This window comes from Apostichopus japonicus, chromosome 7 (assembly GCF_037975245.1).
Source record: "Apostichopus japonicus isolate 1M-3 chromosome 7, ASM3797524v1, whole genome shotgun sequence".
NCBI lineage: Eukaryota > Metazoa > Echinodermata > Holothuroidea > Aspidochirotida > Stichopodidae > Apostichopus > Apostichopus japonicus.
Window position 1 is genome coordinate 18,567,547 of NC_092567.1, and position 108,315 is coordinate 18,675,861.

The 108,315-nt window shown below is 38.8% G+C and overlaps 6 protein-coding genes across 11 annotated transcripts; 2 read left to right on the forward strand and 4 right to left on the reverse strand.

The window, feature by feature from the left end:
* Positions 1-4,636: 4,636 nt before the first annotated feature.
* LOC139969564 (uncharacterized) lies at positions 4,637-13,350 on the reverse strand. The gene is made up of 4 exons (XM_071974655.1): positions 13,251-13,350; positions 8,084-8,153; positions 7,606-7,770; positions 4,637-6,796 (listed from the first exon to the last, which is right to left on the reverse strand). Exons 1-4 carry the CDS (start codon positions 13,329-13,331, stop codon positions 6,516-6,518), a joined length of 597 nt encoding a protein of 198 aa, XP_071830756.1. The 5' UTR covers positions 13,332-13,350; the 3' UTR covers positions 4,637-6,515.
* An 11,476-nt stretch (positions 13,351-24,826) lies between these two features.
* LOC139969566 (short-chain dehydrogenase/reductase family 16C member 6-like) lies at positions 24,827-32,502 on the forward strand. 3 transcript variants are annotated; one of them, XM_071974656.1, is made up of 7 exons: positions 24,827-24,950; positions 26,059-26,303; positions 27,037-27,139; positions 28,215-28,347; positions 29,158-29,405; positions 30,439-30,555; positions 31,957-32,502. In XM_071974656.1, exons 1-7 carry the CDS (start codon positions 24,946-24,948, stop codon positions 32,033-32,035), a joined length of 930 nt encoding a protein of 309 aa, XP_071830757.1. In that variant the 5' UTR covers positions 24,827-24,945; the 3' UTR covers positions 32,036-32,502. The 3 variants fall into 3 exon arrangements, with proteins under 3 accessions (XP_071830757.1, XP_071830758.1, XP_071830759.1); XM_071974657.1 differs by lacking the exon at positions 24,827-24,950 and adding an exon at positions 25,020-25,338; XM_071974658.1 differs by lacking the exon at positions 24,827-24,950 and adding an exon at positions 25,020-25,338 and having other exon boundaries at positions 26,064-26,303.
* LOC139969567 (glutamine amidotransferase-like class 1 domain-containing protein 1) lies at positions 32,078-44,532 on the reverse strand. Its single transcript, XM_071974660.1, has 9 exons — positions 44,351-44,532; positions 43,073-43,250; positions 42,571-42,647; positions 41,444-41,549; positions 40,639-40,746; positions 39,290-39,387; positions 37,930-38,023; positions 36,324-36,435; positions 32,078-35,345 (listed from the first exon to the last, which is right to left on the reverse strand). Exons 2-9 carry the CDS (start codon positions 43,116-43,118, stop codon positions 35,315-35,317), a joined length of 672 nt encoding a protein of 223 aa, XP_071830761.1. The 5' UTR covers positions 43,119-43,250; positions 44,351-44,532; the 3' UTR covers positions 32,078-35,314.
* Positions 44,533-45,752: 1,220 nt separating this feature from the next.
* On the reverse strand, positions 45,753-61,189 carry LOC139969570 (transcription termination factor 3, mitochondrial-like). Of its 3 annotated transcripts, none has more exons than XM_071974666.1 (6): positions 60,641-60,768; positions 58,544-59,400; positions 48,426-48,518; positions 47,455-47,575; positions 46,833-46,957; positions 45,753-46,332 (listed from the first exon to the last, which is right to left on the reverse strand). In XM_071974666.1, the coding sequence occupies exons 2-6, from the start codon at positions 59,312-59,314 to the stop codon at positions 46,180-46,182; spliced, it is 1,263 nt and encodes a 420-aa protein (XP_071830767.1). In that variant the 5' UTR covers positions 59,315-59,400; positions 60,641-60,768; the 3' UTR covers positions 45,753-46,179. The 3 variants fall into 3 exon arrangements, with proteins under 3 accessions (XP_071830767.1, XP_071830766.1, XP_071830765.1); XM_071974665.1 differs by lacking the exon at positions 60,641-60,768 and adding an exon at positions 59,606-59,741; XM_071974664.1 differs by lacking the exon at positions 60,641-60,768 and adding an exon at positions 61,054-61,189 and having other exon boundaries at positions 45,754-46,332.
* Positions 61,187-76,591, forward strand: LOC139969568 (KICSTOR complex protein ITFG2-like). Its single transcript, XM_071974661.1, has 14 exons — positions 61,187-61,345; positions 62,233-62,328; positions 62,829-62,870; positions 63,709-63,792; positions 64,524-64,659; positions 65,181-65,263; positions 65,911-65,976; positions 66,766-66,896; positions 68,899-68,987; positions 70,614-70,679; positions 71,796-71,884; positions 73,526-73,643; positions 73,972-74,148; positions 75,574-76,591. The coding sequence occupies exons 1-14, from the start codon at positions 61,250-61,252 to the stop codon at positions 75,783-75,785; spliced, it is 1,485 nt and encodes a 494-aa protein (XP_071830762.1). The 5' UTR covers positions 61,187-61,249; the 3' UTR covers positions 75,786-76,591.
* Positions 76,592-78,455: 1,864 nt separating this feature from the next.
* LOC139969569 (carbohydrate sulfotransferase 11-like) lies at positions 78,456-104,216 on the reverse strand. Of its 2 annotated transcripts, none has more exons than XM_071974663.1 (3): positions 103,888-104,216; positions 84,951-85,343; positions 78,456-79,849 (listed from the first exon to the last, which is right to left on the reverse strand). In XM_071974663.1, exons 2-3 carry the CDS (start codon positions 85,251-85,253, stop codon positions 78,950-78,952), a joined length of 1,203 nt encoding a protein of 400 aa, XP_071830764.1. In that variant the 5' UTR covers positions 85,254-85,343; positions 103,888-104,216; the 3' UTR covers positions 78,456-78,949. The 2 variants fall into 2 exon arrangements, with proteins under 2 accessions (XP_071830764.1, XP_071830763.1); XM_071974662.1 differs by lacking the exon at positions 103,888-104,216 and adding an exon at positions 94,016-94,933.
* Between the last annotated feature and the right edge of the window lie 4,099 nt (positions 104,217-108,315).

The window sequence follows — 108,315 nt, forward strand, 5'->3', positions numbered from 1 at the left end:
ACGTTTCTGTATGGTGGAGGTAAACGACAAAGGCAAATGAATGTATGTAATTGAAAAAGTAGTGAGTTGGAATATATATATATATATTTATGCACTACTCTTTGATACCATCTCATTGCCGAGTCTGTTTTTCGGGTGTTACTAAAACGAATGACAATTGCGTTACACATAACGAATGACAATATGTTGTACACACTAAAAATTGCGTTGACTGAAACGAATGACAGTAATGACAGCACAGACATTTGCTTCAACCGGATATCACAGTTCTGAGACTTCGTGGGTATATTAAAGCCACGCAAACCGAGTGGACGCGAAGTGCGTGGCTTACAGATCTAGTAAAGTACGGACAAGATACAAACGCACCTTATAGTAAGCGAAATTGTAAGTCTGATTTTAAAAAGTAAATTTAACGTCATTTTTCCGATATTAATTGTTAGAAACTAACAATACTATCATCTTGAAACGGCTTCAGTTATCTTTCTATATAAATCCACAGAGGTAAATGTCAAAAGCACAGCACTCAAGCGCATTCTCACAAAAAACTTTCCCTGTGGTTTCTATCCGTAAATTACACCAAAACCCTGCAACCACGTAACATGCAATGTTCCTCAAATCATTTTTGTGCAGAAAACCAATAACCGCATTTACTCCACCCACTCATTCTATCTCTTCTCACCACTGTCCTTCGTTGTCATTCGTTCAGGGGCGTAGCCAGTATGTAGCACTGTAGGCCCGGGCCTACAGGGCGTATCCAGTATGTAGCACTGTAGGCCCGGGCCTACAATTTTTTTGGCCAAGTTATCTTTTTTTTTGAAAACACCCATAATTCATATTCATAAGCTTGCTGGACGAGTTTAAGAGTCTAGACAGGAAAAACTATTGAAATGAACGTAGCAAGAATATGGCTAAATTAGGTGACCTATTCTTCTGTCATCTGGGCTGTCATTTCTATCGCTTGCCGTTTCATTCAACACTCTACCCGCCGAAAAAGACTAGGATCCGATCTTGTCAGTTTTTTAACATCTAGTTTAGACTAACCATGATTAACCATGCCAATAGCTTCGGCAACTGCTGAAAGGTCTTTCAGCGCAATGCGCAGAATAAAAAACTACATGCGTTCTACAATGAATGAAGAGAGACTCCGCGGTTTGGCACTCATGCAAATCCACCAGTGGCGTAGCCAAAGGGGGGGGGGGTGGGGGCGATAGCCCCCCTTGAAAGCTTGTCGCCCCCAGTCGCCCTCCCACTGGGATTTTGGGTGTCGAAAAAAATTATATGTGCGAAAAATATATCATTGGTCTGAATAGTCTCGAATCTCCATGATGACCAGTCATGAACGACCCTTCGACCGCAGTCGCACATGCAGTCGCGGCAGATAGCTCCCTTCGCCTATGGTATGTCCGGGGATATTTTGTGGCATCGTTCCTATAGGCCTATATCTGAGGCCCTGGGGTCATTCCTTGACCGACTTGGTGCAAAGTATATATTTCGAAGTAAATTTATTCACAGACTAGTTGTCATGGGTTTGAACAAATGAGGGGTATTCTATCCTGAAACATAGGGCAAAATGGGGCTGGGGTTCCAGTTCGCCGCATCATTTGTCAACTTGCAATGGGTTCTAATGTTGATGTCAATTGGAATCGCTAATAACAGAAATAATCGACCAAAAATTAAGGCCGCATGAACTTTATTGCAGATTTCCTGAGTGACGAATTTGTAATTTTCTCCCGAAATCACGCAACTAGATGGCTGCTATCCAGCCTGGCAAGTGCCATCTCCAGCGATCTGGCAGATATTGAAATCTGAAATTTTCTTGGTACGCTGCGCGCCAACCGATGGTGGCGCTCCGCTTAGATAGTACTTGCAGCCGGAATACTCGAATCAATTACGTCCCCCCCCCCCCCCCCGCGCGTTTCAAATCGGATTGACGCCCCTGCTTACAAGGCTTGGGAAGTGTCATTTCCGACGATCTAGGAGGCCTTTTAGCTAAAAAAGATTAGGTACGCTGCGCGCCAACTTATGGTGGCGCTCCGCTTAGATAGTAACAAGACGCCCTCCCAGGAAATGGTCAATCCCCCAGCGCGCCCCCCCCCTCCACTGAAAAGATCCTGGCTACGCCACTGACATTCACAGAGACTTTGCAATTGACGTTGATGCTGTGCTGAAGAACTTTGCATCAGATGGCAATCGTCGGATAGCTTTCGCCTTCTCTTATTAGGCTAGCTTAAACATTTACTAGTTACAGTTGTATCAAAGACAATTACTGGCTATAGTTGTATCAAAGACATTCCAGGCCTATCTTTGTATCTACAAGCATCAGAAGTTGAAAAGTAAGACTACTCTGTACATGTACCTTGCTAATTTTAAATACATTATGTAGTTTTGCATTACGTACTATTTTAACTCGTTTGTTTTTTGGTTTAAAAGTGATATTGAATGAGGTGTCTCAAGTTAGCATGAGGCCAGGGAACCAGAATGAACACTCGGGAAGGGCCGTTTCCGGCCATCTGGGGGGTTTGTAAATCCAAAAATTTTCTTGTACGCTCCGCGCCAACCGATGGTGGCGCTCCGCTCAGATAGACGTGCCTACAACTTTGAAAATCCTGGCTACGCCCCTGTCGTTGTCATTCGTTGTCATTCGCTGTCATTCGCTGTCATTCGCTGTCATTCGCGAGTGATATTTAACCATGGGCGTCAACAGGTGGGGGACGGGGGGACATGTCCCCCCCCCACTTTCAAAAGTGGAGGGGATATCATATCATTTGTCCCACCCACTTTTCAGAGCAGTTATTAAAAAAAATCACATGCATATGCGCGATTTTCTATCACAATTGCTGAGCTGATTCAAGTAGAATCTAACTTAAGAATCATTATCAATAAATTGCACTGGAAATTAGAACAGTGCTTGGCCCTTTATCCCCCTTCCTCCGATATTCACCCTCCCCGCTTCGTCCGAGACCTCTGATAAAAGTTTGTGCGATGTTTGAACGATGTTTTAGAGTATTTTGTGGAAGCACCCCTTCTCGCCAGAAATGGAATTCCCCTTGCCCTACACTGTGAATCAGAGAAAACAACGACGCATTTCAACTTGAAAACAAGGCGAAGACCCCACCAGGAAGGTAATATCATATATTTTAGGCCCTACAGACAGTATTCTGCCTGTATGCAGGATATTATATGATACCAAACTACCGAAAATATTTCGTTTGAGATGGACGCTGTGTAATTCGTCTCCCTTGGTGTCAGAACGGCATCTTTCTACCAGTACTTTCTGTCGGAATTTAGTTTTGTGAGACAAAATTTCTCCTCACAGATCTGGTTCTGATGTAACTAAAAACGACTCAGGAAGGCCGTCTCCTGCGATCTAGGGGGTCTTATGTACCCAAAATTTTCTGGTACGCTACGCGCCAACCAATGGTGGCGCTCCGCTTAGATAGTATAGTGTCCCCCTCACTTTCTGAAACCTGCTGACGCCCATGTATTTAACCCTGTACAAAGTCAATTGTCATTCGATCATTCGCTGTCATTCGTTTTAGTTTGTCCAGCTGTTTTTCTTATCTCTATTCTTTTAGTACATTCCTATTGTGCGAATTCATAAGTTTTGTCGAATTTTGTTGGATTCTCAATACCCATACCTGCCCTGTATAGGTCTCCAAGAGACACACCTCAGTGGAGTGCTCGAAGAAGGGGAAAAAAGGGGGGGTCGAAGTCGAAACTTCGAGATGGAAGTTTTGTTAGAGGTATTGTACGTGGAATTGAGCAATGGAAAAAACAATGGGGTCCTCAGCAGTAAAACACACCTGTGAGTGTGCAGGGTTGCACTATGTGGGGCATTATTTGTTACCGTTTCAGTGATTCAACCGGCGGTGTTGATGACGGTTCGGCAACTCCACTGACCCAGCGACGCACCGGTTCCGACAGACCAGAATGCCGGTAGGTCAATGCGCATCTGTGTGTCTGTCTAAAGCGAAATCCTAAGTCCCGTTAATTCTTCCTTTTAGACACATTCTGCATTCCTGGATGGAGTCGCTCGTTTGGTTGTAGGATCACGTGATGTTTCCTCTCTCAGAGAACTCTTAATTGTTACATAGCCAATAATTAAAGCGGATTAATGGTAGTATGTGCCCATTACAAAATTCGTTCATTGCGTCCCTTTACACTCATAGGATAGCCAGCAATAAAAAAAAAAGTGAGAGGATCCTCGGTGCCTCTCACCCCCACCTCCTCCCCAAAACATCCTAAGACAAAGTGTCGGGATTTGAATACAACTTACATCACATAGATAACGCCCGCAATGTTGGAACAAAATTTATTCGCATGATTACTAAATATCGATCAGAAGGATGAAAGGTATAGTCACCCCCCATCCCCCTCCCCCTCCATTGCTCTGTGCCATTGGGGAATTTCCCGATCTCCCGACCGGTGAGTCCGTTTCTGGTCAGGATCACTGGGCATCAGTCCTGGTGCAAGATGAAATCACATGAATGAGAATAGGCTGTCATTTCGTCCCCGAAAATCCATTTTAGAAAATCTAAATTTAGAACATTACGAAACTACATCAAAGGAAGACTTTATACCAAACTTTTAGTCTTAATATGACATAGTCCAACGAAAGAGAAAACCAACAATGATATTATATCACATGCGTATATATGTTGAGCCCGTAATGGATTAAAAGGTCATATATTTTCTCACGTTACCACCAATACAACAATAATTGTCTATGTAAATTGTTTTATTTTGGACAAATTCTATAAGGTTAATAAATTCTATACAAGACTAAAACATAAAACTGAATCAAATAATTCTACAACTTAGCATTTTAAAATAGTTTGATTATGCACCCCCACCCACGCGAAGTTAATTATGACGCAACTTAAAACCGACTGGAGGGTGTTTTAAATGTCAAATATGATAACTCGCAGGAAATATCCATGTGAAATATTCTTGTTTGCGGAAGGAATTGCGTTTTTTTCTTCCAAAAAAAAGTCACTTTCTATTGGGTATATCCTTACAACGAAGCCTAAACTCTGATACTGTTACAACAACAGGAAAGTGAACGTATGTATGTGTTGTGACCTGACCCCCCCCCCCCCACCCCTCTACAGAAAGTCTATAATGTATTCATAATGATAGTTAGAAAGGGTGGCGCACTCCATTGTTTTACAACGACAAGTTATATACAAGCTATATTCACAAGCCATATTTACTCAACGTTAAAGGCATATTCCGATGGCAGATCTGCAATGTAACACATAAAAGTTAATAAAAAAAATTACTCCATGCTGTAAATTGGTAACTCCATCTTAATATGTTATCCTAACGCACTTCTTCCAAACTCAATAATGAAGTGAATTAAGTACCTATACCGGTTATATGGTCTGGGATGTCATCTGTCGCCATGGCAGGAACGTTTTTTTTTTCTCAAAAACTATATATATTTTAGGCCCTCTGATAACATCCCTGTTGAATTGTTCTTGGAATGACACATTTAGAACGTTTTTTCTCTGTGCATAAATTGTTTAGATTTTCAGCCTATTTGTCATATGATGACATCTTTGACTCAGCTGTTGCTAGATAAATTCACAGTATATCACCAAAATCATCACCGGAATATCTCTTTCAAGGATACCCAAACGTTAACAACATCTCTAGCTTATTTGACCGTTTTTGTGGGAGGTGGGGGTTGGGGGTTGAGGAGGGAGGAGGGGGGGGGGGAAACACCTCCAAGTAGTTAAGAAAACTGTTGCTCCCTTTTAGGAGATATCCTAGTGAATTATTTTCTGCAACGGAGATGATTTTTAAAAACGCTGCAAAGTCCATCAAAAGTTTTGAAGATCACGATGACATTGGTTTTAATCTCCACACATGTGGATAACATTTTGCCTTGAAAATATATGGCAAAATATAAGAAAGGGTGTAAGATCCTAGCGTCACTATGACATCACAGATTTACCGAATGACGGGTCGGATAAAACTAATAAATGTAATAAATTCAAAAATGCATAAAGATGAAGTCCATGAGGCTCAATGACCTCATAATTTAGACTTGATCAAGTCATAACACTAGAGCGTGAACGAACATTAAATCTATGATATCCTCTATATAGAATAGGATTTTTCCTTAATTGTTTTGAGTATGACATTCATCATTGCAGTGATAACTATATCATGGACCAATGGTGCTGATAATAGTTTGGGGGTCTATCTAACCTCTAATCACCCTCTTTGGAAAAGTATGCACTTACGTACTATTCCACGCACTACTGTATAGAGTCATGTCATAAACTGACGAGACGTTTTATCGAGAATGATAGTGCATACATCTCGAAGAAAAAAGTCATTTCAGTGAGTTCATTCAGGAATCTTTCTCGATGATGGGTTACCCTATCAAGTGGATGTTAAACTACCCTAACTATGACAATATATATATATGAGAAGTGGAGTTTCCTAATTTTTATTTTTTATTTTTTATTTCACTTCCCTTTTTAGTAAGTGGAATGGTCCAGAGTTCACACCAAGTTTAACCAAGGGTATGCTGCATTCAGTGACACTACCACGGTCGCTATCATCATGAGTGAAGAATCGACTATCGAAGAGATGCCGCTGTTGCAAAGATCTCCTGCACATGCGCAAATGATAATTGATTTCATCGTCAAACCCGCCTGCTGGTACGCTGCCATCTGATCACCGAAACCGGGAATACCGTCGGCCATAGCATCCTCATCGTGACAACCAATAGGAAAGTCAGTCCCGCACCCGGTAATAACCACGTCGAATTCCAGCATATTAACTTAAAGAAAAAGGAGAACAAACGTCGGTATATATGGTCCCTTTAAAATTGGGTCAACGAGGCTACGATCAGTCTTGATTCCGTATGATATTTTATGGTAAGAGCAGCCTGGGAGATCCAAGGGTGACAAAAGTTGAACTGGTAGTGCATGAACAGTATCAACAGCCTGTTTCTCCCATATCAAGATAATAAACTGTTTATACTACTAGTATGAGTGCTTTGAAGTATGATATGAGAGTGACAGTATGGAGTGGTATTAGCATGCCCCGTGTTAGGAGACCGTTTGCAAACAAAAAAATCTTCATTATTACTTTATTATCCCGATGTATATTTAAAAATAATTGTTAACAATCGTTTTAACCTTTTGGTTTTTGACGTAATTCTATGCTCCTATTGATTCTATCAAATCAAATACGATTTTATTAAATTAAATCATATCAGATCAGATCATTTCAGATCAGATCATTTCAGATCAGATCATTTCAGATCAGATCATTTCAGATCAGATCATTTCAGATCAGATCATTTCAGATCATTTCAGATCAGATCAGATCAGATCAGATCAGATCAGATCAGATCAGATCATTTCAGATCAGATCAGATCAGATCAGATCAGATCATTTCAGATCAGATCAGATCAGATCAGATCAGATCAGATCATATATATATATATATATATATATATATATATATATATATATATATATATATATATATATATATATATATATATATATATATATATATATATATATATATATATATATATATATATATATATATATATATATATATATATATATACTTACGGCTGAAGGTCGAATTGTTTGTCGTGCACACGTTTTCTTCATCCGAGCAGGTCGTCACTCGAGGAAGCATGTTATTGCTATCCCAGCCTTGGCATACGACCTCGGAAGCATTGGCGAATGGACGACAAGTTTGGATATACGATTCTTCACATCTCAGAGCATTCGCTGGCGACGAGAAGGTAGAGAGCGGAAGAAACAAATAATTAATTTTAATTTTTTTTTTGGTGAAAGTGAGAGTAGAACATACTGAGTGTATCCTATGGTTCGAACGCCACGAAACAATTGTTCATTCCAAGAAAATGGTGTTACAAGTTGCAACCTTTACAAAGACTAGACAAAATTATCCTGCTAGATAATCATATATTATCACACTATTTTTACCTGGAGTATACCCTTTCAAGTGGGTATGGGGTAATTGAGGGGTTCGTTTTACGTTGTAAACCCAACCGGCTGCTTCGAAAAATACTGAAACACTTACATGGGTAGACCACGGCTAGCAAGAAGACGAAAACTTTCAATAGCATGTTGGCCATTTTTGTTTTGGTATTCTGATGGTACATAAACAGAATAAATTAAATCTATAGAAATTTATTCCAAACACATGACAAATACATCTTAAAAGCTATATGAGATATTTACAAGACTTGCACACGTTGCTTAGTAGGGGTGATGATGGGTGGAGTGGGGTGGGTGAGGTTGTTGAGGAGTTCTCTCGCATCAATGTTCTCCTCATATTCATGAACAACCCTCTTTGAATGAAAGAAAAAAAAAGTTATTTATTGGGGATGAGAAATGATGGCATAAGTACAAAATGATATAGCTATATACGTTCACAGTAATTCGTGAACTACGTTCAATTCTTTGCGCATGCGCAGTCGAAGTTACATGATTAAGTGGAAAATAACAACCAACTCGTATTTAGAACTTTCCTTCAGTGATATACGAGGCTTTGCGATCTGCAGAAAAGAGTGCTGAGAGTATCATAAAGTATAGCCTATTGAATTGATATTCATAAAAGTTTCGAAACATTTTTTTTGTCGTTAACTTGACTACTCGCGTATCATTTCATTAAAAACTTATTGACTCACAGGGGCGTCGATCATAGGGGGGGGGGGGCAGAGAAGAATTGTACCTATCCCAAGTGAGAGAATCACCAAGTCTTGAAAAGAATTGTATTGTTCAGGAGTATTTTTAAGGTTAGGTTTCGTGGATTTGAACAATGAAAACACAGCTGGGTCCTCAGTCTGAATGTAAAATACACCTGTGTGTGTGTGTCGGGTGGGGTGGGGTGGTTGGCTGAAGAACATTCCAGTGAGCCTGGTGTCCCTTCCCCTTTGAGAAAATTTTAGATGCAATATGCTCCTATCATTTCCATTATTTTAACTACAATTGTGTATAGGCTACACGACTTTGTCATGTATGCTTGTGATTGATAAAAGAAGTCATTGAATGAAAGTTTGGTCGAGAGGAGGCACATAAAATCTCCATGCTCCCTTGCGCTACAGCCCTTTATATATTTCGATCGATAACAAACATTTACAAATAACTAATAGTGTCGTGTAAAGCCTACGTATCATATCCCATTATTTACCATTTGACCAAACTGGACATGTGTTTTTTTATTTTTTTTATTATTTAAGTTCCATACTAGGCACGGGACTATACTACTAAAACTGCTAGGCCTACTTACTGTCTCAAAGTTAACTTAGTTGTTCGAAAAATTATCTTACTGTGCTTATAGTATTGTCAATGTGGAACACCTTCTCTGAAGTAGTTCACACCTTGCAGGCAGCCTACCCAGTATATTAAAGGGTGTGAAGACTCGCGCAAAAAGAAACGTCTAATGCCGGTAATCTGACCTAGTTTCGAATGAGGTGTAACAGAAGTGTAGGACACCACCATTGATCCCAGAAAATACGCACACAGCTTGCTACCATCGGTAATTAGACACTAGTGTACAGTCAGTACATACAGCTGCGGTCAATACCCACAGCACAGTGTACAAACGATACAGCGGTGGACATCTCAGGTCCAGCTAAAGATAACAAGGTATCACGATTCATTACTGTCCGCATTTTGTAGCGACACGAACAAAACGTCACTTGCAAGCAACAGAAAGTTAACTTTTTAAAGATGGCGGCACGCTGTTTGGGGCGAGTCTTCAATGCTTTTTTTTTATGAGAATTTTTTTTAACAACTTTTTTTTCAGTTTCTGATTCGTCTCTGAAAGTTTTCTGCGGGTGGCAACAATTTGTCCACTTACCCCCCCCCCCCCCCCGACGCTGGGCTACGTCACTGAAATGGCTGTAGACAATGGAAACGGAATGCGCACACATATCTTAACGCATTACAGTAGCCTGAAGGGTATGTGAAGTGATATTGAACACAAAATGTGAAAACAAATTCCCTTACATTCTCTTTGCATTGTCCTCTTAACTTCCTTATTATCATATAGTATTACATATATATATTTCCTTATTTTTTATTTTTTCCGAGGGGCCTGTGACGATAGCCCAACTGACCTTTTACTCTTTTTTTTTTCTATATTTCTATATCAAATGGTGCAATATGTTTTCTGATTACAATAACTGTACGATGTTACGTTGTTGTTGTTGACTGGGAGTACAAAGGGTTGTGTGAACCGGCAGCTTTTACAGATATTCCTTGTTCTTGTGACAGGGGGGGGGGGGGCTCCAATGTTTCTGGGATGTACTTCGAAGCCCGGTTTGGATCCAGTGAGAGAAGTTGTCATAGTTTTCTTATTCTTTTTTGCTTCATTTTTTGTTTATCACACTCTTCCGTCCATGGGTGTAATACCACGCTAATTTGATTATTTTCAATGAGGTTTGACACCTCCCCGGCTCCACCCACCCCCCCCCCCCCCCATCTTTATTCAAAGCGCCTCAGAAGTTGTACATAGAAATGAGAATTAAAAAAAAACACGAAAATTTCAGATTAATATCAATTCCATGCAAAGAAAGTACTTGAAGAAAGGGTTTAATGATGCCAATTCTGCAGTAGAATGTCAGCCTAGAGTAAGGCGAGACTGGCTGTGATTTGGGCTCCGGACTCAAACGGTTTCACCCCCCCCCCCCCCAAGCCCCTCCCCATTTGGAACAAAACTTGTACGGAAGCATACTGATTATCGGATTTGATTATAAGGCTAGTTGCTCTCACATTGCTCTGGGCCCTTAGGCATTACCCGGTGTAAGAGCCTATGTTAATTTTATGATTCATTGATATTTCTTTGTAGTAATTACACATTTTAATAGCTGGATTTTACGTTAATATTTGCCACAATACTTATGGACTCAAAAGATAAAAACTTATAGCTTCAACGATGAAGTAAGGCCAAAACAAGAGAAGAAAAAATAACGAGATTGCCAAAAACATATGCATGTAAAACATTACATAGAATCTATATGGGACACAACTTTTTCTAGTGTGTTGGATTTAGCGGCTAAACAAACCAAAAATCTAATCACGTTATATAAGCTAAGTTAAAGATAAATGATTAGAACAAAATTAATATTTGAAATGTGTCTCTTGCATGTGTCAGAGAGGTGTACATGATTTCGAAGGTGTGGTAGGTGTGGTAGGTGCGAGAGGGGGAATTCCAAACTTATACGCACTATATACTGGTTTACCATCATGAACATTGTGGGCTGCAAATAGGCGGATCGCATCTTTACCATTATGTTGGCTGTGGCTGATGTGGGGTCGTGAATGCGACTCGCATGTATATATGTAGGTGGAGGGGTCGGAGAGGACGGGAGGGGGAGGGGGAGGTGTTGAAAAGCCTCAGCAGGATTAAAGGGTAATTTCTCAAACATTAAACGTGGCAAATGGTATATATATATATATATATATATATATATATATATATATATATATATATATATATATACATATATATAGGAATAACGGAAAAACTGTTAAACAACTATGCTGCATTTAGAGAAAGGCTGGATCTCGAGTGAGATACAATAATTGAATTAGGTAAGTGATTGGAAGTAAAACAGCCAATGTTTGGTTTTTGCAGAGCTTTCGAGCAAAACTAGCTCTTCTTCAGTGCATGATCACCGAAAGTGACAAGGAGTAGCAGGAATTGAAACTATTTTATAGAGAATATGTCGGCATGGTTGTAAAGGCAAAGCGACTTACTGATTTCTGCTGAATTGAGCAGAAGTTTTAGAAATTCGGATTATTTTAATCCGCGTCGGATTATATTAATCCGATTCCGTCGTGATTGTAAAGGAATTGTTTTGGTTTATCTGGGATGGCAAATCGTTTCTGATGTTTAAACCGAATGGTGCCGTGGTCTTTAGGTTTAGTTCCCAGAAATTTTCTTTCGCTTTCCTAGATTTATCTGTCCAAGAATCGTTCTGGTCAATTGCAATAACACGCAAATTCTCAATTGAATGATTTTGGAGATTGAAGTGATTTGCAACAGGTTGGTAGATCTTTTTTGTTTTGATCGCCGATCTATGTTGTGTCATTCTCATTCTAAGAGTGTTTTTTGACTCTCCAATGTATTGTAAGTTACAAATATTGCAGTAGATGAGGTAAATGACATTTTTGGATAGGCAGTTAATTTTGTGCCGAATTTGGAATGTGCGTTTGGTTTGGTTGCTCTGAAAGGCCCCGGTCGAATCGACAAGTAAGCACGTTTTGCAATTTTGTGTACAGAAAACAGAAACTACAGGATAAATCTAGGAAAGCGATATATATATATATATATATATATATATATATATATATATATATATATATATATATTGTTATGAATTGGGAATAAAGAACAGTGAAAAAACATCCAGCCTCCACCGGGATTCGAACCTCGGCCTCCCTTTTTATAAGAAGTGAGCATTCTGACCGAGTAGGCCATGGACGCTGACTGTACGTCCAGAGGTTCGAGACCAATAAGGAAGGTCGTCATTCCACTGCAGGCGTTTGTCACCTGCAACGTATTATGCTATTTCTATTTTGGTGACTATTTGGCCTTACTACATAAATGAGTCATGATGCTAACCAACTCAAATTCATTTTTGAATCCTTAGGCCGTATCTCGAAAGAGTTACTCTGAACAGACTCTGTTAAGTCTGTCAAATATCTTAAACAGTAGATTTGCCCTCCCCATACCCCTCATCCCTACTTTTTTTCTTTTATATAGGCCTATATACATTTGATGTAAATCGTTATATGTTCATTATGTAAATTATAAGATTTGATCTATCAAAATATAACTTTAAACTTTAAAAAAATGAAACAAATATGTGTAGGCCTACTAATTGCCTACTATTGAAAGTTCAACCGTTACACCTCAGCTCCTCCGGGCCGACAGTCCCTAACTCCACCATGAAAATGGAACCCCCATCCCACCCCTAATAAACTTGTATACGGCAATTGCGACACAGTTGCCCTTGTTTTGCTAAGCTCAGTGTCTTAGTACCATGATTTCAAGTTTTGATATGGCAACTTTCAGTTTTCGGAGTCGATACTTAAGTTTTAAATAAAAAATATAACTTGAAAAGACAAAAGAAGGCAAAGGTATATATATATGGGTGTTTAATAATCGAATACTATTCCTCCTAACAAAAATCATTCTCTTTCCCCTTTTTCAGAGAATAGAAGACGAAACTTACATTACAGGCTTCTGTTATTGTTCTCCTCGACTGGTCGGGTGTTCTCTGGTCAAAAGTCTGTATAGTTTGTCTTAATATCATGTACGTGATACTAATATCATATACTTGTATTGTCCTGCGCGGATTAATACTTTAAATGCACATGTGTTGACTAAAGTAGATCCTTATAGTCTGTTTACTGCTCAATCTTCCCCAAAGTTGTCATTTCCATGCACATGGTATATGTACATCAGTGTACATCTGCCCATCAGTGAAATGAAAAAAAAAAAAACCCTGATTGGGTCAGTTACAGAGGTACAGGGATCCTCCGCACAGACAACTGTGCCCCACATATACTGACTCGCTATAGCCCGATTTAACACCCTACCCCACCCTAACACCCTCCTCCACCCTAACATCCTAAATACCCTCCTCTAACTCCCTCCCCAACCCTAAATACCCTATACATACCCTACCCCAACACATGACCCCACCCTATTCCCACCCTCCCACCCTCCTACCATTACAACTTACATCATCCTAACATTCTACTCTGCCCCCAATGTAAACTAACCTATACCCATCCCCTACCCCACCCAACCCCACCCCCTCTCCCATCCTACCCCCCCCCAACCTACATTATGTGTCACGAATATGTGTACAGAAACTTCACAAGTTACAAGACACATTATTATATTGTGTCCTCCTTTTCTTATACCTTACATTATTGATCGAAAATCCGTTATATATTTTCAGATGGCAGAAATTATGACGTCGCACTCTGTCTTATCCTTGTTTGTATATGATACTATGTTCAACATTCGGCATTTTTTACTTAACAATTTGTTCTTCACTATGACTTTTATGGGCCATCGTACTTTATCGTGCGGTAATGCAGATGTTCAACAAGTATTCTGGCGCAAGATTCAAGTGAGATCTATAGAGCCTTAAAATATGTCAGACTCGGGTCAGATTAGATTCCCACATTATTCTGCTTATAAATCTATATTTTCTAAGAGATGGAAATATGAGGATGTTGTTTCCCTTTCGATCAGGTTTTCATTAGTGATCGGGGTTACAGGGGCGTATCCAGGATTTTCCAATAGGGGGGGTGGGCGTCAGGCATGAATGATCGCCGTCATGGGGGATGGGTCTAAGGGGAGGGGTGGACAATTTTTGCTTTCGAAGAAGGGCTGAAATGCAAAATGGTGCCATATGTGATCCATTTTTCGACCTTAATAATAAGCAACATTTCCAGTAAAAATGGACACAAAATGCACAATTTGGTATGGCTGGCATGTCACTTAGTGTTTATAGTGATAATACAAACACAATTACCATCTATGTTTCTAAAACTATTATGCCGCCGAACTTCGCCAGAACCTTTTCTTGGCAAACAAAAAATAAAGCATACGGGAGGGGGGGTTGAGCGATCACCGACATCTCACATAAAGGTCGTCATCAATTTTTTTTTTTGCTAAACTTTTTTTTTTGGTGACGGCCAATAGGGGGGCGCGCGCCTGTTGCGCCCCCCCCCCCCCCTGGATACGCCCCTGGGGTTATATGAAGTGGTAGGCCTATAATGCCTTGTTAGAAGTAAGTTTGTACGGTTTTACTCCTAGGCTGGGCGTTTTATTGCGGTAGTAACACGTGCAAAGATCCATAAATGAGCGTAAAACACACTTAAAGATCGCACGTTTACGAGCGTTTTGACTGATTTGCTTTCTTTTTGCTCCTGACTATTTCTCCTGGAGCTTCGTTGACTTCATTTTTCCAACCCCCCCCCCCCCCCCCCGATGAGCGTCACGAAATATGAAAATGAAAGAACTTTTCGACGTACATCCCGCTGCCTTAATAAGTCCGGTGAATGAATCTGGTGATAAATCTGAAGCCTGCAGGGATGCATCCTGGGATGCATCCTGTGATGAATCCTGTGATGAATCCTGGGATGAATCCTGGGAATGAATCCTGTGATCAATCCTGGGATAGGTTCAGGTTGGTCATATATGTTCTAGTATATCATATATACGACTTGCTAGATTGCTAGATATAGTAACCTGAACAAGTAAACTGGTTCATAGGAGAAAACTAATTTAAAGTTCTTCATTATAAAGCATTTCCTTTAGAGACATGCCTTTACCTAGAGGCATATGCGACTGTGCAGGCCAATCCACGGTGCAATCGTCTGAAAGAAAAAAATGCACACACACACACACGCACACATACACAAAAGAGGAACAACGTCAAAAACAATTGAAACTTATCAAAGCATATTTTACTTTCAATTAAAGTAACCTGTTTGTTACATGTTTTAAAATAACTAGGCCTATATGCTCGTAGCGAAAACTTTCGATCACAGTAATTTTTGTCAAGGCCAATGCTGAATGGTGATAATGAAACTTGTCTTTATCGTGCCGACAGCAACCTTTTCTTTGTTTGATTATAGTTATAGGAGAAGCAAACAATAGATTAAAGTAGGTGCATAATTATGATAAGGCGATATACATGATAAAACATGTTACAGCAAACACCATCATCATATCTTGTTTATTCCCGCGCTGTTTTTGAGATATGCATGCTATTTGTTTGCTTCAACAGGGGTTGCCATTTGCCAAAGTGTTGACTTGGAGTAATTAGTCTGTTATGATGTCATAAGAACCGTACCAACTTTTCTATGTTGCTCTTTATAATATGCCTCAATTAATTTTCTGTCATGCTTTCAGTCAAAATTGTGAAGTTGCTTGAAATTCTTTCGTAATTATTTGTTTCTAAAACTTGTAAATTTTGAGAAGTGGTGAGCCAACCCATATATCTTCATTTCTATAAATATAAAAAAAGATAGGTCGCAATTTGGCCCTATTGTGGATTGTTTCTGACATTATAGCAAGGGTTCCCTAACCGGGGTGCACGAATCCCCAGGGGGTGCGTGAATCCATCCCAGGGGGTTCGTGAGACGTTTCTGAAAGTCAAAACTAGAGTACTTTTTGTTGAACTAAAATATGATATAACATAAACTTAGTAACGTACAAAAGTCGTACCTATCGACCAACTCTTTTCGCGTTCCATACGTATATGTTGCCATAGTAGTACCGTACCGTACATGTGATAAATAACTGAATTCTGAAACAGACACAGACACAGGCCGCATGATTTTGGTGAAGTTGGTGTACGCATGATCATGAACTTGATCTTTTACGAAGCACTGTTATGCTAACTATATTATAATAATCACTCAGATCGTGTCTCGAAAAATCGTGGGTTCGTGGACAACTCGGACATCCACAGTGGGTTCGTGGGCGGATAAAGTTAGGAAGTTAAAGTTACCCTGCATTATAGACTTGCTTCAAGTCCTAATTTTTCTGGTAATATTAAAAGGTAGTCAGTATAGGCCCCAAATTATAGCACGCTCTAATTGTTAGAAGTTTTCAAAAGAACTTTCATGGAGGTCTTCACTTTCCACATTGTTCTAAGACATTTTTAAAGCACACACAAGGTGACTGAATGTCCCATGCAGTGAGGAAAGTGTCCTCGAAGGTTGTAACGGTGACCATATTTGAATATCTAACATATTTCGGGTCAATACAGGATACTTTAATTCACAATTAATACCTCGATAACGAAAGAACATTTTCCTTTGCTGTTTTCAGGATCTTATTTATTGTTGAAATCTTCATTGTTGGCAGAGAACTTCAATTATAATCCCTTAAATCCATTCACTTATTTTTTTCCCAGCCAATTTAAACGTTTTATTGGCATAGGCCTAGGATTGTATGCGTTACTAAAATTGTGACATTGTTTTTTTGACCGATATTGTCACGCTATATTGTACCTTGTATTTATTATTCAAAGGAAAATATCTGTTTTGTATATATACAAAACAGATATAGACGATTGAAAGCAATTGTCAATTGATAATAAACTTAAAGAAAAACACATTAACTTGAAGAGAAGTATATATATATCCTTCTCTTCAAGTTAATATGTTTCCCTTTCATTTTAGATACCGTAGTATATACTATATAGTATATCAAATATACAGTATCAACGTTGGATAGGAGTACGTATAATGAAAGAAAGGCTACAAATGGCTGAGTCAATATACTGACTATAGTAATGCAGAAATTAGCTGATGTAAATTTTAAATTATGTAGAGTATGCATAGCTCTGCAGCAGGCCTGATATAATTCAGCGTACACACATGTATAATGTAGGAGGCATAGCCTATAAGCATTTCCATAGGCATATATACTCATGAAGAATAGTTCGACGGATGTGTTGCAGTCTCAACAAACGGTTCAATTGTCTGCAGTAAATTAATTTACCTTCAGCAGCTCAGTGGTTACAGCGAGAGTCATAGCTGCATGGACCGTGATTGTGTTTTACCACCTCCCCCCCCCCACCCCCGCCGGCCCTAATTTTCTAAAATAACGAAATTGACATCCCAAACTAATACATTTCACAACCCCTTTCTGATATGTTGAAATCGCAAGTGTACGAGAGGGAATAAATATTTAAAATGCTGCAGTAAACCCCCGAAAACTCCTACCAGTGTACTCTGCCATACCTTGGCTTCTCTGTGTCATATGTCGTCAATGATAATATATTTCGACTCCCCCTCCTGCAATTACGTCCCCACCACCCTCCCCCAACTTATGTGCTACACATGTACACATAGGCGTACGGGACCATTTCGGTTTGGGGGGGGGCAGAAACTTTTGTGCCCGAAATTTCCCGTGACACTATCTAAGCGGAGCGCCACCATCGGTTGGCGCGTAGCGTACAAGAATTTTTTTGGGCAAAATATGCCTTTCAGATTACCGGAAATGGCACTTCTGAGGCCTTGCAAGTTGCATCTAAACATTCTTTATTTTATAATCTCACGTTTAGAAATTTACACTTCCCCAAAAATTTGGTAAATTAGAAGAAGAAAAAATGGTAACATCACTTTGACGGGGAAAACTAGGACAGTATATTTTTTAAGCTCCTATTTAGTTATTATTTATTATTTTAACACAGTACTCAGCTACCCCCAGAAAAAACATACATTGTTCAACGACACGTAGGCGGGAAAATGTCGCTGTGTCGGGTGAGACTGCAATTTGTCTCCAAAAAAAAAGTATAAAATATAACAAACCAATATGATAAACCTGTACTTTTAGGCATGTAGGCACTCCCCCCCCCCCCCTCCACCATCCAAGAAAAAGAAAATGTTTCTTATATACACTCATGTCTGGGATGTCCAGGTATACAGTTGACTAGTTAGAAAAAAAATGTTTACTGCGGTTTTTTCACTTCAGAGACTGCTAATCTCCATGCATGCTTGTCACCATGATTGTGAGCGGCGTTCCCTGTTAATAATTTTGGGCCACAGTGCAAAAAAGCGTGGTAGCCCAGATGAGCTGCGCTTACGGTGGTGTTACACGGAAATATTCGGGCATCATGATGCTAAATAAAGAAAATCATTAGGCCTATGTTAATATTAATGTCACAAAACAAATAACACAGAACGCTCTCCAAGGAATTTTCGGGCAAAAATATGAAAAAGATTCGGGCAAGCTACTACATATTTATATATATATTTTTTTCTCTTCTTAGGCTGCCCGAATTTTTCAGGACTTTTGCCCGAATTTCTTGTCCACTGGAAATTTGGGGGGGCAGTCTGCCCCCTGCCCCCCCCCCCCCGCCTCGTACGCCTATGCATGTACACACCATATACGTCACTGAGTCAATAGCGGTAGTGTACGGTACATTACTCTTGAATAACTACTGCTATAAAACCTGGAAAGTGCTTCCGAATGATATAGAAACTGCTAAATCTTATGTAACGTTTAAGCGCCAACTAAAAGCCCACCTAATTGAAAACTACGCTGACTGAGTATTGATTATCTCATGTTTATTTTCTCTACTCTTAATTGTTACCTTCTTTCCTTGTTATTTGTTATTTTTTGGTCGCTAGCTCGATAAACTACTATTGTTTTTTTCCAGTGTCCTGTTTATACTATACCACTTTGTTCTATTGTTCTTATGTATAGACGAAATAAATGAAATGAAAATGGAAAAAAATGAAAGTGTACCATATCCTCCTTGTTGACATCTTAATTGTATGATATGGCACACGGTTAACCCCTTATGTAGCTGAATAGATATATTGGGAATTCCCCGTTGCTCAATCTCGTCAAAAAAAAAAATCGTGGGTTCGCGGACAACTCTGACATCCACAGTGGGTTCGTGGGCGGATAAAGTTAGGAAGTTAAAGTTACCCTGCATTATAGACTTGCTTCAAGTCCTAATTTTTCTGGTAATATTAAAAGGTAGTCAGTAGGCCCCAAATTATAGCACGCTCTAATTGTTAGAAGTTTTCAAAAGAACTTTCATGGAGGTCTTCACTTTCCACATTGTTCTAAGACATTTTTAAAGCACACACAAGGTGACTGAATGTCCCATGCAGTGAGGAAAGTGTCCTCGAAGGTTGTAACGGTGACCATATTTGAATATCTAACATATTTCGGGTCAATACAGGATACTTTAATTCACAATTAATACCTCGATAACGAAAGAACATTTTCCTTTGCTGTTTTCAGGATCTTATTTATCGTTGAAATCTTCATTGTTGGCAGAGAACTTCAATTATAATCCCTTAAATCCATTCACTTATTTTTTTTTCCCAGCCAATTTAAACGTTTTATTGGCATAGGCCTAGGATTGTATGCGTTACTAAAATTGTGACATTGTTTTTTTGACCGATATTGTCACGCTATATTGTACCTTGTATTTATTATTCAAAGGAAAATATCTGTTTTGTATATATACAAAACAGATATAGACGATTGAAAGCAATTGTCAATTGATAATAAACTGAAAGAAAAACACATTAACTTGAAGAGAAGTATATATATATCCTTCTCTTCAAGTTAATATGTTTCCCTTTCATTTTAGATACCGTAGTATATACTATATAGTATATCAAATATACAGTATAAACGTTGGATAGGAGTACGTATAATGAAAGAAAGGCTACGAATGGCTGAGTCAATACTGACTATAGTAATGCAGAAATTAGCTGATGTAAATTTTAAATTATGTAGAGTATGCATAGCTCTGCAGCAGGCCTGATATAATTCAGCGTACACACATGTATAATGTAGGAGGCATATCCTATAAGCATTTCCATAGGCATATATACTCATGAAGAATAGTTCGACGGATGTGTTGCAGTCTCAACAAACGGTTCAATTGTCTGCAGTAAATTAATTTACCTTCAGCTGGTTACAGCGAGAGTCATAGCTGCATGGACCGTGATTGTGTTTTACCACCTCCCCCCCCCCCACCCCCGCCGGCCCTAATTTTCTAAAATAACGAAATTGACATCCCAAACTAAAACATTTCACAACCCCTTTCTGATATGTTTGAAATCGCAAGTGTACGAGAGGGAATAAATACTTAAAATGCTGCAGTAAATCCCCGGGGACTCCTACCAGTGTACTCTGCCATACCTTGGCTTCACTGTATCATATGTCGTCAATGATAATATATTTCGACTCCCCCTCCTGCAATTACGTCCCCATCACCCTCCCCCAACTTATGTGCTACACATGTACACACCATATACGCCAATAGCGGTAGTGTACGGTACATTACTCTTGAATAACTACTGCTATAAAACCTGGAAACAGTGGCGTCACCAGACTTTTCAGTCTGGGGGGGGGGCACAGGGGGCACCAGCATTTGATGGGGGCACTTAGGTGGATACGGATCGCCGTCCTGGGGGAGGGGTCTAAGGGGAGTGGGTGCCCCCTCCAGGCCCGGCGGAACGGGAAAATTATTTGGGGGGGGGGGGGGGCTAATGTGTTGAGACTATCTAAGCGGATCGCTACCATCGGTTGGCGCGGAGCGTACAAGAAAATTTTGGGTTTTTCAAACCCCCAGATGGCCGGAAACGGCACTTCCCGAGTGTTTGCTGCGAATACCTAGCCCTAAAATATGGGTCTCAAGCCTGCAATTTCTCAGATTGCACGTAAAAGTCTGTAAAAACATTGTAATTTGTATATTCGATGGTGTTTTAAGAGAGTAGCTATTACTCGTAGTGTACTCGCAAAGACGTTTTTGAGTGTAGTAAGGGGATGTTGGAGAATTGGCTGAAAAGTCATTGGCCTAAGACGAAGTTGTGTTGCGCTTACCGGTACTCACACTCACTGCTTCCACTTTTCACGAGGCGTGAAGACGCGGTTGGGGTGACAATGTGGTCTATAGCCAGGGGACGGGCCGAGGGTCCCCCAGCATTTACTAAAATTATTACACCTATTTAGTATACGTGTGCATCGGACAGCCCAGTAAACATTTTGACGTCGGATCGACGTCGAGTTTAGGTCCAGATGGTCGGTTAAACGTTGGTGTCCAACATAAGTGCTAGTTCAGAGGTCGGATTGACGTCCCAAATCAATCCTTTCACTATTAGACGTCCTAACGACGGCGGATGGACGTTTGTTAATATCGTAGTTATATAAAGGTAGTCTTTCCGACGTCGGATGACAGCCCTTTGATATACGTCGCGTTTTAATGGTCCATCCGACGCCGAAATGACCTATTATAATAGACCTATAATAAAAGGTTCGTTGGATCGACGTCGGTTCAACTACGGACAGGACACGTCGCACTGAAAACGTCCCTCCGACGCTCAAACGACCAATCAGAATAGACTAATCATAAATGGTTCGTTGGATCGACGTCCGTTCAACTACGGACAGGCGACGTCGCACTGAAAACGTCCCTCCGACGCTCAAACGACCAGTCAGAATAGCCTTATCATAAACGATATACCCCCACCGCATATCCTCACAAACACAACCACATCCCCGACTACGTATTTATAACACTTCCGTAGACAAATGTGCGTCGGCAGCGCTTTCATCTTCTGCTGAGCGAACGTGAAGGAGGAATGTCAGTTTTCTTTTTATGCGCTGTGCAAGACTATGGAAGCGCAGAAGGGACATTGCATTGAAAAGTTACCGACTTTTCTAAACCACAAACAACGGTAAATTGTCGAGTTAACGAGACGATAACGTGATAAAATTCACAAACTTGGTATTGAATGTTGTTAATTTATTAATTTTCTGTAATTTGCTGAGTCGCACACTGAGTTGCTACTATCTCAAAAATGACAGAAGTCGGAAAATGTTGACGAGATAAAGTATCTCCTTCAAGTTTCTGCAAATTGCATTGGCCGGTTACCAACTTTAAGAAAACTACAAATATATGAAAAATGTTGAGATGGTAACGTGATTCTAGAAATTGCCGTATTGACCGTACAACCGACGGATCTCGTCAACAGATTAATTTTCTGTAATTTGAAGAGTGCCAAACTTTTTCAAAGAAAGTCGGGAAATTAACAAGAAAATTACTCTTCAATGACTTGACGAATTGCACTATACTAATCTCGCAAACATGCGTTATATAATTGCGTTGAATTTTGGTTACTCCATAGTGGAATTCAGTGTTGTTTTTTTAATAATATTTACGAGTTGTAATTGTGCAACACGACACTTTTACGGTGTTCATAAGGGGACATTTCTCACACATTATAGAATAACTCAACTTCTTGACAAAAATCGTAGTTCTGTCGAGATACTGACGCTTTCTTGACATGTCTGTCAAAATGCATATACCATTGGTTTAATTCTAGGTAGACTCTGGGCCACTGTATAGCCATGTAGTGACCCCCCCCCCCACGCAAACACTCATTTATAGGGAGTTTCATCCTCCATTTCCGGTCACAATCTATTTGTTTGTTAATTTGGTGTGGGCGCTAGGGCTGTTGCCACGGCAACTCAATTTTAAATTGGAATTAATGTAAACAACATAAAAACAGTACGACTCTTTCATACCGTTTTATAGTGTTGGAAAGACGTCCAATAAAAGTCGTTTCAATGTATACCGAAGAGTCGGCCAAACGTCGGATCAACGAATATTGGACAGTTTCATCGACGTCTAATCGACGTCGACATTGACTGTTGGAAAGACGTCCAATGAATGTCGTTTGAACGGTACACCGAAGAGTCAGCCAAACGTCGGACCAACGAATATTGGACGTCTGAATCGCCGTCGAATCGACGTTGCGCCACTTTGCAAACGGAAACGTGGGAGACGTCGGTCCGACCATTTCACGCGACCCAAACCCAACGTCGATCCGACGTCAAAATGTTTACTGGGAGATCGACAAGTATGCATTGAAAAATGGGCAGATGCACGTTTCGGAGCCTTGGTAAATATCGGGGGGGGGGGGCTTATCATGCATTTGCCCCCTCAACTTTTTCATTGGGGGGCTGAGCCCCCCCCCCGGTTCCGCTGCCACTGCCCCCTCCCCTTTGGAAAATTTTCGCATACGGAGGATGGGCTAGATGCAAAATGCTGCCTCATTTGATGCTAAATTCGATCTGAAGATATCTCCAGAAATTGCTATTTTTGAGGTAATGATTTTAACAAGGCGCAGAATTTTGCAGAGGATATGAACCACATGCTGTCGATATTATGCCTAACCCTATCAATAGAACCTACATTTGTTGAATTAATGTGTGCATGATCCCCGACTCCTTTCTTGTCCTTCTCGTTTTCTCCCATTATCTATTAAGATGTAACAGGTTCCAGCATCGTTAGTGGCTCCTATCAGGGATCTCACCATGCAATCCAAAGTTTGATCACACATCGAGTATGGCTCAGTTGCAGGTGTGAACATTCGCCATTTGTTCCTACAAGCATCTGACCTCAAATGACCTCTGCACCCCCTACACAATTGACAGGGTTAATATATGGGTCCACAAATATAGTCAAGTATGGTGCCTGCGGACCCTCACATTCTCACATTTCGTCAGCTCCTAACCTGTCAACCTCAGACCAAGGCAACATATTGCAGTACCCTCCCTTCTCACAGTCATGTAGCTCGCGAAGCGGACGTGTATATCCGCTGCTATGGCGTGAGCACTGACACATTCAATGTAAATATCGACACCTGTTGTGATGGCGCGGGTTACGACTTCGATACCCGACGTTCAAGGATAAACTTTTTTCATTTTTTCGCAGCTCATTTGAAGAAAATACGAATTACTGTGCTGCTTTGTCCTTATGAAAAACCAACTCAGATGATGGGAGTTGAATATAACAAAATATATATATATTTTTTTACCAACCCAAATCTCAGATGGGGGGGGGGGGCACTCGGGGGGGCACTAGGTTTTCCAGGGGGGCACGTGCCCCCTGGCCCCCCTTGGCGACGCCACTGCCTGGAAAGTGCTTCCGAATGATATAGATACTGCTAAATCTTATGTAACGTTTAAGCGCCAACTAAAAGCCCACCTAATTGAAAACTACGCTGACTGAGTATTGATTATCTCATGTTTATTTTCTCTACTCTTAATTGTTACCTTCTTTCCTTGTTATTTGTTATTTTTTGGTCGCTAGCTCGATAAACTACTATTGTTTTTCTAGTGTCCTATTTATACTATACCACTTTGTTCTATTGTTCTTATGTATAGACGAAATAAATGAAATGAAAATGGAAAAAAAAAATGAAAGTGTACCATCCTCCTTGTTGACATCTTAATTGTATGATATGGCACACGGTTAACTCCTTATATAGCTGAATAGATATATTGGGAATTCCCCATTGCTCAATCTCGTCATCCATTTGTAACCCCGAATGCGCTACCTAACATGCATATGATGCATGAGGTATGTATGACTTTGACTAGACTAAAAACATTGCAATGATGTCCCCCCTTACGACGTATACCTGTACTGATCTTATAATAATAGTTAACTGTTGCATCACTGATTAGTGAAAAGTACTGTAATTAGCATTACGCCGACGTTTAGTTCAATAATTGATATGATATCTTTGTGATTGTTAGATTTAAATTTAAAATGTTCATCTCATTGATTAGACTGGACTGGATGTACTTTGATCTTTCGATAAGGCTAATTAATGTAGGTTAGAATTTAGGTTAGAGTGCTACAGATGCAACAAGTTCAACTCGTGCAGTAACAACTTATAGTGTTAGACTTCAGTATCACAAGCTATATAGCGTTTTGTGCCCATTTGACACGACCGCAGTGTTTTGTAAGTATCACCTGCTAAGATCAGGCCTATTTAGATAGTGATCTAGTTAAAGCCTACATTCGAGCCTATCCTTGTTTCTTAACATGTTTTCAAGTTGAAATAAAACTACTGTATAAACGCACCCTAACCAGCACTGCAGTTCTGCATGCTCTATTACTATTTGTGTAATTATACCTTATACACACCACTCAGTGCCACCACCTTCTGTGGATCAATGGGGGGTTACAGTAGGGGAAATTTCAATCAGAGGGACACCTTCACTAGTATAAGTACTGCATTGATTCATTCGGCTATTACTTTATTAGTGGAGTGATTGCATAACATTTTATTACATTCTATGATTTTTCTATGATTATGATTTTCTAAATGATTTTGAGATCCCTAACTTTTTGACTTAACATTACCCCAATTTTTACCTTTATCACCTTGATGACCCTACAGCAGTGTTGGAAAGGGGTCTGTTGGGAGAAGAGGACCCATCTCTTTTTGAAAAGTTCCATATGACTAACTGTGCTTAATTGCAAAGTAGTTTTATATATATATTGAAACTTTCAAACTTTTCATTAATTTGCATCCATTTGGTAAGCATAGTACTGTAATTGGTTATTCCTGCAACGAAAGTAATGATAAAAGAATCAGCAATAACAAAATAATATGGGTTGAGCCTGCAACACATTCTACGTGAATATATCACTTGAATATATAATCTCTATTCAACAGATCAGCCACGATGCCTTCTTTAACTGAAATTCCCCTCATTTTGGGAGAACTGTTAGTTCTGCTTGTAAAGCTGTTATTTTTCTTCTTGGAAGCCTGCTATCGGTTAGTTGTTCCTCCAAGCCGGAAAGATGTGGCCGGCAAAGTTGTGCTGATTACTGGAGCTGGACATGGAATGGGCAGATGCACGGCCAAGCGATTCGCAAAACTACAAGCTCGTGTCGTTATTTGGGATATTAATGAAGCAGGTATTTGTCATTACCGGCGGGGGGGGGGGCACTTTTCACAGTACATCCCCCTCTTTATCATGTCTTTAAAATCCTCTGGAGCTGTAAAATAAGTGTCGGTGCTCCTTCCCCCTTTACTTTCTAGTTTTGCACAAAATGGAAGTTGGTGTGTCTAGCCTGACAGAATATTCATGCAGGCTGGCAAAAAAAGAGTAAACTCTTTGGTTGCTTGGGATAAGCTGTTTGGTTAGAAATTTGTCCATGACATAAAACCAATAAGTATGACATTTGGGTAATTGTCTCCTGTACTGTAGGTAATGTGATGCAATGTACGTGGATCGTCAATTCCGTTATTAAAGGCATTGAAGACTCGCCCCAAACCGCGTGCGGCCATCTGAATAAGTTAACTTTACTTCTGTTGCTTGCAAGTGACGTTTTGTTCGTGTCGCTACAAATTGCAGACAGTAATGAAACGTGATACCTTGTTATATTTAGCTGGACCTGAGATGTCCATCGCTGTATCGTTTGTTCACTGTGCTGTGGGTTTTGACCGCAGCTGTATGTACTGACTGTACACTAGTGTCTAATTACCGATGGTAGCAAGATGTGTGTGTATTTTCTGGGATAGATGGGGGTGTCTAACACTTCTGTTACACCTCATTCGAAACTAGGTCAGATAACCGGCATTAGACGTTTCTTTTTGCGAGAGTCTTCACACCCTTTAAGATATCTCCTCTTTGAATCATTCTGCCAGGTAACAGCAGAACGGTCAAAGAAATACAATCCAGCGGAGGAGAAGTTTATGCTTACACTGTCGATGTCACAAAGAAAGAGAAAGTGTATGAAGCAGCAGAAAAGTGAGTCATTTTGCAGAAAGTGTTGTAATGGGTCTTGATGTAAGTTGTAACCTGACTTCAGGCACATAGCCTGGGGGGGAGGGCGCAAAGGCCCCTCCCCCCCTTGAGCATATTTTTAATTTTTTTTATGATATAGCTAGTAATTTCAAAGTAGAAAATGCTTAGATGCAACATACAAGGCCTGGGAAGTGCCATTTCCAGTGATCTGGGAGGCATTTTCGGCCAAAATTTTCTTGTACGCTTTGCGTCAACCCATGGTGGCGCTACGCTTAGATAGTTTGCCTACAGGCTTCGCCCCTCCCTTAGCAGAGTCCTTGCTACGCGCCTGCCTGACTTGAGTTAAGTTGTATCAAGTCCTGTATCGAGTGTATAATATCAAAAGTGATGTGACTCTAACAGACGTGTCACAGTGTTCCCCATAGAGATGTTTTGAGTCAGGACAATTATTGGTGCAGCCTAGAAGTGCAAGAGGACTCATCGGTTCATTGCTGGTGTCTGTAGCTGGTTTCATGCAGTGGCGCAACCATGGATACTTCTGGCTTTAGCCTAGCCCGGCCCCCCTACCCCTACCAGACAGAATATTATAATCCTGGTTTACAGTACATAAAAATATGCCACATGTGGATGCAGTACAACCTAAGAAAAAAGTTGAATGCACCCTCGTCTGGTTTCGTTGGTTGGATCCAAATAAAGACACTCATTTAATTTACTGAAGCAAGTATTTGTCTTTTTTCATTTATGAAAAAACAATGGTGTGCAAATTGGTAGCTTTTAAAGTTTTGTAACAATTGCACCAGTTTATCTCGAGAATGGCAAAATCTGTGCAGTGATGAACAAGATAAAGTTAATATTTCCATCGTAATGGCAGAAACAGTTAATTACACAGAGGTAGAATATTACCCCAAATATAGAACCTTGTAAATTAACTGTCCCCATTTACAAAATAAACAAAAACAAAAGAAAAAAGAGGAAAAGCCGAACGATGCTTGAAAGTGGAAACAAATGATGAAATATGATCCCTAAAAATAATCTTTTGCTGATTTATCAAAATTTGGTGTTTTTCATCTTTTGACAGGGTTAAAAAGGATGTCGGCAAAGTGGATATCTTGATCAATAACGCAGGAATATTGGTCGGTGAGCTTCTGCTGGAACTTACAGATGATCAGATACAGAGGGTCATGAACGTCAACGTTATGGCACATTTCTGGGTATGTTGTGTGGTAAACAATCGATTACAGCTCTGTGCCATCTAGACCTCTTTGTAGTCTGGCAAGGAATCACGTAGTTGCTGGCAGAATGGTATCATTGTCACATTAGCACAGTCTTTTACATCATTGTTCCGTCTAGCACAGGGGTGGGCAACCTTTTTGAATGAATGGGCCAGATATAAGGAGTGAAAAATTGACTGGGCCGCACCTAACCAACGACCTGCTGTTGATTTCAAACCTTTGATTCCGAGGACTTTCAAGCAATAGGTGTGTGCACTTAATCCGTATTCACAAATACATAATGTCATTACAGTACAGTTAATAATTAATGGGGATAATAGGCCTACCTGTATCATTACTGCCGATAAATTCTAAGCAACTAGCTTGTTTCTTGTGATGATGTAAAATAGATTGATATTTTTTCCTTTTCCTTGAGACATCTCACAGACTCACAAGCCGCAAAAAATCACTGGTGGGCAGCACGTGGCCCGCGGGTTGCCGTAGGTTGCCCACCCCAGGTCTAGCGTGTTAGTAGCTCCTCTATCAGTGCTGGCCATATTGAACCATGATACTACGAAGGATGGTCACCATCGATGATGATTGGCTATGGAAGACCCAAAACAATGTTAGATTGACAAGTTTTACTTGTCATTTAGCCTTTGAAAGATCCTGCTAGGATTGAAACGTCAGGCCAACTTACTTTGACACATTCTCCTACACAGGCGCTCTAGTGGATAAGCAGTTGGCTAACAGTTTTATTTTATTTGTGTTTAATACATGTAACATTTTAATACTTTCTTTGTTCTATAGACCATTAGAGCTTTTCTCCCCGACATGTTGAGCGCTAACGAAGGCCATCTCGTCGCCATATCGTCCGCCGCAGGATACTTTGGGAAAAACTTCTTAGTAGACTATTCGGCTTCCAAATTCGCAGTGACGGGAATGGACGAATCTCTAGAGTTGGAATTGATGAAGAATTACGACAACGCCAACATAAAGCTGACTATCGTTCATCCGTATATCGTGAAAACAGGCCTGGTGCACGGCTATACCAGCAGGTGGGTTGCCCTTTTCATTTTTATAATATTTTTTATGGTCATCTTTAAAGGCATTGAAGACTCGCACCAAACCACGTGCTGCCTTCTGAAAAAGTTAACTTTCCGTTGCTTGCAAGTGCAGTTTTTTACTTGTCGCTACAAAATGCAGACAGTTTTGAAACCTGAGATGTCCATCGCTGCTATGTACTCTGTGTTGTGGGTATTGACCGTAGCTGCATGTATTGACTGTACACTAGTGTCTAATTACCGACAGTAGCAAACTGTGTGTGTATTTTCTGGGATCGATGGTGGTGTCTAACACTTCTAAGAAGATTATGTCCTACACAGCCTGGCTGCATCATGCTGCAGCCCCCTCAGCATCCTACTATTGACACAGTGCCTTAGTTCAATGTCAGCTGGCCTTTGATGCAATCATAGGAGCTCTGGGATGTTATGGGTTCTAGCTACGGCTGGAGAATGTGTTTTGTCTTTTACCCTTGTGAGAGCATGGCCACTGTTCTGTAGTTTTCCATGAACTTGCAAATTGTGGTTAAGGGCATTGAAGACTCGCCCCAAACCGTGGGCCCTCTGAAACCCTCTGAAAAACGTTAACTTTCTGTTACTTGCAAGTGAAGTTTTCTTCTTGTCGCTACAAAATGCAGACAGTAATGAAACGTGATACCTTGTTATCTTTTATCTGGACCTGAGATGTCCACCACTGCTATGTACACTGTGTTGTGGGTATTGACCGTAGCTGCATATATTGACTGTACACTAGTGGCTAATTACCAACAGTAGCAAGCTGTGCGTGTATTTTCTGGGATCGATGGTGGGTGTCTAATACTTCTGTACACCTCATTCAAAACTAGGTCAGATTACCGGCATCAGACGTTTCTTTGTGCGCGAGTCTCCACTCCCTTTAAGCAGTTGATTATTTAGTTTTTCTTAAAAAAGTTGATGAAATAATTTTTTTACCTAAGTTGTCTTTGTAGAATTTTTTACATCACATTGCTCCCTACATTCTGTTTACCTTTGTCACAATTTCTCGTTTTAGATTTATGCCGATTCTGGAGGAAGACGACGCAGCAGATACGATTGTTGATGGAATTCTCAGAAACAGAAGAAAGGTCTTCATTCCGAGTGATCTTCGTCTCAGTGTGGTCTTTAAATAGTGAGTCGATCCACCTCCAAGTTGGCTGTTCTTGTTGTCGTCACCATTTGCAGCAGGGTTTTAACTGGGTTGTTGTGGGCCCTGGCCCAAAAGGGGTCCTGGTGGCGAGCAAGGCTGTGGGCAGGCAAAGCTGCTAGTGTCGATGTTAAACCTGTAATCAGTAAACCAAACAGACCTCATGAACTCTGAGTGCCAACGATGAAATAAAAAATTGTGGACTCTCCTTTGAGGGCCAATTTCTATTTCTGCCCATGGGCCCAGACGCTCCATGCTATGTCACTGCAGATCCACACACATATCTATACCTATGATAAGCCAGCTGCACTCCGCCTGCCTGAAGGTGTCCCTACTCAGTTGACTGTCTATCCTATCATGTAAATTCCAATTGCAAATTTTCAGTCTCCACAGTGCAAGTCGAGGAAACTCAACATATGGTAGAGGTAGAAAATAGTCATTGTGTAAGCTCATCAGTTTGTTGAGGGTGGGGGCGGGGGAAGGAGGGGAAAGGGGTCAGTTGTAGGCTAAGGGACTATGGGAACAAGGTCACAACAGTCTATTTGTGTTGGGTTGCCAAGTGTAGAATATGACAAGTTTTAGCCACTTGTTAGAAAATGCTAACATTCGTTAAACTTCTACTTGCTAAAATCAAAGTACCCACTTGCACAAATCAGTTACTATATTGATATTGATGTTTATGTCGTTAATATCTACTGAAAGAAATTATCAGTGCCTTTTTGTTTCCTTCTGGCCAAAAAGAGTAAAATCTGCTTGTATTTAGCCAATAAAAAGCCTGAATTTTTAGATCTGATTGTATTCAGTCAAGGGTAGGAGGTACAAAATGACAACATAACTGGGCATATCACTCACTATCATCCATGTGCACAAATTATTCAAGGGCATTGTTCCTCTACCCCCTCAAGATGTCAGGGCTCCTTTATACTTCATAGGTGTTGTCTAAAAGATTAGGTGATCATACTTTATCCAGGAAACCCAAAGGACATGATATTGACCTCATGTTGACTTCAAGGGTCAGCCTTGTTGCCAGGGGCAACGAAGAGTTTTCGATTAAACTAAGAAACGGAGTCTCTCCTCGCATGCCCTTGCATGGTGAAGTGAAATGCTTGTAGCAGTTTGAGTGTGACTGAAACAAGTATCTGATTTGCTAAATTGGGAGAATGGAGGGGTTGGAGGAGGGGGGGGGGGTTTGATTGGGGTGCAAGGCTCTAAGCTGGAGTATGAATACTCACATCTGCACTTGAGTTTCAAAGTAGATTTGTTATCAAAGAGTGCAAATGCAGACAACTGTGCTGGAATACGAACAGGAGTCTTTCAAGTCAAAATTTGATTATCCATTTTTAACCATTTTTGTTGTCCTTCCTTCTTTCTTCTCTTACCTCTCAGCATTATGCCGCACAAGAGTTACTTAGCGTTGGCCGACTTTTTCAAGTCCGAGACATGCTCACAGGGGAAGCAGGATTAATGGAGCATCATTTACCGAAACAATGCCTTCATCCTCTTGATGACCAAAAAAAAACCAACAATTGTTTTTAAAAATATTTCCAAATGTTCAGCTTATTATTCTATTCAATATTGCTCATGTTTGTTTGCAAAATTACAGATTTTTTTTTTGGTACAGACTTTTTAAAGTCGGAGACATGCTCACAAGGGTAACAAGATTAATGGAGCATCTTTCCAAAACAATGCCTTCATTCTTCTTTATGACCAAGAAAAAACAAAAAAAACAATTGTTTTTAAAAATTTTGCCAAATGTCCAGCATGTTATTATTCTATTCAAAGTTGGTCATTTTTTTTGCCAAATTACAGAATATTGTTTGTACAAATACATGCTGTTAGGATTTTTTTTGGTTAGTTTTTAGCTTTAATAGCCATTTCAGAAGCCTGAATTAAAAAAACAAAACTAACAATAGACCTGTGTTGCATCACAGATTATTTAACAGGATGTTATCTTTTGTGTCATGTGACTTTTCAATGTTTAATACATCAGCAAGGGAAGATTCTACGAATACAAGACTTTGTAAGAAACAAGTTTCTGTTTACAATCTGTAAATTACTGGTAATAATAATCATAATTCTCAGTTCTTATATAACACAACTTACAATAAAGTCTCGCCGCTGTACTTAGCCTTGGTCATTGGTAACTTGTCGCACCTACACACCAAAGTGTGCACAATTCAAACAATCTCTCCTGGGGCACCACAACCACGTTACCCCTGGGGGACTTCCCATAGGGTGCAGCCACAAACCGGCGCAACTATATTTACAAGTTACCTTGCAAGTCCCCATTTATACACCTGGGTGAAGAGAATCAATGGAGATAAAGTGCCTTGCCCAAGGATACAACGCAATGATTTGGCCAGGGCTCGAACCTGTAATCCTTAGATCACCAGTCCACTGCCTTAACCTCTTGACCACAATGCCCCCATGGTAGGGATTAGATTAGACCTCAACATAAAGTTACTTGCAATAAACTCTGGATATAACCAAAGAAAGGTTGAACCAAGACCTACATTTTCTTTTGGTGATAAATAATTGCCATCAGTTTTGCAACAGTTCAGATAAAAGAGTCACATAGCCGATGTGTGTACCTGAGGAGTTAAATCCTTTCGTTTACTCTACAGATATGTAGATTTTCAAGTGTAGTGAAATAAAAGTTTTGTTATATGTACCCACGTGGCATGTTTGCTACTTCTGCGAGTCCAAAGTTTTTGAACAAGAATTTTTCGTTGTTTGACTAAATGGTTGTGGGTGTTGTATGTTTGAGAAGATTAGCTTGCCTTCAGTTCTGTCCAGCTTGACTGGACATGCTGCCGGGGCTCTGAGAATTCATTTTCATAATATCTATACTTCCTGTGGTTCTATACTGGTCATGTTGGGTTGTCAATCGCTCAAAATATTGTAGTTTCCATTTCTGGTGGCTGGAGACGGATAAGGTGCTCTTGAAAGCATGAATGTCTAGGATTTCATAGAGCTGAGAAATCCAGTTGATCAACATGGTGAGGATTTGATAAAGCACCATATGTCTGGTAACTGTCCTCAGCCATCTGCAGGTTTGTATCATATATAAGTAAAATGATAAATGTTTGTGCCCACCTCCCCCCCCCCCTTCTCCCCCGAAATCCTGCTGCTATGATATTGGCCTTGCCCCCTCCTGTATGACCTGCAAAACTGCAGGCACCATCAAGATAAAGTATATCAAATATATAAACAAAATATATATAAAGACACACGTTTCATGTGAGTGTCAGTTTATTTCATGTCCAGGAAACTACAACCACTTATCACTATGGAATGTTAATAATTCAATGCTCTCTCTCACTTTTACATTACAGTACATGTATTAAAATATTTGTAAGGAAGAATAAATGCAATATGGTTTAAAAAATCATAAAAACCAGATTATCAAAAATAAAATATTTCTCTTCTTTAACTGCTGTTGAGTTTCTATCTTGTTAAAACAAATCATAGAAAAGTAATAAACTAAAATATGATAATTAATATAATCTTTAAGGAAATTAATTGAGACAAAATTAGGTATAATAATGAAGTTTTGCATGGTATCAAAGGCACAATCTCAAATTTGTGCAAATGAATTATTAGGTTTTAAAATGACTTCATTGTAAAATAGCTTGTCCATTTCCATTCATTTTGCATATGGTTTTGCTACTTTGCTACAGGGTATTAAATTTCTTGCAATACAAATGATCTTCGCTCATGAGTCCCCCCCCCCTGCCCCCCCTTCACATATTATTGTTCCATAACTGTTGAATAATGATATTTGAGCTTACACGGATTCCGTAGCAGATATAAATAGACCCTACTTCATTTGCATATAAGATTCCAGGCTACTTTATTGTCCTCCTGTCATATAATTAAATACCAGCTGATTGTAATTTGTACGTCCAATTTAATGCTATTGTTAATACTTGATGATGCAGTTTTGTGTTAAATTTGCTAGAAAGTTAGTGAAATTTAAAAACCATACTTTGTTGTATATATTAAAGATTAAACCAGGGGGTGGTGGGCACCAAAATGTTATCTTTTATTTCAGTCACTCCCTTATAAGGCATTCCAGTTTTAATAGTTCCTTGTAAGGCACTCCAGTTACTTCCGTGTATTAAAGGTATTTTTGGACCATTGTATGGTTCTCGGCTAGCTATCCCCTTTGTACATGGATATGTTCGGTTACTCTCCTGTATAGCATTTTGGTTACTATATACCATTGCCAGGCTTTGCAAGTAGCCTACTCCTACTGAAGCAACCTCAGTTAGCCACTTTTAACTGCTAGTTTGGCTGTATAAGCATGTCAGTTATTCATACGTATTAAAGGCATTTGGGTTTCTCCCATGGTTTAGGAATTTCATTTATGTCCATCAATATCTGTCCAATATCTGTCAATATCTGTCCATCAATAGCTGTCCAATATATCACTGTTCGAAACTTAGAATGACTACTTGCATACACTGCAAATTTTCACATCTCTACAGTAAATTTACCTAGACAAAACATACTGAAAATGATATGGTTTTGTGTACCAAACTGATATGAATTAGTGGATTTTGCATAGCCATTTGTTCCTATTTGTTGCCCTGCAATCGCCACCCTATCAGTATGATAATAAAAAAATATTTAAGCTAGAACTTTGTGAAAGTTAAATTTATTTTTTTGAAAGATCGAAATGCACCAACTGTACCCTTTGGTTTCAGCAATCTGTCCATCCATTGTTCGGTCAATTGATTGTTCAGTTGCTTGATGAAGAATGCCTGGTTTGTCTGAAGAGGGACAAAAATAATACAGAAAAACATCTTCTTACCTCTGCTGACATCAATGTTCCAATAATAAAAATTGTTTGCCTATTTGTCCAATTTTTACAATGAGGTCCATAGGTTCCTCTAGGCAGTGCCAAAAGTTTAACAACCTCTGGGGCCCTACAATGCACCATATGGTTGCCTGTATCTGTGTTCACAAGGCCCATTAACCACTGGGACAACCTTCACCTTGGGGTCCTTACTGCTCCCCTCGTGTGCCTTCAGGATAATACAGAACTACCTCCCTGGAGGTATTCCAATGTTTGTAGTTTCCCTTAATAAATTTTTGACATATTTGGTCTCTTCTATATTTTCATTATGAATGTAAAAGCTATCGTTGCTACTGACAACATTGTTTTCACATTGGGTATTGTATTACTGAAACTGTACACAGTAATGAAACACTACATGCTTGAATAATAAGATCACTCAGATCCTAACAACTTTCTGCTCATCAGACTAGTTCTGGATACAACCAGACGTTAAGGCTGCATGTGACTAATACTCAGTTTCATAGAACTGTGGCTGCCACTAATGTAGAATAACATCCAGCTTTAAGGTCAGCTGGTGTTAGATGTTATTGAACATGGTGAGGAAGAATTAATCAAGTCTGAAGTATTTAACCTTTATATAGTATGCCTTATATATACCTACGGCCTAAGGCACCCACAACATTTTAAATAGAATAATCCAGAAAACTCAACCAGAATAATCAACAGAGCCAGAATAATCAACAGATTATTCTTGTTGTTGGGTCCAAATTCTTAAGATGTTCCTATTAGAAGGTCAACCTTTAGAGAGTTCAACATCTCAGTCAAAAACATCCATGGGGGGTGAGAGTAAAAAATTATAGAAAAATATCGTAAATGACCATTCTGACATGTTAGCATATCTGGAATCAGTAACAAATGAAAAAAACCATGAAAAATAAAAAATTATTACCTCAAATTACAAAGGAGAATTAGGTTCTGGACAGCTGTGACAGTAGAGGCTTCATTCTGACCTGTAATCAGGAACCTGTCTATAATAACGTGAGGCTCACCCGGTTCGCTCGCTGTTGAAATGTTAAAATGATCACGGTTAAGAGGAGCTGCTTGGAAACCTTGTTGTTTTGACCAAAATACTCTGGCTCTTATCTCTGGAACAAGTTACCAGATCACATTCGAACATGCTCTAAACTTTCTACATTCAACAGTCTACTTAAGACCCATCTTTTCACTTGTTCTTTTGTAAATTAATCTGCTTTCTTTGTAAAGCGCCTTGAGCAGTGACTTTTGTCTACTGATTTGGCGCTATATAAGTCTCATTTATTATCATTATTAAGAGGGAAAATAACAAGTGAAGGCAGAGAGCTGAAGGGAGGGAGGAGCTGTTGTTTGAATTTTTAAGCACATATTTCGAGGCGTTAAATTTTGCCTTGACCCCACATTGAAACTGTATGAGACTATTCAATTTGGTCTGAATTGGTCAGGGAATGGCATTTTGATTATTGAAACTATTGGACATTTAGAAAAAAAAGTTTTTAAATTTACCAAGATGCTTATGGATGCAAATCACACTGGTCGTGACGTCTTCATATGCTAATGTAGGTCTACATATGGCGCTGTAGTCATATAAAAATTTTAAAAACTCCTTTTATTATATTTCTTATTGTCAAGAGTATGAATTTTTTTAGAGCAGCATCATGATAATATAAGTGTAGGCTAACTATACCAATACTGCAACAGATTTTAGGCTGTTAGGCTAGACCTGTATCAGTTGGTGTATGTGTGGTGCCAGAGTGGCAGGTCACGCGCGGTGTTCATATTTGTGTTTCTACTCTGTTCATGTACAGGCTTCATGTATTCTACAAGTCTGGCTGAAGACTCAGTCCAAACAGAACAGCTTCAACAGGGCTATGGCCAAATTATTTTAACTTGTTAACTCTTGTTGATAGCTTGTGTTATGTCTTGTACGATCAGAAACTGTGATGAAAGAGATGCTATTGGAGTTAGCCGGTGCATGCAACACCTGTGCCCCTAGAGCAGGGTTTCCCTAACTTTATTCCCCCAAGAACCCCTTGTGGATGCCAGAGTTGTCCACGAACCCCCAACTTTTCAAGACACGATCTGAGTCATTATTATACTATCATACTAATAACAGTGCTTCATTAAAGATCAAGTTCATAGTGTAATATTGTAATGAAAAAAAGAAAAGAAAAGAGTTTGTCGATTGGTACGACTTTTGTACATTACTAAATTCTATGATATATCAGATTTTAGTTATATATACTCTAGTTTTGACTTTCAGAATCTCACGAACCCCCTGGGATGGAATCACGCACCCCCTGGGGGTTCATGGACCCCAGTTAGGGAACCCCTGCCCTAGAGGACAATGAGGTGCAATGAAGAGACATGATTTTGCGCACAGTGGACGTCTCATTCTAGTGCCACCCCACTATTGGGAGTACAGAGAGAGCGATTCCCTACATATTTACTGGAATTTTTAAAGGAACTTGAATAAGACCTATTTACAAAAAAAACCATGAATTACGATCCTCTTCACTCACCACTGTAAATGCCTCCATTTTGCTTCACAAAATCTTCCACTAGTAGAGGTATAGTACCAAAATTGGGTTTTTTGGCAAGTTCAGCAATAGAAGTCTAGTTACGGAGACAAGATATGAGTATAAAAGTTTCTGTATGTTGGTATTTACATGTTTGATAAATTGCTGATTAGGAGTATGCAAATGATTGTAACCAGATTGCTTTAGAAGGAGTGGTAACCAATCATGCGGTCATATTACAAATTTTGGTGAACCATAAGTCACAACTCATGTTTACTCAACCCAAATGTACATTTCCAAAATGTTCTCAAAATACAGTAGCTGCAAATATGATACAAATTCACGCTTTCAAGATATCTGTGAAATCATAAATTATTCCCTCAACTATACTATTACAACGGATTACATCTGTAACGTTTAAATCAGAATTTTACATATCTAAGTTGTGGATCTTTTACACATGCCTGCATTCTGAACCTACATATACATCTTGGGACTGTTCTGGATCCTGCATGTCACTTCTTTATTCAGGAACACTTGTTTCAGACTTCCCCCGGAGTTAAAAAATTACAGCCGTGGGCTAGCCGAGGTAATAATAGTGAACTTGCATACATGATTAACAAATCTCACTGTATCTTGTCAAGAAGCGGATTAAGGGCGGGCAACAGGGGCACGTGCTCCGGGCCCCCTACATTTTGGGGCCACCACATTTAGAGTATCCTAAAGTTTACAAAACTGTCGTATAGGGCGATCATCGAAAATGGTTTGAAGGGCACTTTCCCTAATACCGAAATTGCTCTGAGAATCTATCTTTCATTGATGGTCTCGAATTGAAGCGGTAAAAGGTCATTTTCACATGAGAACCACGATGAGCCAACAGTGACTGGTAAACCTCAGTATTCTCGCTATCGAAAGTGACATTTTAAATTCATTGAAACACGATGAAATACTTTCTGAATTTGCAAGCATGAAAGTGCGAAAAAAAAGGGCTATAGGGCCCCCACGCAATTGCGTGCCCCGGGCCCCCCACACGCTTAGTCCGGCCCTGCTTGTCCACCACATGGAGGCAGTTTTGGGATATCATGGTACGTAGTTTCGCATGATCATAATTGTTACATTTAAACAGAGGTGCGTGAAGCTCACAGATTCCAGGCTGACAATTGCACCATTTACTGGTCGTTAGTGAATAAGAATAGTAATGTACAGTATTAGGGGTGAAGACAGGACACACATTATCCACTGAATTGTAATGGCTCCCACTGCCCCACCCTCTCCCCCCCTTCCCCCAACCTACCTAAACCAACACTCTGACTTATGAAAATGTAAAAAAAAAAGTCAACTTTAATTATTAAGGATTACTCACTGATGTCAGAGAAAAACCATCAAAACTCCACGGAATGGTCTTAGTTAAAGACAACCCACAGAGGCCAGCAACACCACATCCAATGGCACATATCGGTTCTGTAAACATGACAACGAGAGAACAAAATGCAATTACCCATGATGCTCTAGTGTTGCATTCATTTGCTACTACTGATACACGATGCTCATATGAAAGCTTAGACCTGTTCAGCACATGTCACGTAATTTGTCTAAAAATGTCGTTTAGGTCAAATGATGTGTAAAGGTAAATGGTCCTGACGTTTCGATCCTAGCAGGATCTTCTTCAGTGGTCAAATGATGAATGTCAAGAATTTGCCAAATAGCCATAATATCATCATCTTCTATAGCTCAGCACATGGTAACTCTATCTCTTGTGTAAACATAGTGAGCTGTGTGAACTGGGAGAGTCGATTTGTTCACTCCTTTCGTCTTCAAATGTTATCCACAAGGAGCCAGACCTGGTAATTCAGGCTATTGACAGCACTGGCTAAAGGCCAGTGCATTTTTTCCTTTTGCCAGTAGAAGGAAAAGGCATTGGCATGCTTCTTCCAGTGGAGATAAAGAACATAAACACAGGGTAAGTCGGTCAACAATCCAAGAATCAGAATGTCTTTACCTTACAGTATAAAGTGCAATATTACCAGCACATACTTTTGGCAACTCTCTTCAAATGTGTACAAAAACTGATGTGTGTTGTAATTTAGGAATAAAACAGCCAGTGAGAACTTGATTTTAGGGCAGTATATACTTTAAGCACTTACTCTTCTTTTTTTGTAGCAAGTGGATAAATTCTAGATAATGATCGTCCTACTCTTCACTGAGTACTGTATGTACTGTATGTATTTTAGATCCTCCTGCAAGCAGGAACTCGGGAAGAAGCCATCATTGGCTTAATATCAAAGCTGCAAGCTGACAGAAGTCAGTCTCTTAGATTCCCATATTTAACGTCCATGATTTTTTTGATTTGTCAATTGTCAACAACTCTGTAAATGGACGACATACATTAATCTTGGAGTGTCTCGAACTTGGGACCTTATGATTGAAAGGCACCGGCGTACTACATACTACTAGAAGAAGGTCTGATGCAAACGATCAGAGTGTGAGAAAGGATATGACTCATCGACTGATAGGTAGATCGACTGGAGAACCTTTCACACCAGTAAGTTGCCTAGACAGCAGGTACTTGGCTGCAGCTTATGGCTAACAGGCAATTTCTTGGCACGAAAATACATTCATTGTTGTATTTCGAAAGTGGGCAAACTTTTCAATCTTGTGTAATAATCTTTTAATTGTGACTGAATTGACAATAATGAAACTGTGCTAACTTACTTTTCACTCTAGTAAAGTGGTTGATAATACTCTGCATTTGTAAACTGTGCACTAAATCAAACAGGGCACCGAACCCCTCTGGGATGAAAAGAGCAGCATATCTTGAGGCTGAAAGCAAAAGAGGAAACAATTACACAAGTGAAACAATTACAAAAGTTAGTTTCAATCTTACCCGTTTCTGAGAACGTTGAATTCAATATAACACCAACTGACGACCTTTCCATAAAGTTCGGTAGATGAAATAGACAGAAAAATCTGTCGGACAGACAAACACATCAACAACTTCATTGCAAAACTTTTTGAGAAAAAAGTGTCTGGTTGTTTCTTGGACAATGTGCAATTCCTTATTTTCAGGTTTTCCAAACAGAAAACAAAGAACATAGCCGAATGCAAGGTATTGACTAATGTTCTGTATTACATTGGTTATCTCTTCGGCCAAAAATCTCACACTGTAAATCACCCAGAAACATAAGCCCTGCATTGACCTAGACAGTTAACTAAGCTATGATGTTAGGTGTGTAGACCTACTGGAATTCATGTACTGTCCTCGGAGCAATACAAGCATCCTAAGAACCATTCCAAATCTGTGAAAAGGCCCTGAATAATTCTACCTTTGGGCAAAATGTTTGTTTCTAAAGGATGTTTTGCAGAAATTTAGTTATAAATTTGATCATCATTGTTGAAATATGGCACCACCAGCTACAAGATGCCCCCCCCCCCACCCCAAATTAACTCCCTATTAAACTGTAAGGTCAATTCTTGATTGAGAAATGCCAGTATCAATAAATTGTTTTCGTAGAGCTACCATCGACTGATTCCAGTCTGACTGGTGAGGAGTACGGCTTTCCTTTGAAGTCTGCTATCCATCTCTGAGTGTGCTCATCGGATGATTTAAAATCTGGTATTGAACCCTACCAGGAGAGATATAAAACAAGTTAAGTTGCATTATATAAACTCCCAAGAACTGTCAAGGGTAGGGTCTGGGACAATTATGTACCCTTTTTGAAGTCTTGCTTTCTACATTTGATTATTATGAAAATGAAAATACATTATGGAGGAGTGTTAGCTCAGTGGTTAACGCCGGTGCCTTTCAATCATAAGGTCCCCGGTTCGAGTCACTCCAAGATTAATGTATGTCGTCCAGTTACAGAGTTGTTGACAATTGATAATTCATAATAATGGACGTTACAATATGAATTTAGGAGACTGACTTCGGTCAGCTTGCGGCTTTGATAAGCCAATGATGGCTTCTTTGCGAGTTCCTGCTTGCAGGAGGATATCAAATACATACATTATCACTAATTCCCATGTCCCCTAACCAAGGCTGCTTTGACCTCCCCAACCTACTTTGCCCTTTCCAACCTACATCTTGTCTTCAAAAAACATTTTACAGCCCAACATTACAGCATTTTATATTCACTGAGATATTAGGTTACAAATCTAATTGAACAATTCGAACATCTAAAAATGACTTGGAGAATCAGGACCTCCTCCTCTTCTAATCCCCCTCTGCGGCAACATACTGTACTTATGAAAACTACAAGAATTTTTACCAAGCCAAAAGTGAAAGGAATGACTTAGCATTTAGAGTGTGAAACCCACCATTACGTTCCTGGTTCAAAACCCACCAGGAACCAGATTCTCTTACTCTGTTCAAACTTGCTGCTAAAACAGAGACATTCGGTGGATATCATATTTCTGGCTTGCAATGTGGGCTTTTATTTTCTTTTCTTTCACAGTAAACCATGTAAGCCTCCAAAAGTCATTTGTCTAAATGCCACCAGCATATCCATGAGAACTTCATCTCATTTACTAAAACACATTTCATTTTTCTCTTGCAAAGACTTTCAACTTACAGTATAACTTTAATCCAAAGAACAAGGGAAATAATAGTTGATACTGTAGTTCTCAGTGAACAACTCTTTAACTCACATTTGGAGAGGCAAGTTGGATGTTAAATACTGGATGCAGGACTTTGAAACTTTGAATGAAAGAACTGGCTTCAACACCTGGGAAAATGTTTATGAGAAAACAAGTGGAAAGTTATTATTTGCTGTTCACCATGAACATGGTCACTAAAAAAAGATGACCTACACGATGAACAATTTTTCAAAACATCTATTGCGTTACGTCCAACATTTTTCAAGAAATAAGGATCTTACAGAACTTAGTAATCAATTAGGGGAGATGAACCTATGGGCCACTGTAGATGAACAGTACTTTTCAGATCACCCAGACCGTCCAGACGTACCTTCCAAAGCAGCATTTTTTCTTTGCAAGAGAACAACACATATTAAAACAAGACTTTCATGTTGTGCATTGAAAATCTGTTGCAATCACTAATTTAGGTAGGGGGAGGGCAGGGAGGGTGGAGAGGGAAGTGATGGTAGGGGAGGGGGAAGGGGTTAAATCATAGTACGGTTTCTATACTTACCCTGAGGTGCTGCACTTAGAATAATCAAGCAATGTGACTTTGCCATCCTGTTTTATGATATAAAAAAAATGAAGCATCTGATCATGTTCTGTGTCCACCTCCAAAATATCCTGGTCTCAATATGATCTTGGACTTGACGAACTTGTATCACATAAAATGGTAGCTTCAGGTATTAAATCTATAAGAAGATAAGATTGAGAAAATTTGTGAGAGGAAAAAGCTATTAACATACTGCTTACAATCTGAAAAAAAAAGCTTGTGTAGGTAAATGTATACAGTTAGAAAAGCCTAACTTTTTTTTTATCCTCGCAGGATCTTTAGGCCTAGGTTTACTTGTTTCTTCAATTTTAATTTTATTCTCCTCCTGAAGATCCTACAAGGCTAAAAATGTCTGACCCTCTATTTTCATACAATAAATTGGTATTAAAATTTCATTGACCTCTGTAGAAGGTTAAAATGGTAACAGTGATTCCCAAATCTACCCTTCCCTACATATGAAAAGTGAAAAGAAGAGAATATAAGGCAGCATATATTTGCCTATATATGGTTACGGACCCAACTCGTGGCAACAAAATTATACAAATTAAGTTAGCAAATAATTATGCTGCAGAAAATAAAGTAGAATTATTAACACATTAACAAATTGGCCTAATATGATTACTGAAATTTTCCTGTCATATTTGAAGATATAATAGTAAGAAATAAAACTCACTAATATAAATTCAGCTTGTGGATGACTAATTTCGCACCATTTAGAGTATTTAACTGTTAATGTGAATCACAGGGAAGAACATATCTAGCCTGCAGCTGTAATGCATACCGAGCTCTAGTCTTACCTTACCTAGTTACTAAGTACTACTAATACTACTACTACCGTACTACTAGTAACTACAGTAGTAGGCCTACTACTAGACTAGTAGACTATAGCTCTCTTTCCTTGTGACTTTTTCTGGGCCTCATTCTTATCAAGCTACAACTCTGCTACGAATTAGGCTGTGACGACTCGAGGCTTGCTATCTAAATACACTAATGTGAAGGTAATGTTTGTAAGTACACATCAATACTAGTACAGCTCGATCATGATGGCTAAGAATAGTAAGATCTGTAACGCTAGGCTGTAATGTAAGCAGTACTACAGTGCATTACTAATTCACTAGGCACTAAGTATATGCAGTGTTGTATGGAGGTCAGCCACGAATGTTTTTAACTTATGACAATAACAATTTGATTTAAGTTAGAAAGTCGATATTACTTGAAATATAGAGTGGATCAACTTACTCATGAATGTAAAACCAACGAACAATTTCAAATGCTAACAATTTCGTGGATACACTGCTCACAGTGAGTTAAGAAAAACGCCTTCCTTGTGTAGGCTAGGTGGCAGCTAAATATATAAAAACTCTTTGTAGCACAATGTGTTACGCCGAGGAGGGGTATACAGAATAGTTACACCACGGAGTTGTTACTGGAGGCATATGTAGTGCCACTAGCTTAGTCCTCCGGAATGATTTTGACAGCCGCCTTTCCCCCCTCCATTCCCCAAGGAGAAATGAATATTTAACAATTAAAGTTGGCGATACTCGTAACACTTTTGATACGTATTCCCCGGGGTAATCCTGCGCCTATTTTACGTGGCTTATTGTGTCTGCTACATTAAAATTCTTCCGCGAACTCCCTGATGGAAACCTTGCTTCATCGGTTACGAGATGGGGTGGAGAATGAAGAAGACAGACCCTCTAACGTAACTATCTTCCCTACCCTTCCACCATCACTCTATAGGTATTGTAAACAAATTGCATAGCGTTGAGACATTCGTGCCTGCATTAAACTTAGGCATTTATAAACCTGCTTCTCGAACTGAAGGGGGTGGGGGGGGGGTGGCGGGTTTGAAACTGAAGTTGGATCTAAGTGTTGTCCTTGCAGATGTCACAAGATAGTGTAGCCTGCAGGAAAGTTTCCTGCGCACCTCATGAAAATTCCTCAAAAGCCCTGTCAATTTGTGTTGACTAACGGAGGGTGTGGGGGGGGAGGGAGTAATTCAAATTGTTTGATTGCGTGGGGAGGTTGGCAAGTAATAAAACAAGTATGTGATCAAAGAGAGGGGAATTTTTTGGTAATAACCAGCATTAAGTAATAGCTACAAACTGGGGTGGGGGGGTGGGGATGAAATTGATTAGTGCTTTACCCCTCTCAATTGTCCCCACCCCTTTAATTGACGACCATGGGATTAAGTGTATGTTATAAGCCATTGATGGTGTAAAAAATCAGGAGAATGGAAGGTGCTTGAAGGCTTGGTGAAATAGAAAGAAAACCTGACACATGAGTTTGGGAATTACTATGCTAAACGTTCACCCCTTCCAGCTCAAAATCTGAATGGTCATACCCCCATACTTGTGCCATGATAGTGCAAGCCATCTGCTATCACCTCACATGATTGGTAAGTCATGTCAGAAGCAAACTTCTATCTTTCCTCTAGTGACCTTCCAAGTGAAAAGTTTATGGTATCAGGGGATTAATTTCTCCCAGTATCCCATTACAAAATGTTCTTAAATATGGGAGAAATTACATGTGCAAAGTAAGTTGTATAGCAGTTTCGTAATGGGAAATAGTATACTTGATATGAGACAAAATTTAGATACTTCAAGATTGGGACACATTATTTGAACATTTAGTCATACTATGTGTATTATTCAATGTAGCAATTCATTTTGGTATGACATCTGTTATCTCACAGTTATAACTACTTTCAGGTTCTGGTCAGGTTGAGCAAACACAACCATGTACCGCATTTGTGCATGCAGTACTGTGATTGACTGAGATATACTGCTTCTTCTTCTCCTTAAATACAGTATGTGATTTCTTCGACTTCATATTGAAATTTTACAACAACAAACATAAGAAAGGTAAAAGTGTAACCAGCTAAATATTAAACTTCAGTCTAAACATTTATATTCTTGTATTAACATTTCCATATCTCCAAAACTACAAAATATTTAGATATTTTATCCCATAGGTTTTCATTGCAATAAAATATAAACCAATGAGGTGGGTGGTATGTAAACAAAATTATTTAAAGTTAGCCCAGTGCGTTCAAAGAGCTTTTACACTTAGAGTGTTTTTAAGAAAGCGTTGTATTCCTCCAAGGGCTTCTTGGCAATTTCATCGCAGAAGATGCTGTCGGGAACACGGCTAAGTTTTTCTAGAGGGATATACTGTGGCTGCGTTGAATCATAGTTATCTCTGTTGATGCTTTTTAGAAACTGGAGAGGCAAAAAGGCAAAAAAAAAAAACGAATTAGATACCAGGAAACTCAAATGTGTGATAAAAATGAAAATAAACAACAATTTCTTTAATATTTTTTCTGAATGTTTCTAAAATTACCCCATTGAAAAAACCCCGATACAAACAAGATTTTGAAAGCATATTTGTTACAAGAAGACTTTAAAGTAAATACAAAATTATCGGAGAATATAAGGTGGCTCTTGACTAAATGAGCAAAAGATCAACTTAAAACCTATAATACCCCTGAACTTTAGAATCTTGCAATGCCTTAAAGTCTTCAAATAAATTACCTGTAGGTTCTCACCCTCCAAATTAATCCCTGACGATGTTGTCAAATATGACAACTCCAAATTCTCATTTCTGAGTGTCAGCATTACTCACAGCATGGAGATACTGAACATAGGTGACCATTTTTTGAAGCTTCTAGAGTATTTTGGGTTATATCTATAGGTGACTAATATGGAAAGATTCACTGTACCTGATGTCGCTCTTGTATTTTATGCAATCTGGAAGCAAAAACTTTTGGTGTTTGAAGCATCACTTGATGAGGGATTTCCATCACATTATGGACATAATCGAAGATCCCTACCATATGCTCTTTACCTGCGGAGAATTGAGAAAAGTTGAGAGTTTCATACATTTGCCTTATCATCAAAATCATAATTTCTGAAATCCCCTGACATGAAAATAAATGATCTCTATATGTCATTTTTACAGCGGTACATATGATTGCAATAATAACAGTTACCCGAGACCTCACCTCTTCCCATATTTTGTCTAATGACAATCCTGGTATCTGTTCTGTTTTGATAAAATTTTGTCATTCATTTGACAAACTGTCATGAAAAGACTCAATTATTTTCTGATAATTGATTAATTTTATGAATATTCCTAACTAGGTGACTCACCCTATAAACAAGACACACTTTGGTAATTTAATGATCATGAATTCAAACACTTTCTAAGTTATTGATCATTGAATATTCATACCCTACTCTATCCAACTGTCCAGAAAATTCCCAAGTTTCTTTACAGCTAAGTGATTCCATTTATCAATTCCAACTAATTCATGAATATTTATACTTATACATTATACTCACCTCGCAAGAGAAGTTTCGGTTCTTTGATGATCAATGATTTCAATTCTGACTTTCGGAAACCAAGTTGTTCTCTGAGGACAAAGACATTCTCCTGAATTTTTGACACTTTGAAAGTAACCAACTGTGGGAAAGAAAAATAAAAACACAGATGGTTTATGTCCTGGTACTTAATGGCTGAATAGTTCCCCAAAATCTTGTAGACAAAGTATTTCTAGGGTCTGCTTATAAAGTTGACCTGGGAACTGTTTTGTCAATGTACACTTTCATGCCTTTGCCAAGTTGGTGATGCATATATATGCAATGAACATAGACACAGTTTTTCTCTAAAAAAGTGAATCATTTCTTAAACTTTCACAAAAATTTTTAATTTTTTGCAGAATAGGTGATGATATGGTGCATAGACCGGGATGAAGGAGGGGGAGGAGAATGGGGCTAAATCTATAACTTATATGTTTATGATAACTTGTATCAAAGGGGAAACATGCCTGAATGTAGAGATTAACTCATGCAAGCAGTACCAATTTGAGAAAGACAAAAAATTGCAATGAATGAAAAGATAAGTTTAGGAAAAACAGAAAGTCCCTCTTCTGATACATGCAATGTTTGTCAAATAAATCTTCAAACTTAGGTCTTCATAACATTTCAATTGACTATTTCGTTCTTTTTTTTTATGATGATGATGATGATGATGATGATGATGATGATGATGATGATGATGATGATGATGATGATGATGATGATGATGATGATGATGATGATGATGATGATGATGATGATGATGATGATGATGTTGATGATGATGATGATGATGATGATGATGATGATGATGATGATGATGATGATGATGATGATGATGATGTTGATGATGATGACGATGATGATGATGATGATGATTGTGATGATTGTGATGATTGTGATGGCGATGACAATGACGATGAAAATTCTTTAGAATGAATATCTCTTTAATTTACCCTTGGCTCTTTAGTGATTACTTCTCTGACCTCTGTTCCCTTCAGGTCTAACAGCTGTTGAAGATATCCAAGTTTTCGATCCACTCTCAGTACCTGAAAAGATCAGACAGAAATAAAAAGAGTCTGCAAAGGTTTATTAGGACCTTCCTTTCTTTCTGTATCTTTGTGGAAATAACTTGGTATCTTAATCCTTTGGTTAACCTTTGTCCCTCCATTTTGAAGTTCATACATGGTTCCCCCCTTACTTGTAAATTAGTAAAAATACTAAGGTTCTCTATACAAAATTGTCATTTTAGCTTTTGCGTACAGTATTTGTTTACCGTAGGAAAGATGGTCAATTTGCATAGCATTTTAAAATTGTGATAATTAACAGGTCCATTATTCTTTGGGTATCAGTTTACACTTAGCTAATCAATAAGTCTGAAATCCATGGTGACAAATTTTATTCATGAATGATAAAATGCAAATCTTGAAACAAAAAAGAAGATAAAATGCAATATGTGTCAAACAGTAAGATGCCAAGATGGTGGGCCTTTTTTGTAAACAGGGGATTTGAGCAAAAGGTGCGGAGAGACCTAGCAAAGTTTAAGGGCTTTAAAATGACAATGACTCTATTGTTATGAAATAGTGATACCATCTCTTTGATGTTACCGAAACACTCCATCGAGACACCTTACAGGGCCTCTTATGTATTTATCTAGGTCATGGATTCAGTTTTCCCACGAGAAGTTTTTAACTATCTTATTGAATCTTGGTACAGGGCCTTTTCCCAAAATAGATTCCATTATGTCTGTGGAACATTCGAGAAGGTTCTCTCACGTGGTATGGAAGTTTCCATAGAAAGGGGATGGACTTCCAAACTCCCAACCAATCAGGGCAGATCAGTGCCAGTGCACTTATTTTTATATCATTAAGTTAATACAGGATGGTCAGGTTATTGGCTGCCTACTGATTGTGCGCAGTGAGATTTTATGGAAGTAAGGTTTAAAAGAAAAAGGAGGTCAGAAATTTATGACTCCGTCAGCGCTCCGTGGTCAGTTCGTCGCTTCGTCATTGCTTCGTTACTATTTCATCACTCCTAATTGTTTAATTGACGGAGTCAAGTCAAGTCAAATCATTGTAATTTAGTTTTATTTGTTAAGAGAATCGACAGAGAAGAAATTATACCGAATCATTAATCAAATCCGATCTTGTCAAATTGTTTTTCTGTGAACTCATTGTTTTCTTCCGTTCGAGACATCTCCTGAAGAAGCATAAATACGGCATCAAGATATCCCAGTACCTTTCTATCGCGAGTCCCGATATAGTTTTACTATCGGGGGAGCCGGGCTCGTCACAATATTACATGGTGGAGGAGCGGGGCATTCTTCAGGAACAAAACGGTAACGGAACTTTTCACAACTTTCGTTCGTTACGTTCAATAACGAACAGATTTTTTTTTTGGCCCGAAGACCTAACGAGGAACACAACGTATGTTCACGACCTAGCCTAACATACACACTCTACGAGGGAAGTCAGCCTATACTAGCCTAAGCCTGTACAACGGATGCCGGAACCACTGATCTGTACACTGACGTTAATCAACCCAGCATGCAGTTCGCGTTTGAACATTCGCGCAACTAGTACGTAGTTAGTCATACTACAGCTCAAAACATCAGAACTGAACATTTTCGCGATCTAAGCCTAGACTCGACCCGATGTTAACGGCGAACGAATCTGAAGTTCTTACGAGATGTAGGCCAACCTGCTACTACCTACCTGCTACTACCTGCTGCTACTACTACTACTACTACTACTACTACTGGCCGAGGGACTTCAATCATCGTTTGCAGTTCCACTACCAGTTCTTAGTTAAACTTAAGGGTGAGTGAAATCATGCCAATTTGTATCCCAACCCCTATTTGAGATCAGAGTGTACCGATAAGTAATTTTAATCGTGTCCATGTATTGCATGTTTGTTATTTGTATTACGGTCGATAGTGTGTTCAATTAAGTAAAGGCTCATGTTGTAAACTCGTAACTAGCCTAATTGTATGCGGCATAATGTCCGTCAGTAAACAGGAAACTTCGACCTCTGTTAATGTTATGCAGAAACATAGGCCCACTGATTTTTTGCCATCACGATTTCAGGGCGATGTAATTGATGCAGATTTAGCCGAAGCTCATTATTTGGGATTTGAAGATTATTTAGAGGTGCATAAATTGCCGTCCCAAACCACCCCTGAGGCTGTAGCGGAAGAATTTAATGAAATATGTCGCATATTTAAGCGAACACTAAAAGGCCAAGCCAGACTCTGGATTGAGAACAAAAGTTTTTCAACTATTGCTGATCTTCGCAAGCAATTCCTTGCTCGATTCAGTCCAGGAACTTCTTCCTATGCAAAATCACAGGCATTTCATGCATTAAGCTATACGCCAGGTGATACAGCTCAAGCTCATTTGGCCAAAATTTCCAAGGCTGCAGCACCATTAAGTTATGGCGATGACCAAATTAGAGATAAATTGATCTCGACCCTGCCTTTGCAATGCCGCTCAGCAGTGTTAATGTCTGCATCACCACAAGCAACAATTGCAGATTTGGTCATGAAAGTGCAATGTTATTTTGACTTACAAATACAAAGTCAACCCCCAGTTTCTTCCGAACTATTTATGGCAATGCACGACAAAGCGTCTTCTGTTCAGTCTCCTACTATTTCTGCATCTTCTGAGATACACGAGTTGTGTACCAAAATTCAGGAATTAGAGACCAAGTTTGATCAGTCACGTAGGTCAGAATCGCAAGACAATCCAAAAGATATGAGGCAAAGATATAGTTCTCGTGATTCTCGTGGTCCTAGGACAGGTCAGAATAATAACAGGAGAAGGTTACCATATTTTAATCCTTCAATCACATGTCATTACTGCCAAAATCGAGGTCATTTTGCACGATATTGTCAAATTCGTCTAAGCCATGAAATGGAGGCTAAGGTAAACAGAGTACCAACACAGAATTTTCAGTAGGGAGCACTTATGATTGCACTCATCATACAGTGACTCCAGACAAAGTACCAAGTAAGGGAAGATCGAAACGTAAAGCAAATAATATTTGGAAGAATAGTAATATTCCTACTTCTAGATATACAGGGAACGACCGTAATGTGGATATTCAACTGGACACGCGTAATTTTGTAAGAGGTACTTTACATGATGGTAAAGGAATTTCACTGTTGTTTGATAGTGGAGCGACACGCTCTATCATTTCTTCTTCTACAGTGCAAAATTCAAAGTATTTATCCTCTATACAACCAGTCTCAGTTGATGTAGTAAACCTAAAGTTGGGTAATGGTCAGTTTATTCATGCGTATAGCACGATAACATTTCAGGTCAAAATTCAGGGTCATGAATTTCAGCTTTCTGCTTTAATTGCTGCAAACCTGACAGGTATTGACTTAATATTAGGTAGTCAAACTCTGAAGGAATTGAATGGATCTTTGGACTTTACAACAAATTGTTTTAGAATTAAACAAGCCAAAGTTTTCCTTAGGCCAGTGCAGAGATTTGTTATTTACCCAGGTCAGCAGAGATACATTACTGTACAGGGACGTCTTCCACTATATGCACGAAATGCAGATGTGGTTATTAAACCGTTTCCTCTGATATCTCGTATGTGTCCTTCACGAATGTTAGTGAAAATGCATAAAGGTAGAACAAAGATTCTACTAAGGAACATGGGTAATCAGAAATTTTGTCTGCATCCTTCTCGCACAGTGGCTCATTTAGATTTAGCAGATATCATTACGGTCACAGAAGACATACCTACTGATTCTCTAGATTTTCTCAATGTCATGAGAGACATCGAAAAACCGTCTCTTTTTCGAACCAATTCTGACTCCAAAGAGAATCGTGATGAAATTACACGATATAATTTACATCGTTATCCACATTTGACAGCCGATGATCCCCTGGTTTCCAAATCCGAACAGGAAATCATGAGAGAGAACATTAATTTGGAGCAAAGTGTTCTGAATGCTTCAGAAACAGAAAGCATTTATGAATTTCTAGACTCACATAGAGATGCATTTTCTCTTTATGGTGAATTATCTCACTGTCCAAATTATGAGGCTGATATTACTCTTACTAATGATGAGCCGTTTTACATACGTCCCTATAGACTTTCAGATGAGGACAAAGTCATTGTCGCCAGTGAGCTTGACAAATTAGTGCGATTGGGAATCTTAGCGGTAGGACATCAGTCTTATACCTCACCGGTTTTCCTCATTCCAAAGAAGGGAACAAAAGACAAAAGGGTTGTCACAGATTTTCGCTACTTGAATAGTAGGATAAAACGTCTCAATCACCCATTTCCATTACTGAATGAGACTATCCGTACCATAGGGTACTCTGGAGCCAAAATTTTGGGTGTTCTTGATTTAAAGTCTGCATTCTTCTGTCTGCCACTTACTGTTCATGCACAACAATATACAGGTATTGCTTCATTTCATGGAGGAAAGCATTATTATTATAAACGCTTACCACAGGGATTGAATTTATCTCCAGCAATCTTTCAGTCGAAAATTAATGATATTTTGGCAACGATCCCAAATTCAAATAAGTTCTGTATTGCTCATCATGACGATATTATTGTGTACAGTGCAGACAAACGATCTCACAAACAACACCTGCAGGCAATTTTTAAGGTTTTAATGGACAACGGATTGAAAATCTCTCCGAAAAAGTGTAGCATTTTTCAAAATTCAGTCCGATATATGGGACATTTGCTCTCAATAACCCCAGAAGGTGAGGCTTGTATCCAACCTTTGCATGACAGATGTGCAGCGATCAGGAACACACCGAAACCACACAATGTTAAGTCAGTAAGACGATTTGTAGGTGCAGTTAATTATGTGGCTTCGTTTTTCCCAAATATTCAAGCACTATTGAGACCGTTACATCATTTGAGTCGTAAAAGAAAGGTACTTATATGGACAGAGGAACATCAGAGTGCATTTCAAAGTATTAAAGAGTTGTTGTGTAATCCACCTATATTGCATATGCCACAGAAATATGGTCGTTTTGTATTATATAGCGACACATCACGAGTAGCAACAGGATCATACCTGACACAAAGAGTTAATGGCAAAGAGAATATTATTGCATATTACTCTAAGATATTACCACCAGCATGTCAGAGGTATAGTGTAACTGAATTAGAAATGATGGGTCTATTTATTAATGTGACAGCATTCAAACATTTATTGCAAAATGTAGAATTTGAGGCATATGTTGATCACTCTGCCATTGTTGAATCGTTTAAGTCAAAACAAGAACCAGCAACTTCACGCTTACGTAAACTTCTGTTCAAGTTGTCAGAATATACATTTCAGGTTGGTTACAAAAAGGGCTCAGAATTGGTTTTGGCAGATTATTTGTCTAGAGCACCACAGGAATTTCACTCTGAAATAGATCAGGTTGCTCAAGAGGTCAGTTCTTATGAGGATTTTTCAACTCCACCTAAGGAGACATTTAATCCAATCATGACAAGGTCAAAGGCAAGGTCAATGGGAGTCAAAGTTCCAGATTTATTTCCGAATAAAGTCACAAAGGAGTCCAAGCAGGATTCCCCAGCCAAAGAATCAACAAATAGAGTTAAAAGGACATCCGTTCCTAAGGCAACACATGATCATGTTACACAGACACCACAATCTGAGTCACAAAAGACGACTACACCAGTTATTTCTAATGACAAGAGAGAAACATATATTGAAAGGCCTACTATTTCTATGCCGAGTGAAAATAGACATACATTTAGTCCGGACATGTTAGTTGTGCCAAATTTTACAAGTGTTTCTCAACCTACAGAGCCAAGATTAGTGGATCAGAGTAGACATAGAGTGCAAGAGGTAATCAGAGAACCACCTCCAGAATTATTTGTTCAGCCAAAGCCAGTCATAACAAACATTGATCATTTGGTTACAGGGCACATTCCAAAACAAAAGGAATTGAATAAAGTCATGAAGGCAATTCAAGGAAAGCTGATCAAAAACTATGATCTGCCATTTGATGTGAAAGAGTTGCAAATTCAACAACAAACTTGTCCTTACTATAAACCAATTTATGATTTTCTTGCACATGACATTATTCCAGGTAATGCTAAGCATGCTAGAACTGTTCGTTCTCAAGCAGAGGATTATTTGTTATGTAATAGTTTGTTATTCAGGATATTTTTGCATGAGACTAATGATGCTAAGATGACTCTTCAGTTAGTCGTACCTGAGACTATGGTAGAACAGATAATATCTCGATATCATGATGACTTGTTAAGTAATCATCAGGGTGTAATGCGTACATATTTGACTGTTAGACAGCACTTCTATCTGCGCAATATGTTTCAACGCATCAGTAATTATATTCAGGCATGTCTCCGTTGTCAAGAATTCCGTAAGAAACCGGACAAATTGAGACAATATCATGCTCGCATTCCTGATTCTTATCGTCCTTTTGACAGACTTAGTCTGGATTTCAAGACTATGCCCACAACGGCTACAGGATTTAAACATTTGATGGTTGTTTGTGATGAGATCACTAGATTTGTTGTATGTGTTTCTCTTAAGACTCTTGATGCTGAAACAATATGTGAAGCATTATTGCAGAGGGTAGTCACAACTTTTGGTCCACCGTCTTCTATCATAAGTGATGCGGCAGCTTCTCTTACAGGAAAATTAGTGGAGCTCTTAAGTAAAGCTTTAGGCATTGAACAAAAGTTCATCAGTGTAAGCAATCATGGAAGCTTACAGGTTGAAAGACACATTCAGACTCTTTCAAACTTCCTCAAAGTGAACTTAAATCAGTTTGGTACGGATTGGGTACGATTTGTCCCAACATCAGCCTATGCATATAACACATTTTCGTCTCCTCAGTTAGGTAGCTATAGCCCATTTGAACTTGCATTTGGACGTAAGCCACCAAATCTTACAAATTTATCGTTCAATCCAATGGCAGGATTATCACAATCTCATGGAGAATATGCTGCATTGTTAAAGAAACGATTTGATCATTTGTCAAGGGTAATGTTAGTCTTACAAAAGAAGCAACAAGATGCTCAAAATGTTAAGATAAGTGCAAAACTAGACAAAGGTGCAATTTATTCAACGGGTCAATTAGTGTATCTATATAAGCCAACGTCTTCCTCCTTGACTGCGAACTCTCGCAAAATTGCTGCAGAATGGTGTGGACCATTAGTGATCCATCAAGTTTTGGATAGGACTCATTATTTGTTGGCCACTCTCAAAGGAGAAATTCTTAGTGATGTATTCAATTATAACAGGCTTAAACCATGTTTTGTAAGAGCATCTTCTGAAACTAAGAATATCACTAACATTCAGAAATTGCGTCAGGTCTTGAAAACAAAGGGTTCATCAAGTGAAAAGGTTGCACGAATGAGAAATGTTTTGAGTAGTAACACTTCTAATGCAGAAAATGTTAATGTCATGCAAGATGCACATATTGAGTTTCATGATGAGTTTGGTAACATTTTGCCAGGGGTAACTTCAGGTCACATCATGTGTCTTATGACCACTAAGCCAATGAATGTTGCATCCTTTCTAGAGAATAGAGCACATAATGAAGGATTAGCACTTCCATATCCTTCCATGAAAGATAGCATATTAAGGCAAAAGAAAGTTTTTGCAAATGCTCCACAAGGAGAGACATGAAAGTCCAACGTGCTCGATACAAATTGGGTGAATTACAGGTTCTGGTCACCTATCAGACACCATGTTTTCCATCAGGCTTTAAGAGTCATGATTTTTGGTGGAATGTAGGAAAATATTCCAACACAGAGGAAATAATGAATTTTCTCCATGAAAAGGGATTGAACATTACAGGCAGTCCAGGCAGGATGTTGCAAACATTATATGGTTAGAATGTATAACTGCATATTGCTTTAAGTTCAGATGAACAGGTGTTTTACCCACAATTGTATGAATGGAATGCGTCATGGCAATTACCTGCATACTTATTAAGTGGAAGTCATTGTACTGTATGGTGTAACAATATAAGCTTTATTGTTGAAACCACCACCAAGTGACCTAGTTTCATCTTTTATGACAAATGTGTAATGAGTATACCTTATTTCTCCTTATGAATTCGTTCAAACGTTTACCCGGCAATTAGAACATATCCGGAATATTAGCAACATGGGTTTTCATATATTGAGAAATATTTTAAGGATATTTACATTGCATCATTGATGTTATATTGAAGGCTATTCAGAGACAGCATTGAAGATGTGCAACTTTTGCTTACAGCAACAGTTATCGAAGCAAATGAAAGTATAGATCTTTTGAGGAAGTTATGTATATATTTTCTTTTCCTCAAATATTCATGCAAAAGTAAATTTCATCATGAAGTTGAAAAGACAAGATGTTAAGTATTATGTAAATTTGAAGAAAGATTTGTTGATGTCATAGTTTATGGGGTCTCTTTTATGGTATCGAATATCTAGTACTTTGGTACTTTACTAGACTATCATTTCGGAGTGCATACCTAGGGTCACCATGCTATCGAGTCACATTTTCTTGATTTTCTTGAGGTGAATGTATATGATTCACAAGGTTTCAAAGCAGTTTTGAAACTATGCCTTCATTAAAGAGGAGCTTTGTAAATGAGTTTGTAATATTTTAAGGTTCTTTTTTTTGTGTACGAATTTTTCATGGAACGCTGAGGTGTTCAGTTCAGTTAAAAAGATAACTAAGTCAAGTTTTCTCTGATCTCTCCCCAAATCACGGCATGATTTCACTTTTGATATGAATGTATTATTGATGTATGAAATGCATAAATGTATTTTGTTAGAGATGCTGCATGTTTTGCTGTGTCATGTAACTTTAAGATATCTTATTGATATTTTTTTTTTTTTGGATTACATCATATGATGTCATCAATATTGAAGAGGTACACAAAAATTTCATGGAGATAGTGTCAATATGTATATACCATATGATCATTTTAATATTCGTAACCAAGATGGTAACCTTTGAGATATATGTAGACCATTTATTGAAGTCAATGAATATTAGTGAATGTGCTTACAGTACACTACCTTTTTGAGATAATGATAAGTTAAAGCAGTATGATGTTAAAATTTTGGAGTATCCAAAAATTTTAAAAGATTGAGGGGGATGTTATGAAATAGTGATACCATCTCTTTGATGTTACCGAAACACTCCATCGAGACACCTTACAGGGCCTCTTATGTATTTATCTAGGTCATGGATTCAGTTTTCCCACGAGAAGTTTTTAACTATCTTATTGAATCTTGGTACAGGGCCTTTTCCCAAAATAGATTCCATTATGTCTGTGGAACATTCGAGAAGGTTCTCTCACGTGGTATGGAAGTTTCCATAGAAAGGGGATGGACTTCCAAACTCCCAACCAATCAGGGCAGATCAGTGCCAGTGCACTTATTTTTATATCATTAAGTTAATACAGGATGGTCAGGTTATTGGCTGCCTACTGATTGTGCGCAGTGAGATTTTATGGAAGTAAGGTTTAAAAGAAAAAGGAGGTCAGAAATTTATGACTCCGTCAGCGCTCCGTGATCAGTTCGTCGCTTCGTCATTGCTTCGTTACTATTTCATCACTCCTAATTGTTTAATTGACGGAGTCAAGTCAAGTCAAATCATTGTAATTTAGTTTTATTTGTTAAGAGAATCGACAGAGAAGAAATTATACCGAATCATTAATCAAATCCGATCTTGTCAAATTGTTTTTCTGTGAACTCATTGTTTTCTTCCGTTCGAGACATCTCCTGAAGAAGCATAAATACGGCATCAAGATATCCCAGTACCTTTCTATCGCGAGTCCCGATATAGTTTTACTATCGGGGGAGCCGGGCTCGTCACAATATTACACTATTATGATTGTTTAAAACTAAATATTGTACATGTTTAGTACTCTGTCAAAGTTTGTGATGCTTTCTCATTATAATACACTTGTGTTAAATACAGTTTTAAGTAGACTTCTATTAGGTGTGAGGGAAAAGGCTACGGCAAACAAATCCATACTGTGATACTCTAGACCCAGCATATTCCTTTGTGTTTGAAAATAGGCATTTATTTGCAAAATATGAAATTTACACTCACAGAAAATGACAGAAAATATGGTGCTCTGTTGACTATTTGGCTGATAGCAACATCACTGAACTTCTTGGATTTCAGGTAATCCACACGTGCTTGAAGTTCTTCTACCTCTTCCAAGAGAATGTGCGGGTTCCTTGTGACAAATCTTCCCAATTTTTCTCCGGCTACTCCGATGCCGTTCAGGTAAATAAGTTTCTCTTGGATGTCGGTTTCAAAATCCATTTTAAGTAATTCCGTTGGAATGCCTTCCTTCTTCTCTACTTTTGACAAATCCACTCCGAGTTCTACAAGCTTTTGCAGTGTGATGGAGTGTTCCACATAACTGGCGAGTGTGTAAGTATGAGATGGAAGAGGCAGTGAGGCAAATTGCTCCAGCACGGGAGGGTTATCCATTGGTGCCAATATGTCCAAGTCCTCATCTGCTTCGATGGGGAGACTTTCGTCCATCCAAGATGGTTCACTCACGCTGGTTTTGACACTGTCGATATGCGGAACATCAATAGATGCAATGGTGGTTACTTTATGAGGTTCAAAAACCTTATGCAAGGCTGGCTGAGGTGTATGAATACCAACTAGAGAGAGTTTACCTAATGGATTTCTCTGCAGTGTTAGTTTTAGGTGATATCTCTGTTTCATTTCTGTACAAAATTTGGCATTATGAGAGGTTGCCAACCTATCGATGTTGAAAACACAAGAGGGTTTCCATTTTATGCACTCTGTTGATGCAAGCCTTTCAGCGACATTGCGAAAACTGGAAAGTGTTCTGGTATACATGGTGTTAAAAACCAAACAGAGAACTCGTCTATTTCATAGAGTTACAGTCTGGGAGGTAATCAAGACGTAAAGTAGTTGACTTCAAACTGGAAACAAAAAGAGAAAATAACATGAAAGAAAAAATGAATGAGAACTTCAAAATTGCTTGCATTTCAATGAGAAACACATTCAACACTTATACACTAAGCAGACAGTGTCAAAATACCTGCAAACAGCTTAAATATTTGAAAACATCAACTAAGACAACATTGAGAACAGAACACAGACAAAGATTAAATAGTTACGTCTTACCAAGAATATATGAGTACCACTTGATATCCAATGCACCAGGGTGAGATTGTCAGCATCAAGAGGTTAGCTAAGGTCCTTTTATTTAATGTTTGCAGTAGTTTGCAAACCTTTCTACTGTAGGGTTAAAATAGTTTGGAAGATCTCCCCCCCCCTCCCCCCCCCCCGAAAAAAATTGTCAATATTTGTGAGACAAAAGCTGAAAAGTCTGGAACAAAAATTACTTGAAAGCTGTAAAAATAACTGTTCTTTACAAAAGTTTACAACTATAAAGCACCCCTAATCATATAATTTATGTGTCTCAAAGGGAGGGGAATGCCTCCTCCTTGTAGATGCCTTCCCTAGTCCACAACATCATTTACAGTAACAGCATGGATGTCTGTCCCACATCTGGGAGATCAGCGATGTATTGCCCACTATTTTCCTGATAATTACTGAACCAATCTAGGCAAAGGGAGTTGGAAACACAAGTTCAATGTAATCTGTATTTACATGACATTTTGTTGTAATGGCATGCTTCAATAATAACCTGCAGGTAGTCCTTGAATTATCCACAATATTATATCTATAATAATACTTGAAAGTTTGCTTTTAGGAGACGATAAAAAACAAGCACAAATACTTTTTCAAGAGCATAGTATAAACTGAGACTGAGAGCTTCCCAAAGTACAGTAGCTGAATAGATTTAACAAAGGGTAAGCTAAGCCAAACTTCCTCAACATTTTCAATTGTCAGTGAGCTCTGAAGAAATAGGTATCTTCACCACAGAAGAAAGATGATACTTTTCCTGAAATATACATAAAAACTCTATGAGGGAATACAAGATACACTTGATTTAAGTTAGATTTTTAGAGGAAGCAGTGACCACATTCGGTATTTTCAGAAACTGGGTAGCAACTAGGCCTACTGTAGGCCCGCTGTACTTCACTTCCCTATTAGATGTAACCACCAAACATAAATGTCCATCCAGAACGAATACAAATGAGTAAAATAATGCCATATGTTACATAAGTATTGGTACTAATTTAGAATCCGTACCATTCGACTATTTCTGTTAATCCATATCCCGCTAACTATCTCTCTCCCACATTCATGTAATCACTCCCAGTCCCTATCCCCAACTCCCGTTCTTCTATCTCCTAATCCTACATTGTTATTCTGCCGATTCGAAGTAAGCTTTCGCATTCATATGGTACGGATTCTAAAGTTAGGCCTAAATATTAAAGAAATATTATTTGACCGTCAGCCGTCTTCAACCGTTCAGCATTGCATACTGTAAAGGCGGCTGTCAAGTCCACAGCGATTACTAAATTTGTCGCGAAACAGGTATACTACTATAATTCAGTCCGTACAGAGGTGCTACGGAGGGAGAAGTAATGCAGTATAGGTCCTGTGCCCGAAATTTTTCCGTCTTTAGCGTACAAATTCTTAATTAATACCTTTTTACCTACCTAAAATATTGTCACACTTTCATGATATTCATAGTTTTATATTTTATCATCATTCACACGGCACGATTTCTTTTCGAATGCATTTTCCATGGAAGCGAGGGTGCTTATCACTGTTAGCAATTACATAACATTTCTTCCGCACTTCATTAAGCACCTGGGATTTAACACTATACTAGGCCTCCATGAAGAAGTCACCATGAGAACCGTAGTTTTCGTGAAACGACAAGAATTAGAGTTATCAGGAAGTCTGTCTCCCAATGCTCTTGTGCTTGGAGATGTTGATAATGATTCGGTTAGTTAAACGTTGTTTGCAACGTTCGATATTTTCTTGAAAGTAAGGCAAACGGCGAACAACTTGACATTTATAACAGCGTGTGGCCCATATCCACGAAAGTAGTACAGTAGGCTATATATAGTCAGATTTACTGTACACTTCAATAAAGGAGGACTAGTCTAGGCTACATAGCAATACAATAACACTTTTAACCATTAATGTTGTTATGAATGATCCCCCATTGTAATTCGGTTTTAGAATTTTCAGAATTATATTCGTCATTGGAGCAAAGAAAAACAAAGTTTTCTCACTTTATTCCTACTCCTAGTAGTAGCACTGTGATATCACAGGGCAACTGTTTTAATTGTTAAGTTTTGTAGGCTTCTCCATAGACCTAACTATTAACAACTTGCCAAAATGTTTCCTCATTTTCATACTTCCGGACTGAACTTGTAAAAACAAATGGGCAAGAAAATCCTGATGCAAATAGGGTAACACATCATCAATTCTCTGCCCAGCAAAAACTATGAAAAGTTAAAAAAAAAAAAATCCACTTGTCATTTAGCCTTTGAAGAAGAACCTGCTAGGATCGAAACGTCAGGCCAACTTACTTTTACACAAAAGTTAAAAAAGAAATAACTTTTTTGAAGAAATACAAAAGTTACTGCTTTCAACTCTTACATATCTCCTCACCACAATTGCACTTTTCCTGTCCAATCTATCCCCCTTCCCATGCACCCTCCCTCTCTTCCTGAGATCCACTTTTGTGTCTGCTCACTCCTCTTCCTTCTGTATCTGCTATTCGAGAGGTTTTGGATTGGAATGTTTTCTTTTGTACTCCAAATGGATAGAAATAACAACTGTAAATGGCTCATCAATCCAGTTTTTGATCATTTCACTTCTAGGCATACGAATTGGCTGTTGGAAGTCTGGATGGGAACCTTCTCATATTCAAAGGAGAGGAAACAAATCCAGTTGCAAGTGCATCTGGTCTTGGAACGGTAAACATTTGATAACAAGTTTTCTCTGGTTATGCTGGTTAAGAAGTTGGCGACTATTGAGCATAAAGTTTTATTTTTAAAACTTGTCTGCTTTATGCTCTAAAATCAGTTATTATATTGTATTGTATTGTATAATGAGTCGTAAAATAATAATATAGGTGAGATAAAATATCATTTTTTTCCCCAGTTGAATTTTTCTAATTTTCAAAAGCTTACTTTGTTTCTACGGCCTTTCGTCGTCTATGTTATTTAATGATGAAGACAACGATGGGAAAATGATGACAACTAAAGTGCCGCAACACAATGACAAGGGCAACAATAACCATTCATTAAAATATTAGAATTGTAATAATAATAATGATGATAATCATTAATTAATTAATAAAGTACAGTCAGAAACATTTATGATCAGTTTGTGTTACTCTTGATTTGTACTTGTCTGGCTGTTACATCAAACATATCTTTCTTTCTCTTTTGTCTCTTCTTCATTTAATTAACAGATAACATGTGTTGGAATTGGTGACATATGCAACCAAGGAAAGGTAAACTATTTTTTAAATATAAAGCATTGGAAAGTTTTACAGCTGTCTTCCATGTTGCGGCCTGTGACGTACCGCAATAATGCAAATTTCATGTTTTAATATGTACATATCCTGGAATAGCTGGTTGCTCCTTAAAAAATAGAGCCGTCCTATTTCTGGGCAATGATTTCATCAAATCACGAAGTTTACATTTCTCTTGGTTTTCTACTATCCAAAATAGTCTACTTTTTTGTTAGCTGATGTCTGTGTTATACTTTTAAAAAGTCTCCCCAGAAAGAAGTACAGTATCAGGGAATTGCATTCTGTCTTTTGAGTATGATTGAGTACAAGGTTTAATCTTTGCATTTCAGCATTAGTATATACATTTCTTTTGAACAAAATCCCCCTCCCCCATGAAAAAAAAAATCAAAATCAGTCCTCCCCCCAACCAAAGAATAAATAAAAATTAGCCCATATGGCTTTGCTATCCAAATAAGTGAGCTGTAATGTTTGAGATGTCCTGCAAACTAAAGCATGGGCATGTTAACTCAATGTTAATTTGACACAAAAATGATTCTCTGTTAACATCCTCAGTGCTCTTTAATAAGGGGAGGTGGGGGGGGGGGGCGATCTTGCCAATGTTTTGTGTGGTATCATGATTAATTAAAGAACAATTAAAACACATTATGTTCACTAAAAAGCACTAAGAAGGAATTTTCAAGACTGGTAGTACATTTTTGTAAATGAGAGGCATTAGAACTGCCATGCGATTATTAATTACAGTTCATTTGTTGAACTCGGTAACACGTATAAGTATGATGTAATACTATGAATCTCATTAATCTTTACTTTGACATAGAATTCTGTATTTACTATGAGTGCTGAAGGTTACTTCCATGTCTTCAGTGTTGAGCCCTATTCACCTAAAGAAGAGAATGTCAAGGTTAGTGTGTCATATAATCAAAAAGGGGGAGGGGGTGGGCAGGGGGGAGGGAATGAATGTGCAGTACCATATAAACCAGATGAGTGAGAATAGCTCACAAATTCTGTGCAAATAGAGGAAACGATAGATTAGGAATTAGCAAGTGTTGAGAAGTAGCGATCAGCTCTTATCTGAACCAGAACCTCCAACATCCTGGGCCCTCATAGGATGAATTCCGTATTTCTTTTTGCCAACGGATCACATATCTGATATATATTGGGTAATGCAACAACTTTCAGACGGCTTGACCAACTTTCCAGACAACTGGTTCACAAACAATATCCCCAAACTTAACAAATTACAATTTTGGCTTCCCATTAAGATGCAAACAGACTTACAGAGCCATTCTCTGTAATAGTCTTCCAAGCCATAAACTTTCATAAACTGCAAAAGAGTTGAATTTGTTGCAAAATGGAAACTTTAAAACTTGATCATTTTGAGGATGGGTAAGGGGAAGGACTAAAAGAAAATCCCATTTTGTGCTTCCTAAAGGGTAGGGGAGTAGTCAGATTATCTCATTTAAAAGATTCCAAAGGTAAGGGAGGGGTTCAAATTCATATATATTCCAAGAGAGGGAAGGATCAGAAACCAAATTTCATCAGTCTCAAGGGTGAGAGAGGGATCAGAAATTACCTTCCAGAAGTCAGAAATCACAATTTATTTTAATACAAAATTCATGCCATGTTCAACAGGAGACAACTGAAGAAGAGAAATGTGATGGTGGCGATGAAAAGACACTGGGCCATCAACAAGAAAGTCATAAACTAGAGGAAATTCATAAACAGCAACTTTCTGCCAACTCTAAGGTCGTTCTACTTGCGGACATAGGTGTGTAAAATTTCATGTTTCCGTTCTTCAGTCTAAGTAATTGTATTGACTTTCATTATTTTGTGTTGAATCATTTTTTTTACCCCATCATTCCTTTGCTTTCACGAAAATGGAAACTGAAATTTGAAATTCAACTTCCTCTATTGAGGAAGGTTCATTTTGGGGCCAACTTAGAATATAAAATTAGGTCTATAATTAGGTATAAATGCAAGGTTGATTTAATGAATATTTAAAAAAAAAAAAATTAAATGTGGAGGAAGTGAGGGGGGGGGGAGGTGGAGGTGTACACTATCCATTTACCCCCATCCTCTCAGATTTTTACAGAGCAAAACAAATGTTTTACAATGTTATATAGTTATGTAGAACCTTTTAACATTTAGGTATTCATTGCACAACTTATGAATATGTATGATATATAATGTTCACCCCTGGGGTGCTGTCATTTAACATTCAACAAACACTGCCAATATTGGATGTGTCATACCATCTCTGTTATGCTTGTTTTTTCTCTTGTCTTTTAGATCTCAATAATTCATTTGAGTTAGTGGTCGGCTTCACTGATCGCAAAGTCAGAGCATATCGATGGCAAACGTTTGTTATGGAGGTAAAGCTTAGTAATCATTTTTGCAATATTTCTCTTGTTCTAACTAACTGCAATATACAAAGAAGTAGAGAGGGCTTCTTAGTGATTGCCTTCTCTTCCCCAGTTTCTCTGCCCTCCACTTATCTGCCCCACCCTCACCCCACCCCCACCCAACCCCTGTCACAAGCCGTCCCATTCCCAACTATCCTTTTCCCATTCCACATATGCCTACATGCAACTATGAATGCTCTATTTATTAGGAAAATATGATATTTTAACTCCTTTTGGGTTAAATTATACACCTTCTTGGTGAAAATAATTGATTGTTTGTCCTCCTCTAGCACTCCCCTTTCCGAATCAAACCATAACACAAAGCCCCCCCCCCTGACCCCTCCTTAACCTTCTGAGCTACTCCTATCCGGTCAAACTTTTTTGGATGATTCATCTGTTGGTTCATCTACATCAGAATGTATTTCACATGGAAGGTTTTGGCATCAATTAATAATTTAAGTAATTACTTATACCACCTCTTTTGGTCCAGCACCCTTTTGTGACCTCAGTGCAGATATGTTATGTGCTCCTGTATTTCACCTCAAATGATTAGACAGTTGTTAATGTAATTAACCAGTAACTTTTAATGATTTTGTTTGGTTTTATGTTTTTGACAGAAAGATGGAGAACCTGTAACTTATGGAAAATTTGTGATGCTGCAGATGTGGGTACTAGGAGGACAGGTAAGAAGTATGATGGATTATTTTTTAAAAAGAGGGATAGAATCATGGAAGTGGGGATAAAAGCAGAGGCAAATCGGTTCCTCTCTTGTTATGGAGGTGAAGCTAAGTAATCATTTTTTGCAATGTAACCATTTTCCTTACTAAATGCACTATTAAAAGGCATTGAAGGCTCGCCCCAAACCGCGTGCCGCCATCTGATAAAGTTAACTTTCTGTTGCTTGCACGTATGACGTTTTGTTCGTGTCGCTACAAAATGCAGACAGTAATGAAACGTGATATCTTGTTATCTTTAGCTGGACCTGAGATGTCCAACGCTGTATCGTTTATACTCTGTGCTGTGGGTATTGACCGCAGCTGTATGTACTGACTGTACACTAGTGTCTAATTACCAACAGTAGCAAGCTGTGTGTGTATTTTCTGGGATCGATGGTGGTGTCCAACACTTCTGTTACTCCTAATTTGAAACTAGGTCAGATTACCAGCATAAGACGTTTATTTTTGCGTGAGTCTTCACACCCTTTAAGGAAGCAGAGAGGGTTTCTTAGTGATTGCTTTCTCTTCCCCATTTTTTCTGCCCTCCACTTCTCTGTGGTGGAACTGGAAGGGAGGGAGAAATTTTGGGTGGAATCTAAAGTTTTGGTTCCAAACATGATTCAGAAGAGGGGACACAGACCCCCCCCCATCCCCCTCCCTGGATCTGCACCTGCCTTTGCACAGAATTTAAAGTTGTCTTGGCTAATGAAACAACGACATCTACGAGACTCCTGACATTTTCTTCTTTTTTTTCAGATTGGATCCCTTTCTCTCAGTAGACATTCCGACAACTTTCCCAAACTCGTCGTTTCGCAGCCTGGTTGTAATTATGCAGAATTGTCGTGTGACTGGGTCACGAGGTCAAAACCGAAGGAAACTGAATCTGGGTGAGTGCCTACACTCCACTGCACTGTTGTAAATTCTGAGGTTTCGGTTTTGCAGTCTTGTTATGTAGTGCATCACTTCTTATTGATAAATTCAGGGTAGGCAATGACCTCTCATTTCAAGTTCAACCTGGTTAGCACTCGCTTGGTTTACACCCAGAAAACCAGGAAAAAAACGGTGATTTTCTGGGTGTCACATGATCTACGAAGTAAGCAAAGCTATCTTCCTTTTTGATCTAATGAAGCAGCTTCAGCAGGAATAAACTTTAAACAAAAGAGCGTGAGGAGTAAGATTAGTAAGACAGGTTTGGTTACTTCGTAGATCATGTGATACCCGGAAAATGGCCGTTTTTCTTGACCGTATAAACCAATCGAGGGCTACTCCAGGTTGAACTTGTGATGCTGTCAATTGTAGAATGCCATTACAAGAAAGTAATGAATGATGCTGGTGTTGTCTATCTGCTCACTTGTACCCCAAAAATTCAAGTCCATTTCGGTGAATAATTTATCCGGTATCGCACCGCAAATTCTATGCAAAATGGGTGGATTGCTACACAAAGTCCAAATATGCATAACAGTGTTTGTACACAAAACCATATGTAGCACCTTGGCAAAATTCATAGCCTTCAAAAGTGCTATGCAAAAGTTTTTACACTAAATTACTCCCCTACAGTGTCTTATAAGGGACATAGGAAATAAAATAAAATTAAGATAAAAAGTTAAAACTTTGAGATAAGTCATAATTTTGAGATACAAATCAAAATTTTGAGATTTGGGGACACTCATTTTTTCCCCTATAAAGCCACCAAACTCCCCTACATTTATATGCAGTTTTAGTACAGTGTACATTAAGGAATTGTTCATTAGACACAGGCTCTAGTATTTCACAATGTTAGCCACTTGCTATGAAGTAAACTAAAAGTGCTTATAAGTATCTACTGGATAAATAAAATCTAGTTACCAATGGCAGTGTCAAGATTGACAGGCTGATGGGAGCGTCTCAATAATATTTGGTGATAACAGCAAATTGGTTAATTGATTTCATTCATTTTTGGGCTGATAACAGGCAGAAGTACAGGGCTTCTCTGTAAACATGTATCATTCTGAATCTTTTATTGATCGATTGATTTTATTCATATTTGATGATAACAGTCAGTAGGACAGGGCTTCCCTTTAAACATGTTTCATTCTGAATCTTTTATTGATTGATTTTAATCAAATTTGCTGATAACAGACAGTAGGACAGGGCTTCTCTTTAAACATGTATCATTCTGAATCTTTTATTGATTGATTGATTGATTTTAATCAAATTTGCTGATAACAGACAGTAGGACAGGGCTTCTCTTTAAACATGTATCATTCTGAATCTTTTATTGATTGATTTTAATCAAATTTGCTGATAACAGACAGTAGGACAGGGCTTCCCTTTAAACATGTTTCATTCTGAATCTTTGATTGATTGATTGATTGATATGATTCATATTTGCTGATAACAGGCAGTAGGACAGGGCTTCTCTTTAAAATGAATCATTCTGAATCTTTTATTGATTGATTTTAATCAAATGTGCTGATAACAGAGAGTAGTACAAGGCTTCCCTTTAAACATGTATCTTTCTGAATCTTGATTGATTTATTGATTTCATTCATTAAATGTTCTTCTTAATGAGCCTGAATTTCACGACATGCAGATGCACATATAACATGCATTTAACCTATATTTAATCTTTTACATCAAGATACCTTAGCTATCCAGACCTTCCAACTGTACCCCCTCGCCCAACCCTCCCCCCTCCCCACTCCCCCATCAACCAGATGCTAGCAATATGGAACTTTTCTAATGGCACTATCTAATCATTGTAAAAGGTTTTAAGTGTCAACGATTCATTAATCACCAGATTTCTGATTGGATATTTTTTGTTGTAAAATTCTTACTTTTTTACCGAATGCCATCATTTTCTCTGTTATATTTCCTTAATGATTATTCCTCTTCTTTTCCATTTCAAAGTGTCACACATGTCATCAATCACCCAATCACCAACAAGAGAGCCAGAAATGCAAACATATCCACCGAAATAATCGCCAACGTCTCAAAAGGTAAAATAGTTTAAAAAGAAACAAAAGCAACAGAGATTTTGTTTTACAAATGAGTTCTCAGTCGTTACTGTCACATGACTACCAGCATGAGACATGCTGCAATTATGAGTGGCATTTTAGCCCCCCTCCCCTGCCCCCCCAAAAAAAAGGTTAAATAAACTATTTACAGTGTAGATCACATTTCAATGTCTCTATACTCCTTTTTTTGAATTGTACAAATTTTGGGAAATTTTGCAACGATCCAGACCTTCCAACCCCCCCACCCCTTCCCACTCCCCCATCAACCGGATGCTCGAAATATAGAACTTTTCTAAATGGCAGTACCTAATCTTTGAAAATGCTTTAAGTGTCAACGATTTATTATTCACCAGATTTCTGCTTTGATATATTTTTTTGTAAATTACTTACTTTTGTACTAAATGCCTTTGCATCTGGCAACAGTAGAGTGAATGATGTTGTCATGGCAATTGAGCTGAAAAACATTGATTACCTTTCTTTAAAATAGTTGAAAACGATCTTATCGGTCCACATAGGAAGGTAATAGATTTCCCCAAAAAATTTAAATCTGATGAAGTCTGAAAAACAGAGAGCTTTAACAGCTAAAAAAACATTCCAAATGTATCACGTATCACAGGATATATCGATAAGGTGATAACAAAAGGAAAGTATCTAATAAGAACTTAAGCATTTAGAAAACATCTGCCATGTTAATATCACACGTACCTCCTTTGCAGAATCCACTTCCTGGAGTATTAGGCAGGGTCCAATCAGTCAAAATAGATTATTTTTAATATTCGATCAACCATATGTCAAGTTAGGGACAAGATATTGAAATGTAATTTTCAACTAACATATTTGTGTATATATATATATATATATATATATATGTTTATGTGTATTCTCTCATTAAGAAACTGTTACATTGTCTGCTACCAGAATATCCCTTTCAGTGTCCGAGGCTCATTTATCATTGTAATTGTGAAGAAAGCTCAAGTTTCCACGAAATCTAAGAAAATCTAGTTCCTTTTGGAGATAACACAGTTTGAAAACCCATATTATGGCTCTAGCTTATTGTCCATTATTGTGTTGTCATTATACCTCAAGAAGGAGAAATGTTTTTATTTTTACTTGCTTCGCTCTACCTCATCATGCTGTATAAAGGTACTATTAAGTTGATATTCAAGCATCCAGCCTACCTTCAGAAGCAAATCTGCCAAGTTTTCTGTGATGCAACTGGCCAAAATGGCAGCCAAAAATTGGGTGGGAAAAAAAAATAAATCAAATACAAATTTACTGTTATTTAATGACAATTGAACCTGTGTTTGTGTATGCAGGAGTAGTTTGGGTTTGCAATTCGTCGAACATCTCGGAGTAAAAAGTATATTCAACGTTTGTACAGATGTTAGGCCTAAATGCAACGCCAAGTCGGACTGAACAACGAGAAATGGTGGAAAATCATTTTTTTGAGGAAAATTTAACAATTTTCAGCTAGACCTTTAGTTGTTTCAATTTTCTTTCGAACATATGAAATTAAATTGTGCACCTAAAACATTGTTTTTAAAACTTAATTTAATAAGCAATGATATGAAAATCTTTTCTTTCTTTTTTTAAAATTTTTAATAACAGGCGACGAGTTATCAGCGGTTTCAGGTCACTTGGAGTCCGATAGGTTTGCCATGTGTACTTTAGATGGTAAGTGATCATGTGACGGTAAGTGATCATGTGATGGTAATTGATCGTGTGTGACGGTGCGATGGTAAGCGATCGTGTAAGACTGCATTCTCTCATATGTCATCTACAAAAATATTAGCCGCAGTGTCATGCACAGGATATTGAAGGTGTAAGGTCAGGCCTCTAGTTCTCCCCCACCCCACCATCCCCCCCACCATAGGGTTAGGTCTATAATTAGGTCTTATGGCAAGGTCGTGGTAATTAAATACTCATTGTTTTTAGCTTGTGTGCGAGGTTCAAAGAGTGGGTGTAGACCCAGTAGGGAGTCGTCTAATCCTTTCCAGCTGATTGTAAACAAATCATCACTCATTATCCAGCAACAGTTTTGGTAGTGTTTTAACCCCCCCCCCCCCCCCCCCCCAAAAAGGTACAGAGGTCCATGATTGGAAATTCTTTGATAACACTATATATCTCAGATAGGGTTAAATGAATGGCTGTTAAGTAAAGCATATCTCATTTAATTTCTTATATCAGTTGGGCCAAAGTTTATTGGTTTAATAGTGATTTAGTGTCTGTCATCAAAGGTCAGGTTAAAAGGTCAGTAATGTGGAAACATTGTAAAAGCATGATATCTCAAAAAAGACTCTTCCCTTCCTAAGAACCATACTTGATTTGGGGTCAAAGGTCATACATAATACCTCAAAAGCCAAACACAGTCGATTGGATCTGATATTTGCACTGCTGCTGTGGATAATCTAAATTCTTTTTCAAGAAACATCGCTTGCTTTTGTATTTACTGTGCGAGATGTTCCGACAGTTCAACATCCCCATTCTTAAACCAAGCCATCAGATTCAGAAACCCTAAATGTAATTGTTGGTCTTTTACGTTTTTCTGCTTGGTGAGAGATTGAGTTACATGGTAAGCCCGGGGAGGGTATAACTTCCTAAAGTTTATTAGTTAAACTCATTGTGTCACTGTACATCTGTACTACTAATATGAAAAATATAAATAATATATAGTGTTGTTTAAAAAAAAAAACATAAAGACAACTCACATTATGTATTTTATTCCTATTATTCTATTTGCATATTCATACCTTCTATTCTGTTTGTGCATTGTTATCGCCCTACTCAAAGGAACGTTGATGCTCATTGAAGAAGACAAAATACTTTGGTCGCTACTAGTGGATCATCAGCTCTTTGCAATAACAAAGCTAGATATTATGGTAAATAAAGGGTAATTTATGTTTGATTATTCATGATTCTACATTTATATTGAATATTCATTATGCTGCGAGAGGTCAGATTGGAACCAAGGGGATTGCAACTAGATTTATAATTGGATTAATCTGTAGATCACCAAAGATAAGCTTTTAATATGTTATCTCAATATGTATTTATACTAAGTATTGAGAAATATTGTAATGTTCGATGGCAACGTGGCTTTTTTTCGCTTCTGCTGCCAGATTTCTTGGGCAATCTTTTGATATTTTGTCAATGGGTACTACATGTGATCATTTACAAAATTCACTTATTTGTTATTCTTGCAGTGGTGATGGCATATATGTGTGTGTATAATAATAAACAGTAAGGAAGGTGAAGCTCATATAAAGTATGTGGACGCACCTTATTGAATAGAAGAAGCCTATTGTTTTCTGTGGGGGTCAAAGAGAGGTGATGGTGTAAAAACCTTGTAAACAGGATAACTCAAAAACCGTGTATGATGTGTTAATGCACTCTATTGAGTATAAACTCATCGTTTCTGTGGAGGTCATTTGAGGTCAACAGAGATCACAGTCAAATGTACCTTGTACAGGACAGCTTGAAAATCAAAATGGTTGCTTGAAAGTGGCATTTCACACAATACATAACCTACAATACTGTACCTCGTAATATCTGTCTCGACTTATTCAAAGTACAACTACATTGGGAGTATTGAAATCCTACAATATTGCCTGCCAAGTTTAATAATTTAGAAAAAGGTCTAATGAACCCCATCCCATATATGGTGTAACTGTCAGCCATTGAGAGCCCTGTGCCTGTTTCTTTTCCTGTATTGGTATAATCATTTTAGATTCTACAGGAAATAGTTTGCCATTTAGTTTTGACTTTTAAATGATATAAGCAGATTTATTTAGCCCACAGTAGATTTATCTAGCCAAACAGTGGCGGAAATGCGCTTACCGTGTGGAAGAATATTGGCCTCCTTTCTCTGAAGAAAAGATAGCAGTAAATACAGAAAACAATCAGCTTATGTTTAATATTTTGGTCCGTTTACTTTGTTGTGTGAACTTGTTGTGACACTGTGAAAGGAAGTTCCTATTTATAATATGATCATGTTTGCCAAAATTTCGTGGTTTTTTTTGGCTATGAAAGCATTTGAAGGCAGTGTTATATGTTTCAGTTGTAATATTAAATTTAAGATTAAATGTTAAATTTCGCTAAAAGTCAGTTGTTTGATAACGGTGTACCTTGGCCAAGACTTCAGCTTACGATGATCACAAACAAATTGAGTACAAGTAGAATCCTCCTTGGTATGAGTACAAATACCAATGGTTTGCCTGTGAAAGTTGTACTTGCAAGTAGTGTCAATGGGTTTAAGAATGCTTTGGACAAGCACTTTAAGCATTGTAATTGGGTCTGAGTGTTTTTGTGTCTTCAGTTATTTTTTCTCTTCTATAGGGTCCTTGATGGAGACTTGAGTGTCCCTCCTGATCCTTTTTTTCGAATAAACTAAACTAAACTAAATATAAAGTACCAGGCAATGGTGTACACTAATTGTTATGAGTAGAAAAATATGAGTATGGGCCCTCTGGCTTCCTTTACCTTATTGTTTTTCTGTTGGTGTTCCTGTTTTTGTTTGCTAGTGCGATGGCCACGACGAGGTTGTTAGCTGTGCTCTCGATGGGGAGACTTATATCGTCGACCATAACCGACAATCGGTCCGTTTTCATTTTGAAGAAAGTGTTTGTGCCTTTACAGCCGGTGAGTGCTCTATGTGAAATAACCACATTTTATGATTTAAAGATTTGCTCAGTTCAAATACAGGAGTGGCTGAGCCCCATAAGGGGGAGGGGGGATCTCAGGGGCAATGTGTCTCCTGCCCCCAGTTTTGTGAGAGATGATGGCCTGATAACATCAGATACGGATGTAGTGTAAAAGCACCCTTAGAGTAAATGAAATATGGTGGTCAGCAAGTGTGTGAGAGACTTCCTCACGTATTTTTCAGGCTACCGATGATTCGCTATGATGACAATGTTTTACGAAAATTTTCTAGATATCTCCTGCATTTAATATCTTTCTCTCCTTTCAGGCCTATACAGCATGGATGGTCTCTCAAACCCGCCATGTTTAGTCTACGGGACGTTCAACAATCAAATTTACATCTACTGGGACGTCTGCTTGCCGAAGATATCGTCACTCACTCTCCTGGACGTCATGAAGAAGAACGACACGTTTCAGGAAAAGCTCAACTCAGAAGGAATTGAGGGTAAGGAGGAGATGAAACGTCATATCTTTATTTACTAATTCAAACTGTCACAGCTACGGTAGTTTATTAGCGACGTGGTAAGATAAAAAGAAACAAAAAATTAAAAATGTCAAAAGTTTTGAGATTAAAGCTTTCAACTTTTCATCTCTAAGTTGAGAAGTTGAAATTCCAATTTTTTTAATCTCAAAAATGTAGACTATTTACATGGAAATGTAATATTTTGACTTTGACTTTTTATTTGATATCTCAACTTTCCATCGAGTTTCAAACTTGAAAATTTCACGATTAAAAGTCGCAATTTTACTTTCAACTTTTTATTTATTTATTTTATTGTATCATACCACGTTTCTTCATAAACAACTGTGTACAGCAAACTTTTAGCTAAGATTATTTCTCAAAATCCTGTCAGTAAGGAATAGCTGTTTGTTTATGTTAAACCTGGAGGTCTGTCTCCCTTTCAATGGCCACTGCCCTGTCCCTGCACCTCCCTCACAAGCCATCTGGATATCTATTTAGTTTCGTAAATGTGTGTATTTTGTGTTATGTTTGAGTTATGTTTTAATTCTCAATATGAGTTTGTGCATCACTAAGATTTCTTGATGGTTAATGTGTACAAAGTTCCTGAATATATATATCATAAAGGTTATCAGTATTACTCAAACATCAGCTGCTCCAGAAACTAAAGGGGTGGGGGGCAGGGGGGGGGGGGGTAATTATCCTTAGATATATACTGAAATTACCACTATACCTATATGTCAGTAATACTGACAGGCTTCCATCATTTGCAAGAGGACAGTGTCGTTGCAAGTAACAGTATATAAAATTGGGTGAATTTTCTCTGTTATTAGAAGTTAAACAGACAAAATGGAATGGTTCTCTTTTCATGGTGTCTTAAAGAGATCGTACAAGTCACTTTGCAAAAAGTCAATTGAGGGACAACATCCTTGAACTTCTAGAATTCTTTTCTCTTACCCTCAAATCACCTCTTAATAAAAGGCTTGCAAGATTTTGTATTGGTTTTATATTTCATTCTGTTACCTTTCTTTTATTGTTGTTTATTCCCAAAAAAAAGAAGAAAAAAACTCTTCATATCTGAATTTGTTTGCACTTTTCTGTTTGTTCTCTTCTCTCTTGATATCATTTTTATATTTTTTTAATAGATTTTTGTATTCTTTTTATTCGGTTTGTTTTGCGGGAAAGAGACAAATAGTTCGGTATTTCATGTACAAACAGCCGGGAATATCGAAGAAAGTTTTCATCACCGCATTCATTTTCACTTTTCTGTTCTTTGGGCTTTGCAGCTGGCTGCAGCCTGTTTTTCCTATTGACACTGTGCCCTATAAAAGAAGGAATGGAATTGCAGATTAGCAAAGGTTTTTTTTTTATTTTTTATATTCTTTTCATTTGGTTATCGTTATCTTGTAGTCAATAACCAGGCGGGAATGAGGCAAATAGTTCAGTATTTCATGTACGAGCAGCCGGGAATATCGAAGAAAGAGTGCGCGGCGAAGGAACAAGACCACGACGGGGACATCGTCAGTTTAGACGAGGGAACAGATAATTCATGCAAAGACGAGGAAGTGTTTCAGGTCGAGGAACAGTCGGACAAAACTAAAATAGAGGGCAAGGATACGTGATGAATTGTGAAATTTCTCGTCCGGCGTGGCTAGACTTCCGTTCATGGCCGATCGTCAGAAAAGGATCACACTTTTTGTTTCTAATCCCTGAGTGGTTGCTTTCATAATGGAAGAATATTAAAGGATGGCTGCAGCATTAAAGGCATTGAAGACTCGCCCTAAACCGCATGCCGCCCTGTGAAAAAGTTAACTTTCCGTTGCTTGCAAGTGAAGTTTTTTTTTTATCGCTACAAAATGCAGACAGTAATGAAACGTGATACCTTGTTATCTTTTATCTGGACCTGAGATGTCCATCGCTGCTATGTACACTGTGTTATGGGTATTGACCGTAGCTGCATGTAGTGACTTTACACAAGTGTCTAATTACCGACGGTAGCAAGCTGTGTGTGTATTTTCTGGGATCGATGGTGGTGTCTAACACTTCTGTTACACCTCAGTCAAAACTAGGTCAGATTACCGGCATGAGACGTTTCTTTGTGCGCGAGTCTTCAGGCCCTTTAAGGGACTGATAAAAAGGCACTGTAGGCTGCAGCATACTGCAGCCAGGCTGTGTAGGATGCAGTCTGGTGTGTTCCACAGTGTTGCACAATACGCCACTGCAGTCCTGCCGAGATAATGATATTGCTTCAGCTTTGCTGCAGGGGCTTTGCAGCTGGCTGCAGCCTTTTTTTTCCTACTGACACTGTGCCTATTGAAAATGGAATGGAATTGCAGATTAGCGAACGGATAGTTCATCGTGAAGGCAAAGGCAAATAGTGATGGTGAAGGAACAACTAGGGAAAATTCCTAAATCAACAAAATAAAAAGCTAAATTGGAAGGCAAAGGAACATGATGGATTGTGGCTGATTTGCAGCAAGGATCTCAAGAGTTGTTTCTTAATCTTGACAGTTGCATCAAGGATAGAATATGAGAGGAAAAGGAGGGGACTGATCCCAAATGAAAACTGACATTTAGTGGCAAGAAAAGTAGTTATTATGTTTGTTTTGAATTTTTTTTGACAGACCTGTTCCAGATTTAAATATCTTTTTTATTACCACGCATATATGTGAGAAAATCCCTGATTACTCTCGAAACGAACACATTTGATGCGAATATGGCATGTACAAAATCATCATCCATGCAACAATGTTGAAATCAAAATAAAACAATAGAGATAATCTGTTTAGTATGAAAATAACAAGAGCTTATTCGTTATCTCTTATTCCCTGCTCCCTCCCCCCTATCCCTCCCCCTAATTGTCTCTGCAGCTGGATCCCCACTGCCCCTTCTGGTCAGGCCAGCACTGCCTGTTTTTTTGTGACAAATGGAGCACAAAGGATTTATGCTCTTAGCAGCCTGGCGGTGGTGATACTGCAATTTTTTTTTCGAACTTACACGTCTTCTCTTCCATCGCTGATAAGCTGTATATCGATAGTACACTATAAGTAACAAAATTTCCCCAAATTTTGGTCTTCGTCAACTCTTGCCAGTAGGGAAGGTTATAAAAATCAGTGCTAGAAGAATAACACAAAAACAGTTGCTGGTATACCCATTTTTATTTCCCATTTTGTATTGATAAAGAAAAAAATAAATTTTGATAGAGGCTCTTGAGTGAGTGTAATTGCCTCATCAAAGCTCACTCACTCACTCACTCACTCACTCACTCACTCACTCACTCACTCACTCACTCACTCACTCACTCACTCACTCACTCACTCACTCACTCACTCACTCACTCACTCACTCACTCACTCACTCACTCACTCACTCACTCACTCACTCACTCACTCACTCACTCACTCACTCACTCATACACTCACTCACTCACTCACCCACTCACTCACTCATACACTCACTCACTCACTCACTCACTCACTCATACACTCACTCACTCACTCACTCACTCACTCACTCACTCACCCACTCACTCACTCAGTATTTGTACATGTACATGAAGCGATATGCAAATATACCCGAAAACAAAGCATTGAAATTACAGAAGCATATAAGTGTTATCCATACGTATATTTAAAGAAGTTGTTAGAGCTCCCTGATGTGTGGCACAGGTCCTTCCCCACCTCCCCATCCTCCCCCAACCCAAGCTAGCACCTGCAGCCACCTCCCCAACCATCCCCTAATCAGCCTACACCCCCCTCCCTACCCCCGTTACTGTCATTTGTTTCTTGGTCTATAAAGGTATAGGATATAGTTATCCTTTCAAAGATACTAGGCTACTTTTTTCTGAATAACAAAAAAAGTGTAAGTCATTTCAAAAATGCAGACTCAATTGCGAAAAGTATTCTGTCCTCAATAACAATATTTACATATTTGTCTTAAGTCATGTAATAACGAAAAATGAGTTGAACCAGTAATATGGAAAGAATATTAATATCATTTTTTTCTCTCTCTCTTTTCATTTTGGTAGTAAATGAAGATAACCTCCAAAAGTGCGGAAAGACATATAAAATATATTCCAAGTTTGAAAAAAACCAGTTTAATAGTTAAGAACCAGTATAATATTAATTAAAAAAATGAAATCCAGAGTAGACATATGAAGGACCAAGTTGTACATAGTTTGAAGCTAGGCTAAATATATGCTCACTATGTTCTCGACATGATGAAATTTCTTGGTATTTGAAAGATTATCTTTTTAAATATTCGAAGCCATTATCTTTTTTTTTATGATATACATATATGTATATATATATATATATATATATATTTATTTATATATATATATATATATATATATATATATATTATATAATTGAAAATCGTAATGAGTTGGAAATCAAGAACAGTGAAGAAACTTCCAGCCTCCACTGGGATTCGAACCCGGGCCTCCCGCTCTGTATGCTGACACCCTAACAACTAGGCTATATATATATATATATATATATATATATATATATATACATATATAATTGAAATTGTTATTTATATATGAAATCGTATAAATATGTGTTTGTGTGTATGCATATATATGTTGGCAATTGTAGTGCACTGAAGATTGTCATCGCTCGGCTGATAGCACTATATAACTTGTTAAAACAAAGAGTGTCATGAATGTCTGAAGAACAAACAAACCAAAATATTCTCTTTAAATCCCACTCCCCTTAACCCTAGCTACCTCACCGCCTCCCCCCCCCCCCCCCCTTTCAAGAGAACACACCACTGAACTCTGCTAAAGAAAGGGTTGCGGATTGTATCCAAACAACAAAAAGTCATACTTGTATCGTTCGTACAGCTTCCTCATGATCGGTTTAGGAACGTTCTCGTAATAACTGAAAGCGAAATCTAAATTGGAACTGTTCGTCGCATGTAGGTTTTTCTCTGGTAAGTCCGCTTTGACGAGTCTGCGTATAAACGCGGAGTCCGTATCTATGGTTTCGAAGTTAGCAATGAATTCGTACCTGATATCGCATGGGTAGCATAGTTTGTGCATGGGTCTCCAATGACGATCTTTCGTGTAAAATTTGTCTGGGAATTCCACGAGATAACGTACAAATTCTTGAAAGGTTATTCTATAATCGTTACGGTTTCTTTTCATTCGCAATGCTTCACTTTCACCGTGATAAACTCGAATGATATCTTGACCGAGACGGTCGCGCCAAAAGTAGAGAGATTGTTGGTCTTTATTAGCGTGTAGTCTCTCATAGCTTCCGTTCGGTTCCATCTTGTCTCTGTAAGCGGATAACAGTCTCAGAAACGGGTGTCTTACGAAGACGAATTTGTAAAGCTTCTTATAAATTTCCTGTCTTTTTGCCTCCGGTAAATGATGGAAATATGTTAAGACCAGTTTTCTTGTCTTGTTGCGATTTGTCTGTTCTTGACCGTAACCTCCGATCTCGTAGAAGAATTCCTTCCAGCTGGAACAGGCGACCTTGGGTACCACGCAGTACAATAGTTTGTGTTTTTCGTCTACGATGAGACCATCTGGAGGGTTACGAATAGCTTGAACATGATCTAGTTCGTTCCTGAGTTTTGCACATTGTTGACGTAGTAGATTAGATCGTGATCTAAGGTCGCTTAGAAACAGATTTTGGCTAGGAGGGTTTGGTGGAAGATGATGGTCCCTGGCGTTCTGTGAGAAAAAACAAGAACGGGAGAAGAAAAAAGAGAAGTAGACAGTTAAACGAATACTCCATCAATCAACGTTGATCAAAATCATCAGGGGGGAAGGGGGAAGGGGGTTCCACATAAACTTTAGAGAAACTTAGGACTACCCATCACCCCACCATATGTTAAGAAAAAAAGAAAAAAACTTTGAACATCTGACACCAAGGCATATGCTTAGCAGCTTCTGAAAAATACGCTAGCTTAATACTGTCAGATAATACTGAGTAAAGCTGAAGGTTTGGTACCTTTTACCCTTCCCATCCCCCATTCCGTTCCTCTGCACCATCATCTCATTACTTGGAGTGTTAGCTCATGTGGTTAACGCCGGTGCCTTTCAATCATATAAGGTCCCGATTTCGAGTCACTCCAAGATTAATGTAATCGTCCAGTTACATGGTTCTTGACAATTCATAATCATGGACGTTAAAATATGAATCTAAGAGACTGACTTCGGTCAGCTTGCGGCTTTGATAAGCCAATGATGGCTTCTTCTCTGGGAGGATCTGAAATACATACTTCGCCTCTCCCCTTCCACCGCCTCACCCTTCCAACCCCCCCCCCTCGTCCATAGGGGGGTGGATACGTAGAAAATTGTGATGGCAGTGTAGGTGAATGTGAGGCATTTTTAGAGGACTTCCTATCACATTGTATATATTCACGTGATAAAACAAAACAATCAATTCCTTCTGCCAAATTTTCTCGTACTACTATTGACTGCTATGCGCATGTGCAGAACCCTCACTTGTTACTTCCAAGAAGTCAAGCTGTTAGATGATATTTCGATGTTGTGCGTGTGTGTGTGTGTGTCATGTGCTATTTCGCTTTGCACACAATATCCCTTTTATTTCTTGGGTGCAAGTTACCGTACTGGTTTTCATAAATCGTAAAACGACTTAATTGGGTGGTTCTAGACTGGCTTGTCTTGTGTTTTATGGTATTATGTTTGTTTTTGTTTTTTTCTTTCTTTCATATTTTTTTCTGTTCTTGAGTCATTCCATATATGTACCTTTTCCGGTACATTACTTTGTAACTTTTACAGCAAACGATGAATTTCCGGCATAGAGATTGAAGTACTACATACATAACTACTGAGGTAATATGGGAATCACTAAAACGTTTTGGTTTCCTGGTAAAATCTATACCCGCAGTTTAGACCCGATGACATTTCGTCTCTCGGCTTGCGATTATTTTCAAAGTAACCAATCTTCAGCTAACACGGAAGTTTAAAAGGAGATATGTATATATTTATACAGTTCGGCATGTGAGCAGGAGATAAATGTATCCCTCTATTTCCCTATATCCTGAAACGGTTACAAGACATTAATTCAAAGTTATGTGTATACCCATGCATATATATATATATATATATATATATATATTGATATGAAATTCACCGCGCTAAATCTATATCACGGAACAGTGTAACATTGCAACGATTCGTTTGTCCTAACCCTGCCTTACCAACCCCCCCCCCCCTTCTCCCACCATTAAAACTGCGTCTCAAGTTTGAAGATGGCAGAAAATACGTTAACGCTGTCGTCCATGATTGCTGTGTTTACATAAAGTTACAAAGAATATACTTTTGGAGGAAGTAAAATTTAGATTGATTAATGAATTGATTAATAGGACATTAACGGTAGACTTGAATAGACGAAATGGCATCATCACAAAATCGAATTAAAAGTAAACTAAAATACATATAAATATAATATAAATGAAACCAAAATTGAAACTGACAGATGACAAGCTCTAATGTGTTGCCTATAATTGTGTTGATGTTGCCCCACCCCCCCCCCTTTCCAAACAAATTCTTGACCTATGACAAAGTATCAACAATTAAAAGGATTGTCTGGTGGCCCAAAGAAGTTACCTTAAAAAATAGTAAATAATTTTCCAAACATGTTGTCAAAGTATGAGAACGCTAATGTTGCGTTTGACAGAGAAACGATTTTTTAATCGTTATGGATAGACACTTCAAATATGATTTAAACAGTACAATACGTGACGTCAGCTCTGCCATAGCAGATTGCGTCATAACCCACCCTCCGCACAGTACCTATACGGTAATCACAACAAAAACAGCGTGTGTAGACAGATAAATTTCTTCCTTCATTTCCGGTGAAATTTCTTAAAAATTAGATATGTTTTCAAAAACTCCTTAAGCCACCATGTACTTGAGCGGTGGTTCCGTGGTCTTTGTGTAACACAAGGTAAATTTTAACAGCAGACTCTGAGTTGTTCAGGCTATGCATCGCGCTATCCAGCTCCAACGCGAAAAATGTTCGCATGTAGGCTGTACTCAAACGTTGACAATCGGACAGTTCTGCGAAGCCTAAGCTTTTCAGCGCTATATTCTGCTCTGACAACGATTCGATCAATTTCTTCAATAATTTCCGGTGAAATTTCTTATAAATTAGATATGATTTAAAAAACTCCTTAAGCCGCAATATATTTAGTAGATCGGTGGTTTCGTGGTCTTTGTGTAACACAAGATAAGTTTTAACAGCAGGCTCTTCGTTGTTTATACATCGCGGTATCCAGCTCCAGCGCGAAGAATGTTCGCGTGTATAGGCTACTGTAACGTTTACAATCGGACAGTTCTGCGATGACATCGATCCCGCCAAGTTTCATCTTTCGGTTTAACGAATACTTTATAAGTTTCCTTTTACTGTTAATTTGATCCGTGAATTTTATTTCAGCGAGTTCGAAGAACAGTTAATGAACTGTGGTTTGAGTGTGAGTGTACTATGTGTAACGCTATACAAGTACACCAACTGAGCATCGTAGTATATACGTTCGCGAGTATGTACGTTATATATATGAGGCAATTCAATGTGCTTACACGTGAGTTAATTTGCTGCGGAATTGGGAGTGCTAACTTCAAGTCGCCTGTTTTGCCTATCTGCAAGCACTACGTCAAACACCATATTGAAGCGTTCGAACAAACGGTACTTTTGGTGAGAAACTGGTGAATTTGAAAACCAGATTTCTACAAGAAGAAAATGTCGAATGGGGACAATTTTTACATGGTTAGAAAGAGAAAAATAATAACTACAAGGACAATGTATCAAAATCTTCCACCAGACAATTCCTTTAAAGTTTGTTAGAGGTCGAGGCTTTTAACCTTTGTTGGACGACTCAAAGCCCATACCGTGTTATCTGTCTATGTTTGATGAATACAATATAGCTAGCACGTGCTTTGAACAATTATTAGGCATTGAAGACTCGCCCCAAACCTTGTGCGGCCATTTGAAAAAGTTAACTTTCTGTTGCTTGCAAGTGACGTTTTGTTCGTGTCGCTACAAAATGCAGACAGTAATGGAACGTGATACCTTAATTGTTATATTTAGCTGGACATGAGATGTCCATCGCTGCATCGTTTATACACTGTGCTGTGGGTATTGACCGCAGCTGTATGTACTGACAGTACACTAGTGTCTATTTACCGACTGTACAGTAGCAAGCTGTGTGTGTATTTTCTGGGATCGATGGTGGTGTCTAACACTTCTGTTACACCTCATTCGAAACTAGGTCAGATTACCGGCATTAGACGTTTCTTTTTGCGCGAGTCTTCACACCCTTTAAAGATACCATCAAGTGTCTCTTTCTCGGCCTTTTTGGCTAAGATCATGTAATCACGTGTAAACAGAGTCACCAGAGGAAGGGTGTGCAGTAGTTCAAACTTTGTTTTCTTATTTGTTTACACCATCTTCCGGTCAGTTTGAGCATTCCATCAATTTTGAGGTCATTAAAAATTTCATATATAGACACTCGTACTGTTAATATGTCTTACTATATAGTAGTCCAATAGAACAGAGTCACCACAGTGTCCAAATCCAAAACTGTTTTGATTCAAAAGTCAAGCTTCACTGACTGACGATGGCAAATCCAACATTGTTTATACCCCTTTAAAGTAAAATCACCCAATGTTTACAACTCCCAAGATATTAAGGATCATGATAATAAACCAAATCAAAAAACTTTTCACTGCATTGAAAAGGAATGACCTATCTCTGCCATGTACTAAAATTCCACCACCTGTTAAAGGTCAAAGGTAACCAAACCGGACAACCAAACGGTATCATATATAAGGCGGGCGTGTAATAAGCCGCATTTTGTTTTATATAAATTTTGATTGCCAGTTAACGGAATTAATTCTTGATGCGGCTTTCAGAAACCTCATCGAATTTCGAAACACTATACTATAGACTATACACTCGCACCATGTATATATAGAGAAATGTGAAGGCTACTAGGTCAACTAGGACACTAACAGATAGCGTATACTGTGGAACGCCAATATAACAATGGACTACTTTAAAGACATCTCACTAATCCTAATGATAATTCCATGAAGTAAAACTGGTTGCATTTGATTTGCATGAAAGCATTTGTGTTCTTGTAATATTCGCCATGCGCATGAGGTATCATTGTTGGCGACTCGGACACGAGTCGTTCGTTCTATAGGGTCGCCTTGTATATGTATTAGCCTAGAAGTTTTTCTTCCGGTACAAAATGAGTTATGAAGATTAATTCTTGAGTCAATATTTCAGGGATTTAAGATTTGCTTTCAAGGACTTTGAAACTGACTTAAGAATTGCCCTATTTGAGACTTGCCACACGGAGACTTGAGAAGTTGGATCAAAAGACTTAATGAACTTCTAAGCACCGATCATATTTGTAGCCATGGTTTCAAATGCAGTAACCAACTATACACACTAGTACTATCGCTTTGAAAGATGCATATATGCAGTTATAACTAATGAGCAAAGTGTACGTTATGTGTCATGTTTATGGATGTCACAAAATTGACAGAAAAAGCGTATATTTTTACATTAGGTTATACGGTAAACTGTATACTATGTTATGATATATTAAAGACACATTTGTACCGCGAGTACAACATGCACGAGGACGAGTACAAGTTTTTTATGCAAAGAGTTCGAGTACAAAAACACCCGAGTACGACGGTACAGCTATACTAAAGGCTGTTAGAGTACACACGTCTATTTTAGAAGATGCCTTGGAACAAGACAAGATAAAAAATATCGCAAAATTTAACTTACCCTGTCGATGATACCATCTTCTTCCTCTCTTGTTCCAGGTATTGACATAAGTTCTTTCACTGCTCGTGAATTGGTCATATTATTTTTCATTATTTTTTGTTTATTTCGGTTATTAATTTTAAATCCGTTCTTCGGTTTACCTTGCGATGGATTATTAAAGTCAAATTTGTCACGCAAACTATTTAAATTTATATTCTCGGGACGACTGGTAGGTTCTTTGAAGATTTTGATAACAGAGAGTAAAACTATCGTCAAAAGCAGACCTAATAAGGTTCTCTTGACTCGAAATCTACCTAAGTGCATACTGTGCTTCGTGTCACGTGACTGATGTGCCGAATTGCAAGCGCCGCCAAGTGGACCAGGTTCACCACTTACAGCGAGCGAAAGTTCCGTCTGAAAATGAAAAACGAAGAAACGTGATGAATTAAAACTTTGTCATTATCAAACAAAGCAAAGTTATAACCTTCTTTTGGAATGTAGATTCCATTAAGGTCATTAATCCCCCCCCCCCTCCATCCGGATCAGGACTGTAGTTCTCCTTCTCCACTCTGGTCATGAGCCCGCCCCCCCCCCACTCCTTCCGTCCCTACCTATCTTCACCCTGTAAAACTAACGACGGAAAACCTGGTTGGATAAATGACCTTCCGCATCCTCTGTTGCGGTATATGATTATAACAATCTGAAGAATGACATACGTACATTTGTCATCTCTAATAGGCCAAATTATGACATAATCTTCCATAAACGAGCTCATAGAACTACAGAGAAACTAGTAACATTATACACAATTCTGTAGGTATCCATATGCGGACACCCTCACCACTATAGGCTATATATGGACGCTGATTATATATCCAGAGGAGGTTCGAAACATTATGAGACCAACTTGAAGCTCACAACATTCGCTACCAGGGAAAATATTTATATGAGTCCCCCTGGATTATGAGAGCAGCGTCCGGGTTAAATTTTACATCTCTACTTATCATCGACCGTGGCGATGCGACAGTAATTATCACTCCCTCGAGATTTTGTGACTTTAAAATTGCGTCAAAATGAATTCAAATTTTGAGAGAAATGACGCTTGTTGGGAAAAACCATTCGTAGAAAGGAAACTATTGCAATGTTACACAGGAGTTTCCATATCATATGATAAGGCGGTGTAACAAAAATAGTTTCAGCTTCCAAGCACGGGGATATTGGTTCGAATATCTACGTATAAATGTCTATGGTTATCAACTTAGCATAGAATAACTGTCACATTTCGGCGTATTACGACAGGTGTACTGGAGGAGGCGAGGGGCGGGGAGTGCAATAGAGTATCCATGTGGTTATTTCCCTCTTCTTACCTCCTGCCCCCTCCCCCCCCCCCCCGCCGGCCTTTCCATGACTGGAAAGCTTGGGTTGCAATGTTCCGATTGTAGATTCTCAGTCCAATTCATTGACAATCATCCGCATACAGAAATAGGCTATACCTCGTCATCCCCTCGTCCCTCCCTTCACCCCCCTCATGCCCCCTCCCCTCCCTCTATGTTTCCTATACTCTCCGACCTAACCCCCACTGTTTTTTGAGTAACACATAAGCAGTCTACTTGCGCATAAGAACAGTCCTGGCGCATACACTTGTTTTGCATCTTGAGATGCGCCGTGCAATATGCAACTTTAGATAAGGAAGTTTGAAAAAGAACGGGAAGTGCAGTTTAGGGCTTTTGAGTATGTATGCATGCATGGCGGAAGTGTCGACACCACAGAACTTGATCACGTAGAAGCGATACTTCTTTCGGGTTATCGTTTGCAGCAATTTAAAGACCAACAGCTCACCCAAAAGCGTTAAACTACACTGCTATTTTACTTAGATTCTGAACATTAGGCAATGAAGTGCCAAATTAAATTTCCAGATTGTAAGAAATTCTTAAAATAAACCAGAATGCAAAATGCATTGAGGTTTCGATGACTTCAATGCACTAGACTTCTGCTTGTTAGTATAACCAGAACTAGCTGTTACAATAACACTATGGCATGCATGATAAACACAGGTCAGTCTACTGCACGTGGCTTTACACACCTCTATCAAAAACAATATGGGTATTGTACTCAATGTTATATGAATCCACACACCAAGTATTAGAGGTATCCACGATTTCCATCGTTAGATATCATGTAAAAGGTTCTTCAGAGTTTGACCTCTGGTGACCTGAAGGAGATTTGACCTCACAACATCGTTTGCAGCAATTTAAAGGCCAACAGCTCACAAAAAAAACCGTCAAACTACACTGCTATTTTACATAGATTCTGAACGTTAGGCAATGAAGTGCCAAATTAAATTTCCAGATTGTAAAGAAATTCTTAAAATACAAAAAATTAAATAAATACACAGAATTGTGAGCCACTTTTAAGGGTAGGCGTATGCGGATTGGAAAGCGATAAGGAATCTTTAACATATTTTGATAAAAAAATAAATAAACAAAAGTAAAACATAGCTGGTTTCCACGAAACAGTTTATTGCTGCTCGATGTGTACTGCTTGGACGTAACAATTTTCGTGGCATGGCCTCTTTAACAGTCCCTACCGATACGGAAGCATACTGCGCGGTTAACGACGTTTACCAGTAGTAATTATACCTAGGCCAATATCCAATTGCTATTATAGGAAAGTAGAATTCAACTCAAATAATGGCGATAACAGACATAATTGGGACTGAGATGACAGTCTGCTCTCGGCTGTTTGTTAAGTACCTATATAGGCCTAACTGAGTTGAAATTGCTAATTAAGAAGCCTAAGATGCAACACGATGGAGTCCTTATAGAACCTTTCAAGCGAAGGACGATGAGATTAAATGTTTGTGGTAAATGTACGCATCCTTTGTAAGGTTATGAAGTGATAACTTGTATGTCATGACAACTTAAAGTATGCATATGTGAGTGACACCATGCATCGCCGAAGACATCTAAGAGTTACAATATGGAGATTAATTTACAAACTTAAAACAATTATAATATTGCAGAAGAAAGAGATTACTTGTAATTAGACACCAATGTAATGTGGCAGACTGCTAAAAGTGCTGCAATACACGTGTCTAGGCCTACATCTACATATGATGGTGCCTTGTTCCGTTGTATCTTGAATATTCTTCAATAAAGGCCTGCACGTTGCAAAACTTAAGAAAAAGTCAATGATTGTTAAAAGCGATATTTGATATATAGAAATACCTATATAACCATTATCAACGTATACACATGAAGCAATAACGGCATCTTGGTTGTTCATTACTGCGGTGAGTTTCAGTTAAAAAATTGGAGCGATTTTTCGAAGATATTTCACTGAGCTTCAGCTGTCGTAGACTTAAATTGCCATAAAAATGTTCAAATAAATGTTTTACTTCAACATGACTTTGTAGTGTTTATCAGTCTTTATATCGTTCACTGAGCATTTGTACGATGTGTCTATATGGCTCCATTTGAATGTCAACCCCTCCCCAGCAGTCCGGTACAGCTATGCAGGGGGGCATGCTCCCTCCTCTCTCAGTCTAGTGGTTTCCCACCCACCCCTTTTATTTGTCCTACCATCATGTGACCAAAACCTTCACAAGTAACAGCACATGCGTATTGTGGCCCTCCTTTAATCATTGGTGCCCCTCCATAAATTGTTGGTGCCCCTCCAACTCGTAGTACCTGCTCCCCAGGGGCCAACCATTTCTGCAACGACATCAGCGATATGGCTTCTATGTGTAAATTTTTATTTCTTGACAGTTTAAGGAAAAGGTTTGAATAAAGGAATATATGAATATGAATATATGAAAAAAATGAATATACAGTTGGTCAAACTATACGTATAACTCATATTTAATTGTTTTGTTAACATCTGGGCAATTTTGTAAGAAACTTGACCTTATCGTTCGGCAAACTGCTCACCTCTCTGAAAACGCTTGAAAATAGAGGAATAAATTTGAGAAAAAATGACACCATTTGGCTATACTATCTGATTTCTTAACACATTCATCCTGCTTCCTGCTATAAAGTTGCCCCCCCACCCCCACCCCCAACCACCCATCATCCACGTGAAAGACGATCAGTCAGCAAACAAATATTTGGAATACGTGTACGTGATAACTCTTCATTGTGAAACTTAAAACAGGGGTCAGCTTTTTCCTCTTCTTAGCTGGCAGAATCATCATCGAAGAAGCTGCATACACAACAATCAGCTAAGAGGGAAGGTTGAAGAGCGGGGAGGGGGGGGGGGTAGGGGGTGGTAAACCGTTTGTACATTTACCTCCTAATTCTACTTAAGTGTAATACTTTCTATACGTAAGTCGAATTCAATTGTATTCCACTTAAGTGAAATAGAATTCCACTTAAGTAAAATACAAATGTTCTATTTTACTTAAGTGGAATGTAATTTCACTTTAGAAGAATTGTATTGCACATAAGTAGAGTATAATTTCACTTAAGCTTAACTGAATTCTACTTAAATGAAATGACATTTTACTTAACTAAAATATATGACATATTTTATGTGAGTGAAATTGAATTCTACTTAAGTGAAATACTTTTAACTTAAGTATAATATATGGTCTAGTTTTCTTTAGTGAAATTCGACTTACGTGGAATTGAATTCCTTTTAACTGAAATTCAATTTCACTTAAGTAAAATGCTATTTCAATTAAGTAGAACTCTATTTCAGTTAAGTAGAAATTGGACTCTATTTTACTGAAGTAGAATACGATTCTACTTAAGTAAACTTGAATTCTACTTAGGTGAAAGACAATTTCACTTGAATGGAATTGAATTTCACTTAAGTAGAATGCATGTCACTTAAGTAAAATAAGGGGGTAATGTTATGGGCTGAGGCGCAGCATTATTCGATTAATTAGTATATATCACCAAATTGTGATGAATTAAACCATACCCACGGCTTGAGCATGCGATTTACACACTTAAAAGTAATATATATATATATATATATATATATATAACGCTCCTATTTCCCTTAACAAGCAGGTGTTTAAGCCTATTATAAGCCAAAGTAAAGAACGATTCACCTGTGAAAATACGATCAGTTGATTTAAGAGATCGGTTTCTATGACTACAAGTACGCTGTGATGTTATACATCGTTAGTAATATAGGTCACCATGTATATTGTAAATTATTAGTTGCTCCAATGTTTCACCATGATTGTAAAACGTGGCACGCAATTGTATAGGACTAGACAAATGCAGATAAGCGATGTCAATAATTACATGCATGACCTCACAGTATATATTATGCTAATAATATAACTGGAATGTACTGCTAAAACGGATGGTCTAGACTACATGACATCTGAAGACTGTTAAGACAGAGTAATTCCTTAAAGGGTGTGAAGACTCACGCAAAAAGAAACGTCTAATGCCGGTAATCTGACCTAGTTTCGAATGAGGTGTAACAGAAGTGTTAAACACCACCACCGATCCCAGAAAATACACACACAGCTAATTACCGTCAATACCTATACAGCATAATAGTATACAAACGATATAGCGATGGACATCTCAGGTCCAGCTAAAGATAACAAGGTATCACGTTTCATTACTGTCTGCATTTTGTAGCGACACTAACAAAACGTCACTTGCAAAGCAACAGAAAGTTAACTTTTTTTCAGATGGCCGCACGCGGTTTTGGGGCTAGTCTTCAATGCCTTTAATAAGAACAGTGATTATCACGTGCTAGAGTAATGTAATATACATTACTTTCATGGACTGTTTGTAGAGTTTTCCGGCATCTTACGTGATCAATGAATACTTAACCTAAAGTAACCCAAACACTGCCTTACAGTACAAACGCACATGTTTCTCATAAAAGCTGATATGGCAAAAGTTGATATACTCCTAGTAAAGGCTACATAGTACATAGACCCACCACTTCACCACCATGCACATGCATGGTAAAGAGTTTGATTAAAACATAAATCAGGAAGTTATATACGAATGACGGGTCACAGAAACTAGTAAGCAAGCACTCGCTTAGGAACGAACCGTTTCCGTGTTTTGAAACACCATTCCTTTCAAAATAGCTGTACATATACTCTGTTTCGGCGTTATCTATAGAGTACTGGCATGCTTTAAGCTGGCAAGAACGATTCGCTCGTTACCCCCCTTGCGCAGGACAAGGCTAATAGCAGGTAAAGGCGTCGAGGTAGTGGCCACACGGGTCAAGGTGTCACTGTTCAAGCCATGAAGGGGTCTGCCACAGGTCGAGTCAGATCCTGTCACCGGTGAAGGAATGCAGTGCATATCGACTGTGGATGTAGCTAGTGCTAGTCGCTGCGCCAAGGCCAACTATAGAGCCTGTCACCGACCATGAAAATAGATTCTGTCACTGGCCATATGATCCTAGTGCATGTCACACCTTGTCACAGGCAAGTCCAGTTACTTGGAACATGCATGGGGCAAGTCACTACATTCAAGAAGATAGTATGCTATCAGGGGTCAAAGAACGAGCGTAAACTAAGGCCTGTCAGCAGTAGCGGAGCGTCCATACAGTCAGAGGGGGCGGATGCCCCCCCCCCCGACGGACTCAAATGGACTGCTGGCGCCCTTTTCAGCTTTATACCACTTTTTACTTATTCGCGATTTTTGACTTTGTTATTGCGCTCTCAAATACCTATTGACATTTGTCACATTTTGTTGGTGTAATTTTCTGACAAAATGGCGATGACACCTATTTATTCTTCGTTTATCTGCAAATTAGCAACCTTTGGTGGCGCTCCGCTTAGATAGTGTCGAAAGCGCCCCTATATACAGACTATTCTCGCCCCCCTGACCAATACCCCTAGCTCCGCCACTGCCTGTCAGAGATTAAGGAGAACAGTGGCGGCGGAACCGGGGGGGCTTGGGGGGGCTCAGCCCCCCCAATGAAAAAGTTGAGGGGGCAAATGCATGATAAGCCCCCCCAATATTTACCAAGGCTCCGAAACGTGCATCTGTCCATTTTTCAATGCATACTTGTCGATCTGTCTGATGCACACGTATACTATATGTGTAATAATTTTAGTAATTGCTGGGGGACCCTCGGCCCGTCCCCTGGCTATAGACCACATTGTCACCCCAACCGCGTCTGCACGCCCCGTGAAAAGTGGAAGCAGTGAGTGTGAGTACCGGTAAGCGTAACACAACTTCGTCTTAGGCCAATGACTTGCCTCATTTCAGCCAGTTCTCCAACATCCCCTTACTTAGTGGCGGAGCGTCCATATATACAGTCAGGGCGGATGCCCCCCCCCCCTGACGGACTCAAATGGACTGCTGGCGACCTTTCAGCTTTTCACTACTTTTTACTTATTCGCGGTTATTGACTATTTTATTGCGCTCTCATATACCTATTGACATTTGTCATATTCTGTTGGTGTAATTTTCCGACAAAATGGCGACGACACCTATTTATTCTCCGTTTATCTGCAAATAAAAAAAGGGTCATTTCCTGCAATCTAGGGAGTATCTTTACTCAAAAATTTTCTGTACGCTCCGCGCCAACCTGTGGTGGCGCTCCGCTTAGATAGTGTCGAAAGCGCCCCTACAGACCATTCTTGACCCCGCTGACCAATACCCCTAGCTCCACCCCGCCCTTACTACACTCAAAAACGTCTTTGCGAGTACACTACGAGTAATAGCTACTCTCTTAAAACACCATCGAATATACAAATTACAATATTTTTTACAGACTTTTACGTGCAATCTGAGAAATTGCAGGCTTGAGACCCATATTTTAGGGCTAGGTATTCGCAGCATAAAACACTCGGGAAGTGCCGTTTCCGGCCATCTGGGGGTTAGAAAAAAACCCAAAATTTTCTTGTACGCTCCGCGCCAACCGATGGTGGCGCTCCGCTTAGATAGTCTCCACACATTAGCCCCCCCAATAATTTTTCCGTTCCGCCGCGCCTGAAGGAGAAACGTCCTGCATACAGGTCCGAGAGATCGACTCTTGACCGAGTTTATGAATGGGCTGTCTATTTGTCACAGAAGCAGTCTAGGAAACACCCAACAAAGAATGGGGCAAAAAAAATGCACTTTTCACAACAAAAAAAGTGTTCGATAAACATTGATAGTCCAATCAATTAGGATCTCAGCTTATATATCAAGATGATGTACACATGAGGCTGTGAATGGCCACGAATTGAGGCAGAGTTACAAAATTGTTATTAAATAGAAAGAGAGAAAACCACCAAAAATTGTCCATCGATGAGAATCGAGAGAAAATTGTGGTGTGTAGTTCAAAGCTTATATCGAATATGTATGGAAGTACTTGAATATATGTGGAACTGAAGGGGAGGAGGAAGAGGAAGGGAATGGGTGGGGTGGGGAGGGGAGGGGGTGGAGAGGGGTGGGGAGGATATATCAGTGCACTGAAGAAAGGAAAGCTCTCTGCCTGAGGAATTGAAATTCATGATTGGGAAAAATCTGGGAAAATATCAGAAACACTAATTTTCAAATCTTTTAAAACTTGAAAAATATAGAGAAGGATTGAGAAAGTTTGAATTTGAATTACAAGGAAAATATGCCAATAAAATGACATTCGATAGGTAATTTGCATACACGTGAGGAAATATAGAAAACACTAGGAGGTTTATTCTGCTAACGTTTCTTTTTGTTGTGGAATTCTAAACTTTCTGGAAAGTTATTCCTATGTTGATTTGTTGTATAGACCTACCGTAGACCCTTGAGCATGGATGGAAGCAAACTTCGACCCCAAATACTTAAGTTATAGTATCTCATAATACGAATAGCCCGAAAAAGCCCGAAAAAGCCCGAAAATAAGTGGCTGAACGACAAAATAATCAGTTGAATAGAATCGCCCATTTTCTTTAATCACCACCGCATTAACAATGACTTGATTATAATATTACGAAGAATGGTCTACGTTTAATCAAATCTTATTTTGAATAAATTATGTGGTATATAGGTCTTTTTTTTTTAAAGTAAACTTATCGACCAGAAAAGAACCCATTATTTTTATTCACTTATATTAAGTAACTCAATTAAAGCTATGTATACATCTTGTGGGTAAAAGTAATTAAAATGTCATTTAAATTCACTTACCTTTCCCATCTGTGTAATCAACTTAGCTAAAGCGATAAAAAAAAATATTGACCAAAATGGGGGAAACAATTACACTGTCCTCGGAACGCGATCTCTACAATGTGAAACATAAACGTTGAAACTTTGAAAATGTTACAATATTCGGAAAGGGGAAACGCGGTTGCTTGATCAATATATACGTGTTTTAAAGTTTCCTTTAAATCGCCCCCATAAAACGGAGGGGATGGGAATGATAAACTCGCTTTTCCTTGTATAGATCCATGAAGGAAGTTTCTCAACTGTACGTTACATGTGGCCGAGGAATCATAATTGTTTTTCTTTTCTTCGCGTAATAACTATTACGATTCACTTCAGTTCAATCGATAATATAAACTTTCACAGCGGGATGGTAATACACGCTCCCTTGTTTGTAAACGTCACTAAAACTATATACTTAACCGTAGAAATATTTCCTGCGACTCAACTAAACAGAGCTATCCAACGGCCGGAATGAAAATAAAGTTCATTCCAACTATACGCATTTCCAGTCGGTGTATAGTGACAGATGTGAGAGTTATTAACAAGGCAGGCGAAGTGAGACAAATATATGCTGCACTAAACATAGGGCTGCAAGTTCAGGTCACCCAAGTTGCATATACGTCCATAGCCGTCTGTCGGTATATGATTGGTCACGCAAACAAACTCTTTAAACAGCTTGTTTTTGCCATTGAACCGTAATTATATATTCTACAATTTTCGGCCACTGCTAAGTTCCCATGACGACCTTAAAAGGAAATGATTATAATCACAGATTGCCCATTCGCAAATATCTTCATATATATATGTGGTCAAGTCAAAAGTCTGCATTCAGTGGATTACTTTAGCTTTTCTGTAGCTGCAGACCTGCCTTTTTTAACAGCTGTTGGCACCTAATTGAAATAACAACGTTTCCCTTGGTGATATCGGCGTCAGAGTATATATATATTGGCTAGGTTACCTAACATAACAAATGTTAAATCCTCGGTGACAACCGAATGGTGAAAACCGAATAAGGGATAATCCTCATCGATCCCTACAGCCTGGGGATTATACTCGGGGAGAAGAAACATGTTGTTCAGTAGGATTAGCAACTTTGGGCTTTGGAATTATATGAGAAGGCGGGGGGGGTGGTGGTGGTGTGGGATGGGGGTTGGGAGGATGAATTCTCTTGAATGAAACATGAGTTCTGTTGAATTTAATTGAAAGAAAAGCTTATGTAGAAAGGTAGGGTAAATGAAATGAGAGACTAAGAATCCAAAATAGTACCAAGTACAATTTTGATGTTCCTTTGATAAGTTTTATTCTAACCTGTTGAATGTTTTTTTTTCTCTAACATTGACAAACTGTGCAGACCCTACGATTTTAGTATCAGCAAACTTTCTGAGATATGACGGTCTAGCCATCGCTGGCCAAATGATTTTTACCAATGAAGTCTTTGGCTTTGAGTACAGCATTTCTGTCTGTTGCCGTGTCGGGTGTATCTAACCGTATTAGTTGTTACCATGGAGGTTACCTCCATGGGGTTACCGACTTTGCGATCCGCGTTATAGTCATTGCCGACTTTGCAAAGCGCTCCCCATCCCCCCACCCACCCCCCCCCCACACACAATTTTGCACGGTCGGTAAGAGTGACTCCATAGTTTCCCATTCCGGGAAACGAAAAGGCATGGGGAGGGGAAGGGGAGGGGGTGATGCAGGTGAACAGTAATGAAGCTTGCTAATGTGGTACTCCAAGAGGAGAAGTGATCTTTAAGAAATTTTATTGATATAGAAAATAGTATATTTGAGGAGTTAAGATGGATGAAAATAGGGGTAGTACATGACCAGCTTATACTTATTTATGATTGTTGAGAAGCGATATGCTGGCACTCAGGTTTACAAAGGGCTTACCTTCTCTCCCTCCCTCCCTCCCTCCCACCCCCCCCCCCCACCTTACCCTCCTAACAAAGTAAGTAGTTTCAGCACCTTTAACCTGCCCCCTTAATTTAATTAAACAAGTTTATAAAGTCCGTCCAAATCTCCCGAAAATTTGATGTGCGTTTAACTGATTAAATATCGTTAGCATCAACCTCATCGTCTTCTTGTGAGATAAAAACAAATGAAATTAAAAGTGATGGCACCAGTCTACAACAATTTCGCATCCGTCGTTTTAGTTTTCACGTACGGATATAAAGGACTCACCCCACCCTCCCCACCCCTTCCTCCCCCTCCATCTCCGTGATATGGGTTGGAACACCTTTCAAGGCTGCCCCATATTAAAATTGACCATGGTTTAAAAATGGTAGTAATAGTCCTTAAATTCTTGATATGCATTCAACCGGTCATAATATCATTCATCGTCTTAAAGGGATCGTCTTTCAGCATACAAGCAAATGAAATTAAAGTTGACGGCGCCAGTATGTAACACGTTGCATATTTCTCTCTTTATTTTTTGTCAGTAAACTGTAAAGTCAACTTAGTCAAGTCCCTCTTTTATTTCCTCAGTCTGGAATAATCCGTACAAAGCGGATTTTTCAGGTCGATTTTTAGCTTTTACTGAATATGAAACTGTCTTCTTTGGCAACGAGAGACAAAGGTAAAGTATGAAGTTTAAAAAACCGAAACTAGAGCTTCTTGTTAGTATACTGACGAACGATGAAACATATATAGGCAATATATAAGCATGGAGGTAAAACAGAAGCAGGGAGTTGTTATGGAACATAACAACTCCCTGATATAAGCAGGGAGTTGTTATTCCATAACAACTCCCTGCTATAAGTAACCTGAACCCGTCTATCGTGTGCTGCAGGCTCAGGTATTGTTATTGACCTAAAAATGAAAAGCATATACATGAAATTCCACCCTATACATTACGTGTAGTGTTTTCCTGTGTTTACTTGATAAACACTATCGATATAGGCGTTGGGAATGAGTATAAACTCCATTGAGAAGTTTGCTTTCTTTATCGCCCAAACAGCCTTGGAAATAAAAAAGATAATCTTGTGGAGGTGAAAGTCGGGCTGAGGCTGATCCGATTCTAAACGCTAATAGTGGTATAAAATACATGCCGGCTAAAGATGGTCGGAACATTTTTGAAATGCATTAGGCCTTAATTTTGTAATCAAAAGTGACATTTCATTGGGATTTGGAACTATCCCGTATCCGCCTAAATTTTAGCGTAGTAATTGCTTAAATTTCGATGATAAAATTTTTCTGATTTACATTCCGTCTCATTGAAAGCTTGATCTCAATAGCCCCTGGCTACTAGTCGCGGAACCACTACTGACAGAATCATAGATTGCGTATGGCGGTCACTCCTGTCATATCATAGGCGCTTCATGGTTACGGCAAGGAGCCCGGTGTTGCTAAGGAACAACGAACTCTGTCGTCTGCTTCTCATGTCCTGATATGCTGCGTGCGTTTAAACCGCAGTCCAATTGTTTACAAAGAATATACTCAAAATGGCAATTTTAAAGTTGTAAAATGCGGTTGGTATTGGGAAAATGTACCACTTATCTAGATTACATTGTTCGCATAGCGTCACAAGGAATGTGGTATAGCTATAAGATCATAATATTAGTTGTAGAATATACAATCAAGGGGTACTAGTATAAGAGTTGACTACTACAAGGGTGCACGTTACATGACCCTCCATGCTTAGTATATACGTTTTATATGGAAATAGTGAAGGTTAATGGATACGCCGATGTTTATGACGGAGTAAATATGGAAGATAAGGGAATTAAGTGACGGTTAAAACAGGAAAATTTACGTTCAGGCCTTTGAAGTATGTCATTGCGGTATCTCTTTGTCAGTGTCAGAGTTTATTTTATGAGTCAATTTCTTGTCCCCTCGTTTGTTGTGTTTTCTGTTCTGGGTTTTCAGCATCTTCGTCCGTTCTATTTTTTTACCGAAGAGTACACCCACACATGGACAAACCAAACTGTCAGTAGACTCAGGCGCGTAGCGAGGAATTTGCCAAGGGAAGGGCGAACCTGTAGGCAAATTATCAGAGCCGTCGATTCGGCATTGGAAACTATATATCTAAGCGTAGCGCCACCATAGGTTGGCGCAAAGCGTATTTAAAAATGTTGGCCGAAAATGCCTCCCAGATCGCTGGAAATCGCACTTCCCAGGCCTTGCAAGTTGCATCTAAGCATTTTCTATTTGAAATTACTAGCGATATCATAGAAACGTACCAAAAAAAAAACATGCTCAATGGAGGGGGCCGTCTCCCCCATTGGCTACGCGCCTGAGTAGACTTCACAAGAGCAACTCGCTGCGTGGATACACTGACAGAGAGCTTAAGATTCTACCAGAGAGCAGCTGACTAGGAGCAGCTCCCTGCATGGATGGAGCAGGGGGAAGTGCAGGTTTCACCAGGTGAGGTGGTGAAGACCTCACCCTCTGCATTGATAAACCATGGCTCTGCATGGATACACCAGGGCGCTGCGGTTTCATCTGACTAAAAGAAACTCCCTTCATAGATACACCCGAGAGCTCCAGGTTTCACCATGCGGGAGCTCCCTGCATGAATATACCCGAAAGCAGGTTTCAAAAGGGACTTGCTCACTATAAGAGCAACGCCCGCCTGGATGTACCAGGAAGTTACAGGTTTCAACTTCCGTCCTACGTCAGGCAGAAGGGTCCCCAATCAGTGACGTGCACGTGATTTGAAACAAGGTGTGAGCGGGGCTCTGAATTTCCCCGATTGGTTTAGGTATAGGTTGCGACCATACAACAGAATGATGAGGCCAAAGGCGAATCAAGAGGTCTGGCCCTGGGGTCATCGAAGCAAACTCCCACCATTGTAGGGGCTCTCGGGGTCCTCTCCCCACCCCCACCCCACCCCAAAAGAGACTATAAATTATGTCTATAATAAGGTCTAAACTCTAAAGTAAGGTACTACAACTCTTCCTGAGTGCTGAGTGAATTATTTCCCCCTGTTCGCTCCCCCTTGTACATGCCACGGACCCTAAAGATCGAACTACGGGTTACACAAGGGAGTTCCCATTTGAATAGTAACTCCCCGGTGAAATTGATTTGTTCCATCCACCACTACGCTAAAATTCTTCGTTCTCTGATGACCTTACTGTCCAAACGCATCTTGTTTATTTTGATACTTTTGTACTAGAAATAATAGTCCCATCAATCCCACAAGGGTGTGGTTCCGACTTTCGTAACTGCATTCCAAGAAGGTTGCATGTCTATATAGTTTCGTGATGAAGACACTTCAGCCTAGTCCGTCAAACAACTATCCCTTTCCAATGAATATATATATACTGCGTTATGGACGGAGCGCTAAAGTTCCCATCAGTTTTCAGTTTGATCCATCGACAAAGGTCACGGGGTCTTAGAATTATTGTTTGTCCGTGATCGGAGTTTTCCCGGGTACCTCTTCCTGTGATTGCTGAACTATGTTATGAATACAAATAAACACACAACAGCCCTACCACGTTGCATATTAAGAGCTATTTTACTCTGTAGGTATGGATTATTGCTCTAACACGTTACTGAGAATTTTGAACCAGCTTTCACTATAGGAAAACTATATCAGTGCGGGCCTGGATGGTTGACCACACCTCGTATCACTGCTTGTGCTATTGTCATAGTCCGACGTTCTATATATATATATATATATATATATATATATATATATATATATATATATATATATATATACATATATATATGGCATGCATAACGGCTGTTGAAAAAAATACGCGAACTTGATACAACCAATCAGACTAGAGCATTTCACTCATGTGATATACATTTGTCAACTCTTCGCGTCGGAGTTTGACACTGCGTATAACAGCGTACGCGCCATGGAATTCCGTCCGGATGCGGTACATAATTCATAAAGCGCGTTCTCCAAATACATCGCGTCAGATTGTCGTTAAACCTTAGCTGTATTTCAAATCCAAGCCTTTATCTAATTTTACCAAACATTGGATCGGTTCCTCAGTTGCAAACCCCACCCCCCCCCACACTCCCATTCCCTACCTTCTCTCCCTCCCTCTTGTCTCTCCAACAATGTCTAAACATCAATCTATTGTGTACTACCTATAGTTGCAAGAATGGCAATTTATATCAACAAAATAAAAACAAACTGTTACCCTTCCTGTCGGGAGAAAGAGGTGTTTCAAGGACTTAATTGTGTATCTTAATCGTAATGCCCGTTAATGTGTAGAAATTCATGACCCGTTTCCTCGTCGCCTCCACCACCTCATCGACACCAATATACACCGCACCGACACCACATACACCTCACCGACACCACATACCCCTCAACAACAACGAAACACACACACACACAGATTTGTGAGGTACTTTTCAAACAGACTGTATAAATTTAGTCACTTTTATTTCGCATCATACACAAAATACCAGTTTGATACACGTGTATACTAATGTCATGATGATACGTTTAGGGCCTGGTATCTCACAAATGCACGTATTTAAGTAGCTAATCCGTATACACGATTATATATATATATCAATTGCAATCTGTTGTGAAAATAAAATACTTCCGTTCTTTCCCTTGGAAAGGATGCCGACAGTTCAGAAAGGTCCGACATTATTTAAGGTCGTTGTGACATGTTTTGTGTGACCTTTAACACCAACTCATATTCGTAAATAGTAACTTACTTATATGAGAAGGTACTTCAGAGAAATCGATACTATCAAATTCAAATACCGCCAGTTTCCTTATACGTTCCAAGAACTAAAGAATAATAATGATCAAAACACGAATTAGTTTGATGCGTTTGTTTCCTTTTGCTAAAACAAAGAGCCATGAATACAATTAGCTAGGCTTATGCATGGGTTGCATAGGCCCTCATCGTTTGATAACGTATACTACCTACATACCAATTTCTTGCAAATTCGACTTGCAAAACGATAATTTCCTTTCCTTTTGATAAAATTTATTTTGAAATTTGTAACTGAAACCGACGCAAGAGATAAAAACATTAGAATATCTGAAAATGACCGTTTGGCACATAGTACCATTCAAACGTTCCGAATATGAGAATTTTGTTTTTGAATTGAAGTGTAGGATTCTTGCAAAACAGTAGAATTCTGACAACTTTTTGAAAGTTTTATGTTATAATCGGTCATCATCTTCAGAACATGAACTACAACAAAAAAACAAAAAAAAACAAGAGAAGTTTGCCGGTTTCACGAAACGGTAACACGGTGCAAAATGGTAAAGAAAGGGGGAGGAGGAAAATAGGCCTCGAACATGTTGTGACGAGTAAAAAAGTTTAAAAAAAAAACGTAAATATTGACCACAATTTACCCATAATACTAATCCAAATACAAGTTGTCAACGTGAAGTCCCTTCTACGCTTCCGTACAGTATACATTTCGACTGTGACACTATATATGAAATGTTGGCTTTTCTTTCTCATGTTCGTTTCCGGTCTGTCTACTGCCGAGGTCAAGTCGGTGACCTCCACACAATCTGTATGTAGCTCTCTGTTTGTGATTAGTTAAGAAACATTCGTAACGACACCCAGATGATTCATTACTTTGTAGCATTAGTTATAATCCTTGCGAACGTGCAATAGGAAGTCTTCTGGGCCAATGAGATGCACGTCCCTGGCAAAAAGGTCCATGAATGTTCGACCCCGAAGGAAATTGCGTTTAAACCATTTTCGTTTTGTTTTGGATTTGTCACTTGAACTCTGATCAACGAGGCACATCCAGTATCTTCCCTTAATCATTTTATTCATTTTGATGTTCATATTCAAAATGATGATATATTGTGTTGAGTAATTTTCAACTGGCTATTGGTTGCATCCTATACTGCACATATACCGGTACATGCTATATATGTTTGTACTGTACACAATGGATTTTCTTGATGTTATATCTGCCATTGGAGGAGGGGGAGCGAGGGGGGATTCCATTGAATTTATTCTCGGGAAGGGCTTAAGCCCGCACCCCCAAAAGTACACGTGGTCGCGCGATTGGGATCTATATATAAAGTGAAAAAGGTCCCTGTATGGCACATCCATGATAGATCTCATCGAATTAGTTTCAACAATCATAGTAATTTGACATTTGCTCCAAAATAAGCGAAATCTCTTTCCTGGTAAATTTCTCATCTCTAATCTTTATGATCTAAACTTCCTTAAACGACCTCATAGAATTTACATAGAAACCATTAACATTACAAAACTCTGTCTGTTTCCGTTACACGTTTACATAACCCTCACATAGATGTCTGAAGTAAGGTCGATCCATGACATAATTACTACTGTTGAGGCATCACGATCATTTCCTGCATACATCTGTTTGCACTCACAGAATATAGGCTATATGCATGTGATTGTAGTCAAATACATAATTACATACATATACCCATACATATATGATGATTATAAACACATGGGCAAGCCAGTAGCCAGGAGGTAGAGTTGGAGGGGCACCAACAATTTAAAGAGTGTGAAGAATCGCGCAAAAAGAAACGTTTAATGCCGGTAATCGGACCTAGTTTCAAAAAAGGTGTAACAGAAGTAGTATACACCATCATCGATCCCAGAAAGTACACACACACAGCTTGCTACCGTCTGTAATTAGACACTAGTGTACAGTCAATACATACAGCTGCGGTCAATACCCACAGCACAGTATACAAAGTATACAGCGATGGACATCTCAGGTCCAGCTAAAGATAACAATTACGGTTTCACGTTTCATTACTGTCTGCATTTTGTAGCGACACGAACAAAACGTCACTTGCAAGCAACAGAAAGTTAACTATTTCAGATGGCCGCACGCGGTTTGGGGCGAGTCTTCAATGCCTTTAAGGAGGGGCACAATTAAAACTCGTGTCTTGTAACTTGTTAAGTTTTCTGTACACAGAGTGGTGGTACAAATTGGGGAGGGAAAGGATTGGCACCCTGTGTCCCATACTGGCTAAAATGTTGCTGGTGCAACCTCTACCAATTGCCCACCTAAATTTTTAATTAACATTGGGTCTCTCCTTTCCTTAACCATCCTTTTTGGCTCAACGAAAGTTAACGTGAGCTTCCGTGAGTTTTATCGCATTCTTATAAAACAACACCGTCCTTCTTTTCTCTCGTCCCTTTCCTGTCTCAACACCCCAGTCCCCCAGCCCCCCCCCCTCGCCCACCTTCTCCTCTCCATGTGAGGTATACGCTACTCAGTCTCGATGCAGTCACTTCATACCGGTGTTCAACTTAAAAACTATATATATATCCTTACAATCATTTCTCGCGCAGTGTCCGTTCACTAACGTCATACTTTGTCCATACCACAGTTCTCCTGACCACTGGATATGTACAAAGAACTTCCGAGAACAGTGATAAACGGTACCATACGTGGATCGGGGTAGTTGTTAAGCTGCAGTGCGCTGCTATTTACACCAACGCCCTGTGTATATTGAGCATAGTACCTCCATGTATCATCGGAGAGCTACCATTTTAGCACACACACACACGCGTACATACACGCAGATACATACTATTTATATACCGGAAAGACATATACCACCATGTGGGTCAATGGTTACTACTTAGTGCTTGTTACCAGGGAGGTTTACCTCTTTGGAATAACCTGAAAAGGTCAAGTCTGCGAATGTTTTTACTACCTTATGGCGTTATGTTACTTTGTAAACTCCTTCAAAAAGCATCATGTCAGCGTAAAACCCTGACAAAATGGGGATTAAAGAGTTAGCATAACATGTCCCTTTGTACTCCATGCCTATATCGTGGCAGACAACTTCTCGATACCCCGTTATAAATGAGATGACTGTGCAACAAGGTTCTTTCACCGCATAAATTACGTAATTCTCGTGACGTCAACAATTTACAATTAGTATAGTAATTGAAGAGAATACTTACCTACTAATAACTACAGCGACCGAAAGAAAGAAAGAATTTCATCCCATTATCGTGGTAGAAGTTAACGGTGAAATCGCGTCCAGTCCAGTTGTTAATGTTAATGGGGTATTGGTAACAACTCAACGTTATTGTTTCTAGCTGTATCACTACCGTTATCGCAAAACTAGTAAAACGAGCATTCACGTGTATACGGATGTATGGAGTTGTCCGGGTTCGTTCGTTGACAGTTTACTTCCTCAGCGGTTAGGTTATTACTTGTTGACTCAGCAGGGTACCCACCGGACGTGGCGTTTATAGATTTGGAAATGTGTGGCGCGATTCCATGTTTTGAAGGTGGCGGGAAGAGAAAGTTTGCTCTGTCACTGGTTAGCTTTCCCCTGCTCGGTATCTATACTGCAATGTCTACTCTTGTCAAAGTCTCCAAGTAGTTAGAAAGTATATGATAATGGGGGAAGACCGGAAGAGGCTTGCAGAAATTAAGATACAATCGAGACCGAAATGAAAAGGGGAATAAACTAGATGTAAACATCTAAGTCTTTTGAAGATCTGAAGAGATGACTTCACTGTCGAATTTGAACAAACTATGATAAACATTGTACGTTATTACCCGCACTGTTGGCATTCACCTTGAACATTTGAAATACGACCTAGGTGGAAGTGAAAGATTTCTCAAAGGTTTCATATTGTCACAATGACAACACACTTTTATAAAATGACACCCCCCTCCCCCAGCCACCCCTCCCCCATGTGCGGTCAAAATATCAAAACATTCTGTACAGATACAGTAGCCCTTTTCAACAATAATGATTATTTGTTCAGTTAATTTGTCAACAATTTGCGACAAAATGACAAAATTCTCTGAGTCAAATATAAGTGCATGAGGAAATTAACCGTTTCGCTGTAACAATGACAAAATTATCAGTTATTGCTATTTAGATGAAACCAATGTAATAATTTGAGACAAAATTATATCGCATGTTGAAATTGTGTCCCTGTATGTTGAAATCGTGTCCCTGTGCCCACACCCCGCCTCCCCTCCCCGCTCAACCAATCTCTCCCCTGCACCAAAGTCAGGGGTGGGCAACCTTTTTTAATGAATGGGCCAGATATAAGGAGTGGAAAATTGACAGGGCCGCAGCTAACCAACGACCTGCTGTTGATTTCAATCCTTTGATTCCGAGGACTTTCAAGCAATAGGTGTGTGTACTTAATCTGTAATCACAAAACATAATGTCATTACAGCACAGTTGATAATTAATGGGGATAATAGGCCTAACTGACAGCATCATTAGTGCCGATAAATTCTAAGCAGCTAGCTCGTTTTTTGTGATGATGTAAAATAGATTGATTTTTTTTTCTTAAGACATCTCACGGGCCGCAAAACAAATCACTGACGGGCCGCATGTGGCCCGCGGGCCGTAGGTTGCCCACCCCAGACCTAAGTCGATTGTTGCTCATCGGCTGAGCATCTTTGTAATAGGTTTTTTTTTAGTTTGGAAAAGATCACAATAGTCTATAATCTGCATCCAGATAGTTTTATAGAACTCGTTTTTTTTTCGTTACGAAAATGAAGTGACAGACCGCCATCTAGTAGCTAATTGATATGCAACAGTTGTCAACAAAGATCATCATATTGTGACCATTGTCTTAGTTTCACTTTTCCGTGTTTGTTTAATTATATAAGTATATTGGAATGCTTAAGCATGTGTTAGAATTGTTTTCAGTCAAACTAATCTATCATAATGATTAATCTGTTATAAACTAGAAAGCAATAGGCCTATTCTGCGAAAAAAATTACAGTTGTTATGGGTTTGCTGACTAGGGCGACGGTAGCTCTGTTGTGGAGAATACAAACTGCACTAAAATACACACACTACGAATAATGTGCACTTACGTATATGGCAAGCCATATGTGCAATAATTCGATAAACCGAGTTTATCGCCGTTAACTCTGTTTTTCGATCGATAAACTAAGTTTATCGCGGAAAAACACGGTTATCCAGTCGATAAACGGCGATAAACTCGGTTTATCGAATTATTGCACATGTGGCTTGCCATATATATATACATACGTGTAAAGTGTACATGTATACATGTAAGATGTAGTTGTACACTTAATCGCGCATGATCATATACAGGCTAACATTTTAACATACAGTACGACCGTAAGGCGAGTTTGCCGAGAGTGAATGTGGCTGCTATGGGGATAAACAGTGGTTCCGATAACTGAAAGAATAAAGAATGTCAATGCGAGAGGCGGTAAAATTGTTTCAAAAGATTTGGCAATAGAAATGTATACCAGTTGGTCAAGTCGATGAATTCCTCATCGTTTGATACATATACCTTAGACGGTGCTTACGTTGCCTTGCCTATCAGTAATACGTAGCTATATATACCTAACGTTAGGTTCAGTAGAGCACAATGATGGTGGTCAACATATATATTAGTGCGATAAAATTGTTTAAAATGAGCAGCTTGAAGTTGTAAATTAAGTTGAACACGAAATGAAAAATAGTTAGGAATAGCCAAGTGTGCCTGATTGTGTGGAGATCGTATTGGGATAAGCAATGGTTATGTGCATAAAACATAGTGTATGTAAACACATGAAACTAACCCCCCCCCGCACCTCCCGCCCCCTCCGCCCCCCCCGCACGCGAATGGAATGTCTTAGCTATGATGAAAGAGTTTGTATCGTAGAATCGTGATGTACATATTGCGCAATGTTTAATGCGACAAGCTACACAAAACGTTTCCATATGATGCTCGAGCCCTTTGACGTCTAAATTGTAATTTTTTGCTGGGATGTCGACTTCAATGACCACACCCACTTTTTTACAAAATTCTCTGTGTAACATATTGTACTGCAACCTGCAGTTTAGACCAACCACTGCCAGTCATACCTGGAGGTTACATACTTACCCTGACCCCAGCCACCATCCTAGCCTATCTATGCCCATATATGGATTTAAGAGTAAATGAGCTTATGTAACAGATTGTTCTACTATAGTACTATATACACATTATGACTATTGAATACAGAGCCTCAACAACTGGAATAACCTGTCTTGTGTTATTATTACATTATAGTTATTTATTAATTATCTAACAAGTTTACACTCTGGGCCGCCTATAATGTACGTATCGTAATGTTGGTATCTACCTTATCTTGTAAATATATATATATATATATATATATATTTGATCGACAAGGTTGTTTGTTTTTTTTAGAGCAAGTGTCTATATCATATTACCAGGTACGAAGTTCACAATGACATTGTACTTAATACCGACACAAGAAAGCTGTGTCACGCTGTACCGACCAAACAGGTGTTCCATTCACATACTTTATCTCAAATTGTTTGACTTTGTAATATGATGATCATCAAATCCCCCCCCCCCCCCCAACACACACAGTTGCTAATACCGTGCGCACCCATCCTATCTTTGCTGAAATCATTTTCAGTACTATACATATATGCGTATTTCGGCTACTAGGTATTCTCTTTCTCAAAGGAATTCTTGGAAATGTGATTATTCGAGTGTTGGCGTTCCTTCAGGAGTATTTAAAGATGATGCTTTAATTGTTTATTGATACAATTCTTGCACTCCAATTTTGGGTAAACATATTTTGTAACACAGCATTATGCAGACTTTACGTGAGCAAAAACACTGCTTTAATTCATTCGGATTGATATTATTCATCACAACTTAGAGACATATAAACTGGCTAAGGTTATTCGTAAAAGGGAAATGGATTGGTAAATGGCTGGAATAATTTTGCTGTACACGTTGAATGTGCGTCTGGCATTTGCGATTGAATGTTCACATTGAACATGCGACTGAATGTTCTGCTGAATGTGCGAAGCTAGGTTCATATCTGTTGAAAGTTTTTAAACTCTCGCGGTAACTGTAGTGTAAGTCGATGCAATCTCTTCTTGTTTCCTTGATAAAATAAAATGAATAAATTTCTTTTTATTCATTTCTATACTTTGAAGACAACTTAACCAACTTTCGCGTAGTTGCTTAATAGGTGACAGACACAATTCAGCAATGGAATTAGCCACTTGAACGTTTTGGTACTGAAAACATTGCTACCATGGCATACTCTGTTTACAGTAGTGTTATCGTAGACTATGTCTATAACGTAGGCGAAAGTTATCAGGTTATCATAGTCTAGCCTAAGTAACGTTAGGCTACTCGCGTTGCACGTAGTCACAATCACATGCGGTCAACTGATCATCTCACAGCCATTATATTGTATTGTATTTTTTGAGGACTAACATTGTTTCTATAACTATACAAGGACAATGCCTCCAATTGTATTATAATGTATCGTGAAATTTGGTGGTAGTTCAATTAGTTTAGTTTAGTACAAAATAAAAGATCAGGAGGAACAATCAAGTCCCCATCAAGAACCCAATGGGTGAG

Coding starts and splice junctions, on each gene's coding strand:
- LOC139969564 (XM_071974655.1), bottom strand. CDS start 13,331: ATGATATTAAGACAAACTATACAGACTTTTGACCAGAGAACACCCGAC. Junction 7,771..8,083: donor GCTAGCCGTGGTCTACCCAT/GTAAGTGTTTCA, acceptor TCTCGTCGCCAG/CGAATGCTCTGAGATGTGAA. Junction 6,797..7,605: donor AAACAATTCGACCTTCAGCC/GTAAGTATATAT, acceptor TTTTTCTTTAAG/TTAATATGCTGGAATTCGAC.
- LOC139969566 (XM_071974656.1), top strand. Junction 28,348..29,157: donor ACGTTATGGCACATTTCTGG/GTATGTTGTGTG, acceptor TTTGTTCTATAG/ACCATTAGAGCTTTTCTCCC. Junction 29,406..30,438: donor GTGCACGGCTATACCAGCAG/GTGGGTTGCCCT, acceptor TTCTCGTTTTAG/ATTTATGCCGATTCTGGAGG.
- LOC139969567 (XM_071974660.1), bottom strand. CDS start 43,118: ATGGCAAAGTCACATTGCTTGATTATTCTAAGTGCAGCACCTCAGG. Junction 40,747..41,443: donor CAGACTGGAATCAGTCGATG/GTAGCTCTACGA, acceptor TTTTGCTTTCAG/CCTCAAGATATGCTGCTCTT. Junction 39,388..40,638: donor CCACTTTACTAGAGTGAAAA/GTAAGTTAGCAC, acceptor TCATGTTTACAG/AACCGATATGTGCCATTGGA.
- LOC139969570 (XM_071974666.1), bottom strand. CDS start 59,314: ATGTATACCAGAACACTTTCCAGTTTTCGCAATGTCGCTGAAAGGCTT. Junction 48,519..58,543: donor CATATTTTCTGTCATTTTCT/GTGAGTGTAAAT, acceptor TGATCTTTTCAG/GTACTGAGAGTGGATCGAAA. Junction 46,958..47,454: donor ACCGAAACTTCTCTTGCGAG/GTGAGTATAATG, acceptor AATTCTCCGCAG/GTAAAGAGCATATGGTAGGG.
- LOC139969568 (XM_071974661.1), top strand. CDS start 61,250: ATGAGAACCGTAGTTTTCGTGAAACGACAAGAATTAGAGTTATCAGGA. Junction 66,897..68,898: donor CCGAAGGAAACTGAATCTGG/GTGAGTGCCTAC, acceptor TCCATTTCAAAG/TGTCACACATGTCATCAATC. Junction 70,680..71,795: donor TGCCATGTGTACTTTAGATG/GTAAGTGATCAT, acceptor CCCTACTCAAAG/GAACGTTGATGCTCATTGAA.
- LOC139969569 (XM_071974662.1), bottom strand. Junction 79,850..84,950: donor AAGATGGTATCATCGACAGG/GTAAGTTAAATT, acceptor TTTTTCTCACAG/AACGCCAGGGACCATCATCT.